Below are 144,179 nucleotides of genomic sequence, written 5' to 3'. Positions count from 1 at the left end.
ACTGAGATATTCCTTCCCCCTAGGCCTTTACAATTTATGCATGGTATGTTTATGTGTATATTTGGTTTTATAATAAGGGTTTTTAGTTGTTTTAGTATTGGATTGTTACATGCTGTTTTTATCATTGTTGTTAGCCGCCCCGAGTTTACGGAGAGGGGCGGCATACAAATCCAATTAATAATAATTATAATATATAATCATATATATAATATATAATATACTGTATAATATATAATATATAATTATAATTTTTAATTATAATTAACTCAGTTCTACCCAATAATATACAGTATTGGGTAGAACTGAGTTAATTATATTAGTCCGGTCCTCTAAAGCCATCCCAATTTCTCATGCAGTCCTATGGCAAAATTAATTGTCCACCCCTGGTGTAAACTATAGCTTGTTAATATTGAAGAAAAAATGATTTATGCAAATACTAAGAAGAAAAAGCTATGACACTAATCTTGTTGCTTGTTTAGACATGAACCGTGAATATTTGAAAATTTAAATCAAATAGCTCATACTCTAGGAAGTACTGGATTCCTTCCTTCCTTTCTGGCAATATTTACTTGATAATGACACTTTTGCAGAAGCTGTTCTGCATCTTGGCTTTCTTATTATTAGCACCTTAGTAGTATTATGCAGGAAATGGTGCTACTAACTATAAGGCTGAAGTAGCGTATAGGATTGGAAGCACAGCAGCCACATTCTTTTAAAATCTTGTCACACTGCCTGTGTTTTAAGGATTTATTTAAATGCTGCATGTGGCAGTATTTAGCCAAACCTAAGCAACTAACCTGGATTGTATTTAGATGCACAAACCATCCCAATCTAGACTAGGAAATTGAAAGGTATCCCAGAAAAAGGTAACACCGAAATGTTTGTACTACTGCCAAGAAAATTAGTCTTATCCGCATAGTTCATAAGTCAAAGGGATATTTTTATGTGTGCAATACTCTTACCCCAAGACTGCCCAATTATATACATAAATCATGTACAGGATACCTCTTAGCTATTATCAATGTCGCATTTAAATTTTGCATAAATTTACATCATTTGTCTAATTTTACATAATTATGGAAGTTATTCTAAAATATCCTGATTTTTAATTGACTGGTGTGATGAGTGGTTTGCAGGGTTTAAAAAACTACAAACCTTTATGTGGGGCAATCTTGATGGATCTTTTTTAAAAAATTGAGAAATTATTTTGTTGGGTTCTCACATATAAATGTCTTTAAATGTAGTGAATTGTATAACTTTTTAATTTCTTTTTGCTTCAAAATACTTTGCAAGAAACAATATTAGGACTTCATACATGAATCCGGATGATGGTCTTATGTAACAAATTTTGAAAAATGCATTTTGATGTCTATTATTTTATCTTTTCAATTAGATAAGAAATGTAAATTTGTGACTTTACTCTGATTCTAGAAGCAGCTAGTTTAGAAATCTCACAGAAAATTGAGAGATGCTTTAATTTTTGTTAAACTGAAATGGCCAGAGAGACTGTGATTGCTACTAGGGGCACTTGGCCATATTCTTGGGTTATAAATTGAGTAGTCAATGATGGGTTTATCCTTAGTACTGTAATTGTTCAATTAATTCCCTTTGGTAGCCTTGCCATTTTTGCCACATACACTTGAAGGAGTCGTCTTTGGCTTCTGATAAAATTATATTTAGTAAATACTTCTGAAAAGAAAGCTTGTGAAAGTATTCAATTTTTCTCAATATTTCTTCTCTTTGTTCCTGTGCTCCAGAAGGGATGTATGTTGTAGGATTCTTATGAACTTTTCATTTCAAATGTCAAAATCTTGGACCCATAGGTTGCAAGCCAAGGACATGCAAGAAAAAGACTTGCTAAAGCCTTCTGATGATACTATCACCAAATGACATGTTTCCCCCCCTAAAAAAATCCCTTTGGGGAACGTTTTCAGGTTTTCAATGGATGATTTCTAGCATAGCACTTTCTGGTATAAAATAACCCACCTATGAAAAATAATGTTACGTTAATGTTAAAAATAATGAAGTTATCAGCTTAAGATAAAATATTGGAAAAATATGCCTTCCCTTCAATGTATTGCAGCTCTTGAAAATGTGTTACTATGCAAAAATCACATATTGAATTTACCCCATTAGGACATTTTACAAGTAAAATATTTACATAAAAGTATGCTAACTTATGTAGTGAACACAACCTGTAAATGCTGTGTGTACAGTTATATTTTCATGAATGTATTTCAGCCCTGTTACACAACAGCTAAAATGAAGTAACATGCCCAGTCTTTCTTTCTAAAGCCACATTTTCAAAACCTGATTTTACATCTTTACACTGCTAAAAAAAATTTATCATCTGTGCCTTTGCTCAAATGAAAAAAATCTTCACTAAACGACCCATTTTCCTTTTCTAGTAAGACGTACACCCAAAGGGAAATTGGAAGAATTGTTGAATCTTCTTTAATTACAGCAAAAGAGATTGCAGATCTGAGCTAGTAGTATGGAAAGGAAGACCAGGAAAAGCTTTCATCATCTGACATTGCTGCTGATACAAAACTTTCTCTAGGTTAACTGGATTGGAAAACCATCCTAGTAACAAGGATATGGTTGCTGATGCAAAGAGCTGAAAACTGAACAGGCAAGTATCTTCTGGAACAAAAGGGGCATATCTATATCTGAAACCTTAAACGTAATGTATATGGAAGTAAGTCTCACTGTGGTTACGGCACTAAATGCCCCCCCCCCAAAAAAAGTGAACATAAAACATAGTGTTTAGCTCTGTGTGTATTAAGTTATATGAGCAAAACCAGAATTGGCTTCTGTTTGGTTAAATCTACAGCTATCTCAGTGGAGAAGATCCAAAGGTTCCCTTTAATAACATCCAGTTTAACTCTACATTGTTGCTATACATTTAGTGTATTCTTAAGCAAATATGGAATAACCTTTGAAGAGAGGACTTGGAAGTGAAGGAATCTGCTCGTAGATCCTTTCTAGACATCAACTAAGCCTAAAGCTTATCTCAAAAAGAGAAACAACATTCTCTTCGGTGCAAGCAATTCTTTGTGCAGTGGTTTTAGCTTGGGTTGTAGCTTTCAGATTCATACAAATCTCATTTTCAGGTTTGTTGTTATTAAAAATGTACCACATACATTTTACTTCAGTTAACTTCAATAACTGCAATGCTTCAGTTGTCCGTTCTCTGTCACTCTCTCCACCCACCCCTCTCTCTTCTGTACATTTGATCTTGAAGGACTCATTTTTTAAAGAGATCTCTTCAATCAGACTGTGTCTGCGATGTCCAGCACAAGTGGGAAACACAACTGAATCCCAACTCTCTTAACTGTTGGCCATTCCTGAGAATCATGCTCATCACTCAGGTTAAAAAAAGAAGAACAGCAACAGAACTGGGACCAGAATTTTGTTCCCAGCCTTAAGCTCAGTTTTAGCATTGCCCCTACCCCCCCTGGTCGAGTACAAATGGCTAGAGAAGGGGAATCATGTTTAACCTATTAAACCAGCCAGGTTTGAGAGGAATAGATATCAGCAACACTGGGGGGAGTGGGAAACTGAATGACCCAATATTGAAAGTGACCTTGCCTGAACGCAGCAGGGAAGAGAGCAGTTGCCCAAGGACCACACCATTAATAAATATGTGTAAAAAGATATCAGTGCACCCTTTAAGCAAAGTAAATTCAAAGGGGGGGGGGAGGAGGGAGGGATACACAGGCAGCCACCCAATCTAAGTGACAGGAACATACTGAGAAGAGAGAAGGAGGCAGGGATGGGATGCTTTTGTTTCTTCCCCCCCCGTTTGGTGGCCTTCTAAGCCTGTGGTGGTGTCGCTGCTAAAGTGGCTGGCACAAAGAGCCACCAGCGCCCTCCCTCCAGCCCCAGCCTCTGTTTGCCTGGGCTAGCGGGCCAGAGGGGTCTGTTTGAGGGAGATCAACACCGAGCGCATGCGCGAGACATCCTTGGACTGCTTGCTGCTCTTGGGATTGAAGTCGCAGAGTTGGGCCACTTTCTCCCACTCGGTGCCAGTCGTCTCCTCCTTGGACTCCTTTAGGAAAGCTTCCTCTGAGGCTCTGGAGAAGGCAAGGAAGACACTGTCAGGCCAGGGAAGAAGGGCAAGACTGGTTGCCTCCAGACAAGGTCTGGGTTGGCACAAAACGTTCACTACTGGTTAACTAACCTATGAGGTATCAAAACGAGCCACATTTTCTGCATTCACATGGTGTGCTAAATATACATTAATTAGATAGGCATGACAACTTGTATCACGCAAAGTATTAAATTTGGTTGGCTTATGATTTGGTCTGTTATGTGAATACAACTATTGAGATGGGAGGGGGGTGTTTCCCAGAACTGATTTTCCTTCTTTTAAGCAACGTTCTGACTAACAAACTTTGCAAACTGACTACCATGTAAAGGCAGAGATTCTAAGAGACACATCATCTGGTTGTATAGATATAAAATACACTACCAGCTAAATACAGTTTATTAGCAGCTATAGTTCAGATCATGAAAATATTCATGACCACAGGCTGGAAAAGCACTCTGGGTTTTCTGCAACTTCAACAAGGAGGAAAAAAACAAGGGGAAGGGGTTGGAATAAATATATGTATGAGTAACAACAGAGATGGCCCAGATATATACCTTATACTTGAAACCAGGGTTAGGAGCAAAATATGTAAATCCTGAAACGAATTGCATGGACAAACTTGAGACTAGAATTATTTAAAATAAGCACTGCAACTTATTGGAAGGACTATAGGAGCATACAATACAGGATTCAAGAACTGTTTGATATACAATGTTCCCTCGATTTTCGCGGGTTCGAACTTCGCGAAAAGTCTATACCACGGTTTTCCCGCCTGATGATGTCATATGTCATCGCCAAACTTTCATCTGCCTTTAATAAATATTTTTTTTAATAAACAAACATGGTGAGTAATAATCTAAATGGCTGCTAAGGGAATGGGAAATTGCAATTTAAAGTTTAAAGTGTTAAGGGAAGGCTTGTGATACTGTTCATAGCCAAAAATAGTGTATTTACTTCCGCATCTCTACTTCGCGGAAATTCGACTTTCGTGGGCGGTCTCGGAATGCATCCCACACAAAAATCGAGAGAACACTGTATATTATTTAAGCAGCTTCTTTTAGATTCTGCAGTATGGGGAACATTCCCAGACTGATATCTGGCACTGCACAAAAACAAATATATAATTACAATGTAGGCCTATGTAAAGGATGCTTATATGACATGCTTTGAAGTACTTATAAATTATCATAAGCCTTATAATTATTTAGTAATAACAGTAATTTATTGAAGTTAAATGCTCCCCTAACTCCTAGTGACTCTGAGTAGTATACAAATGTGAAAACATTTTTTTAAACAATACAAAGAAACCCCATAAAAACTGCAGAAGATGAAGGAACAATGATGGATGAAAATAAACTCAAGAGGGGAACAGAAAGGAAAAAGGGTATCAGTTGTCTTCTCCAAAGAATTGGGCAAAAAGCCAAGTCTTTTAAGATCCTTCAAAATACTAATAGGTATTCCTTAATAAGAAATCTGTAGCATAACTGAATATACCTTTGCCATTTTACTAGTACACTTCATAGACTCCTGTCACTCCTCTATATTTCCAATATTTCTAAATTTCCAACTGCTACATTAATTTATGCCTTACCTTTTTGCTATGCTAGCAAGAAAAGTATTAATTTAGAAATAGAAACAGAAGAGACTCTTGTCTTTTATCTGCTTAACCAAAAACTATAAATAAATTTATCCTATCCTAATGGATGATAGAAAACAGAGAGTAAACAAAATTACAGCAAGATCAGGAGTCAAGAAACTACATAATTACAATGATTATTCTCACACCACAATGAATTATGGGAAGGAATTCAGGCAATTCTGGGCCTGGTTTTGCTCCTACGAAACATCTAGGCCAAAAGCACATACTGAAGCTCCTCATGCACAGTCCCCATCCAGAAAGTTTACCCCCACCCCCTGAAAAATGAGCAAGAGAGACATACACATAGCCAATCACATCTGCATCTGGCTGCTGGTAAAAGGCTTTGTCAGCAATCCTGTGGCAAGGTCCAGTAACAGGAGAAAGGGCAGAGCAGAATGGAAGCAAAGAGTTAAAGAGAGAAACACAGATTAGTAATATCCTTAAAAGTGGAAGAGGCAGAACTAGATGCTACTTGGAAGCATTAGCAGCTCAGTGAGTTAGAGGTTCATTAATCAAATGTATAAGAAAGAAAATGAGAATATTTTATGTATAAGTAAACTGCTTGTTATAATGCCTCCACAGTGACAGACCTGGTGCAGAAACAGCTAGGTTCTAAGAACTAGAATTAACCCTCCTAAGATTACCGTATTTACATGCAGCTAAAGTAACCAATGAATGTTTAACTCAGTTACGACTGAGTTGAAATTTACATCCAGTAGGATGCGCTTTCATTTGTTGCAGATCCAGATATAAACAAGTACTGTAGTTAAGAAACTTTTTTCCTAGCTGTACCTGTTATTGGCCTGGTTCCTCTCCATTTGTTCATTCTGCCTTATGTTCCATTCCTCCAAGTCTTTCTTAGCCTTTTCACGCCATTCCTGTTCTAATACCTTCGAAGCAGCATCTAAAACCAAGGAAAACGTATCATGAAAGTTACAAAGGAAATTCCTAAGTGGCTTAGCAAGTTAACTAGTCTAAATCCAACCTGGCTAGATGTATGGAAAGACATCTACATCATCCCCAGAAAAAGTGAGGTACCCTGGATAGATATTGTCATAAAGAACTGTAAGTCATATCTCAGGTTAAGAGGAATATATTAGTATTCATTTATTGGAAGAGAGGTCGCTAGAAGCTATGAATGGCAAGGACAAAAGTATATGGCCTGACATCTACATGGAATTTGTAAAACAGAAACCACAAACACTGTAGTAGTTAGTAAAGAGAGGGGAAATGCTGATTAGCTACATCATCACAATGATGTATTTATTCAGCTGATGCTAGAAGTAAAATTTGAATTAATATATCTCATTATTTCTGTTTCCACAATATTGTTTTTATTTTTATTCCTCTTTCCTGATTATACTTATATTCATTCTCTGCTCTGCTAATCTGGGAGCCCTTTGCAATTTTGCAGTCCAATTTATATTTTCTTTTTTGTATCAAGAACCCTTTTCTAAACAAATCCCAGCAGCATTTTTTGCAGCATTTAAGAATTTTTTTCTTAATCTCTTCTATACCATCTTCTCTTCTGCTATACAAAAATTATTGTTATGCATGTAATCCTCATAGACAATACAATTTTAAATATATAGTTTACATGAGTACTGTATAATTATATTTGACCTTCAGCTCAACTCCTGAGCAAATGTTTTTATTCCTACCCAGTTCCTGCAGTCTCTTTTTCTGTTCCTCTCGCCATTTGCGAATGCTCTCGGGCTCCTGTGTCAATCGGTCAGCTCTGGCAATGGCTGCATAAGTATCTGTAGGTCCATTGGATTCCTTGGGCCAAAAGAAACTGTGGGTGAATTATTGGTCTCCCCCAACAAGGAATGGTTAAGAAAAAGAACATAGGAGTCTCCAATCCTGTCAAAAAGACTTATAGAAGATTGTAGGCAAATCCTAATCCTAGCTGACTAGGGGTTTATCTAAGCATAATTTAGTATTTCTCCCCAAAATTAATTCAAAGAATGAGATACAGAAAATTGAAATTATGAGGACAGTCTGAGGGCTCCCTCAGGCAGATATTAGCACAACTAGCTGAAGTCTTATGAAAGCAGATGCTTTTCAGAGTTACATATTCAAGGTGATGAATGAGCATCTTCATCAGCCATGTACCTGCCCTCTCTTAATCAACTTGCCTTATCATTCACGGCCAACATGATTTTCATATCTGTGCTTCAGGTGAATTCCTGAAATTTTAAGGGGGTAATAGCTGTAAGTCAGCCGTTGTGATACAATTCTTATGATGTCACAATCTTTAAAGGGCCAATGTCTTGCAGCAATCTTCTCTGACCAGAACTAGGTGTTGATTTCAGTTGAGTTTTAAAACTGCCATTTGTGTCAGCTGTTGTCATGGCAAGAACCATTTTCACAGTATCAGGCTAAAATCCCAAGGGAAATGCTAAACGTGATCATCTTCATGTAAAGACAGTAATGGAGCAATTAAATAAACTGACTGCAAAATTAGAGGAACTCCTCAGTACGGATTCTTTTTATAAATAATAATTTTTAAAATATTGGGTCCAGCATCAGGTTTCTATAATTATTTCCAGAAACCTGTGCTTTAGCTTGTTTGTATTTGCTAATTGTGCATCTACTGCTTCAGGTTAGGGTAGGTTAGGTTCATCCACAGTCTCAAGTTGGACTAGATCATTTACAATAATAAATTGTCATCTGGAGTTGCCTTCTCTGGAGGTGAGTAGAAGAAAATGAGTGGGAGGCAGATTGCTCAGTGGGAAAAAAGGAATTTCTGAGGTATGGGGAATGTGGTTGTTTTAAGAGATGGGAAGAGAAAAAGGGGCGTGCACTTAGAAAATTCTGTTTCTATATATTGCTGCTTATAATCTTGATGAACACATCCAAATTCAACTCTCAGAAAGCTAAATTCTTAATAATAATAATAATAATAATAATAATAATTATTATTATTATTATTATTATTTATTAGATTTGCATGCCGCCCCTCTCTGAAGACTATAATGTTTTCTTCTGTTGAATGATGTCCAGTTTTTGGAAACTTCCCAGACATATCCCTGTAGTTTTCTTGGCAAGGTTTATCAGAAGTGGTCTACTGTTGCCAATATAATCACATAAATCAAACTATAATTATGTGACTCTAAATCACACCAAGAAGAAGCCAAAAGTTCCAGTAATAGCCATTCCCATTCCCATTGATCTCAACAGAAAGAGGCTGTCATGCTGTGGAATGGTATCCCATGAAAAGTTATGCCCCTGATCCTCCTTAGTAGTTCCCATACACATTGTGCAGGGTAATACAGAAAAGTGTATAAAGATAAAGGACTTTGCTTTAAAAATGAAAAGTGAACTGTACAATTCTACTAACATAATGAGTTCTTCTACAATGTAAAAAAGCATATGGTTGCTATTTGATAATTATTATCTTGTTATGCAAATTATTTAGTACAGTCAGAGCACTGCTTCAAAGAAACTTGTTTTTTTTCAAATATCTACATTGTTTCAAGATAGAAGGGAAAAGTAGATTAAAAACCACACATAAAAATGCTTTCCAGATGAATGTGGGGATTAATAATATAAGGATATGCCTGCAATTTTCAGATCGACATTCTTTCATTCAAAATAAAGAAAATGTTCATTTGTTTATATTTGTGAAGGGCTTGATATAACTGAAAGACAGAATTATTGCATTGGAATTTTCAAAGTTAAATTCTGTATCTGATGGAGATTAATATAGCAGTTCAATTTACTGAGAGTTAGTCCCACAAAATTAAAATGGATTTAGCGCTAAATAAACATACACACAATTGGACTGATTCATGGATCCCTCAGTACAAACAAACAGAAAGAAAAGGGAATAATTCCTTTTTTTGGCATTCAAATCTGGTAGAATCTAGCGTCTTCCAGACCAGTTAGACTTTATCTTTGGCCGTATCTGTTAAAAATTAAGTAAGCAGAGGTCTGACTCACCTAGAAAATATTTTAAAAGCTATCCGTGTCAATGCTGTCCTTTCTATACCATGTCTATGTTTAATTGGATGTTCAACCTCACAGCAATCTGTGTATGTCATTCTCTCCTTACAGTCATAATTATCTCCCTCAATAATGTCAGTACAGTGGTACCTCTACTTAAGAACTTAATTTGTTCCGTGATCAAGTTCTTAAGTACAAAAGTTTGTAAGTAGAAGCAATTTTTCCCATAGGAATCAATGTAAAAGCAAATAATGTGTGCAAACCCATTAGGAAAGAAATAAAAGCTCGGAATTTGGGTGGGAGGAGGAGGATAGTCAGTGCCGAAGGAAGAAGGTGAAGTGAGGGGAATCAAAAAAATCCAAAACTTTAAGGCTTAAAAAAAAAAAAGAGGGACTTTGAGGCAGCGAGGAGGAGCACGTGCCTCCCATACACCCAGCACGAGGCTGCCTCCCATACACTGTGCCAGAGAGAGAAACCCAGGGGGAATGGCAGGAAACTGATCGGGCCTTCGTGCTGCTCTCAACTTTCCTGGGAATTTTTTCCAGGCTCGGGTTCTTAAGTAGAAAATGGTTCCTAAGAAGAGGCAAAAAAATCATGAACACCAAGTTCTTATCTAGAAAAGTTTTTAAGTAGAGGTGTTCTTAGGTAGAGGTACCATGGTATCTTCAAATGGCTTCGAGCTGATTTTAGAATAAATATTTATCAGTTCTTATTGTAGATGAGTGATGGGAATATGGATAAATACCATTTTGGGGGGGCTTTAATTTTTATCAGCTCACACGAGCACGACCAATGAAAAGGAACTATGGAAACGGCAGTCCACAATATCTAGGGTAAGAAGATGTTGATGGAAGAGAATATCTGTAGCTCAGAGGTGAACTGTAGAGTTCTTGGTGCTCTCTGATCTTAGTTGTTTACTTTCAGACATTTCACTACCAGACTAGGTAACATAATCAGTAGGAGTAAGTTGATATGATTTAGAGCCCAACTCAGTTCAGATTCTCACCTGAAACACATCACCGTTCACAGTAGTTCCTCCTGTGTTTTCAAAATTAACTGCAATAAAGGGGAAATATTAAAGTATTATTCAATGCTATGGTATCTCTGAGTGTAAGAGAAAACATTTAGTCATCAGTTACCTGCAAAGTTTAACCTGCAAAAGAAAGGCCAGCACCAGACATTATCTTGAAAAGCACCTTCCTGTTTAGCTAAGTGGGGGAGAAGGATATTTAACTGAATAATAGAAACAGAAAACATGTAAGAGGTGATATGGGCCTCCAATAGAGCTGAAATCAAAATTCTGGGAGACTTTTGAAAGAAGAGAAACAACTTGTTAAAGGAAAAAATATTCTGCAAGGTGAGACTTCTGTAATATTTTTGTGGGTAATATAGTTGTGTATTGCCTTGCCTTTTTCTAAGATATTTTCAGACTTTCAAGTCAAGGAAAAGAATGAATATATTTCTATGGACCACTAAGCCAAATTTATTTACCATTTTAGCTGCAATTATAGTTATCTTTACATTGGCTGGTTATTCAACACTTCTGATTTGTAGTTTTTCATACTGGAATAAAAGTATAATACCCAATTAGGATTAAGGCTATTGAGTTTAGGAGAGACTCCCCTGCCACATTTATTTATGACTTCATTTCGCTACCTGTTAGCCCTATAAGAGATTAATAAATGTATCAGAAAACATTAATACAGTTTGCGATTAAAGCACTCTAGCTATAATTTCATCTTGTATCAGAGTGTAGACATTATGATTGACAAACTAAAAATGATTCATTTGCAGTTTAGTACTCTAGGGTTATTGGCTTGTAAAATTCACCAAATATATCCCAGTATATAAGGTTGTTGTCTATTCATTTAATAGTTCATACTTTATTTTACAATTGTGTTAAATAAGCAGTAGTGATTTGGTTCAATATAATGCTGCCATAAATCATAATTTATACAGCCTAATAGTTGGATTCATGCACTGGATATTCTATTTTGTACTCATCCACACAGATATTTTTCACACAGACATTTTTCTGTTGAGATTATAAAATGGTAAATGACATATACTGTATGGTTCATTAGAATAATTTACTGACCTTTAGTTATTTTGGATAAAAATGCCCATAAAAGTAGAATAAATAAATAAATAATCCATACCTAAGAAATAGCTATGTAGTTTGAAATATTGGAACAAATATTAAAAATCTGAAAGTCATCAAGCTTTAGATATCATTAATCTAATCCTGGATTGTAATGGAAGCAAATATTTATCTCATACCCTCCTTTCTCCCCCCCCCCCTTAGTATAGAAATGCATCCTTTTATTTAGAAATTAAATTTTTATATGTGTTTTTTTTTTAAGTCATCCTGTCCTGATGCTGGCAAATTATAAAGCTTAACTATTGCCATATGCTATAAAGGTTCTTGAGTTTACCTTGAGTTTCCAACATTCAAATGATCTTTAAAAAATATGTGACATTTGGTACTTATGAAATAACTGTATTTCCAAAGTTCCATTTTACCAGACTAGGATTATATATCACACTAAACTACATTTTAAATGGCACTTTATTAGATACACAGTATAATAGTTATTGGGTTTGGATAGAATTTAACCCATAAATCATAGGTTATAAAGCATAGGGATTTAATTCAGATGCTGCAAAAAAAGCCATAATACCATACTATTGCTTAGCCTTATTCTTTATTATGTGCAACTGAAACAAAAATAACTCATATATCCTGACTTTAAAAAAAAAACTTCTTTGTTTGTTTATGTACATTTAATAGCTACTCAGCTCAAATTGATTCCAACCATCCTAGCAACACTTTTTAATTTTTTCCTCACTTTATCTTATTGATTTAAAAAATCTAGTTTGGTCTAGTAATTAAGTCATTAGGGTAGAAACCAGGAACCTGAGTTTTGACCCAGCCCTAGGCATGAAAGCTGGCTGGCTGACTTTGAGCCAGTCATTCTCTCTCAGCCCATAATATTGGGCTTGGGCTGCATGCCAGTCGGATAATTTCTGTCACAGTTAATGGATCAACACTTGACTCATCTGAAAAAAAGAGGACTGTGCACTTCCAGGAAACAGCCTAGCAAATAAAAACTGTCACCAATAGAAATATAGATTTTAAGATAGATGTACTGTATATGTGGTCGTAATATTGGACTAAATAATAACAAGCAATCCAGAGAAGATCGATTAACATCAGTTTCTGAATATGGCCTGGATATGGGCTGCAAAAAAAAATCAACTTGACAGCAAAGAGATAAAGAAATCTGACTCTCACATTCAGCAGCTGTTTGGAATTTGCAGACTAAGTCTAATATAATAACCCTATGTCTGTACTTTATGGTACTGAGAAATTTTTATCAACAGTTTAAACAGTTTCTGGCATGTCGGGCTCCTCTCCTGCATCTGATTGAAAGGACTAGAAATATGAAGTATGAAAACAGGAGCTGGGGCTAAAGAGGTTTTTTTCTATAGGATGAAATATCCTTGTGGTAAGTAGCAAATAGAACAATTTACAAGAAAAAGCTATGCACCAGGTCTCCCTACTGTAATTAAACAGGTCCAAAGTCTCTAACATGAGATCCTAACAAAACTATATTATTATTATTGTTGTTGTTATTGCTATTAAAATTTCAAATCCGCCCAATTCCTTGCAGACTCTGGGCCGTGTACAACAATTTAAAACAGAGTGATCTCCACTCTAAAAATGTAAATTAATAAGAAAAAAACAAAGGTGTACAGCATCAATAGTTTAAACCTCTTGCTGGAGAACCAGATAAATTTCATGACTGCTGCCATAGGAGAAGGAAGAACAGTCCTGTTTACTTGCTCTGTATCTGCACTTCCAGCAGCAGTAGGGCATACAGAAATTAACCAGTACAGCTTTGTTTGGGCAATACACAGAAAAGACTCCCTGTTAAACTTCCAGGGGTCCCAGGTAGGAGGAAAATACGACAGTTTAAAAACAAGAGTGCTTTAGATGAATCCAGCTACAAACGAAAAATAGCATTTGGGCCGGGGGAGGGGGCAACATCTTTCCATCACTTGAAAATTCTTTTTCTTTCCCCTGATATCACCCATATTTTGAATATTGGGCTGCACCCAGATCTGGTCTGGCAACCTTTGCTAGGCCTCCTCCCAAAGCTAAACAAGAAAATCAGTATGCCTATGATACATCAGCTTCTAGTTGTCATCTCTTCCTTCTGCAGCCTCTCTTCCCCAGCCCAGTGCTTGGGCCAAATGTTCTTGTCCTAGCCAAAAAAAAAAAAGGATTACTCACAAAAAAAACCCCCAAGGCTCCTGATAGATTTTGCAGTATCCTTGGCTGGCTCTTGCAAAGCCTACATTACAGACAAGGCTTGTTTCTCTTTCCTTCTGTGGTTATCTAAAGCTGCACTGAAGAGTCAAAGGTGTTTGCTTCTAATGAGAGACTCAACCCCTAGCAGCCTAGCTGGTCCCTGAGGCAAAGAGGGAAGGGTGAAAAATCAGCTAGTTCCACAGAGCAGATTCAGAGCCCTCTCGTGTGCGTGTGTGTTGGCTTCATGTAAAAGCAACTAGGGCTCTTTCTGTGAGCTGTTTGAACTAACTCGCTTGGTACAAAGAGCATGCCAAACACAAACACACACATATGTAGATGAATGATAAGTTTCATGACTACTACCATAAGAGAAGCAAGAACAGACCTGTTTACTTGCTCTGTATGGTATACCATACCAGACACAAAATAAATCTGGAGCATACCAGACACATAATAAATCTGTGACTGGGCTTATGCCTTGTGATAAGCCCCCTAGTTGTCTGATTTTGTATTGGCTTCATGTAAAAGCAACAAGGGCTCTTTCCGTGAAGTGTTTGAACTAATTTGTTTGGCATAAAGAGCATACTGGACATACATACATACACACATACTCTTATGCTCTTTATACCAAGAGAGTTAGTCCAAGTTGCTTTTACATGAAGCCAACACAAAATCAGGCAACTAGGTGGTTTAATACAATGCATAAGCCCAGTCACGGATTTATTATACAGCCCTAGAGGAGTCACTGTTGTGGAGTCTCAGAACTTTACATCCTGCCTTTAAATCAGGGGTAGTAGCGCACACTTACTTCTTCTCACAACAACCCTCTGAGGTTTGACTGAGCTGAGGGGGAGTGTGGTTGGCCCTAAGTCCTGCCACACAGCAGCATCCTTTTCACAACTTAAAAACAAAAATGGCCTTCTAGAAAGAACTGGCAAGTAAGGCACCAGTGGCTCCCGTTTGGAAAGATGCATTTAAGACTACAATTCCCATCACCACTGGGGCTTGGTGGCTTGGATGAGGCCTCTCTACGCTCGACTCCTCGTGTTTTGCTGGCTTTCTATGGCAGGCTGATGCCAGGCAGCCAGCGGGATGGCTGGTGGACGCAGCTTCTTCGGGAATGATCCCGTTTCCACGGTATGCTGCTGCTGCCGCCCCGCTTGATCCCGCGGCGCCGTGCCTGGGCGGGAAAACGTGCGGGACCCCTCGGTGGAGAAGCCGCCCGCCTCCGCCCGCGCACTCACCCGCGGTCTCCCCGGCGGCCTCCAGGCCTCCCCTGACGGTCCCTTCGGCGCAGCTGATGCCTTCGTCGTTCTCGATCCCGGCAATCTCGTTCTCCTGCTGAGCCAGGAAAGCAGCGGCCGGGTCCTCTTCGGCGGCCTCGGCTGCTCCGCTTTCCGAGGAGGAGAAGAAGCCGAAGTCATCCGCCATGGCGGCCGTTTCCCGCAGCTTTTCTCAAGCCCGCCTTCCTCCCTCCGGGATGGGCACCCTCGACCAGCAGCGCCCGCAAACCTGGGCGGCCGAGAGAGAAGCGCCAAGCCAAACCAGCCAAGCGGGTGACCAGGAACCGCCGGCTCAGCTGTCACTGCGGCGCTTGCGGGAGGAGACTGACGCGGCGAAAGGAGGTGACCTCACCCGCCGAGCTGCTAGCGCGTTCCGGAGCCATTAGAGGGAAGCAGCGGCCGCCCTGGGTTGGGCTCGGCGGCAGCATCAGCTCCGAAGGCGGAGGAGTTCCGCTCCCGACAGCTGTGGCGTGGGAGAAAGAAGGCCCAACCTCTTGTTGGGAGGAATAATGCCGCATCCCGAAATTCAACTGCCTTCGTGATTGCCATCAGAAGAGGTGCTCATAACAAAGCGCAGTTGCTGCTGTGGTGATGCCAAGCCAGCAGAGGAAGTAGCAATGTTTTAAATATTTTTAAAAGTCAAGCTGCTAGAAAAGTTCTACAGGTAGTCCTCGAACTTACAACAGTTCGTTTAGTGACTGTTTGAAGTTATGGCGGCACTGAAAACAAAATAGAATTCTTTATTATTATTTTCTTTTTTTAATTATATTTTCCAAAAACAAGACAACATTAACATACATAGAAGAACAAACATACAACAAAAAAGAGAAGCTCTAGTTGCTCCGCTCTTAATAGAAGTCTCTGGAAAAAAACCTTTGTTAATCAAATCATATTTAAAGGAAAAAAGATCATATGCTTATATTTTTCTATTATTTACAATTTTATAGTAGTATAATACTATATGGTCTTAAACCGATTAGGAATTTCTTCTGTTCAACCAATTATAGACCCTATCCCAGGTTTTATAATATTCAGTCTCTTCTTGGCCCTTCAACCGCCTCGTCATCATATCCAGCTGTTTATTCTTTATTGGCCAGGTGTGATTGGACACACAAGGAATTTGTCTTCGGTGCATTATGCCCTCTGTGTACATAAAAGAAAATGATAAATTTGTCAAGAATCATGTGGTACAACACTTAATGATTGTCATAGGGGGTCAAATAAGCGGCGCCGTGCCTGGGCGGGAAAACGTGCGGGACCCCTCGGTGGAGAAGCCGCCCGCCTCCGCCCGCGCACTCACCCGCGGTCTCCCCGGCGGCCTCCAGGCCTCCCCTGACGGTCCCTTCGGCGCAGCTGATGCCTTCGTCGTTCTCGATCCCGGCAATCTCGTTCTCCAATATTAATAAAAATCTTAGGATACAAGCAACAAGTTACAGTCATACAGTCCCAAGTGGGAGGAAGAGGGTGATAGGAATGATGAGAAAAAACTAGTAGAAATAGAAGTGCAGACTTAGTAAAAAGTTTGATTTAGGACCATTTTTCACACTTATGACGAATGCAGCATCCCAGTGGACATTCAGATCAGGTGGGGGTTGCTGCTCCGGTGCGCTGTGCGTGCAGCTCCATGTCTCTAATGTGCGTGTCCGAGCGGGGTTTTGCTTCTGCACGCGCATGAGATTTTGGCAAAAAGAATTGTTTCCGCACATGCGAAATCTCACACACATGTGTCTCCCCTCACAAGATTTTGCTTTCTGCGCATAGGTGCAGAACCCGGGACAGGGCTGAGCTGCTAAAGGAGGGGAAACAGGGACAACTGGTGAAGGGAGGTTGGGGTAGATAGGTTGAAATTCCCAAAATTTTCCTACCTTTTCCTATGGGGGTGGCTAGGTGGGAGGGTCATGTGACTGAGTGGGCATGGGCATGAGTGACGCTATGGCTACTCAGTCATGTGCCCCCCACCTACCCATGCCCACCAAACCAATAGCGGAAATTTTCAAACCCACCACTGGTTCATACAATATATTATCCCAGAATAGTGTGTGCAAACTATTTATTAATTAATCATAAATGCCTTGGTTTCTGCATTGCATTGAACTATGAACAAGTCTTCTTATGACTGAATAGGGTCCCAACGAATACACTATTTAATGAGTCTGTTGTCTGTCATTTATCATTAACCTCATTGGTGAAACATACCAATGATTCTACAGAGAATGATCTTGCATACCCAATATAGTGGAATTTTGTTCAGGAAAGCTTATCCCTCAATATATTTCTTAGTTGTGGAAACTGTTGTCCAAACTGGTGAACAAATCTGCGATTCAGCAAGTTGGACCTTAACCTTAACTTAGAGTCCATAATCAGGGAAATGTGGAACACAGATTAATTATCTCTAGTTAAAAACTTCTGTAATATTTACCTTGTAATTTTGTATATGCATAGTTGAACAGAAATTCCATGAAACTAGTAAGCAGGAATCAGATTGCAGCTTTAAAACACCTCAGTAGGTAATGGAGATTCTATATGTTTAATGACCACTTTTTTAAAAAGTCACATTATATTACTTTTAGCACAGTTTCAATTTGAGTGATACTTTTTTTTTTTTTGCACTCATGTGCTAGGCCGTATTACCAATAGCCTCCTTCATTCATTTGTTCCTGAAGGTGAAACATGAGATTGAACGAAAAGCCCCTTTCTCAGAGAAAGTAAAACTGTCAAACCAGCCACAAAACATTTACAAGGTCATGGAATGCTGATAAGTTTGGAAAAGATACTGAGAAGCCAGTAGTTCTGGGAAGCAAAAACAAAGTGACTCCCTAGAAAGAAACTATGCCATAAAATATTGCCTCTCTGGTGTTATTTCAAAACTTCAAAGTCTTTGTAGCCTTGCCTCATTATACTTATAGCTTCACTGACCTCACTAGTTACATTATATGCTGTATGCAAATACTTACCAAAATATTGTAATTTGAATAAATACATAAAGAGGGATCATACAGTAATCCTTTCTTTATTATTATTTTTGCCTCCAATGCTGGTTATAAACAATGCAACATTGCAGTCTCTAGTTCAAACATAAACATAGAAAAACTCTTCTATACCCTTGTAACACTTGTTTGCAGATGTTTTGCTGTGAAAACTTACTGTATAATTTGGAAGGATACTGGATAAGAGACCTCTTCCTCTCTGCACAGCTACTATTGAAAAGTGCCACCCCATGTCCCCTAATTGTCTACAATTCCCACATATCTGGTCTAGAAATCACACTGCTCCCTTGAAGGCAGGACATGGGAAGGGACATTCATGCACTGCCTTCTGAGTCATGCTTCCAAAATTCCCTTTGCCAGTTCTCCCATAACAGGATAAAGCAGCTTAGGTGAAGATGCTTAAATGACACAGTAAACATTTAGTTTATTCAGCCAGAAGTACCAGGTTTACATAAGGCACTGAATCAAATCATATTGGCTGAATTCAACCAATGCACGGTGTACAGTAGTTACTAGTCAGGCACATATTGAAGATCCATTCTCAGCAAAGATAAAACAAAAGGGGGTGTTTTTTGTAGGATATTGGACTTCTCTCTGGTTTAGACTCAGACTTCCTGTGCTGAATTCTTCATCATTGCTATTTAATAATAAAACAACCATTGGACATTCAGTTGATGGTGTTTCTAAAATGGAAGTGAGCACCCCTGAAAATATTGTATGCAAAAGAAGAACTGTCAAATTTACTTATTAAAGATAAGAGGATGGAGAGAGATACATGACAAGTAACTTTCTTTCGGAAATGAAAAGATCCTACCCGGGTGTGAATTTACCACAGCTTATAATCAAAACTTCAATGGTATGATGAATCTCATGGTGATGGATTTTTGAGATCCATCCCACCCCTTTAAGGACCAAATGGTAAAGACTAGAATGATGAAGTCATTAAAGACAACCTCTTTAACATATTCTTTGGCTCAGTATTTGTAAACAGCAATAGCTCATGCCCAATATTTCCTAGTTGTACCACAAATAACTACAACAATCTAACACAAATCAATTTTACAGTAGATAACATTGAAAAGGCGACCTAAAATCATCTCTATCTATAAGACCTGACAGACTATGTGCATATTTTTAAAAATCTCTCCACTGCCGTAGCTGAACCTCTAAGCATAATTTTTTAAAAATCCTTTGGGATTAACTCCTTACCCAACTAATGGTCACTAGCCACAGTCATCTATATCTTCAAAAAAGGAGACAAATCTCATCATGTTCCGTCACCTGAAAAGTCATGAAAGCAATCATAAACCAATCCATTACCCTCCACTTGGAAAGTAACAACCTACCCTCTAACAAACAATTTGGTTTCAGGAAAAAAATATCATGTAATCTGCAACTCCTACACCACAAAAACATATGGACTACACAACTCAAAGTAAAGCAATAGATGCAATTTACATAGACTTTTGCAAAGCCTTTGATTAAGTGGTACACTGCAAACTACTTCTGAAACTAAAATCTTATGGAATCTCTGGACCCCTACATGATTGGATAATTGCATTCCTCTCAAGCAGACAACACGTAGTTAAAACAGTGGTGTCCCTCAAGATATGTTCTAGGAAACAACACTCTTCATTCATAAGCGACCTTTGTGATCATATTATAAGCAACTGTGTTCTCTTCGCCAATGATGTTAAACTATTGAACACCACCAACAATGCTGCTCCCTTCTTACACTTTGACTATGTATCAGAATGGTCAAACAATTGGCAACTTCAAATCTCAACCAACAAATGCTGTGTCTTACACATCGGCAAAAAGAATCAGAAGACAAAATACAAGCGAAGAGGACATGACCTTGTAGACGACCCTCACTCTGTCAAAGACCTTGGAGTACTCATATCTAATGACCTAAATGCCTAAGATCCCACTGTAATAACATTGCCAAAAAGGCACTAAGAGTTGTTAATCAAATTTTGTATAACTTCTCTGGCAATATTACACTGCTAACCAAAGCATACAAAACATCCGCTAGTCCAATTCTTGAATACAGTGATTTCCTAGCACCTATAATAACAATAAACAACAAGGATTATAATAACAATCACCTGAAATTATATTGTCATCTGACAGTAGACGATTCATGTAGGGAAATCATCCCCTTTCAAGGCTGTTGGATTCCAGTTCCCATCACTCTGAGTCCTAGAGAAGAACAAGTAGCAATAGCCATCCAAAAAGAAAACATAGCTCAGGAGTGTCCAAGGAAAATATATACTGCTCAAAAAAATAAATAGAACACTCAAAGAACACATCCTAGATCTGGATGAATTAAATATTCCCATTGAATACTTTGTTCTGTACAAAGTTGAATGTGCACAACAGCATGTGAAATTGATTGTCAATCAGTGTTGCTTCCTAAGTGGACGGTTTGATTTCACAGAAGTTTGATTTACAGTACTTGGAGTTATATTCAGTGAAGGGCTATCAAATTTTTTACTACCACACTGTTGGTGTGGCTTATGCAGGACGCCCTGCATTTTCTTTCAACATCTTTCAGTGCAAATTGGGTCCTCTGGGGTGGAGTTCCATTTTTGCTACCCCACTGTGTTCCCTGTGGATGCTGTCAAAGTCCCCAGTGAAGACGATGTCCTCAAAAGGGCTAAGAACAACCCAGCCGTGTGTGGGGTCACCCACGAAAGCGAATCCTAGAAAGTAGAACCTGGACACATTCTCTCTCTGGGTGGAGTGACATGGTGTAGAGCCATGCGCTCCTTTTTATCTGGGAACATAAGGAAATGGGGTATAATTACATATACATGTCAAAATGATACATCAACCATACAGCTTCAAACATATCTTTGAGTTCTTCCTTTCCCATAGATATCAAGAAACAATCTTCTTGGAACTTCCTAAAAACAGATGTTTATTCGCACCTAATTTCTCTGAAGGTTTCTTCTTTATCTGGCTTAATCTTTCTTACTTGCCCTGCTGTTTGTGTGCTCCAGGCAATGAAATTTCCCCCCTTTGATCCTATAATGTCCTGTCCAGAGTTGTGAAAGCTTTGTTTATAGTGAGATGTTTATTCTGAGCCCTGTTTGTTTCCCAGAAATGCAGATTAGTGTCCTGTCCTGGTTTTATAGAATCAGGGTCAGAGTATATATATATATTATGCTAGAAATCCAGATTTAATACAATCCTATCCTAACATAATTTGCTATACTGCAACAGTTCCCCACCCCCACCCCTCCGTTCAGGCAGCAGCCCACCCCTGGCTATATTGTGTTGTTTAAATGTACCCTTTATTTTTTTTGAGCAATGATTATAATTGAATAGAGTATCAGAAATACATGCGGACATCTTACACTCCTTTATTTCGCATAAAACCACGTGACACTAGAGATTCTCTGAGGATGAGCTGCGGCTCATAAATAAAACCGGAAGCTATGGGGGATGTTGCAAATGTGACCCATCGGTGCGGTCATAGACTTGCAACCTCGGAATCGTTGTACTGTTTGTTTGTTTACTTAGTTGTTTAGTCAATCAGTCAGTCAAGCATGTACCAGATACTGTAGTGGGCTCCTTTGGGTACGGTCAGGTATGCAGTACCAGTACCAAAACTTTGGTCAGGTATACAGTAAGGGATAGAAAAATTTAGATTTTTTTTTCTTTTTTCTCCTTCTGGGCATGTTTTTCCTATCACAGTAAATGAGGTTGAATGTATATAATTTTAGAAGAGGCGTGCATGTGTGTACATACACTTTCTATAGTAGATAATCAGGGGTGGGCTACTGCCCGGATGGGGGGAACGCAGTGTTGTAGCTAAAATGGAGCTCCACCCCAGAACACCCAATTTGCACTAAAAAATGTTGAAACAAAATGCATAAGCCACGCCCACAGTGTGGCAGTAAACATTTTGGTAGCCCATCACTGACCAGATAGTAGGCATTGGCATAAACATAAAACATTAGCAAGGTAGATACAGGTAAATTAGGCAATAGGACGTTAGGACAGGGACGGTAAGCACAACTTACCGTCCCTGTAAACTGCGGCGCGCTTATGCACGCAGCACGCCCCTCCAGACCTCTTAGGACTGAGGTAACGTCGATTGTAGCTTGGCTTTTTGTCTCGAATCTAAGCTAGCTTTGGTTCCACTTCTAACCTGCAGGGTTAAACAATGGGTTACACTTCCGAGGCGTCATTGACAACTCCACCTGCTGAAAGCTCTCCAGCTGGTTATCTGTCGAAACTTGTCCGCGTTTTGCAGGTAACGCTGCGCGCGCATGTGTATTCAATCAAGTTGACACGAATTAAAAACCACCAAAAGATGACTTCCGACGATTTCACAGAAAATGTACCACTAACGGATCGTGATTAAAAAGAAAAGGAGGGATCTCTTTTCTCTTTGGGCCACCGTTTCGCAAATTCAAGCCATAAGGTCCATTTTTACTCATAGAATTACAGTTAACGCTGAAGCGTGGCATTGCGCAACAGCAACGGGAGGGGGGGGTTGAAATAGAGCGCCAACCTCTATGGTGACGCGCGCGGGCAGAGCATAAACGGAAGCTTCGAATTGTCACGTCACATCCGTAAGAGTGACGCAGCTGCGGGTCAGAGGCGGCGGCAAAATGGCGGCACCGGACGAGCGGGAGTTGTCGGCGGAGCAAACGGAGAAGCTCCTTCAATTCCAGGTGCTGGCCGCGGGGCACGGCTGGTGGGCGGGCGGGCCTGGGTGAACAGGAGGAGGCCGGCGACTCCTGCTAGAGCTCCGTCTAGTTCGTCCCTCGGGGGTTTCTAGCGTGCAGGGAAAGGCGGGAGCCACTTGGCCATTCGCTGCTGCTGGCCGTGGGATGGCAGCGGGGCCATGTGCGGTATGGAATGGTGGTGCTTGGAAAAAGGGCAGTCCCCCCTCCCCCCGATTCTTAGGGGAGCTCGGTAAAGCTTTTGCCTCTGTGTGTGTGTTTGTTTGTTTGTTTGTGCGGTTTCTGCCGGAGGCTCTGCGTAAAACAAATGGCTCTTTCCCCCCAAGGGGGGACATTACGGGGATAAGGGGGTGGGGGAGAAATCTGTAATGTAAAGTATGGACTTGCTTGAAATCTATGTATTTATATGTTGCCTTCGAAATTCAGTAGTAGTAGCAATAATCACGGTAAGTTGATTAAAGACAACAGGAAATGAGTCAACTTTCCAATCCATTCCAGGCAACCCTAAATGATAAGTTGACATGGAGTCCATTATTATAAATATTTACTTTAGTTTGAATAAGCTGTAATGGATTCCTCCTACGTACAAATGTGTAGTGTTACTCCTATATTTGTCCATGTCCGAAGTATGGAATAGCCATTGTATTATAGTTCCACAAGCCAAGATCAAACGTAACAATATTCTGTCATCAAATAAAACAGTTGATACCTACATACTTCTTGTCCCAGACATGACTGATATTCCTGTTGATTTTGATAAAAATCCTGTTGATTTTAACAAAGTTGCAGTAAAATGGGCAGCCAGTAAATTTGATAAAGTAAAATAAATAAAAGGAGAAGTGACATAAGATTATAGGTAAATGAGGTGAACATGAATGGGTTTATGCTTTTCAAGGACCCAAATTGTTGGGGCAATATGCTTACTCTCTGTAAACTGCTTAGAGAGTTCACAGTGTAAAGCACTGTGAAGTGGTATGTATATAGTCAAATGCTAAATTTTCTGTCTTGTTCTAAGACACTGAGCTATAATGTACACAGAAATCATTGTAGTTCTTGAAAGAGTAAGTAAAAGCATAAGATGTTCATGTTTACTACACCATGAGCGTATTAGGGAGGATATCACCCAGGACAGTTTTGACAATTTGTAGAAAAGTTGGCAACTCTTACAATAAAACTAATAAATTCCAATAAAACTAGTTAGAATTCTTAATTACATTTCACACTTTACAGGTTAGAGTTGGAAGGGACCTTGTAGGTCATCTAGTCCAACCCCCCTCCCGATTCCCTCCCCCCCAAGCCTGAGTTCCTGCACTATTTTGGACAAATGGCAGTCCAATCTCCCTTTAATTGGTTTTAATTGATGGCATATATATATTAGATACATAAGCTAAAAAACCATTATTGCATTGTTATGTGCCTTACCATTTATGACTGTGTTATATTTAGCTTTTATAATAAATTTGGGAAAGCCAATTAAGTCTTCCGCTGCTGCCTTCAGTTTCTTTTGGCTTTTCACAGCAGTTTCCTACATGACTATAGTGAGAGCAGGGTTATTATTCCCCCTGCATATGCAACTTCTGTTGTATTATTCTTGGTTTTTAAAAGAGATGCAAGTATAACATGGAATATTTACAATTCTTGAAAGAAAAATAATATGACTATAAAAATAAACCCACTATTGTGAGGGGTTTGAATTGGGCTTGTGGGACATAGTGTTTATTCCAAGCCCTGCCATGTCAAGTCCTTGGGAATACTTCCACATTGATCCATAATGGAAGAAGAGAATTTCCTATTCCCTGTTATTCCATAATGCTACTGATTATATATAGATCCTGTTTCAACCTCAGCTGTTCCTTTTCCCCCTAACATTTTTAAATGTTCAGCCTATTGGATTATATATAATTTAAAAGCCCTTCATGGCACCGGACCAGATTACCTTAGGAACCGCCTTGTGCCGCACAAATCCCAGCGGCCAGTTAGGTCAGAGTGGGTCTTATTTTATTTATTTATTTATTACTTAGATTTGTATGCCGCCCCTCTCCGAAGACTCGGGGAGGCTCACAACACGTGGAAACAAATCATAAATAATCTGACAATTTAAAATATTTAAAGATTTAAGAAAGACCCCATATACTAACAGACATACACACAAGCATACCATATATAAATTAAACATGCCCAGGGGGAGATGTCTTCTCCGGGTCCCGTCAACGAAACAATGCCACTTGGCGGGACCCAGGAGAAGAGCCTTCTCTGTGGCGGCCCCGGCCCTCTGGAACCAACTCCCCCCAGAGATTAGAACTGCCCCTACCCTCCTTGCCTTTCGTAAGCTACTCAAAACCCACCTCTGCCGCCAGGCCTGGGGGAATTAAGACTTCTTCTCCCCCTAGGCTGATACAACTGTATGTATGGTATGTTTGTACGTATGCTGGTTTTATACATTAAGGGGTTTTAAGTTAGTTTTTAGTATTGGATTTTTACTGTATATTGTTCATGTATATTGTTCATGACTGTTGTTAGCCGCCCTGAGTTTTCGGAGAGGGGCGGCATATAAATCCAATAAATTGAATTGAATTGAATTGAATTTGTAACCAACCAGTAGTTATTCATTGTAATTAGTTTAATAGATCTGTTGCCTTAAAATTGATTTTGGACAATATGATGTCTGGTCTTTCATTATCAATTTCTATTCCACTTGAATGTTGAACAGAACAGAAATTAAGTTTTGCATAATTCTGTACATCAACATTTACCAGTTTGGTGTCAGTTGAAGTTACAGTTCTGAGAACACTAGCCAGTATTGCTTTGGTCCATATTTTTGGAAATAGCAGATACAGCACATCTGGATAATGCATGATTGAAGAAAGCTATTTTCTGATTTTCTGATACCCAGTTAGAAATTAGAGCATGGTAGCATCTTTTCAGACTAATATATTTTAATAATAAACATATTTTTTCTTGCTGGAACCAATCTGGGTCGGTCACTGGGACCAGTTCATAAACTTTCATGAACCATAGCTGTAGTTGTAGCTGAGCTGTAATTCACAAAAACATGCCTTTTATTAATGCATTTAATTTGAAAAGGAACTACCAAATGTATTGTGATTTTTGGCTATTGCGGATTAGCATATTCCCTCATATTTTAGTAAACCCAAGTTGCTTTTAGTTAAGTTGAAATTTTTGCTTCTCTAAGATAGATTTTACTCATAATCATTTACCATCATATCTGTCTGTAACTTAAATTGGGCTGTCAAAATCAATTATAATTTCTGTATTATAATTCTGTATATTTTCTGAGCTTCATATTTAGTATTTTCTGTAGAAAATAATTTACACTGTGCATACTGTTTTCCAAAAGGAAATGTTCTAAAAATAAAAGAATATTGAAGAATATTGTCAGCCACAAAGAGCAACACAGTCAATTGCTCTGGGTATTACTCTTATAGCTGTTTGCCAATAGGCAAAAGTTTAGGCTTACTAAAGCACACTCTGCATAACTATACTATCGAATAAAACTGGGGAAGGATTATTGGCTATGGAGATTCTCAATCATCCAGGTTCTGGTTGTCCCAAATGTGCTTTTTAAAAGGAACCAGACTCTCTTAGATTTTTTTTCCTTGAAAGTGCTTTTTTTTTAAAATGACACCACTTATCTGCTGTCTGCAACATGGTCTTCTCAGCAGTCCCAAGAAGAGTGCACAATCCATTGGCACTCTAATTCAGGTGGCCTTGAGAGTACAGATAAACCTTCAAGTGGCCTCAAGCAGACTCTTCAGAGAGCTAACCACCAACCTTCAGGTGACTGCAAATAATATAAATCCTTCCATTCCCCATTATTCAGTCAGAGCTGAAGACCTTTCTTGAATGGGAAGCGAGTCCATTTGCCTTTTTATTAAAAGCACCTTTGGGAGTTGTGAAGCTTTAGGGAGGATCCCTTCTGGGCTTCTTTCTGCAAACCAAGGACACAAGACTGATTTTCCTCTTAGCTCCTTGTGAGCGACCCTCCCTCCCTCCCTCCCTCTAGATTCAGTACCAGATTCCACCACAAATAGAAATCAAATAAATAAGTTTCAGCATAGTGACTTATTTAATTCTGTATCATCACACAAGACATGCACTATAGTTACATAAAATACAGGTATAAAAATCTAAAGGGTGTGAAGACTAATAGCAGACATCCCCCCCCCCCAATATATATATATATATGAAGACACAGTAGTAATAGTATTCAGGAAATAAAAATATATAGGATTCTGAAGGTATTGTTTTCAAGCCCACATCAAGTACAATTGAAATTTGGCTCTTTTATATCTTTAGTGGGGATGAAAGGGAACTAATAGCTGAAATAGGTACAGCAACTTCACAGTTGCGTAATCTGCTTTGTTCCTCATTACTATAAAAAAACTGGTGATAAGATCTAAAGGTGATCTGGAACAGCTCAAAACTGGGGATTGGTAGAAAATGCAGAACTAAATTAGAGCTTATGTTTGTATTTAGACAGGTTTCTTCTTAAATATTTTGCTAAAAAGAAATTACCGCAGCTGTTAAATTGGGGTGGGGAAGAAAAAGAAAAAAATGTAACCATTTTATTATGGATAATATTTATGATTATTTCTTCCAACCTGTGAGAGATGCCATCTTTCATCATATACCAACATGTCGAAGTGTCAAGAATCAAAATTGAATTGATACACTATAAATTGTAGAGTTTCTACAGTTGTAATAAGTCTTAACAAACTGATCATTTTACAGCACATGCCTGAGGGATAGTCTGATCCAATCGAACACTTTTAAAATGTGTTTGACTCTCTCTTAAAATTATAAAAAAAGTTAACTTTGGTTTGATATAATATGCTTGGATTTTAGTAAAAAATTAGTAAAAATTTTAGTGGCTTTAATAGACATAAAAAAATTCATCCTTTCTTCTTTTGGTGCTATACTTTTTGTTATCATCTTGTAGAAAATGTTATCTCATTGCAGAAAATGTCCTTATGGCATAGTAGTAATGCACTATATTACTATTTTCTTTCCTCATCTAATAAGAAAAATGGGATATATGAAAGTTGAAGTGCATACAAATAGCCTATTGCCACTCTTTTGGCATTTCTAGGATGTTCGTTTAAAATAATCCATAATTGGTATTGTATTTATAATATGAGTGAGTTAAACTAAGATTTGTTTCTCTGTTGTCTTGAGTAAAAACATATTTTCTAGGTTAGTGTTTTTACATTACATTTAGCAAAAAAGTTCAAAATGTATCTTTATGGAATATGTTTTACAGTAATACTTCTCATTGGACAAATAAATGCTCAATAAATCTGCCCTTCACCTAAAATAGATAATTGCAGGTAGTCATTGACTTGTAACAACTTGTTTAGTGACTGTTCAAAGTTACAATGGCCCCGGAAAAAATAATTTATGACTATTTTTTACTCTTATGATTGTTCTGGCATCCCCATGGCCATGTGATTTACATTCAGATGCTTGAGAACTGACTCACATTTATGAAGTTTGCAGTGTCCTGGGGTCATGTGATCTTCTTTTGTGGCATGCAAAGGTCAGTGAGGAAACCAGATTTACGGAACCACCAATTTAACAACTGCAGTGATTCACTCAACAAATATGGCAACGAAAGTCCTAAAATGGGGCAAAACTCACTTACGGATTTTCTCACTTAACAACATAAATTATGGGCTCAATTGTGGTCATAAGTTGAGGACTACCTATATTCTAAAGTTGAAGTACAGAGTATTGGATCATTCAGTAAAACCTATTATCATAGCCTAAAAAGCAGTTCCAGAATGAGTGATAATTGATGAAAACTCTTTAATTTGAACACATTCAATTGGGAAACTCTGTCTGTCCTAGACCAAGACAAGTCCAAAAATGATAGAGAATTCCTGGAAGCCGGGCACTTTTTCAAATCATCCATCAATAGATATAAAGACACAAAATCTATATACTGTGTAAAAGAGACCACGAACAAGCTAAAAAAGGAGACAAAAATATTTCTCTGCAACAATCTACACCCAATGAGTGTAGATTGACTAACAAATCAAAAAGTAAACAATACTCCAATCAAAGGACTGCCAAACTAGCCATCAGTAACAGCCCAACCCAAAAAACTATCTCCCACCAAGGCCACTCCACCAACACTAACAAGGCAAGCCATTATAATATAAATTTAGGGCAGACTCCATTCCCTACTAGAATTGATGATGTTATCTAGTTTGGGTAATGAAATGTTTACAACCAAGCTCAGAGTTCACCACAGACCCCTCCATTTATTATTTATTATTCATTAATTCCAAGAATTTCAGATAGGAAGATAGCTTTCATTTTAGTTATTTTATTTAAATGTAGAAGAGGAAGGAAAATCAGCTGATAGTACTACTGATTATTTTGAATGTTTTTTGACAGCTTGTGAGGAAAATATTGCATTATACAAATCTTTAATTCCTGGATTATAACACCGGGGAAAGTGTACTTTAATGATTGTCCTTCTTGCAACATCAAAGAGATTATATTTCCATATTTTCACAGGGTTGTGACATTATGAATGTTCAGGTCTTTCAAAATTACAGTATAGGGCACTTAAATGCTCCAGTTCACTGTAATGATAATTTTATCAGAGAAACTTTATTCAATTGTTTGTGACTCTTGCATTATGGTACAAAGTCAAGGGAAAGAATATTGGAAATTTGGTTTTAGCTAAAAAGTGCATGCTGCTAAAATCTGCCTCTTTGTGATGTTGAAACCGACATAAAAATGCTGATGTGTGATGTTGTTAGTTCTCTCACATAAGGTTACTATCCTCTCTCATCTAGTTTAATAAAGAAAGTTCTAACAGGCAGGCTACATGCAAAAGGGCAATAGAGCCTAGAAATGTACAGAAATATTGGATGCATTTGTCCAACCAAGTATATAATTTAGGAGGATGTTTATAGATTTTGTTTTAGCTTACCGTAATTAAAAACTTATTTCAGGGAGAGGGTTGTAAGATATCTTTAGTATTGAGAGAGTGAATTGAGATTCTTTGAAAACTTCATAAGCTAATGTTATGGCAAAATGCTGATTGGGTAATCCTTTGGTTTGCAGAGCTTCTACATATTCAACAAAAGTTAAGTTTGAAAAGATATATAAAACAAGACCAGGAATACCAGCTTAACAGGGTAACTGGAATGCCTGAGGCCTCCTTGAATTTTTTCAGTATGCTTGCATGCATTTTCTCAGTGCAGTATGTCACTGAGGATAGACCAGTTTATTCCTGGGGAAAATACCTAGTGATTTTCTTCTCTTAAGTAATTTTGTGTGTGTGTGTGATGGTTGTGGTAGTCATCAGGAATTTAGTTATTGCTTGTTGTGTTACAATAACTCAACTTTTATAGTTATGATTTAAGAAGTTTAATTTTTGCCTAGCATTTATGACCACCCAATTAGTACTTACAGAAGTAATAAGATAAAGCTTTATTTGTGTTTAATTCAACTCCTGGCAAATTCCTCTACATGTTTATGTGGTTTTCTCAGCAACAATATGATAGTTATTGGGCATTGCCTTCTAAGTTGTTTTTCAAATTCCTAGTCTACCCTATACAGGTGAAACTCGAAAAATTAGAATACAGTCATACCTCGTCTTACGAACCTAATTGGTTCCAGGGGGAGGTTCGTAAGACGAAAGGTTCGTAAGACGAAATATTGTTTCCCATAGGAAACAATGTAAAGTCAATTAATCCGTGCAACCAAAACAAAAAAAACCCACAAAAAAACCCGCTGCCGCCTGGCTGTCACCTTTTAAAACAGCCTGGGGGCTTCTCAGCGACCTCCCGAACACTGAACGCCAAACCCGAACTTCCGGGTTCGGCGTTCGGGAGGCCGCCGAGAAGCCCCCAGGCTGTTTTAAAAGGTGACAGCCGGGCGGCGGGGCGTCCCAGCAGCCTCCGAACGCCGAACTTTTGCCGAACTTCCGGGTTCGGGGTTCAGGAGGTTGCTGGGAAGCCCCCCAGCCCGCTGTCACCTTTTAAAACAGCCGCGCGGCTTCCCAGCAGCCTCCGAACGCTGAACGCGGAAGTTCGGCAAAAGTTCGGGGTTCGGGAGGTTGCTAGGAAGCTCCCCAGCCCGGCTGTGACCTTTTAAAACAGCCGCGCGGCTTCCCAGCTGTCTCCCGAAGCCGAATGCCAAACCCGAACTTCCGCATTCGGCATTCGGCGGCTGCTGGGAAGCCGCGCGGCTGTTTTAAAAGGTGACAGCCGGGCTGGGGGGCTTCCCAGCAACACCCCGAACCCGGACGTTCGGCAAAAGTTCGGGGTTCGGGGGGTTGCTGGGAAGCCCCCCAGCCCGGCTGTGACCTTTAAAACAGCCGCGCGGCTTCCCAGCAGCTTCCCGAAGCTGAACGCCAAACCCGAACTTCGGCGTTCGGAGGCTGCTGGGAAGCCCCCCAGCCCGGCTGTCACTTTTTAAAACAGCCGCGCGGCTTCCCAGCAACCTCCGAACGGTTCAGAAAAAATTTGCCTCTTCTTACGAACTTTTTTCGTGTTACGAACTCCAAACCCGAACTTCCGGGTTCGGCGTTCGGAGGCTGCTGGGAAGCCCCGCCGCCCGGCTGTGACCTTTTAAAACAGCCGGGGGGCTTCCCAGCAGCCTCCAAACGCTGAACCCGGAAGTTCGGGTTTGGGGTTCGTAACACGAAAAAAGTTCGTAAGAAGAGGCAAATTTTTTCTGAACCCCGGGTTCGTATCTCGAGTTGTTCGTAAGACGAGGGGTTCGTATCTTGAGGTACCACTGTATTGTGCAAAAGTTCATTTATTTCAGTAATGCAACTTAAAAGGTAAAACGTAATATGAGAGAAACTCATTACACGCAATGCAAGATAGTTGAAGCCATGATTTGCCATAATTGTGATGATTATGGTGTACATCTCTTGAAAACCCCGATCCACTATCTCAGAAAATTAGAATATTACATGCAATCAATAAAACAAGGATTATACATAAAACAATATTGGACCTCTGAAAAGTATAAGCATGCATATGTACTCAGTACATGGTTTGGGTCCCTTTTGCAGCAATTACTGCCTCAATGCATGGAAGCTATCAGCCTGTGGCACTGCTGAGGTGTTATAGAAGATCAGGATGCTTCAATAGCAGCCTTCAGCTCTTCTGCATTGTTTGGTTTCACGTCTCATCTTTCTCTTGGCAATGCCCTATAGATTCTCTATGGGGTTCAGGTCAGGCGCGTTTGCCGGCCAATCAAGCACAGTAATCTCATGGTCATTGAATCAGGTTTTGGTGCTTTTGGCAGTGTGGGTAGATGCCAAGTCCTGCTGGAAAATGAAGTAAGCATCCCCATAAAGCTCATTGGCGGCAGGAAGCATGAAATACTGCAAAATCTGGTAGACAGCTGTGTTGTAGCTATTGGAAAATTCTGTTAGTCCATCCAAGTATTAATGAGATATGAAAATCAATCAGTGTCAGACCAAAAGTGTGTCTAACTATTAGGAACCAGGCTGCAGAGCTGGAGGTGAGTGGCGTGAGTGAGTAAAGCTCCATTTGCATTTGTAGCCACTGCCTAGTGGTGGCATCACGTAGCTCCATCTCAGAGCATCAGGTACGATTCTCATAGGAATGCAAACCCTAGTGTAAATTGCACATGCAAGGAATCTGTACACTCCCCCGGATCCATGGAAAAATTGTCTTCCACAAAACTGGTCCCTGATATCTTTACCAACAGTACATCTGAGAATGGATGAATACTGTTAAATATAGAGGAGAGAAGAGTTTTGATTGCAAATTGATATGCCAAAAGGGGAATAGCGCATGATCTATTGAAATGATCACTGGTGCAAGAAGAATTACCATGAAGCATTTCATCAATTAGGCACACTATTTTCATGATGGGAGAGCTGGACTTTTTCCAAGTAATAGAAATCTTAAAAAAAAAAAAAGGTTTTCTCCAAGTATTTTTAAAGAATCATAGGATTTCTTAAAATAAAGCTAAGCATTAAAGATAAAGTTTGTTTAGAATCTAGCATTGCTTAATTATTGGGTGTGTTAGGGCTGATGTCTGAATTATTAAGAGAAGTGACTAAAAATAAATGTTAATTAGTTCAAGAAATATATCTTTTGTGACATTGGTTTTCCCACTTCCTTTGGCCTTAGGATTTGACTGGCATAGAGTCTATGGACCAATGTCGTCATACACTGGAGCAACACAACTGGAATATAGAGGTACTGTGCCATTTGGCTCTCCGTTCTTATTGTACTGATTATAGTCTTACATCTGTGAAAGACATTGATATGAGTTATTTCTTTAATGTATCTTATAATCAGATATGCTTAGTAATAAAACAAAGCTATTTCACATATTATAAATATATTAATAAGCATAACTACTCAACTTCCTTTATTTTGCATAATTCTGCTTTGATTCACTGCAGAATTCTTATAATTGAGGAAGAAGTATGGAATTCAGCAAAATATTGCAATTCTGGTCTACATCTAATTATTACAAATGTAATGTATTCACATATGATTATCTGTACAACTTTCAAATACATGTATACCTCATTTATAAGAACTAAAAAGTGGTATATTCTTTAATTGAAAACTGAGATATATAAGAAGTTAGATTTCTGAAATGTTCAAGTTCTAGAGCCCATAAGTGGTTAATGGACATGGTATAACACCCAGATTCAAACCTCACTCATCTCTGGAGCAGATGGCTTTGAACCACTTACTGTCTTTCAGTTTAATTCATTCAAAGATTATTTTCATGGCGATGAAACTGGGAAGATTTGAATGTATATCATCTTGATTGTTTCTAACTATTCCTTAGCATTTTAAATTGAAAGAACATTTTGTAAATTTAAACATTTTGTCTATTTAAACATTTTAATAATTATTTCAAACTGCAAGTTGTCAATAGATCTATGTCCATTAGGTCATTCCTTCTGTATTCAAAATAGTATAATAATTTCTGTAATAGGACCATAATACATTTGGGTCTCCGTCTGTAGGCAGCTGTTCAGGACCGATTAAATGAACAAGAGGGAGTCCCAAGTGTCTTCAACCCACCACCTTCTCGGCCCTTGCAGGTCAACACTGCGGATCACAGAATCTACAGCTATGTTGTTTCAAGGCCACAGCCAAGGGCAGGTTATTTTATCTGAATGTGCTTAAAAAGGGGAGAGTGGGGTTCTCTGTTGCTAATGTGAAAAGGACCAACAGAAGGAAAGTTCTTTCCTTTTGTGTTTTTTGTGTTATAGATTGTTCGTGTGCTGCATGCACTTTGCTTGAATCACTAGGAATCCCTTTGTATAGAAGAGATGGCTTGCGAGCCTCCCCAATGGGCACATTTCATTTTGTAACATTACTGTAAATAGTAAACACAGCAGTTATGTTTCCAGTAGGGCACTTATTTTTGCTGAATTAGTCCATAGAACAGGTACGTTAGAAGCTTCTGGGAGGCTTAACTTATTTATTTTGTGTAGCAACATATTTTACATCTACCCATCAAAATAGTGAAGCTGTCCTAGCAGAAAACCTACCCACATTTGTTATATGCTAATATATATATGGTATATTCATGAAGTGTTTTATTTTCTGTGTAGAATGAAAATGTCACATGAAGTAGCCACTGACCATTTTAAATAGCTATTTTTAATGTTCATTAATGCCCTAAAAGCTAATAAATGTCCTTGTTTCCATTTTTTTTTAAAAAAAAATTGCATTTGAAAATTCTAAAATTTGTGTCATTGTTATACTATAATACTTTCCACACTGGAGGAGAGAAAGTATAGAGGAGCATTAGTTATGATAGTTTGATGTTGTCTTTATGGTCTTAATGGCAGCAGTTTTCCTGATTCTGTTAATTTTTCACTAAAATAATGACTTAAAAATACATTAACCTGCGTGTATAAAAGGAATATACTGATAATTGCTTTCTTTTTTTTCAGGGTTTATTAGGTTGGGGTTACTATTTGATAATGCTTCCGTTCCGATTTACATATTACACATTACTTGATATATTTAGGTAAGTCCAGCTGAGTTAATATTTGTTTATATTAACCTTATAGTTTATCCTTAATTAATTTTTTTAAATTTTTGTTAATTAATTTAATCTGTCACATACATGGGTATACACACATGCACAAGCACACAAATAAATAAGATTGAGTTACAAATGGATAAGTGCCAGATTTCTAGTAAGCCACTCAGTAACTAAGATGCATTAGAAATTGTATAAAAGTGTGAAGGCTCATAAATTGTGTTTTGATTCAATAAGGCATTTCTTACCTTTTTATGCTGAAGTATAAAAATGTAATAGAAATATAATCAGTAATCAGTATTGATTGATTCCTAATGAATATTTGTGTTTTATAAACTTAAATCAAACTTTGTAGCTGATCATGTAGGGATTAGTTTAGATCACCAAAGACCTTAGTCAGTTCACATTTTCAGATTCTTAAATAAGTAGCAATCAAAATTTTTGATCCTGTTTTCTCTCAGGTTTGCTTTGCGTTTTATCCGTCCTGATCCTCGTAGTCGGGTCACTGACCCTGTAGGGGACATTGTTTCATTTATTCATATCTTTGAAGAAAAATATGGAAGAATACATCCTGTCTTCTATCAGGGAACATACAGCCAGGTTGGTGGAAATGTTGACTCAGATAAATGGAATTCTAATCCTGTTTTGTTATATCTCTTAGAAAGCCACTCTTAAGCTTTCCTTCGAAGCATAATTGCAATTCCTTCTCTTTTCAAAAAAAAATACTGGTAAAATTTAAACCTGTAATTTGAAATTCTGATAGTGTTATTTGTGATTAGACAATAGTTGCATTTTCGTTAAGGGTTCCTTTATAAAAATTAATTATGAAAAACTTAACAAAAATTAATGAAGATAGGGAGAAAGTGGTAAAGAACAAAAAAGTCTGTAAGGTATTTGCTGTCAGCAATAAATGTAAATCTCTGATTTAAAAAGTCAAATTTAGCCATCTCTGCATGTTCTGTGGTCATCACCATCCATTCCTTTGTTGTGGTTAGCACTGTATCTTCCCATTTTTGAACATACAATATTCTTCCTGCATTTCTCAAATATAAAAATAAAGTTTCATGATTTTTTTTCTAACTGTCCACTAATCCAAAAAGAAATCTCTCTTGTTTTAATTGTATATTACAGGTGGTTTCTCAACTTACAATCATTCATTTAACAACTGTTCAAAATTGGGAAAATGCTTACAAAAAATTATAACAAGTGATAACCATTTGCAACTTTCCCAAGTATTTTCCAACAAGCAAAGTCAATGTGGGAAGCTAGATTCACTTAATAGTCACATAATTTGTATAATGACCATGGCATAAAAGATTGTAAAATAAGGTGTGATCTGCTTAATGATTGCATCATTTAGTAATGAACAGTTTGATTCCGATTGTGGTTGTAAGCAAAGGACTATTTGTAGTCTTCTCATTGAGTTCATGTTTTTGAATTCAATTTTTTTATTTTTTATTTTTTGCTTTTTACACATCCACCAAACATGATAAGATATCCCTTCAAATTGTTTACATTTCCAGCTTGAATTCAAAATATCTTTATACATTTTGGTTTCACACAAGTGTTTTATTATTTAAAACTTTGAAGAGTAGAATATTATATAAATTTCAAAACTTTCAGCCACATATTTTCTCATTATTCCATTTGTATATCATAACCAAAATTTTAGCCCACTTTCTCATATTCTTTCACTTGCGCTTCTGTCTCAAATTTCAACCAAAGTTTATAGATGTTAGCAATGACAAGTTTATCGTTTGTACACAGTTCTGTTTCAAACTCACTTTTGCATTGGTCAGAAGCATAAAATTAGGGGAACTTGGTTTTTTGTTGTATTGTGTTTGTATTACATTGTTCCAAATATTCCAAGGTATCCAACACAGTTCTAACGTCATCTTTCAATTGTCTTTTAGATGGAAATCCACATTAATCCTCATGAATAAATTATTGCAAAGTACTGTATATACAGGTTATCCTCAACTTACAACAATTCATTTAGTGACCAAAGTTACAATGGCACTTTGTATTTATGACCAGATTTACGACTTACACACTTGCCTCTCTTCCCACAGTTGCTAAATGAATCACTGCAGTGGAAAGTTAGTAGCACAGTTGTTAAGTGAATCTGGGTTCCCCATTGACTTTGCTTGTCAGAGGGTTGGAAAAGATAGTCACATGACCTCGTGATACTGCATCGTAAATATGAGCCCATTGCCAGCATACCCATAGTCATGTGATCAAAATTTGGTTGCTTGGCAATTGACTCATGTTTATGATGGTATCTGGGTCCCAGGGTCTTTGATGACCTTTTGCAATTAACCTGTCAAGTAAAGTCAATAGGGAAGCCAGGTTTACATAACAACTGTGGGCTAAATTGTCATAGTAAAGGATTATCTGTATTCAGGTTTAAGACTATTTGTTCTAAAGCAACTCTGTACCATTTCTCTACTCCTACCCAAATGGCGTATTCCCATACTTCCCCTCTCCCATACCTCCCTTGCCTACACTCAGTTGCTTATGTCCCGGGCTTTTTGCCTGTTGCCCAACCATTTTTCCTAGGAAAAACATACTCAGATAGAAACATCCAAAATGTGGCCTTGTGTTTTTAGGCATAGATCATCTGTCTCTTCTGCAAACCAAACCTTTTTATACATCTTCTATAATCCCATTTTTTAAATCCTGTTTTTCAAGGCGCTGAATGATGCCAAGAGGGAGTTACGCTTCCTCCTCGTTTACCTGCATGGTGATGATCATCAAGATACTGATGAATTCTGTCGGTAGGTGTTACTAAGTCAACAAGTTATCTGCGTGTAAGTCACTTTCAGTCACGGTAACTATCAGCTTAATTTACCTTACAACCTTGTTATGTGGAAAAAAGAAAGGAGGAAGCACTATGAACAATGTTGTTTGCTCCTAAACAAAACTGGATATAAATGTATCAAATAAATCAATAATATGTTTTGTTATGTGGCTTCAAGTACGCTGTTTATTCTCCTCTTCTTGCAGCAGTACACTCTGTGCACCAGAAGTAATTTCCCTCATAAACACCAGGATGCTCTTCTGGGCATGTTCTACCAATAAACCGGAAGGATACAGAGGTATGTCTTCTTGTAACATATCTGGCCTTATTATTCAGAAGTAACAGTGAGTGTGTGTATTGGTGCTTTTGGCCTGGAATAGTCTTAGATGCTGTATTACATATATTTCCTGGGAAATAAATCCCATTAAATGTTGGTATGTTTTACATTTTTAAATAACTTTTAATGTTATTTAGAAACTTTAAATCTTCATTAGGAGACTAGGTAATTTGGAAAAAGGTATTCTTGGACTATGAAGAATTTACAACTGATGTGAATAAAAATAATTGAATGGAGTTCCATTGGCATTTCTGACAATAAAAGTATATAAATAATTGGTAGTTATAAAACTTTATATTATTACCAGAGATTTTTAATTAATCCACATACAATTTAGAACTAGGAATAATTAGCTTTTTTTTTAAAAAGGCTAGTAAGGATCTGCAAATCATGTTTCCAGGGAAGGGCAGTAAAATTTCATGTGTGGTTTTGTGTAAGCAGTAAAAATAAGATTTTTAGATATTTTTTTTTAACATATATGGTAGTCGGGTCAAGTATGCAGTAATTAACAAAGGAAATGTATTTTGGTGAAGTGTCAAATCAGAAAAGGGAGTTCCACGTTGAAGATAATTTGGAAGGAAGCTGAAAAAAAATTCCAATAATGCAGGAACTTCATGAATGTATGGAACAATCCCATTTGGAATTCACATTGAGCATATTGTTAAATCTAATTAGTATTGATAATAAATTTGTCCTTCTAAAAATGAAGTTGCATATTAATAATTATCCTGGATTATCAGATGATGCTATTATATTTAATAAATCAGGCTTTCTAAGCAAGAGCAAGATGTTATCCAAAATATTGGTTTTACAGCAACCTTTATTTAAGTCCGCCTTTGATGGATATTGGAATCCATAATATGGCAGGAATTTGTTATTGTTTCTGATTATTTGAAAATAAGTGTTAAGAGTCAGATATTAAATATCCATCTGCCATTATTATATGTTCTATCTTGCCTTGAATCTTTTGAGGAGATTCTACTCAGGATTTCACAGTTCATTGAAGTACAGATTGTTTGCTATGAGAAATCAGATCTCGGCATCTAAATTATGAAAATCTTACTTTTTGAGACCACTTTTCTGATATTCCATTGCTTGATATAAATTGTATTATTCTATTGTGCTTTTAGATTAGAACAAAGAAACAGTTCCATCCTAGAGTAGAAATAAATGTGGCAGCTTGAACAAGTTTTTTTTTTACAGTCCATTATGGAATAAAATTATAGGTCTATGAATAAGGAATATTTGAATAAAGATCACACCCCAATCTCTGTCATCCTGAATTACAAGATATTTATAACAGAAATAGGAAATGTTTTCCTCTGGAAACTGTCAGAGTGGCTATTAATAAGAATTGAGAGACAAAATAATGTAGTTCAATTTAAATGTTAAATGTTGCAAATAGTGATTCTGCTTTATTTTCTTCAGTGTCTCAGGCTTTGCGTGAGAACACCTACCCTTTTTTGGCAGTGATCATGCTGAAAGATCGTAAAATGACTGTGGTTGGAAGGTTAGAAGGACTTATCCAACCTGATGATCTCATTAACCAATTGACATTCATTATGGATTCCAATCAGACATACCTAGTGTCTGAGCGACTGGAAAGGTATTAACCAGAAAAGTAACACCATTTTGTTCCTTTGTTTTCCAGAATATTTTAATATTGAATAAAAAATGGAGTATGATGCCATGTTTCCCTGAAAATAAGACCCTGTCTTATATTTTTTTGAACCCTTAAATATGCACTTGGCCTTATTACCAATGTACTCAAAAGCCCAATTGGGCTTATTATCAAGGGATGTCCTATTTTGGGAGAAAGAGGGGTCTTTTGTTTCTAACAAATAATATACTGTATCTCATCAAAAACTCAATGCAGTTTACACGCATATTTCTTTTCATGTTACATCTTTTTTTAATTTAGTTTATTCTCAGTCACCGAAAATTGAAATTAACTAGATTCATAAATCATATTATGGCTTATGGTTGTTTTAATTATAGATTGCTTAATAAGATGCAGTTTGTTTGATTGATACAAACAACACATGAAGTAATAAATTATAATCTGATGGATTTGATTCGCTCAGCAGTGTAAGAAAACTGACAAATTATGTGAAGTGTTGTATGAACTCAGGCATTCTGATCTCTGAGGATCTGGTTCAGTGGGAAGCAGGAATATATTTAATGCCTCATAATATCAGAAATCTACTCTATTCAACTTTTATTTGTCTGCTTCATGACCAAATTAATAACTATGCACATAACTGATAGATTATATGCTATGACCAGACACACTGTTGGGAGGGGCGTTTGTCGGGAACAAGCGTTGAATCCATGCAGCCTGATATGCAGTTGCCAACGCCTGGGTTTTGCCGTGCTTTGCCTTGTGTGCCTTGTCCAGTTTGCCTGCCTTGCTGGAATTCTTGCCTTGGTTGCTGCCTTGCTAACTTTGGTGGACTACTCGCAGCCAGAGGCTGTTGGGAGTACATCTGAGAGCTTTGCTCCAAGACCTGCAGTAAACATGAGGACGTTTGGGGGAAAGTTGGAGCAATAAAGATGAGATAGAACTGTTCTCTGACGGTGTTGCTTCTGTGCCTCACCCAAGACATCAGAAGTGTGACAATGTTGCCTTCTGCTGTTGAAAAGTTACATTCCCCTTCTCAGACTTTTAATCTCTTCCTCAGCCTCAAAGGTAGGCTCCAGGGATCAGATCCAGTAGGACCTTAGAGTCGTTGGAACTACAATTAGTTTTAGACTAATCTAATTATAGTCTCAGCAATTGGTGCATTTCCATACGGATGAAATACATCTTCCATTGAAAAGAAGGAAAAAACACTTCTCCTCTTGATAAGTTCTTTATCTTTCATATATCTAGATTACAGGTTTGAAGTGTTCACCTATTTTTGGAATGCTTTTCATTTTTGATTGGAAAGAAAGTAGCTGTCACTTGGTGGGAAGTTCAATTTGAAAATTCTGCTATCTAAATGTGCATGGAGATTCCCAATCGTCCAGGTTATGCATTCCAAATGTGCTTGTTCCAAAAGGCAACTGGACTTTCTTTGTTATTTCTGTGAAAAGGTTTTTATACAAGAACCTTCTTCAGTTCCACCTGTGAAATGATGAAGCTTCTTGGACAAGAAGCAAAATGTTTTTAAAGAACCCAGAAAGTCCTGTTGTCTTTTGGAAAAAGTATCTTTGGGACATACCGTTGTGTAGGGCAGCCATATGTGTACTCAAGTTGTGATAGAAAAGTGGTCAACAATCCTAACTCTTCAATGCATTTGCTTATTTTAAAAAGTCAGAAATTGCTATTCTATAATTTCTAATTTAAAAAAAACCTTTTAATTTGTTAATTAGAACAAATTTTCCTTTCTATATTAGAGAAGAACGAAACCAAACTCAGGTCCTGAGGCAGCAACAGGATGAGGCATACCTGGCTTCGTTACGGGCAGATCAGGAGAAAGATCGTAAGAAAAAAGAAGAACGAGAGAAGAAGAAGAGAAAGGAGGAAGAGGTGCAACAGCAGAAGCTGGCAGAGGAGAGAAGGCGGCAGGTAAGAAGAGATATTGATTGTCTTAGAATAAATTATAGATTAGAGGATATAGCGTTTCTAGTTGATTAGTCTATATCAGTGATGGCGAACCTTTTCAGCACCAAGTGCCAAAAAGGGAGCGTGCGCTCGTCGGGGCTGCGACCCAGAAGAGGAGCTGCCCAGATGGCATGCACACGCTGGAAAATGAACTTCTGGTTACTGGCACCCATGTGCATGCGACAATCAGCTGGCCAGCACGCATGCTCACACCAGAAAACGGAAGACCAGCTCTTCCAGTTTCCGGCACTTTTGCACGCACAAAGGGCAGCTGATCGCCATGCATGCGTGAGCACCAGAAACCCGGAAGAGGAATGGGCAATGCCGCGTATGCCAGGTGATATGCTTCGCGTGCCACTTCGGGCTTGCATGCCATAGGTTCACCATTGCAGGCCTATATATTAGATGTGGTCTGTGTGCCCCTAGGAGTTCTCCAACTCCCTGTTCCAGGACACTAAATCAATATTTTTTTATCCGCCTGTTGAAGATGTTTGCAACATTGTCATTTCTACCTGATTCAATAAATATCTCCAAGTGTATCAATTTTAATTTTTAATCTGGCGAATGTGAATCATAAATATAACCCATATGAACAAAAGCTGTTTTGGAGTCCCCACCATATTTTGTGGGGGAGGTGGGGTGGGGTTCCTGAGCAAAAGGTTTAAGGAATACTGTACTAGGCCAAATAACAAGTGTCCTCACCAGTAGTGGGTTCTAAATCCACTACAGTTTGCAGATGCATGCACAGAAGCATCCAGGGCAGGTGGACGGAGCCTCCCGCCGCCGCTTCCGGTTTGCAGAACTGGGAGCAACCCTCCACTGGTTCTCGCACATCAAGACTCAACCTGCAAGATGGAAATGAGTTAGGAGTTAGATGTTTTAATTTGTATTTCATTCAGTTTTGAACTTTTTTTGTAATGAGAAAGTGTATAAAAGCTTCTAATATATAATAGATTAATTTATAAAGATTATATCACTACCTGTAGTCTGATGTGCTAAGGTGTCAAGTTCTGAAATATTTATATAAGGAATGGCTCAAATTGTTCAAATTTACTTTTCCCCAAGAAGTAAAGAATGTGCATAATTACATTTTCTTCTAGAAGTTTGCTAAACTCCTCTGTTCAACAGAACCTTTCAATGGAGTTTCAATGAATATATTTAAAAAAATTTACTGCAGATTTTAATGCCTGTCAAATTTAATTATTAAGGAGTTTGGCTATTATTGTTGTTAAATCTCTTGCTTGAAATGTTGCATTTCCACATTTGAATCCTCACCTTGTATCTAGAGCTGCAGTTTCCAAGCTATTCAAGACATGGTATTTTACTAATTAATAAATAGAATCGTTAGTGAGCTATCTTTGGTGCTTCACCATCTGGATGCACAGTTTAGGGACCTCTAGAGGTGCCACAGCAATATTGCTGAGATGCTGAGGAAACCATGAACCAAGAAAGCTTAGGGGCCCCTTGTCTAAAGGGATTGAGATTTGAGAGTCTGCTTAAGCCCCATGACTGTTGCTACGTTTTCCTGATACCTGTGTTTAGCTATGTTTTTTGAATTTCTGCTTGTTACTCGTCTCTCCAATTAACCCTCTAGACTTTGCAAGAGGAGAAGGAACGGAAATCTGAATGCCTTCCCCCTGAGCCACATCCTGATGATCCTGAAAGTGTGAAGATCATCTTCAAGATGCCCAATGACTCCAGGGTGGAAAGGAGGTTTCACTTTTCGCAATCTTTAACTGTAAGAAAAGGAGGGGGACAAATGATAACTTAGGAGTGATGAATGTTTTTATATGACTGGCCTTCAAAAATGTGCACTGTTAAGCTGCCCCCCCCCCAAGCAAGCTAAAACAGCAGTGTGGGGTTTAGTCAAAGGGTGAAGCAAAGCACAATGCTGCACTTACCATTTTTTGATTCTGATTGTTCAGTTCTCACCTGACCTAGAATTGTGCCAAATAAATTAGGCTATGAAGAGGCACTTATTAAGGACTTCAGTTTCCCACATGGACATCCAGTGTTTATTTTATTGTACTATTCAGGCTCCCAAGGAAGCGAATGGATTGGATATGGAATATCTTTTCTTTCCACCTCTGTGCTGTACTACCATTTCCAAATATTTCGAGGAATTTTCAGGGGATGGTTAGAAAGGATGAGGAATTGGGGCTGGGATATCGCTTCCCCTTTTCTCCACCAGTATTCGTTAGTGGAGTTTTGTTTACTGAAGCCTGGATCCGAGCCACTATCTTTTTTGTTGAAACCAAGGAATAATTTACAGATCATAAGAACGCTTTATTTAACAAAGGGTGTGATTTCTTGGAGGTCTCTACCAGTGTTCCCTCTAATTTTTTTTTGAGGGGGGGCGGAAAAGTATAGTGTCTGAGCGGCAGTCCCTTCGGGACTGGGCGGCACAGAAATAATAAACAAACAAACAAACAAACAAACAAACAAATAAATAAAAAACCCACCCTGTTTTGCCTCAGAGAATTTCAAAATAAAATACTGTACTGTGTGTCTATAACAGTGAATTCATAATAGGGCAACTCTATCAATATCAAAATGCCACTTAAATAGTTGAGCTAGTTTCAAACTAGATTTTGATTTTCTCTCTCTCTTCCTTACTCCCATTCTTTTTCTTTCTCTTTTCCTTCCTCTCTTTTTTCTATCTGTTTCTCTCTCTTCCTCTCTTCCTCTCTCTATCCTTCCCTCTCACTCTTTCCCTCTCAGCTTCTGGGCAGGTTTGGAAAACTCTGAGTTGATGATGATTTTTAAGTGAGCGATTGCTCACTGCTCAGCTTAGAGGGAACTATGGTCTCTACCTTGCCATTTAAAGCTTTCTACTCATTGCACGGTACCAGTCTTCAGTGGTATTGTTGTAAAGTGAGCATTTGTTCATTGTGATACTTCGCCAGAACAAATCCTTTTGACTGATATTTTGTATGATTTTCCCAGGTGATCCATGATTTCCTATTCTCTTTGAAAGAGAGTCCGGAAAAGTTCCAGATTGAGGCCAATTTCCCCCGCCGTGTCCTGCCCTGCCTTCCCACAGAGGAATGGCCTAACCCACCCACGCTGCAAGAAGCCGGACTCAGCCACACGGAAGTTCTCTTTGTGCAAGACCTCACGGACGATTGACATTTACCCAAAATACAGAGATGGAAAGAGAAATTCCTATTATAATACAATATTTTTTTTAAAGACTGCTGCATACAAATGAGGGATCAGAGACTACATGGCCTGGCCAGCCATGTCATGTGACTGCAACTGGCAGGCAAAACTGCACACTCGCACACACTCGGCCCCTTTGACCTTGAGAGGGCGGATGGGAGCAGCCACAATTGGCGTCCCGAGAGGGTCAGAAATGGCAGCCTTTGGTAAACGCTGCTTTTATTGGAAATAATTTACACCATCATTTTGACATTAGAAAATTTGACGTTTTGCTGCTTTTGACAGCTAAAGAAACGTACCTGTGAGCCAGGTTGAGATCTGCCCCCCCCCATCGGGGAGAGTCAGATAGAAGGTTATTTTCTTCCAGCTTCTCACTCTGTAAAAAATACCTTAAATATATCTTTTGCTTTGTAATGACCAAAGGAGAATGGGTTAACAATGATTTTTTTCCACTTAAATATGGAGCTGTTGATAACAGCAGAGGGTTTTTTTTTCTCCAGGGTTGTTAGCTGCATAGTGTAATAAACTCTGCCTCTAGTGTGCCTGTGCTAACACCTGTCAGTGTCTTACTGCCTCTTCAATACCCAGCCCAAATGTACCAGTCTGACATAATGCCTTGTCCCAACCATGTGCAGACCAACAACGGTAGTAGAGCATCCGTCTGGAACTGACACTCTTTTTGACTTTAACACAGCCTCACTCCATTTGGGATGAGCCTTTTTCTGTGCTAGTGTAAGACGTTTGCAATTTAATCCGATGACTCTGCAGTGGTGACTGAAAAATATAGAAAAACCAGCATTGAAGCATGGACTCATAATCTTTGCTGAGCCAGGTGAGTAGTAAGGTCATTTGTCAATGTTGATAGGTGCTACAGCGACCTAAAAGGCTGCAGGGATGATGAACATTGTGGTTGGTACCTCTGAATTTTATAGTACCAGTTCATGCAGACCGATCTTTTTATTATGGTTGTAGCCTCAAAGTTGGGTTTCCCAATAGAGGAATGGAGTTGGCTGGCAAATTTCTCCAAATTCTCTTCAAGTTGCCAACTTCTAAACAACACATGTAGTAACAGTAGGATTCAGAGAAAAAGGGCAATCAAAGAAATCAACTTTTGACTCTTATACAGATGAGTTCTTCTGAATCCAAGTGTGGAGTTGAGGGATTAAGTCAATTATGAATCCTAAGAGGTGGGAGATTAAGTCAATTCTATCTCACAATTTGGGCTCCTGTGATCAGAAAACCCTTTTCTCTTGATCTTTCAGCTAACTAATTGATTTGAGAATCCTTTTGGACTGTAGTTTTTTGTTTAAAGGTACAAATCTTGCTCGTAAAACCCACTAGGTTCTTGTATCTCTTCTTGAGAAAGCCCTTCTGTCTTCTTGCTTCTATGTTAACTTGCAAATAATATTGTTTCCTGTAAGGGTTAGCATGGAATCAGGCATGAACTCATGCAGTATTTTCATTTGCCATACTTGGCTTTCCCTCTATGTTTTGTTTGATTTGGACAGAAGCAGAAGTCCACTAATCGTCTATGTTTTACCAGCAATTAAAAAGGGAAAGCTGTTGAATAACTTGGAATTAAAAGGAAACCTATGAAGTAGGAACTTGCTCTCTGAATTGTGTATGCATATATGTAGTGAGTTTGGGTGACCTTAATGATGATATATATGCACATATACACATTTTCCTCCATATGCATTAAGGGATCTGATGATAGTCACAGACTAACTGGTGATTAACCTACTGCTCAAGATTGAAAGTGTAACATTCTCAGCTGGGGATTTTATGCTTCATGGGAATGTTGAGTATTTGGGTAGAACACCAGTGCAGTACAGCGTGGGTGAGCCATTTTATTTTATTCTATTTTTTAAAGGTTCCCTTCTTACCCCTGTGGATGATATGCATCTTCCTCAATCTCAGATCCTCTACCAGAGGCCTGGGAGTTTGGGGCCTCCGTACAGTATCTTAGCTGTTCACAGCACCGCACTATTCTAGACAGAGAAAGCTCTGATGATGATGATCCTGGAATCTGTTGGGAGCCACTCTCCCAGCTTAGGAGTCACGCCCTCAAGTGTTCCTGCCACCACTGACCACTTTGGCCTTTACTTTCCACATCCTCTCCACTTCCTCCTCTAGGCCCTGATATCTCTCTAGCTTTCTCATTTGCCTTGCCTGCTGTTGCTGTCCCCTACTTTTTTTTATTAAATAATTTTTCACAAAATAAAAAAGCAATACAAACCTTGGATAGAAGAGGGAAAAAAATAAGGAAAAGAAATCAGAAAAGAAATAAAAGCCCCCAAATGAAAAGAAAAAGGAATAATTTTCTGTCTTTTAAACAGCAATCATAGGTACGTTTATTTCCTCTCAGTGAGCCCTTTTCTATAAAGTCTAGTCCAGTGAGAGCGAACCTATGACACATACAGAAACATTTTGGATGACATGCCAACACCTATCCTTGAAAGCACATCCTATTTTTATCGAGGCTGTGTGAGAATGAGTTTTGGACCACACCTGATACACCTCATAGGGTATAGCCAACAAGTATGGGATGACTGTTCAGACATGGCATGGGTACCCCCAAAGTCAGTCAAGAGAAAATAACAGAACAGTGCAACAGAATAGACCACAATTTGCTGACCAGAACGACTTTGGGTGGGATTGGACATGAGAAGAGATGTATTGGGTGAGGACGAACACCCATTCTCCATAGTGGGTGGAATCAACATCCAAGTATGAGATGTACCAAAGCTGTTTTGTCTGTAGGGAGGGTTAAATCTGGTCAGTTGGTACCACGTCAGATCTGGGTGCACCAACGATCCCTGGCTTAGCAAAGACTCATTGGGATCCGCCAAGATGGATTAACACAAAGCGACATCAGCAGAGGTGGAAGGTGGAATAGTGATGTGTGCTCGCCCGTGTCTCTGAGTGCTAGTGGAGTCCAGCGCAATTATGCTACTGCACCTGTGCAGGTAGCAAAATCATGCGCGGAGACAGGTGCACCCGTGTTTCAGTGTGGTTTTTTGCCCCCTTCCCGTGCATGTGCACACAACAACCCCCACCCCATACCTGTGCTGCCTTGATGCACATGTGCACAGGCCTTACTGAAGCCTCCAGATTTCATATAGACCCGTTGGGCCATTTTTTGACATCCCCAGGCTTCAAGAGACTGCCATCTGGAAGGCCAAAAATCAGCTGGCCAGTGTGCATGTTGGAGCTGACATAGGGTACCGCCTTGCATGCCCTGAGACATGGCTCCATGTGCCATCATAGTCTTATATTATTTTAAGGGGGAAAGTGCAGTCTTTCTAGAAAGTATAAACGTTAGTAAACTGCGTCTTGTAATTACCACGTAATGTGCTGTATCTATTACAAATTTTATCTCCCAAACAAGCAGACATTTAGGAACCAAAAACCTATGAGTTCCCATTTGTATTTAAGGATAATGCTAATTTTAGGATATCCAAAACCCTACTGCAGGAATCTAGATGACCAATAGATAGCAGCAGAGCATTTTATTGTCACTTAGTGGTCGTCTGGATTTTGCAATTAGATCCAGTACTATTTGGTGATATTAAAGGATGTGGTTGTGAAAGATTTAATTGCTTTTCAAGCTCATATGTATATATTTGTAGAGGCTTTTGTGGGAGGCATATGAAATAACTACAGCTAACATTTTCTTGGAACGAAATGACTAATTTTTCTTTCAAAGCTATCCTTAAAGGTCAGTTTGTTATCAAATGATACTTGTAAAGGAATAGAGAGCAGCAACACTAGGACTGTGAATACAATGGTACCTCTACTTAAGAACTTAATTCGTTCCATGACCAGGTTCTTAAATAGAAAAATTTGTAAGTAGAAGCAATTTTTCCCATAGGAATCAATGTAAAAGCAAATGATGTGTGCAAACCCATTAGGAAAGAAATAAAAGCTTGGAATTTGGGTGGGAGGACGAAGAGGAGAACGACAGTCGCTGCCAAAGGAAGAAGGTGAGGTGAGAGGAATAAAAAAAATCCAAAACTTTAAGGTTTTGGGTTTTTTTTTTTTTTTAAAAAGGGAATCTGAGGCGGTGAGGAAGAGCACGCGCCTCCCATACACCCGGCTCGAGGCTGCCTCATACACTGCGCCAGAGAGAGAAACCCAGGGGGAATGGCAGGAAACTGTCTGGGCCTTTGTGCCGCTCTCAAATTTCCTGGGAAATTTTTCCAGGCTCGGGTTCATAAGTAGAAAATGGTTCTTAAGAAGGGGCAAAAAAATCTTGAACACCCAGTTCCTATCTAGGAAAGTTCTTAATGAGAGGCATTCTTAAGTAGAGGTACTACTGTACTTAAAATGATTTGGAAGTAATAGTTTGGATCTCCTCTCTCTCCTGGATTCTGTGATCCTGACAAAAGAAGTGACTGCTTGGATTGACTTCTATGAATTTACTGGTTAAAGTCATTTTTTTTCATATGGAAGTCTAGAAAATACAGGGATATTTTCTCCGTGACAAAAATATGGTGGTCTGCAGAGAAATCTTTGCAGTACTCTCAATAAACCTTGCCAAAATCCCTGTGCTTAGACTCCCAGAGATAGGTTGGGGTCCTTCAGGCAGTTAGCTTGGTTGCCTGTTAGTGGAGAGAAGCACCCCGGGTCAACCTTAATTTGGCTGTCCACTGCAGATGCTAGATCGACCCCCTGCAAACTCATCTGTCACTGAAGCGGCGCAGGAAACTTCGGCTGGGCTCCTCAAGAGACGAAAATTTGCAGGGGGCCAACCTAGTATCTGCAATGGACAGCAAAGCTAGGGTTAACTCAGGCTGTTTCTCGATGCTGTAGTGCTTCCCGGACGCAGTTCATTGCTCTGAGCCCCAAATGGCATGAATTGAGGAGCAGCTCCTGGTGTAAGAAAGGGAAGAGAGGGGAGGAAAGGAAAAGGAGAGAGGGAAAGAAGGAAGGTGGAGGGAAAAGAAGAGGAGAGGAAAGGAATGGAACAAGAGAGGAGGAAAGTAGGAAAGAAAAGGGGAAGGGTCTACAGTTCCGGGATATTTAGGGGACTGACTTTCCCACCATCAGCAAGCCATCATCAGACTGCCCATCTTCATTCAGATTGATCAAACTTCTTGAAAGAAGGAACACAAAAGAGGTTTCCAGGCTGGGTGCCTGGATCAGGCACTTTCTCTTGGGCCTCCCACCTGGAGCCCTCACAGAAGCACACTGGTAGGCCTGAAAGACAACTGTGCTTCCCCCTCCCCCCCCCCCAATGGTCCACAGGATTTAAAATTATGAATTTGGTGATCCCTGAGGTCCAAAATGTTGGAGACCCCAGCTTTAAGGGACTAGGTCTGCGATGGCAAACCTATGGCATGTGTAGCAAAAGTGGCGCATGGAGTCATAACTGAGGGCACATGAGGCGTTGTCAGCTCGTGTGCCTGTGCATGCTGTCCAGCTGATTTTCGACCTGGAAGGTCGGAGGAGGCAGTTTTCACCCTCCTCAGGCTTCAGGAAAGCGGGAGTGAAAAACGGGCCCAGTGCCCTCCTAGGCTCGAGGCTTTCCTAAAGTCTGGGGAGGGTGAAAAATGGCACAACATGCCTACAGGGAGTCTGGAAGCTTTAGTGAGGCCTGTGCGTATGTGCCCAACACAGGGTGTGTGTGCACATGCACGGGAGGGCATTGCATTATGGGTATGGACACATGCATGGGCTCTCTTGGCGCCCAAGCAAAAAAAAAGGTTCACTTCCAGAAGTCTTACTGCAATTGACTTGCATTGCCTTGCATGTATCACTGTATGCCACCATTTCACTACAGAAAAAGCCTAGCAGTAGGCTTCTTTGGAGCCACTAGTATATGCTTCTAAAATCTTACCTATTTTAGGAGCTACCAAGAACAGTATTGTACCTTGAGCAAAAAATGGCTTCATTTGCTCAGTATCTCTCAAACATGAAAATAGCATTGAGGACTTAGAACATTGCTTATTTGACCCCTATGATAATTAAGTGTTGTACCTCATGATTCTTGACAAATTTATATATTTTTTATGTACACTGAGGGCATATGCACCAAGACAAATTCCTTGTGTGTCCAATCACACTTGGCCAATAAAGAATCCTATTCTAAGTATCAGAAAGGAGGCATCTGGATATAATCTGTTTTTATTGGCAGCATGTGCACAGTAGAGTTAAAACCTTACAAGTTGTCTTAAATTTTCTTGAATCTAGATCTAGTTTCCAGTCTTCTGGTAATCCTGACATAACAAAGGCAAATAAATGGCTGTGCTTTGATGTAAACATTTGTCCATAAAACTGAGGTAAACTTTTAAGAACCTCCTCAGAGGTTCATAACCTACGAAGAGTTTGAATTAATAATTAATAATAATAATAATTTATTAGATTTGTATGCCGCCTCTCTCCGAAGACTCGGGGTGGCTCACAACAAACGATAAAACAATATATATAGGCACAAATCTAATATTAAGAAAAAACTAAAAACCCTATCATAATTAAAAACCAAACAGCACATTCATACCAAACATAAATTATAATAAGCCTGGGGGAAAGGTGTCTCAAATCCTCCATGCCTGGCGGTATAAGTGGGTCTTAAGTAGTTTACGGAAGACCAGGAGGGTGGGAGCAGTTCTAATCTCCGGGGGGAGTTGATTCCAGAGGGCCGGGGCCGCCACAGAGAAGGCTCTTCCCCTGGGGCCCGCCAGACGACATTGTTTAGTCGATGGGACCCGGAGAAGGCCAACTCTGTGGGACCTTATCGGCCGCTGGGATTCGTGCGGTAGCAGGCGGTTCCGGAAGTATTCTGGTCCAATGCCATGTAGGGTTTTAAAGGTCATGACCAACACTTTGAATTGTGACCGGAAACTGATCGGCAACTAATGCAGGCCACAGAGTGTTGTAGATACGTGGGCGAATCTGGGAAGCCCCACGATGGCTCTCGCGGCTGTGTTCTGCACGATCTGAAGTTTCCGAACACTTTTCAAAGGTAGCACCATGTAGAGAGCGTTGCAGTAATCGAACCTCGAGGTGATAAGGGCATGAGTGATTGTGAGCAATGACTCCCTGTCCAAATAGGGCCGCAACTGGTGCACCAGGCGAACCTGGGCAAACGCCCTCCTGGCCACAGCCGAAAGATGATGTTCCAATGTCAGCTGTGGATCAAGGAGGATGCCCAAGTTGCGAACCCTCTCTGAGGTCAATAGTCCCCCCCCCCCAGGGTAATGGACGGACAGATGGAATTGTCCTTGGGAGGCAATACCCACAGCCACTCCGTCTTGTCTGGGTTGAGTTTGAGTTTGTTGACACCCATCCAGTCCCCAACAGCCTCCAGGCACCGGCACATCACTTCCACTGCTTCGTTGACTGGACATGGGGTGGAGATGTACAATTGGGTATCATCCGCATATTGATGATACCTCACCCCATGCCCTTGGATGAATTGTGTAAACGTAGGTACTTTCCTGGTGAGAAAACAAAAAGGCAAAACCACACTCGTGGGCTTTTTCACTAAAGGAGCCAAAATCTTTTTTCCTTACAGATTAAAAGTATAAAAGAGAATAATATTCACACACAGACACTCATCATTGTGCTAAAATAAAATCCTGGCCAATTTGTATTTATGAACAATATTGATATTAGATCAACCAAAAAAATTTCTGGCCTAACTCATATTAATCATTTGCCAGGACACTGATAAGGTTTCTATTGATTAACTTGTACCCAATTCAAATGTTTTACTCCTGATTGAATCCCGTTTTAATAGTGTTAATGACTGAAAATCATAAGATTTGAGAAATGGATGTGCCCTCTCTGAGCAGCTAAAATAGCAGCTTTTAAAAACAAGCACCGCTAAGAAGGCTGGACTAAGGACACTCACCATATCATTCCTAAAATGTTGGTCTGAAGAAGATATTTAATTCAATCAGAGAAACCAGGACTGGAAGGGCCCTTGGAGTTCTTTTAGCCGAGCTGTTATTCAGTGTAGAAATCTTCATACAATTCTCAACACAAGCTGTTCCACTATTGAACAGCTGGCTGTGTTTGTGAGGCAAAAAGGTTACTGTATTTTTCAGACCTTTTTACCCCACCCTCCACCCCAAAAAACCAGGATGAAAACCTGGGTGTAAATACTGGATGGATGCGGTGAGGCAGAGGCAGCCCCCCCGCCCCCGCCCCCCCAATTATCCTCCTCTAAAGCTAATGTGCGTTTTATGGTCCACAGCATCTTAGTGTGAAAAGTATGATATATGCTTCATAATTACTGCATCCACAATCACTATTAAAAATCTTAACTATTTGAGCTTCATGTTCAGATTATTATACAATTATTCATTCTCAGCTCTTTGGATAAACCAGATATTCCAACCAATTTAAGCTGTTTGTGTGTTTGCACAGTATGTGGGGCAAATATTCCTTTCTGTGAACATTGTCTTTGCCAAAAGAAGAGACCACTCTGCCCTCTTTGGTATACATCATACATTTATTAGTGAATATCCCTCTCAAAATCAGCCACAACATTAAAAAAAATAATGATTGCACTACTTGGTCAAGCAGAACTAGCAACTTTCATTTTAAAAAAAGTACAAATCTGTTAAAAATTTCAATCAGTATAATACACATATATAATACAACATACTAGTTATGTTAAATGCTACAAACCAATATGATTCCAATGGAATGGAAATAAAACAAAGGAAACACTTTAGAGATTTAAGATATTTTTTTTTCTTCTCTATATATTAGCCTTTTTTTTTCCAAATACATACATGGGAAAAATGAGGTAACTGTAAATGTGCAAGTAACAGAGCAAAAAAAAATTATATATATATATTTATAATATATATATAATATATATATATATAAACTTTCTAACACAGAACAAATGCCCTGGTGCCCTACAGGGAGGCCCGTCTCCTTGTAGGGTGAAGCTGAGCGATCCTTCTGGAGGGCACGGGACTGGTATAAAAGAACAGTAAACAGCCCACTATCCCACCACAGGAAATCATTGGTAAACAGTGGCATCTACAGCGCAATCAGCAATCACAAACATCCTAAATAAATTGTTTTAGTAATATTTTTTTGTTTTTGTTATTTTTTTTTTCATGATAACTTTTAGCTGCTCCTTGGAATAAATTCTGCAGCACACGAGCTGTGAGCTTTCGAGTCACCGTCAGAAGAACCGTAAGGCTTTTTCCTTCCCTCCCCAGCCCCAAATAAACCTCTCTGAAAAGACAGCGGAGGGAGGGGGGGAAGAGGAGGAGGAGAAGAGACACTGACACAGAGAGATGGGCATCGGCACTATTTCTGATTGGCTATAAATATAGAAACACCTCCCGTGTTTGTTTGTTTCAACTTTTTAATATAGATATATACAGTAAAGACCTTTGGTTATTTGTTATCACATGGAATAAGGGGTTGGTTCCCTCTCTCTCTCTCCCTTCAAAAGCTGTGAAACGAGGGGAAAGGCTGGTGGGGGGAAGAGGTGGGTCTGACACAAGGCACTGGCTTGACATGGCAGGAGAGAGGGGGCGGCGTGACACATCCATCGCGGGAGGACCGGGAAGAAGCTGCTGGTGTCTGTGCAGTTGGAGAGGATGGCAAGCGGCCCGTTTCTCGGTGATTGCCTGTGCCCGGGCCAAGACCTGGCTTAGATGTCCCACTGCAGCTGGTCTCCCCCTCGGAAGAGGAGGAGGGGAAAGAGGAAATTCATTATCGGGGCTACTACCCAAGAGTAACTTGCACCCCCCCCCCCCCAACGTTAAGTGGGGTGAGCAGAGCAGGAGCAGAGAGAGACTTCTAAAATGTAGCACTGATCATTCTTAACAAATGGAAACAATTGATTGTTAGTCAAGAAGAAAAAAATAAAAACTAAAAACCTGGGACCTGCCCAGAGCTTCTCATTCACTGATCAATCTGCAAGCCAGCTGCTACTTTCCAATCAAGGGCTGCCGGTCCATCCGTCCTGCCTTGTGGCATCTTTGCAGGAACTAAAGGTCTGAGGATCTTTTACAGCAGCCCTTGATTTATGACCATAATTGGGGCTAACTTCCAGTTGCTAAGCAATGAGGTCACTGAGTCACACCTGCTTTTGCTACCTTTTTTTTTTTTTTTTTGCCATTGTCATTAAGTGAATCTGGCTTTCTCCATTGATTTTGCTTGTCGGAAGCCCGCTGGGAAGGTTACAAGGAACATTGCAACCATCGCAAATATGTGCTGATTGCCAAGCATACGGCTTGGGTACAAGTCACTGAGCATGAGGACCTGTGTCATAAAGCCCCCATTTTTTTCCAGCTCTGTCATAATTTCAAATGGTCATTAAACATATGGTTGCAAGTCAGCTGCATTATGAAGCACTAGCATTGTCACTTACAACAAAAGAAGCCACAAAACTAAACTTTGCGCGCCTCCTTCTCATTGTCCTCCTCCTTTGCACCCTGGGGATCGCCTCTCCTCAGCTGGGTGGCGGGGGGAAAATCGCAACAACTGCTGGCGAAGAAAGTGGTTGCCTCACCAGACATGGCTATCGGGACAAGTGGCAAAAGGCTACAGCTGCGTCCCAAAGTTTTTCTCCTACTTTTAGAGGTAAATATATTGCTGAGATCTGGCATGTGCAGGAAAATAAAAAAATGACAACTACATGGCACCAAAGCCATGCCCGCTCCGGTCACTATCCATCTTCAGTGGGAAAAGTGGATACAGAAGCTGCTCTTCTCCTTAACTATCCCTTCTTTGTTCTTGGCTGACTAAGCCCTCTTCAGACTTTGTGGGATATCACACTGCCTGATCTATTTATTACTGCTCCCTTGCATTCACATGGCCCCCAAGAAGAGCCCTGCTTAGCTGCTGCATATATTCATCAGGCCCTCTTACCAATTGGATGTCAGCGCCCAAAGAAGATGGCAGAAAGGCTCAGGGCCTTGCCTCCTGGCCTTAGGCTCCCTTGCAGTCCTGTTCCGATCTGTTGCCTCCATTTTGAAGGGAAAGAGTTGAGATCTAACCATCACCCTGGGTCTAGTGTTTGGAGGAGTGGGACTGAGGGAGGGCAGAAGATGCCATCAAACTGAAAAGGTAGCACAAATAAACCACTGTGGGTGGGCAGAGGCGGATTTATGACACTGCCAAACTTACCCTGGTTGACGCAGGACAAGATAAACCAAGCAAGGAAGGAAGGAAGGAAGGAGTGGTCAGCAGGTCTCTTTTCTCCTACTTCTGCAGCACCACGAAGGAGAAAGTGACCCTGCCAGAGTCCTCCTTCCAAGGCAGCTATTAAATGCCCCTAAGCCTCGGAACTCCACCTCGAATTAAATCCACTAAAACCATCTGTGTATGTTATGTGCGTGCATCTTTAAGTCAGTGTGGATTCCTGACGAATGGCTGGACAAGGCCCTCTAGTTTTCTCGGTAAGATTTCGGAAGTTGTTTGCCATTGGACTGAGGAGTAAGACTGGCCCAAGGTCGCCAACCCGGCTTTGTACATAAAGCAGGACCAGAACTCACAGTCTCCCAGTTCCTAGCCAGATGCCTTAACCACTACACCAAACTGGCCCTGTACTAAAAACATGCTGCCTCCTAACCCAACCTGGTTTCAAACCAATCTCTCGTTTGGAGGGGGAGGGAGGGGAGAGAAATGCCCTGAAAAGCGTTAACGGTCCTTGTGAGGCGTTGCGGACATGTGCAGTACAGTGCATGGCAGTAATCAGCTGAGCACAAAGAACCCCCTCAATTCCCACCCACCCCCATCACCCCACAGCTGGCTAGAGAGATAGCCAATACCAAGTTCCAAGCTGGTCATAACATGCATGCATAATTTGTGAACATTTACATTAGATTTTTTTTAAAAATCATCTTCTCTTGATTCTTCCAGGCTTCAGACACAAACCAACTAAACGGCGAGGGCTTCTCTCTTAATTCCATGGCATAATCATGCAAAACATTTTTTTTTAAAATTTATTACTTTTTACGATAACAGGTTTCTGTAACAGGGTGGCAGGTTGGTTGCTATTCTTGCTTCAAATCAGCAGGTATTTAGGTAGGAGTGTGTGTGTGTGTGTGTGTGTGTGTTGTGTGTGTGTGCAGACGCAAGAAGGCACACATAGTTCCTGACCGAGCGCACAAGCATCAGGCCATACAGAAAAGCTCATTGCGATGAGCATCAGTAGGCCGAACGTGAAAAGAAGGGACGTTTGCTGAAGGGAAGAGACTGAAAAAGGTAGGATGGAAAGGCCTCCCCGGCTCTGCGAATGCCGACGTGCAGCACTCGGGAGTGAGGAATGACCACCAGAAAGGCTTCCTCCATGACAGCTAGTGCAAGGGTAAATAATAGTTAAAAAATAATTCCTGCCTGTTCTCTCTGCCCAGGATCCAGTCACTGAGTCCTCTGGAGCTGCCCGACAACTCTCAGGGCTTAGCCAGGAGTCAGGACAGAGAACTGAGGGAGGGGAGTGTAAATATTTTGCCTCAGTCTGCCGAGTATCCCTCCCTCCCCTACACCAGGGGAGCAAGAGCACAGGCAGGCAGTTTGCAGGGGATACTCAAAAACTTGATGGAGGGAGAGGTGTTTCCTGGAAATGGGTGCCGAGAAGGAATAGCAACCCAAATGTATTATTAGGACAATTATCAGGAGTCTTGAGTGTGAAAGGGGAAAATAAAAAGGAAGACACGTCAATTATTATATGATTCTGTATCTCAAAACACAAGCCACAAGCCTTCATTTCATTAAGTATGTAACAAACAGAGCCGGCTGTTTTATTGTAGGGATTTTCACTTGCATACTCCTCCTCTCTTTCGAGCTTTCTGAGGGGGGGGAAAATGGGTCTTTCCCCCCAAAACTGCCTTGCAGCAGAATATTGCTGGACTTAAGTTTAGGCCCATTTTTTTTTTCTTTACCTCACTGTGCAACTTGTGAGAACAACCCTGAAACTCCACCCAACATTGCAGGCATGCAAAGGGAGGGAGAGTCTGAGACGCTGGTGGGACTTATTCTGTGCATGTGCAGGGGAGGAAAACACAGGGTGGTCCTGGGCCAGTGGGCCATGATTAGCGTGGAGACAGCCACAGATGTTTCTTTGGCAAGGCCTCAAGTGGCTTACATCAGTGTTGCAACCAACAAACTCCCCCCCCCCCCTACTGTCTTGCAACACTGCATTATTCTAGGCAAGCAGGTGGTGGGGGTTGAAGCAGGCACTTCTTCCCCTCTCTCCCTTGGAGCTGTTCTGCTTTCAAGGCCCCCAAGTCTGGCTCTGCCAGAAAGGAATGAATTCGGATTAAAAATCTAGGCCGGACAGCCACAAAACCAAATTAGGAAAGGGGGAAAAACAAAAAACAAACAAACCCCAAACCGAGAAGGAATGCAAACAGCTGGAAAACAATGGTGCAAGGATGGCGAGTCTTTGGAGTGCAGAGCAGGTGGGGATGCCTCCCCCTACAAAGCATGACACCGCAGAGCTGGCTCAACCACCAGGCCCAGTCCATGCCATGGGGTGAGGGGGAGGGGGTGTCATACATTGCTTATATTCTCACCGCATCCCAGGAGAGGCCCCAGAGGCTAAGCGTACAGGCTGGCCCGTGCCTCTGGTCCAAGGTCCGTATCCTGGAGTTAAAATTTGTGCAGCAGTGCATTGACGAACCTCATTCGGCCTCCCGGTGCACTTCTGAAGCATCTGCTCGGCAGATGGGGCATGTGCGGTTTGCCTGCAACGATCAATGAGAAAGGCATGACTTCGGGGATGGGACGTCTACTCAAAGGACTTCCCTGCTTTTGAGGGCGGCCCGTTTCAGAATGACTAAACTGAAATGCAGTCACACCCCTATTCGGTAAGAGAAAGTCACAAAGCCCAAGCCATTCAATAAGCAACCCAAGAGCGTTTTTATCAAAGTATTCAATCTGCAATGAATGAATTCAATTCGTATCATCGAACTGGTGCTGATACTCAAAAAGAATTGTGTATTGTATGCATCGATAGTCACTGGCCTTTATTGGGACCGGAATTTCTGTTGCTAAGCAAAGTGGTTGTGAAACATCATACGCCACTTAGCAATGGCCGTTCCAATATTTGTAATTGCGGTCATGAAATGAGGATTGTAGTGTTATTAGGTGAGGATCTCATGCGTCTTTCTACTCTATACAAACTTCCAGTGCTGACCTACTGTAATTCCCTAGTTGTGCCTGGCAAATTCCCTTTGGAAGACGATGCTCCATTGCCATACCATAATTGCCTCCCCTTCATCTATCTCCACCCACCTATATTACAAGCGGTTACAAGCGGTGTGCCACAAGGGTCTGTTCTGGGTCCTATTCTTTTTAATATGTTTGTGAGTGACACAGGGGGAGATTTGGTAGGGAAGGTTTGTCTATTTGCCGATGACTCTAAAATGTGCAATAGGGTTGATATTCCTGGAGGCATCTGTAATGATTTAGCTTTACTAGATAAGTGGTCAAAGAAATGGAAACTGCAGTTTAATGTTTCCAAATGTAAAATAATGTACTTGGGCAAAAGGAATCCTCAATCTAAGTATTGTATTGGCAGTTCTGTGCTTGCAAAAACTTCAGAAGAGAAGGATTTGGGGTAGTGATTTCTGACAATCTCAAAATGGGTGAACAGTGCAGTCAGGCAATAGGGAAAGCAAGTAGAAGGCTTGGCTGCATAGCTAGAGATATAACAAGCAGGAAGAGGGAGATTGTGATCCCGTTGTATAGAGCGCTGGTGAGACCACATTTGGAATACTGTGTTCAGTTCTGGAGACCTCACCTACAAAAAGATATTGATAAAATTGAATGGGTCCAAAGACGGGCTACAAAAATGGTGGAAGGTCTTAAGTATAAAATGTATCAGGAAAGACTTAATGAACTCAATCTGTATAGTCTGGAGGACAGAAGGGAAAGAGGGCACATGATCGAAACATTTAAATATGTTAAAGGTTTAAATAAGGTTCAGGAGGGAAGTGTTTTTTAATAGGAAAGTGAACACAAGAACAAGGGGGCACAATCTGAGGTTAGTTGGGGGAAAGATCAGAAGCAACGTGAGAAATATTATTTTACTGAAAGAGCAGTAGATGCTTGGAACAAATTTCCAGCAGACATGGTTGGTAAATCCACAGTAACTGAATGTAAACATGCCTGGGATAAACATATATCCATCCTAAGATAAAATACAGGAAATAGTATAAGGGCAGACTAGATGGACCATGAGGTCTTTTTCTGCTGTCAATCTTCTATGTTTCTATCTTTCTATATCCAAGTCCGGAAGGAGTTGAGCGGCTTATAAATTTAATAAATTAAATTAAATTAAATATCCCTCCGGTCTTTGCCCTTCTGGTCATCCTGCAGAAGCTCAAGGCCTCATCAGGAGTCAGAAGCTGCATTGTCATTGGTTAGCTGCACCTCAGCAGCAGAGGCAGGTCACAATGGCAGCGGGCCCAGCAGACAAAGGGCAGAAACGGAGGGGAGGATAGGTAGGTGGAGCGAATGCTGGGGTTGTAAGCACAAGTAGGCAGCCAAACACCCACATTTTACTCATATGACCAGGGGGGGCCACTGCAACAGCCGTGACCAGTTAGGAACTTTCCAATTTAAGTTGTTAAATTATTGCATTTGGAGCAATCTGTGTAATTTTTTTATTCACTCTATGAAAGGGAATCACAGAGGAGAAAAATAAGAATGAGCGCAAGAAAAGTGAAAGGATTTGGAGTTTTTATTAGTGAAGGGAAAATGACAATGAAGGGTGAACTGCAGATATTTAAGAATTCAGCTGATGGTCATGTAATGAAGCTAGCAGCACAATCAGATTCCATCAGAAGAAAATAGTCTTGTCTAGTAATGTGCAATGTGACTGTGCAATGCATTGAAAAGAGGTGAGCTTTGCAATACACTGGAATGAGAATGAATGACCTGCCCTGGAATAATTAAAGGCTCCTCTAAGTGCTTTAAAAGCTATCTCCAGCTGTCTCCTCTTTGTTCAGATACCAAATTAGCCTTATTGCAGAGTTCTTCTGTTGACTGCCTTGATATGACTATGTGCTTTTATTGCCAACAATATCAAAGAGATTACTGTCTTCATTCTGGAAAATTTTTCATATTGCCCTTCTAAGCTCTAGTCTATCCAATTAAGCTTTGCTCCCACCCATCCACCTTTGGAGAGAAGTTGAGACTGCTAATCAATCAATCAATCAATCAATCAATCAATCAACCAACCAATCAATCAGGGTGGCTCACAACAAAAATAAACATGGATCAATATAAAAACATTTCAATTTAAAATAATTGCAGCCATCCATCCATTCATTATACAGTGGTACCTCATCATACGAACTTAATTGGTTCCAGGAGGAGGTTCGTAAGGTGAAAAGTTCGTAAGATGAAACAATGTTTCCCATAGGAATCAATGTAAAAGCAAATAATGTGTGCAAATCCTTCCGGAAAATCCCAAACTTTAGAAGGGAGGCGAACAGAGGGTAGGGAGGAGCAGCTAAAGGGGGCGGGTGGAAGAAGCAAGGCTAGGCTAAAGGGTGAGTGGGAAGGAAGAAAGGCAAGGGGGGCGCCCCTCCCTTTTCTTTCTTCAAAAGACACCGTTTCAGTGCCTTTGCAAGCATGCAAAATCTTTACTCCTCCAAGCTGCCCCTCCCCTTTCTTTCTTAAAAAGATACCGTTTCAGTGCCTTTGCAAGCATGCAAAATCTTTACTCCTCCAAGCTGCCCCTCCCTTTTCTTTCTTCAAAAAAGGGGGAAAAAAGAAACCCCTTCATCCCAGCAGCAGCTGCTTGGGTTCGTAAGGTGAAAATAGTTCGGAAGAGGCAAAAAAATCTTAAACACCGGGTTCGTATCTTGAAAAGTTCGTTAGAAGAGGCGTTCGTAAGATGAGGTACCACTGTATTATTATTATTATTATTATTATTATTATTATTATTATTATTAATTAGATTTGTGGGGCAACCTTATTAGTAACCTCCCCGAGGTCAATGGCCCCAGGCCTGTTGGAAAAGCCAGTCTTTACAGCAGGCCAATAAGGTGGGGGCAGAGTGGATCTTAGGAGGTAGCTGATTCCAAAAAGTTGGGGCAACCACAGAGAGGGCTTTCCCCTGCGAACCCACCAGCTGACACTGTTTAGCTGACGGGACCTGAAGACCACTAATCCTGTGGGATATACAACGTTTTATACACTGCATATAATCAGTTATTCACATTCTAGAAAGTGGAAGTAGCTGCATTAATGAAACCACTGCTGGGAAAAAATGACATGGATATACCTATGTTGTGAAACCTGGGAAGCCTTTGCCTTTACAGTCACTTTAGAAACCAACTGGGCCCACTAAAGAAGACAGGTAGGACCCAAACAATTTTTATTAAAGACTGATTAGTCAAACCAGCGAATTTTACCTTTAACCATTTGTCGATGCACTTAGCATGGAACTCATGGTTGCAGGGCAGTACTCGCAGCAGCTGCCTGATTTCAAAGTCACTGAAGCACACCACACACCTGGGAAGGGTGAAAAATCCAACCAGTAAGGGAGAAGGAGAGCAAGGCATATACAGAGACACTTCACAGCAAAGCGGCTTCTTTGAGAACTCACAAGGTTTGCTCGGACTGATGGCTCTCTGGGTTAAAGCGGTAGGATGGAAGGTGCTCAATATCTGCTTTGGTGAGTCCCCGTGGCTTGGCCTCCCCTAATCTTTCAGCTAAATTCAGTAATGCCTGAGAGAAAACAAAACGAAAGAAAGGAATACAAAGCAAGTGATTCTGTAACTGAGAATAACCGCCCCGCCGCTTTAATCCTTTATAAACTATGCTGTTGTAATCATAGGTTCTTAGGCACTGAACATTGGGATAGAATATTGCTGAAGGGTGATGTTTTAGCCTAATGGGTGCTGTATAAACCTTATTCTTCCTCTATGGAAGGGCAGCAAAGTCCAGGCTGAGTAAGCAAGCTGCAGAATCCATGACCACGTGGAAAATAATTAACTTGATATACAAGATAACGTATAGCTAACTTCCATATAAGGAAATATATGCCTTACTCTCATTCCTTTGCTAATCACCAGTAAACACACAATCCAGGAAAAGGCAATGAATGGAGCTTCCATTAATTATCTATAGGGAAGTCACGAAGAGGTTGCCTTATACAGCGCATGAGTGAATGGTAGTTGGGGGATGGCTTAATGTATGTGGCGTTCGCGAATTGGTTATTCTGTACCACATGTCAGGAAAAGTGAAATACAATAAAAGGAGCGATCTTGATTCAATCGAGGCCGTCTCACAGAGAAAAATTTCTCCGTTGCTTCATTCTGATGTGGCAATTATGGCATTCTGTGCCTTCCTAGAGGTCGGCCCACTGGGGAAGGGCAGTTTCCCTTCACTATGCGGTCTGTAACGTCAAGAAAGGCAGAAAGACGAATTTTTCGCCATCAAAACTTTGAATAAATAAGAGACTATGAATTGACTTTTACTGAAGTTTAACACTACGAAAATACTGACAATTCGTTTTTATTCTGATTATCCATCCAATCTAATTAGTTTTATCCTTTACATCTATGTCTGGCCTTCCTTGCTCTCTTTTTAAAATGCCACACCCTTGGTCCTCAATGCCATATTAACATTAAATGAGCCTTCCATCAGATTTGTATTCCTCTGCCATAAGAAATGGCCCCAGAAACAGAATCCGTTGCACAATTGCAATCTCCACCTAGTGCAACTCGTTAAGTATAATCTCAGCTGTCTTTCCTTTAATTGTGGACTCTAGGGCAGAGCAGACAGACATGAAATTTCTTGGATCTATTGGTACAACTCAAGATCTACCAGCCAGACCTTGTTCCACACCTCGCTACCAGCAGCAAGTACTAAAAGTCACAATGAAAGAAATCTGAGTACCAGAACAGATAGGAACTCATAATTCTTCCACTCCTGGTGGAAAAGCATTTCATCCTTCCCAGTCTTTCAGGAGTTAACAATATCCTTGTCAGTCTGTTGTAACCCGCCTCTCCACCTCCAAATTTTTCTGACCAAGAGCCCTTTCTCCAGTCTAACAATCAACACAAAGAAGCAAACCTACCTCATAGTTTTCCATCTCTACATCATCCACGTCCAAGTCCAAACTTATTGTGGGCCCCACAGCTGTTGGCGACACAGGAAGCATTGAGCTGCAATTTTAAAGAAGCAGATAGCAGTGAACAGACGGGGAAGTAACACATGCACCCATGGCACACCAAAATGGATGTTGTGATGGAGGATACTGCTGGGCCTATATTGGCCCCTTGCTCCCCAAGTGGCTATTAAGGAAAGCAAAGCTTTTAATTCTGCAATGCTTTATTCCAATGAAGGGAGCATTTTCGACTCGGGGTTCTCCTCCCTGTTACCAGAGATACTCACAGAAAGTATGGCAGGAAGCTTGGGTAGTATGGCGGTGGAGGAGGTGGCGGCGGAGGCAGTGGTTGCTGTAATCTGTATCGCTGGGAATTCAGCCGCCGGGGCATCATATGTGGATATGGCTGTGGGGACATCACAAGCTTTGTCAATGCTGTCTAATCTGTAACCTCCGCATACATTCCATGCCACGTGGGGAAAAAAAAGAATTAACATATTCTAGCCAAGCAAAAGTTTGCAAAGAAAATCTGGCTCCTTTAGCATGATATGATATGCAAATTAAAAAAAAGGAATATGTTCTGCTTTTTTCTTTACTATGTTGCATCATTTATTCCTGTTGTCCTAGTAACAGAGAACAGAAAGAAGTTATGCAAAGCACTAGAAACCACATTCTCTGTCACTGGGACCTTAGTTGGCTACCCCTCTCGCATCTAAAACATTACAGCAGAGGTCTTCAAACTTGGCAATTTTAAGACTTGTGGACTTCAACTCCCAGAATTCTCCAGCCAGTAAAGCTGGCTAGAGAATTCTGGGAGTTGAAGTACACAAGTCTTAAACTTGCCAAGTTTGGGGACCCCTGCATTACAGTATTACTATAAATCTATGCAATCTTGGGAAATGGCAAGCTACAAGGAGAGGGGCAAAAGATGACATGGGATCTGGCCGCCACAATATTCCCAGAGCAGAGACTTGCTATTTGTGACCTATCCTGACAGTCTCTCACAAGGACAGTCAATGGGGAATTCAATAAGGAAAACCACCAGTAGCTCTGGGAAATCCCAGCCACCTTCTTAAGCTCACACCCTGCATCCCCTTGCACTCAGACGCACCATCCATCCCCCATTCTTCTTGTGTTCATACATGGTCTCCATCCGCCTCCCTCCTCCCTCTGTAACATCCTCATTATCCTTCGTTGCAACTCCCAGATTTCTACCTGATGAATCAGGTCTTGGGGTTAGGAAGGCAAACCAAGATTGCCATTATAGTTGGGACTGATATGGCTACACGATGCAGTCACATGATGTTGCGCTGCTTGACTGCAGGGATGACACTTCTGAATGCAGCTCAAGAACTACCTGTAAGGAAGGACACTGGCCCACCCACTGGGATGCCGGTCATACCCCCTCTGGAAGGGACGGGTGTCTTTTTTCCTATCCTTTTTGTTTTTCCATTTTTGTCTTGGGAGTATAAGACAGACCGAAGACCACATAGACACTTGGTTAACATAAGAACAAACGGGCTTTTATTTGAATACAGATAGTCCTAAGATCACAACTGAGCTCAAAATTTCTGTCATTGAGACATTTAAGTTTTGTGAGTTTCTCACCAGTTGTTAAGTGAAACACTGCAGCTGGTAAAGTTAGTAACCCATGCATCTGACTTCCCTCACTGACTTTTGCTTGTCTGAATATCGCAAAAGGGGGGAATCACGTGACCTAAGGACATAGCAATGGTTATGAATATGAACCAGCTGCCAAGCGCCTGAATTTGGATTATATGGTTTTGGGGGGGGGGGGGGGGATGCTGCAAAGGTTGTAACTCTGAAAAGCAATCATAAGTCACATTTTTTCACTGTGGTAACTTTTGAACAGTCACTAAATTGTTGTAAGTCGAAGACTGCCTATACCTAAGGTTTTCAAATGCTTCATCTAGTTCTATAAACTATCATCTCTATTCCATCAGCTGCCTTTCTTAGCCTGAACATTATTCCTAACCATGTTTTTCTCACAAGGGGAAGTACCGTATTTTTCAGAGTATAAGACCCCCCTCCCAAAGAGAATGGAAATGTCAGTCTGTTTCATACTTAAATACTTTATACTTAAAATGTCCATTTTTTGCAAAAATGAGGACATTTTTGCCTTTCCTCAGCCCCCAAGAGCCCCATTTTTTGCAAAAACAGATGGAAAACTGGTCAGTTTTTGCAAAAAATGGGGCATGCAGAGTGTTTGGAAAGCCTGCAGAATGCTGTTGGGGGCTGGGGAAGGCAAAATTGCCTCCATTTTTGCAGAAAAAAGGGGGCATGCAGGGAGTTTGGGAGGTTTGCAAGTATTTCTGGGGTCCGGGGAGGACCAAAACTTTTTTCCTTACTTACCTCTTTTAAATCTTGGTGCATCTTACAGTCTGAAAAATACAGTACTCTCGAGTCAAAATCTGAGCCTTCTTTAGACCTTGCTGTCCATTTGCATCTTCTAAACCCCTCTCTTACTTTTTTGGAATATAACCTGGCAGGAGGTACCCAGTTTAGAAACATAGAAACATAGAAGTCTGACGGCAGAAAAAGACCTCATGGTCCATCTAGTCTGCCCTTATACTATTTTCTGTATTTTATCTTAGGATGGATATATGTTTATCCCAGGCATGTTTAAATTCAGTTACTGTGGATTGATCTACCACATCTGCTGGAAGTTTGTTCCAAGGATCTACTACTCTATCCTTCAACAGATCCAGCAACAAATCATCACACTGCTACCACGCTTGTGGTTGCCAAACAAAAAGATTTTGGTTTTATTTATTAAGACACCCTCTTCTACCTGGTTCAGAGGCCACAGAGAACGGCTTTTTTCTTTTAACATGGCACTTACCACTCCAAACGGCAGTTCTTGGTGAAGTGGGTCGTGTGTGTGTGGAAGATACAATGGTACAGAGGGAGACAATGCAGGAGTATGATGGGAAGGAGAATACGAGAAGCCCCCCATTGAGTGCTGTTCACCCCGAAGCTCTACCTCGTTTTCTATCCTCTGAAGTGGCTGTGGGAAAAGGAGATACACAGTCTGCATTGGAAATTGCTCCCCAATACGTCTGAAGAGTAAGAACTGGAACCAAAAGATGGCTAACTCTTGCGTACCATCAATAAGACAAGCTACCATGTACTATACCTCCACAAGATTAATCTGTGTAACTAATATATAGACTCAGGGAAGAAGTCATTTAGGCCATTGAGTCTAAATCTCTACCTAGGAAGCTTTTCCTAACACTCAACTGGAATGGACTTCTCTTGTAATGTAAGTCTATTATTCTACGTGGTGTACTCTGGAATGAGAGGAGACAGGTCTTGACCTCCACTCCCCCAGTTCCTCCTTGCTCAACTAAGTTTTATCCAGTGGTCAAAAGGAAAGAAAGAACCAAAAACAGCTGATTTTTGGGGGGGAGGGCTTCCTCTATCTGTAGAAAAAAGCTATCAACAAAATTTCCTGGGAGGACCAACCAGAATCTTCTCTGCTCTTTAGGAATTAGCCACTGTATTCCACAGGACTTGCTTCCTTCTCTGAAGGCTCACAGCTTCTTTCTGCACTAACACCTGAAAGCTCCTTCTCAGTTTCAGGCTGAAAAATATCTTCTAAATCTGCTTTTTACTCTTCGCTGACTCCTTCGATTATCATCTTCCTTAGGAAAGGTGGCTTATTCTGTAGCTAGTCGTGTTTTTTTCATCTTTCTCATTAACCAAATTACGGCCACTCATGCTCCAACTGTCTGCAATTTTCTTCAAGCCTTGCTCCAATTGCATAAACCAATGACCCTCTGGGTGAAGAAATATTTCCTCACTTTCTTACCTATGAGCTTTAGGGAGTGCCCCCTTGTCCTAGTATTGTGTGATAGAGAAAATATTTTTTCTCTATCCACCTTTTCTATCCCGTGCCTGATTTTATACACTTCGATCAAGTCACCCCTTAAACACCGTCTTTCAAGGCTGAAGAGACCAAGGCGTTGCAACCTGGTTTCATAAGGGAGATGCTCCATTCCCTCTAGATTTATATGGCCACCCAATTCACCAGACAGATTCTGGGCAATTTACAATTCAAAGGAATTAATTATTAGATAGAATATAGTATGAAATAAAATAATACACTGGAACACAAAATAACAGGAGACGGTATCATTAACAACAGTAACAACACTAACAACAGAACAAAGGAGCTAAGGAGCACATATCTTATTCAATGGTCTGACATTAGGCATAGGCTGAGCCTAGGTATGGTCCAACATTTAGGAGAAGAACCAGGCTTTCAGGGTCTTGTGAGAATACATAAATGCTGAGACCATCTAAGCCTCAGGGAAAATGATGTTCCAGAAGTGCCAAAAATAAAAACATATCCCTGGACCCCAGTAGTGACACTATTTTGTGGAAGGGAACCAAAACATTTCCACTTAGCTGGATCTCACAGGATAAACAGAGACAACTGGAGCCAGGCAGTTCCTTAAGTAACCCTGCTTTGTGCCACAAAGAGCTTTACAGACAACACCATCAAGAAGCTTTTAGGGAGTCAGTGTAACTTGCAAAGCATGGTGTGGTGTGGTCAAGGAGAGGTGTTTCCATAATTATTTGTGCTTTTACATTCTGAACCAATTTCAAGTTTGAGTTTCAAGAGTAGCTCCAGGTCAACGACTCTGCAGTCCTTTAAGATAGAAAATTACTATGGCAGTGATGGCGAACTTATGGCACGGGTGCCACAGGTGGCATGTGGACCCATATCTACCGGCACGCAAGCTGTTGCCCTAGCTCAGTTCCAACGTGTATGTGTCTGCTGGCCAGCTGATTTTTGGCTCGCACAGAGGCTCTGGGAGGGCATTTTTGGCTTCCAGAGAGCCTCTGGGGTGGGGAGGGCGTTTTTACTCTCCCCCGTCTCCAGGGAAGCCTTTGGAGTCTGGGGAGGGCAAAACATGAGCCTACTGGGTCCATCAGAAGTTGGGAAACAGGCCGTTTCTGGCCTCTAGAGAGTCTCCAGGGGGCGAGGGAACTGTTTTTGCCCTCTTTGGACATTGAATTATGGGTGAGGGCACTTGCACATGTGCAATAGCGCGCCCATGCTCTTTCAATACACAAGGCCAAAAAGGTTCGCCATCACTGGACTATGGTATTACCCTGTTTCCTCAAAAATAAGATAGCGCCTTATATTAATTTTTGCTCCCAAAGATGTGCTACGTCTTATTTTCAGGGAATGTCTTATTTTTTTCCATTGAATTGTATCCTGTATCCCAGTGTTTTTCAACCAGTGTGCCGCAGACATGGTCAGGTGTGCCGCGAAGCTCAGAGAGAGAAAGAAAGCAAGAGAGAGAGAGAGAAAGAAAGCAAGAGAGAGAAAGAGAACAAGAGAGAGAGAAAGCAAGAAAGAGAGAAAGAGAGAGAAAAAGAGAGGGAGGGAAGGAGAGAGAAAGACATAGAGGGAGGTAGGGATGGAGAGAGAAAGAGAGCAAAAAAGAGAGGAAGGACGGAAGAGAAAGAAAGAGGGATGGAGAGAGAAAGAAGGAAGGGAGAGAAAGAGGGAGGGAGAGAGAAATAGAGCGAAAGGGAGGAAGAGAGAGAATTTTTTTATCCAAACTTTTTTTAGCCCCCACCCTCCCCCCGATCAATGTGCCCCAGGGTTTCGTAAATGTAAAAAATGTGCCGTGGCTCAAAAAAGGTTGAAAATCACTGCTGTATCCTATATCCTGTGCTGCAGCAAAAATGCATCCAAATACACAGCCGCATGTTGGATGTGTTTTAAATCTGATTGATGCAGCGTTTTGGGATGCAATTTATGGACAGTAGTGTTATATATGTTTTGTTCGGGAATGCTGCGAAACGAAACGTCTCCTATGTCTTACTTTGGGGGGATGCCTTATATTAGGCAATTCTATGAAACCTCTCCTATGTCTTACTTTCAGGAGTGACTTATTTTCGGGGAAACAGGGTAGTGGCCATCTGCAAGCTGCTTCTTCTATGCTGCAAGGTATTCTCTTTGATTCCAAAGTTTTAGGAAATCGGGAGATGGTATGCTACACGTTTTTGCACGAGAGTAGATGCAGGTGTGGGGAAATAAGAGCAGTGACCACTTCTTCCTTCTGATCAAAGTTATGCCATCTCAAGAAACTTACCATACGAGGATGCTGTGGCTGGAGTGGGACAAACTGGCCGAGGGCTGTCATATGTGGAGGCTGGTGTGGTGGCACAGGCGGTGGAGGGTGCAGGATATAATGATCACTGGAAATGAGTGGTGGGAATGTTTGATAAGAGACATGGAGTTGCTGCATGGCACAGGCCTGGATCAGCTGTAAGACGAAAACAGAAAGACAGCATCCTCTAAAGAAAGCTACCTTCAGTGCGTTTAAGATCAGCATGTCTACTTGAAAAATAATTGACCTCAGCCTGCCAATAAAAAGGGGAAAATCCATTTGGCAGCAAAATGCCATCTCCAAAGACTAGCACAGGCCTAAAGGCCTTTAAATGGAAACCAAGTTATTTATTCTCTCCAATAAATATACGCAACTCAGAGTTGAACTGTGGAGTCCTTAATACTCTCTGAGTTTGGTTGGTTGGTTGCAGATGTTTCATTAGACAGCTAGATAACATCATCAATACAAGTATGTCATTTCCTCCTTGTTCATATATATAGTAGCTTGCATTGCCAGATTGATGGGGGTGCTGTTTTCTTCTTGGGAGTTTCTTGTTCCGTGCTTATTTCTCTGACGTTGTCCCTGCTTACCTGAGTGCTGGAAATGTACGTCCTGGTCTTTCAGGTTCCTTTCTTAGCCTTTTTACAGGTAGTCCCTGACTTACAATCAACCTTTTAACAACAGTGTACAATCATAATACGTTTGGTGGTTCATGACAGTTGCAAAATGTTGCACCAACCCAACTCCCCCCACAGTCAAATTATGACAATCCGGCTGCACGGCAACCTGTTTACGCTTACAGTTGCCAAGCACCCCACAACATTTTCAATCATCTCTGCTGGCTTCCCCAGAAAGTCAATGGGGAAGCCATCAGGAAAGATCGCAAGCCGCTGCTGTTGCTATTTCCTGCCACAATGGCTACCTCGTCTCAAGGGGCTGACTAAAAGAAATACTTGCAATAGGACTCACACTGTATGCTATATGTACCTCTTGGTTTTTTTATTTTATTTTGGGTTTATTTAATAGTTTGGTTACTGAAGATGTCTCAGAGGGCTTTCTTTGGCTTCTTTAGTTAGTTTAACTGGATCTCACAGGATAAGCATAGAAAATTGAGAACAAACATCCTCAAAATCCAGCTCCATTAAGGTCATGACCAACATCATAATTTGCACCCAGAAGCCAGTGCAGCTCACAAAATAATGATGAAGTAATGGTGTACCATGGTGGTACCAAGGCATGCCCGTAACTACCTGCAGTGCCAAATTCTGGACTAACTGCAACTTCTATGTGCTCATCAGCGGTCCCATGTAAAGTGTTTTGCAATTATCCAGTGGGAAGTGACTAAGACCCAACTGATTGAATAGAACTGCACATTCCAGGAACAGCCACAATTGGTGCACAAGATGAACCAAACCTCTCCTGTCAATGACTATCTGAGACCCAAATATAACCCTCCACTTGGTATGACTGGGGAGACGGACCTGCTGGGAAGGAGGAGGGCTGTAGATGTTGGGGGGAGAGATCTCTAGGGTGTTTGAGAGCCAGAGTATTACGGTCATAACTGGGAGAGGTAGATATGGCGAGCAGGGAGGTAGGCCTCTCTCTGGGAACTAGGACTCGCTGTTTCAAAGCAATTACTTGTTCTGCCCCATCTCGTATACCTGGTGACTTGGGATGTCAGGGCCCTGGCCTCAGGCTGCTGTTGCTTAATGCCAGGTCTGTTGTCAACAAAGCCCCCCTGGTTCACCACCACAGGATCTACAAGCAGTGAGGGGATGTATAGCTGCAACCCAATCTATGTTTATCATTGCACTCATTTTCCAAGCAATGATCAAGACTGTGCCTCCTGGAGCCTCAGGAACAACCTCAAACTGCCTCCGCAGCAGGAAACAGCCATTAAAAACTCCAAAGCAACCAGACTGTGATCAGACTATGGCAGGGAACTGATTTGACCATCCGGATCATATTGCCAATGTCCCAAGATGAATGAAGCATATGACGTCTCCTGTAAGTCGGGCCCATAACTATCTGGGTCAAGTCCATAACTGTCATGAACCCGCAGCACGTGTACAAACAAATATTGGTAATTCATGCCAGGTCATCCAGAATTAATTCCGCCTCTTTTTAAGCCAAAGGACTCACAGGGGGTGGGAGGCAGCAGAGTGGATAGTGCTGTCCACTGAACATCACTGAGCATGCTGGGAGCTGCTGCGCACTGCAGCCAGGTATGTGCTGGCTAGTGTGAATGGGGAAGCCTTGTGTTGTTACTGTGGTCACCGTGTAGGAGAGAGGGACAGCTCCCTGATGCACCTGGAAGGGAAGGTGAGATAAAGCATAATCAAATCACATCCAAAGTATTTTACGTTTCCCCACTAATCTCTTTAATGTATGAATGTAGATTTGACATTAAGCAATAGTAATTAAAAAAGGAAGTACTAGTCAGACACAAACCGTAAAAGGAAGCGATTTAAAATCAGCACAAACAACAAAGAACAAAGATTAGGGATAACAAATCAAAGGTATATAAACCTGGTGATATTAAGTTTGATTACCATAACATGGAATCATAAACAATTGAAATTGAGTGCTCATGATCCCAAAATTGAAGTAGTAATGGGAAAGTTTCTCCTGAAAAATACTAATTTTACAAGATTCTCAGGCTCATATTAACTACCACCCCATCTTTGTCTAATAATCAAGCAGTACAGTTTTTTCTCTACTTGTAAATTGTATATCCTGCATTTTCACTATTCCTTAAGAAGCTAAAGTTTGCTAATAACAATCCATCTCCAGGATGCTTTGTTGTCTTTCTTGAAAGCAGTACTTTTTATCTTTATTTTATATACCGGTATGTTGCTAAGATAGCAATAGCATTTAGACTTATATACCACTTCACAGTGCTTTACAGCCTTCCCTAAGCAGTTTACAGAGTGAGCATGTTGTCCCCCTGAGTCCTACCCCAGAAGGATGGAAGGCTGAGTCAACCTTGAACCTGGTGAGATTCGATCTCCCAAACTGCTGGCAACTGGTGATCAGAAGTAGCCTGTAGTACTGCACTCTAACCACTGTGCCACTATGGGTCATAGATAGTTGCTTATTCAGTTTCCTTTTATGTACAGTATTGACAATGCCCATGAAAGTTTATACAGTAATCCCTCGCTACTTCGCGGTTCATCTTTTGCGGATTTGCTACTTCAAGGGGCTTCAAAGGGGGCTTAAATCCATTGAAAATTTTAAATCCATTAAAAATTCATAAAATTCTTCTACAGTACTACTGTACTCTATTAAAGAAACTGGTAGGATATCACATGTAGTTCCAGATGAGAAACATTATAGAATGACTGTTTAATGCAAAGGGTGGGTTTTAAAAGTCCAAATACTCGTTAAATACATTAAAAAATATATCTTTCCTCTACTTCACAGAAATTTGTTTTTCACGGGTGGTCTTGGAACACATCCTCCATGAAAAACGAGGGATTACTGTATTTCACTATTGCTTTGGCATCCTTCAGTCTCGAAAGGCCATGGTATCAAAAAAATAAAGGGAATATTCAAATAACACATCCTACATCTGAATGAATGAAATATTCTCATTGAATACTTTGTTCTGTACACAGTTGAATGTGCTGACAACAAAATGAAATGGATTGTCAATCAGTGTTGCTTCCTAAGTGGGCAGTTTAATTTCACAGAAGTTTGATTAATTTGGAATTATATTCTGTTGCTTAAGTGTTCCCTTTATTTTTTTGAGCAGTATATTTCACTATATTGCATTAGTTTATATATTACACTAATCTCAAAAGCAAACAGCAGCACAAACAGGAATCATTCTATTCTCTTGTTGAAAACATTTTCCCCATGTTATTCCATCAATCTAACATGTTTTTATGATAGACTGCATAGTCTAAAAAGTGTTAAATCTTTTCCTGTACATTTTTGGAAGATGGACTCTTGTCAAGCATACTACTGGCCGAGAGATTCAGGCTGCTAGATTATTTGATGTTGTTGGGAGTTTAATGTAGCTAAACCAACACATACAACATACAAATTACATTCCGAATCCAGTGTACCAACTGTATGCTGCCAACGTGATGAAAGATGATGCCAGCCAGCAAAGAGTCTAATCAGTATGAATCAACACATTTCTGGTAGTAAGGCAAGAAATATATTTGTGTGAAATAAATTTAGTCTAGCCATGATAGTGAACCTTTTTCTTCTTGTGTGCCAAAAATGGGAGGGTATGCACACACTAGCATGTGCCAGCACACAACCCTATACTGCTCATATGCGCATCCCCGTGCATGCGCCCACAAGTTGGGCCATTTTACACCCTCAGGCTTCCTTGAAGCCTCCAGAGTGGGAAAAACAGCCCAACAGGCAAAGCAGAAGTTCAGAAAAACAAACTTCAAGTTTGCCTGTTGGACCATTTTTCACACTCTGGAGGCTTCGCGGAAGGCTCCTGAAGCCTGGGGAAGGTGAAAACTGCCTTCCCCAAGGCCGAAAATCAGTGGACACATATATGGCTCCACTTCACCATACAGGTCTATAAAGTATTGGAAGAGAGATGAGAAGCATAAGGCTCTTCAGATGCAGTTGTTGGATTACAGCCGCCATAATTATTGGCTACCATGGAAGTGTCTGATCACAGTGCAGCGATATCTGCAAACCAATGGATTCTTAAGAGACCTATCCTCTGCAAGGACTGTTTGATGCTGTCTTACCAAGCGGAGGGCAAGGAAGATTAACAGGGCAGAAGCCTAACTGGAAAGTCAAAAGTCAAATGCTTGGCCCTGCTGGAAGTTTCAGAATTTCAGCAGCAGCTGGGTACATGTTGCCATAGGAACAACATTCCCACAATTATAGCAGTCACACAACTGCACTTTCACTGCTAAAAGAATACAGATTTTAAAGGGCTTGGATGGCTTTTCTCATAATGTCTAAGGTATCGATTGCACATTACACTGGTTATGATTTCACTACCCCCACTCTGGTCACTTCAGCTTTTATCAAATATATGCCGAATTCTGATGCATATTTTTAAAAGTGTAAGCAAGGCCCTCCTGCTGAAATAGATTCCAGGCATCACACTTTAAATCCCTACAATATTAAATGAAACAATATAATAAAAACGAGAGGAACAAAACTATTTAATCGCCCTTTACATATATTGTTTTAAGATACCATCATATGATACCTGGCAAACATCCAAAGTATTATAAAATGTTTGTATATTCCTCTTTGTGCGAAGAAAAATTCAATCTCAAAAGCAGGATAAGTTTGACTTCACAATGGTCCTAATGGCCGATACAGAAACTTTCATTGCTTTTTGCATTCCATCACTAGCAGCAAAAAGGGGAAATTCTGTGAATGAAATGAGGAAAATGTACCTCAGGGTTTCAAGCAGAAGTGCTTCCCAACCAAAAGATGTGAAACTTTCAAGTGAAGATATTAAAGAATCAGCTTAGATTGGTGCCTGTACAAAAGCATGCTCTTTCCAATGAAGTTATAAATTATCTCATCACCTGCAAATAAAATAGCCAGGCAACTAAGCAGCATGTGCTGTACTTATGAGCAGTTTTATATTCCCCATTGCCATTCTTTTAGTCAACAACTGGATCCTAAAACTGCTATACCTTAAACAGTTTTAAAGGATGGTTCACACTATCAGTTATACAGTGTTACCTCGATTTTCGCGGGTTCGAACTTCGCGAATAGCCTATACCACGGTTTTTCAAAAAATATTAATTAAAAAAATACTCCGCAGGTTTTTTTCTATACCACATCATATGCCATCGCCAAACTAATAATTTTTGCAAATAAATAACAAAAAAAATAATTATTGTTAATAATTATGTTTATAAATATCAGGATCCCTAATTGTCTTATTCAATGGTGAATACCAGTAATAATGGTGAGTAAATGGTTGTTAAGGGAATGGGAATTGGTAATTTAGGGGTTTAAAGTGTTAAGGGAAGGCTTGTGATACTGTCCATAGCCAAAAATGGTGTATTTACTTCCGCATCTCTACTTCGCGGAAATTCGACTTTCGCGGGCGGTCTCGGAATGCATCCCCCGCGAAAATCGAGGGAACACTGTATAGGCTTTCATAGGCAAAAGCTTTCAAAGGATGCTAAGTCTTGGCTACAAGTACAACAACAAAATTTACCCTTTTCAGTATATGAGAAGGGAAACTTATGGTTCTACTATCCTTGGCCAATAAGACTCTTCCAAATGTAGGCGGGACAATATCCCGAACATAGGTTTCTAAATGTATTTATGACACAACATCCACCTTACCTGATCATGGAGATCCACCATGAATGGATGCTGGTGGGATGTGTGTGCCGCTGGGTGAAGCATTCGTGGTGGCGTGGTGGCCAGAACATACGCTGGGTGCTCATCTACAGAGACTTGTGGCTGTGGCTGCTGCTGCTGCTGGAAAAAAGCCGGGTGCAAGTAGTTCTCATCCTGGGCTAGGAGAGTTTGTAGAGGTCGCTCACGTCGGCCCCAGTGGTGCCGGAAAGGAGGGCTGTGGTGCCAGTTGCGGGGAGAGAAATATAGAGGGGTGACCCTAGGGGCTGGCCACTTATCTGTGCTGACCTCTTAGCTATGAATACACCAATTTTTAATGTCAAGGATAGGTCAACATACAGTGGTACCTCGTGATACGAATCCCTCGTCATATAAACTTTCCGATATGAACCTGGGGTTCGGAATTTTTTTGCCTCTTCTTACAAACTTTTTCCGCCTTACGAACCCGCCGCCCAAACGCCGAACCCGGAAGTTCGGCAAAAGTTCGGGTTTGGGTTGCTGCCGAGAAACCCCGCCACCCGGCTGTTGCCTTTTGAAACAGCCGGGGGGGCTTCTCGGCGTTCTCCCAAACCCGAACTTTTGCCGAACTTCTGGGTTCGGCGCTCGGGAGGCCGCCGAGAAGCCCCACTGCCCGGCTGTCACCTTTTGAAACAGCCGGGGGGCTTCTCGGCGTTCTCCCGAACGCCGAACCAGGAAATTCAGCAAAAGTTCGGGTTCGGTGTTCAGCTTCAGGAAAACGCTGAGAAGCTCCACCGCCTGGCTGTCAGCTTTGCAAAAGAGCGTGGAGCTGTCAGCCAGTCGGGAGGCTCAAACAGAGGTGGGGAATCCCAATAAAGAATTCCATGGGCGGAGCTTTGACGTCATGAAGACGTCCTTCCTGGAGGCCACGTTTCGGCCGGCCAGGAAGGACGTCTCCATGATGTCAAAGCTCCGCCCATGGAATTCCCTATTGGGATTCCCCACCTCTGTTTGAGCCTCCCGACCAGCCGACAGCTCCGTGCTCTTTTGCAAAGCTGACAGCCGGGCGGCAGGGCTTCTCAGCGTTCTCTTGAACCCGAACGCCGAACTTTTGCTGAACTTCCGGGTTTGGCATTCGGGAGAACGCCGAGGAGCCCCCTGGCTGATTCAAAAGGCGACAGCCAGGCGGCGGGGTTTCTCGGCGGTCTCCCGAACGCCGAACCCGGAAGTTCGGCAAAAGTTCGGGTTTGGCGTTTGGGTTCAGGAGGACGCCGAGAAGCCCCCCGGCTGTTTCAAAACACGACAGCTGGGCGGTGGTGCCCAGCGGAGCGCCATTTTTGTGTGGGGTGGGGGGTGCCTTGCACGCATTAATTGATTTTACATTGTTTCCTATGGGAAACATTGTTTCGTCTTACGAACATTTCACTTTACGAACCTCCTCCGGGAACCAATTAAGTTCATAAGACGAGGTATTAATGTAGTAATATTATGTGGGGCAGAGGAAGGTCTAGCTGCTCATTCAGCGAATTAGGCCATAAATGCAATTAGTGCATTCAATACACTGATTTTGTGGTATAGCTGCCAAGATTCGGCTATGTGTCATTCCTTCATTCTGCAGAGAAAAAATGCCAAGAGAAGAAATGCACAAAGCTCATTAGTTTTCATGAATAATCTTCTGGACTTGACGAGATTCCAAGCAACTGGGCAAAACCATCTCATTATCTAGCAGATATAGTGATAAAACACAAGCTTATGATTAATGGTTCATCCATGGAGTAAGCATTAATTTCCGTCTATCTGATATCGTGTACCACATCAAGAGTAATGTGACTGTAGCAACCTGGGCATACATTTATAAAAGATTTCTTGTTGAAGATCTATAAAGCTTTTCTTCAAGTAACTGAACAAGTGCTATATTGGCTTTGTTATACAGGGCAGTCACAGCAAGTGAGAGTGTTCCTAGTGGAACCGAGATTATTTTGAAACAACTGGAGTGAGAAAGATCTGGACCTGTCTAATACTGACATGTGGGATTGTAAAGATATTTTAGAGCCACTGACTGGACTGGATAATCCAAAAATATCTTTAAACCAAAGATGCATTCTTTAAAACTATAGCGGTGTCATCTGTAGTCATGCAGCACAACGTCTGTGCTATGTTTTAAGGAGGCACATCAAACCTCTGAATCCCTCTAAAGCCCATAGGGAGAATGCTGGTTTGCACTGAATTATCAACATTAGTTAAAAGATGAAGCTCTCTACCTTCTCCTGAGGTGTGCTGGGCTGCCACAGCTCTCTCCTGGGAATAGTTGCTGGTCAAATGGGACAGGAGGCCACCTATTCACTGCCAGTTCCCATGGTCGCATTGGAGATGTTCACAAGGCAAAAGGTGATGCTGGATCTCACACTCCAAACGCAGTTCCACACTGGTTCTTTGGGATCTGCAAACAGGGATGAAAGAGCTATTAAACACCAGCCCTGTAATAAAAAGAGTTTTGAGTTTTAAGTTTTAAAACAGAACAATCTGTAGAAGAGTTATGCTAGAGGGACTGGTAGGTTGCAACACAAGAAGAAGAAATGAAAAAATCCACATGTATTCAGTACTAGACTAAAACTTTCTTTATATTACGTGGTCTCCATTTAAATGTTCTCTCCGAATAGCTAATAATTTTGACTTGCTTGTTCATTCCTGTGGTATGCCTTTCTTTTCTGTTTCCTATCTTTCATTCCCTTCTACCACTTTTAATTAAATCTAGTTGTGAATCCAATTTTATCTCTTTCTTTCTTTTAAGAGGCTCTGAGCACTCCAGCGTAATCTACAGGAGAACTAAGACACATAACTTCACAATATAATGGGCCAAGAAAATCTGTGGTTGAAAGAGATTTAAACTTTGAATATCCAGATGCAACAAAGAATTCATAGATCACGCTTGACCATGCAAAGAAAGTAATAAAGGTCCTGCAATGATAAACAAAAACACAGCCATCATTAAATCCAACAGCATTTGGATGAGGTATATATTAATAAGCTACATCCAGAGTCTCATTTTAAAAATGTAAGCATATGCTAACATTCTAATGTCACTACCCAGCAATCAGCTTTTAGGAAAGATTGCATATGATGCAGGAGGTAATAAACAGTAATATTATAGCCTGATCTTCTTTAAAAACCATTCAAATTAGAATTCAAACCATTTCCTTTTCCTTTTTTTTGTTCACCGTTTCCTTTGTCTACTGCTTATATAGTGTTTTCTTTTTGGTTTTAATGTATATATATTAATAAAGATTTTTTTCTTTAAAAAGAAGCCTTTAGGAATTCTTCTCAATCCCCACTTTTTGGTATTATATGCAAATCTGGTGAGTTCATAATTTAATCCTCCTATTGAGATATTTTAGACAAAGGTTTTTTAAAAAAACAGGTCCAAACATGAATCCCACTTTGCACATCTTGCCAGTATAAAAATCATTTGCAATTTATTTCCTTTTTTGTAGCTAGTTGTCACTCAATGAGAACACCTATCCTCAGGGGTTTGGATGAGATAATTTTTGTTCAAAATTGGAGTTCTAAAAATCCAAGTATGCAATATCTATTATAAAGGTGGTATGCTTTCTGAAACTCAACAAAAAGGATAGAATGTTCATAAGAAAACATCTTGGTAGACACCAAGACAATTTTCTGCAAGGCTATTTATTCACCTACCGTATTTTTCTCTAGCATTTTCAACCATTTCCAACCAATGACATAATAATCTGGACAACCAATGTGGTGTGGCCTAGAAATTGGGAGATTTAGTTCTAGCCCCACTTTATGTACAAAGTCAGTTGGGTGACCATGAACACTCATAGTCTTTCAGCCCTAGAGGCCAGAACAATGCAAAACTCTGAAAAACCTTGCCAAGAAAACTACAATGACTTATTAGAGACAATCGCCAGGAGTCAACATGATTTGAAACCATAGAGATTTTTATTTAAGTTGCTCATAGTTTCCTTTATTGCTTTCCAACTCTTCTTTTTAAAACAAGAATTATATATATATATATATATATATATATATATATATATATATATATATATATATATATATGTTAAATGTTTGTGTTTAAAAAAAAAAAATTTAACACATACAGAATATAGTTGTCGGCTATAAATATATTAACTGCCTTGAAGTGGTCCTGGGTTGGGCCTAGAGGCAAAAAAGGAGCTGTGACGTTCCTTAAATATACCAGGGTGATCCGACATAAGAAAAACACACACACACACACACACACATATGTGTGTGTGTGTGTGTGTCAAATGTTTTTTTTAGCTGACATAGTTAATACTGTATCATATGTTCTTATGTCTTTTGGAACGTGGACTATGGACTCTACTTAGCAGCGCACAGCAGAAGTGTGCTGCTTGGCTTACCTGTATGGTTTTCTCTGTGCGGGGAGAGTCCAAGCATGGGAACAAAGTATGGTCAGTTGTTAGGGACTGAGTTTAATTTTAGTTTGAAGTATGCCCTCTATCTGTTCTTTCAGTCAGTTTTCAAACAAAAGCGCAAACAAATATCAGGTGTAGAACATGTCCAAGTAGTAGGATTGCAACCCTGGACCACACAAAGCCAGGTCGGGTTTGTACTCTCCCTGCAGTGCACAGGGAAAACCGTTAAGGTTGCCAATGGCACTTCTCTTGTGCACTGCTATGTAGAGTCCAAGCATGGAATATATCCAAGCCTAAGTCTTGTGGGCAGAAGGCTGGTTCAGGGGAGCAGAGGTGGAGCAGACCTTCTGGAGTACCTGCCCGCCAGAGGCAGCCTCAACAGATACAGATGAGTCAAGTTTGTAATGTCTGACAAATGGGAAAGGCAAAGACCATGTAGCAGCGCTGCATATTTCTTCGATGGAAGCCTGCATGGCCCAGGCCGCTGAAGTGGCCACGCTACAGGTGGAATGTGCCATGATCTTGCCAGGGACAGGCCAGGACTGAGCCTCATAAGCCCTGACAATGCCAGCCTTAAGCCAGCAGTCTGAGCTGTGACCTTGTGACCCATGGAAGCTGGGAGAAACATGACAAAGAGCACTTCAGTCTTTCAGAATGAAGTTGTCCGACACACATAAATCCGGAGAGCCCTCCTGACATCCAACTTATGCCAACGGTGTTCCAATTGTTGACCTGAACTACAAAAGGATGGTCTGGAGATCAATCTCTCTCAGTTGCAGTTCCTGTAAGCACAGATGGGTTTGCAATCTGGACTGGAGATGGGGAAGGTAGCAAGGGCTGTGCAGACAGGGGTGCTTGCAGCTGCAGCTGAGGTATCTGAGATAAAACGGCCTAATTTTGGGCTTTCTCAAATTGTTTTTCCAAGGCCCAAAGCCTTCTCTCAGCATCTTTAAGGGCTGCTGTAAGATGATGACAACCCAGAAGCCTTGGCTTTCTCCTTAGAGGCGACATGGCTTTTAGATGTGGCCTTTTGGGAGCAGCAGAAGGGGATGGCTTCTCCCCCATGGATTTATCTGATTTGCCAGCCGTATTAGATGGTGAAGTAGGCAAATGACTGGCACTCCAACTCTGACAGAACTGGCTCGACGAAGGGGAACACCCCATGAGCCCAGTAAGGAGAGTAGCTCTTGGGCAGTGACTCCAAACTTAATGAATTTGGGCCAGGAGCCCCATGGATTTATGAACACAGGACTCAACCACACCTCTCACTATGCAGAGCAGCCAGTGAAGGTTTGAATTGCTGTCAAGGGAAAGAACATGACCTTCCTGTGAGAACACTCACAAAATGGCGATTGAAGCCTTGCCATCGATAACGGCTTTTAAAATGGCCGTTGGCACACTCAGTGCACAGAAACTGCTACTTAAAATGGCCACTGCTATTCTGCCTGGCAACTTGCAATTAGGCAGTGGTTACGGCCACCACAAAATCTGCCTGACAACAGAATGGCCACCTACTCGACTGAGTTTTGAAAACTGACTGGAAAGCAGATGGGAAGGCCTACTTCTAAAATTAAAATTAAATTCCGTCCCTAAGAACTGACCAGAGTTTATTCCCATGCTTGGACTCCCTTTAGCAGCACACAGGAGAATAACTGGCTCAAATTCCTGTCAGATAACTAGGTTCCACAGTGTTTCCTGGGCACCATCACTGGACCAGGCCAGCTGGCATCCAATTCTAAGTGAAGTCGGATTATTTTATTCAAGAACATTCCTCACATTGGACCTCCAGGAGCTCCCCTACTCTTCTCCTGTGCAGAAAAGGGATCTCCTCATTCTAAACAGAACCACTGGCTAGCCATCAGTAAATACAATAGTGTACAGGTAGTCCTTAACTTATAGCAGTAATTGAATTCAGGATTACATTTGTAAATTGTGGTGGTCGTTAATGTGGTCGCTTTCTGCCTAGATCATCCCCTAAGCCCATTTACAGGTTGTCCTTGAATTGTGACCACTCCATTCAATGATCATTCAAAATTACAGTAGCACTGAACACCAGTTCACAAATTGTACAGCCCCATGGTCATTTGATTGCAATCTGAGGACCCAGATTGCAATTATGACATTACAGCAAGCCACAATCAAGTGATCATCATTTGCAACCTTCTCTGCCAGCTTCCTACAGAGTCAATGGGAAATCTGGAAACTTGTAAGACATTCCTGCCACTTTCGCCCATGACGAATCCCACTATAGAATAGGACCTCATCACCTGCCCAGTCTCCATAGCATACATCTTAGCCGTAATCATGGCACCCAAATAAATGCATGGTGATCATAGCCTGGGACTTCCATCTCTTACCGCTTAACTATCCACATGGTACTGAGGTTACAAGGGCAACCAAAACTATTGGGATTGCTAACTGATGCAGCCTCACACTTTACAACTCTGTTGCTCAGCCAAGAAAATACCAGATCCAATTGCCATCATAGTCTGAGGACTACCAGTATCATTATTAGTTCAAATATATTTCCAAGATTGGACAAATATTATTTCTCAAATCTTCTCACTGTGGTTATGCATCGTCACTTTTGTAATTTGCCTACAGTTTCATTTTAAAAGCAGTTATTTGGTTTTTTACATGTTGGAGCATCATGATTTTCTACTAATCCATTCATCTTGTCAGCCTCCACACTGGCTGCTTGCTTCGGCTGCCATAGAAACGGGGGTGGAGGGACGGTTAGGTATTTGGAGGGGGTGGGGATAGATGTGCTGGAGATGTCTCTGCCTGTGTTTGATTAGGGGCATAGGGAGGAAAATTCTCATCACGTACTACCAGGCTACATGGACATGTTTATAGCCTGCTCAAGGTCAACAGCTTTGAGGGCCCAAACGGCCAATGTACCCACCTGACATCTTGGGACATTCAAATTGGATGATTTGCCTAGGGGGGTTATAAGGGAGGGATTTCAGATTCTTTATATATGCATTTATGAGCCTTTTGCCTCAGATCTTGCTTTCCTTTTGTCGCTATCAGTTCTTGTCTAGTAAAAGTACTCATCTCTAGCAACATGGAGTTGGGGTCTTTCTTTCCTGGATTTTGCATGGAAGCAACCCTGATACATGTCATATCTGAATTTATATAAGTTCCATATGTTTTCTGAATAAATTTCCTTCCTAGGGACACTTTAACTTTTTCAAGACAACTTACAATTGTAGTTTAGAATTAAACATATATTTTAACACAAAAATGGTAGCCAAAAAGTCTCTCCATACACAAAAATATCCAATCTTGTTGACAAAGTCCCACAGAGTTGGCCTTCTCCGGGTCCCGTCAACTAAACAATGTCGTTTGGTGGGACCCAGGGGAAGAGCCTTCTCTGTGGCGGCCCCGACCCTTTGGAACCAACTCCCCCCAGATATCAGAGTTGCCCCCACCCTCCTAGCCTTTCGTAAGCTCCTTAAAACCCACCTCTGTCGTCAGGCATGGGGGAATTGACATGTTCCCTCCCCCTAGGCTTATAAAATTTATGCATGGTACGCTAGTATGTATGATTGGTTTTAATTTGTGGTGTTTTTTAAATTAACTTAAATATTAGATTTGTTTTACATTGTATTGTTATTGCTGTGAGCCGGCCCGAGTCTGCGGAGAGGGGCGGCATACAAATCTGATTAAACTTGAAACTTGAAACTTTATACTTCAATGAACAATTGATTCCCATTGCTTTTTATGAATTAAACTTTTTTTTCCATGATGTGTGGTCTTAGCAGCTCTCTATGTTTATTGCTGAAAGATGGACAAATGAACAACCAATAACAAGTTTGGAATGACCTTGTTTAATTGTATAAAAAGTAGAACAATTACCCAAACATTGCAACAGTGCCATATTAATGTTGAAAACAGGCAACACAAAGCAAATTAATAAACTATCTTTTCCAATAGTAATTTGGAACATGCAACATTATTCCAATGGAGGATTGTGATGTCCTAAATGAACATCCTCTAACCGTATATTAAATTCAAAAAAGGTCAAGGCAATTGATTTAGAAAAAAATAGAATCATCTTCCTCCATTTTTTAAAAAAAACTTTAACTTCTAGCTAAGCAAGAGCAGACCATCAAGGCATTTGGTACATGAAGGTAATGGCCTGTGATACTGATCAGCATTGCTCTCCTGTTCTTTTGCAACATTCACTTCTCCAAAGTCATCCATTTGCCTGGCTTGTTAAAGAAAAAAATATTTTAGAGAAGACAATCCTATATAGCAGCCTCCTTTAGGGCAAGGAGAAAAGTCAATAACTATATTTGTCAAAAAGCTAGAATTACTTATAAATGCTCTTGCACAAACACAAGGCAATTGGCTGCTGTACTTCCCCATCTGGCAGGTGAAGCCAATGCTGAGTGAGCTGGGATTTCCAATTGCAATATACAAGAATACAAGGAATTGTATGCCTCAAAAAGACACCTACAAACAAATTCTACTGCATTTTGTACTGGTATAATCAGGGTTATCAAACCCAATCACATCATGGGCTGTATGGTGATATTTTTTGCCCTTGTGAAGACGGAGTGGGCGTGGCCTCCACAGGCTGTATGTGGCTCACAGGCCTGCCAGTTTGACATGCCTGGGTATAATGGTATTTGCCTCCACATAATTGCCAGAACAACTATATAGAATAGAATAGAATTTTTATTGGCCAAGTGTGATTGGACACACAAGGAATTTGTCTTGGTGCATATGCTCTCAGCGTACATAAAATAAAATATACATTTGTCAAGAATCATGTGGTACAACACTTAATGATTGTCATAGGGGTCAAATAAGCAATGAAGAAGCAATATTAATAAAAATCTTAGGATATAAGCAACAAATTACAGTCATACAGTCAACATGGGAGGAAATGGGTGATAGGAATGATGAGAAAAACTAGTAGAATAGAAGTGCAGATTTAGTAGAAAGTCTGACAGTGTTGAGGGAATTATTTGTTTAGTAGAGTGATGGCGTTCGGAAAAAAACTGTTATTGTGTCTATATAGATGCAGCCATGAATTTATCAGGATACAAGCTAACTTGAAGATTTTACTTTTCATTTTGAAGGCATCACTATTATGTGGTGTTTCTAAAAAGAAATAACTTTTCTCTATTATAGGCTCTGAGCTAAGGAAGATCTCCCCCTTTCCCACTACCATAAAGTATTTCAATTGTTGCTCAGGTTTTAAATTCACTTAATCAAGACTCATTTTAAGACAGTTTAAACATTAAAAATAAATTCAAACAACTAAAATATTTGCTTTGTCCATTCTCCGGCTTAAGTTACCGCTTCTTGTTCTGTCTTAAATTATAGGGTGAGATATTCCACAAGCAGTTTTACAAGAAACCAGAGGAATGTTTTCATATTGTTTAAAGATACCCTTCAAAAGTAACAAGTAAAACTCAAATGAAGCTCATCTTCGCAGACTCTCCAACCATGACAATTTTAAGACTTGTGGACTTCAACTCCCAGGGCAAAGCTGGCTGAGGAATTCTGGGAGTTGAAGTCCACAAAGTCTTAAAGTTGCCAAGATTGGAAACCCCTGTACTAGTGGCTTATGGAGACATTCATGCAGGTTTTTTGGCAACTGTTCAGAAGTGGTTTGCAACTGCTCACTCCACAAATATTTTTTTTGTTTCTTAATCAGCCCTGAGATTTCATGAAGGTCTAGTATCTCACAACTAATTAAGTTTAATTCGAATTAGCTTTTCTGAAATCCAAGACTGACTAGGTTCTGTAGTGACTGTGGCGTCCCAAGTCTAGCAAAGTGTGTCACCATTTTAACTTTCACAAAGTGCAATAAAATCTCTTTGCAACTTCCCCAAGTTAAAGGGCTGTTTTAAACATATAAATGCAAAAGAAAAGATCTGAACAGGCCCAAGGTACTTTTCCACTTAGAGTGGTATGGAAATCACACTGCTCCTGATTCAAATAATGTTATTATTGGACACTCCACAGGAAGCCTAAATGTTATTAGGAGAAGGCACTCTTTTCATCTTAACTATCGACTGTATTACATCTACTAGTGGCCAATAAAAACTGTCCGGCAACTAACAATGTGTCAATTCAGGTAATCATTCCTTGGCTAGCCATTGCTATAAAAGCTTTCCACTTCAAGTGGAGTTAACTGACACAATAAAGCAATTATTTTCACTGATCAGCACTATGTCAACTGGGAAAAATCTTCAGAATAACATTCAAGTATCTCCTCAGACATCATTCAAGCCTTCTAGCTGTTCCATTATGTTAAATCTCACGAGTTCCGCGACCTGTAATTGTTCAGGCTGGCAATCAGCTAACATATATAATGCATATTTGCATGCCTCACCAGACATGCCACAGGAAATAATATTGTGCTTCCTGTAACATGCAAGTTTTAAAAAGGAAAAAAGTACCACATCATCATAGTAGTACAGTATAGATATTTGGGGAAATCTCAGAATGTGCCTGCCCCATCTCTCCACATTTCTTGTAAGCATGTCACTACCACAAATTTTCCATAAACATTCCAAGTTAAATAGAGAAACAAAGACAGAGAGGAATGAAGAAAAAGGGGACCCAAGGTACAGTACTGTATATCAATATAGCCAAACTCCAAGACAGATGAATTCATCTAGGATGGGCTCCCAGACACCGGTCCACAGCATGCCAGAAATGGGGCTGAGCAAACAAGTAAAGCCCCATCCAAGGGATGCAGGAAGTTTGCGGAAACCATGCTCCCTCTGGTCTGTGGAAAAACTGCTCTCCAGAGAAAAGATCCCTGATGCCCAAAAGGATTTGGGGGGGTGGGGGCTGATCTAGGAGCTATCTTTTGTGACTGGTAGATCAGTCAGAAATCATTGGTAGTCCAGTTACCTCACAAAATCAAAATGGCAATTTTGATTTCTACTCATATTCTCCTTTCATTATTTCAGAGTAACAAAAGCCCTAGCACCAACAAACTATTCAAAGCAATATTAAGATTTTTCTCCTTTGGTAGAAATTTCACATTTTATTTGCTCTCATTTCTAAAACCAAACCTAGTAACAAATAACTTTCCTCACACTTCCTGTGCCTCTCCTCCATTTCAATGCAAACCATTCAGTTCTGTATCCATTTGGAGAAACCAAGGAAGGAAAATTTTCCCTCTGGTGGAACAACCTGCACTATGTTTCCACTGCTCCTGGGGAATGAGAGAGGTTCACACAAACTGGGAAAATCAAAAAGGAGACTGGCTTTGTTCAAGGTGGTGGTTCTCACAGAATTTGGCATCTTGACATAAAACACCCATAAGGTTGCAGCTCTCACATGCATGCTCCATCATTTGGAACACACCTCCCAGAGTAGTAGTAGTAGTAGTAGTAGTAGTAGTAGTAGTAGTAGTAGTAGTAATAATAATAATAATAATAATAATAACAACAACAACAAAAATAATAATAATAATAATAATAATAATGATAATTATTATTATTAATTAGATTTGTATGCCATCCCTCTCTGTAGACTCCCTCCCGGTGTCAATCCGGACTTCATGAAGTTCAACATCTGGAGAGCAGCAGCAAAGGAAAAGCAGCAGCAGCTTTAGAGAAACTCATGACAGGAAACCACCAGGGCCATAAACGCTCAAAAAGGACCATCCGCTTTGTACGAGAGAGAAAAGGAGGCAAGCTACTTCCAACCATGACCCTCCCCCCTCCCCACTTTGTTTCCTGTTGCCTTCACACTCTTTTGCATTCACAAGTCACCTTCAAAATTTGTTTCGCAACACCAACCAGCGACTCAGATCCCACCAACCGTTTTTCATTGTCGAAATCTGCCATTGCCCGTCAATCCCAATCGGAATACTGTAAATCCCGCATTTTGATTGCCACATAGCTGCTCTGCATTTGCTGCAAATCGCTGGACCTGATTTTGATCAGGCAGAGACCATGGGGGTCGGCCGCAATTTCTTTTCCCCATCCCACTCCGGCTCTAGGAGAAGGAGGCGCTTTTCTGGAATTTCTTTATTTCTTTCCTTCCGTTTTCTTTTTTTCCTCCCCTTTCTTCCTCCCAAAGGCCAGGAGTCTGGATCCAAGGAGTCCAAATGGGTTGCTTGAAGCCAGGGTTGCGGGGATCTGCAACTTTAAGAACCGCGAGATCACAGGCCACGTGCTCCGCGCGAAACAAAAGCAATAACAAAGAGAGAGAGAGCGGGGACCGCCTAGTCCTCCGGCCTGCCCAGCCAAAACGGAAACGCGAGCCCGGAGAAAAAGCAGAAGAGGGCGGCTCACGCCCAACCCTCCTTAGGCGAGCCCGACGGGCCTCGAGCCACCGCAGGAAGGGACGAGCCGCCTTCGCGCTCCAAGACAAAGGCGTCAACAACAGCAGAGAAGCCGCACGTGTCAGTCAAAGCAGGAAGCGGCCCCCTTTCTCCGACCGCGCGCCGAGCAAACCCACCAGCCGGAGCCTCCTTTCAATCACCCCCACCTCAGCCGTTTTCTCCCTTTTTGGTCCCCTTTGCAGCCGCCTCACCCTTCGCTTGAAAGGAACAGGAAGGAGACGCGGTTTCCCCATCAGGGAAGAAAAGCTCAAAAGCGGCGTTTCGCGTTTTGCAAAAGAAAGGCAAAGACACCACGATCGACTGTCCCCGTTAAGCTCTCGATGAGCTGCAGGTGCAAACGACAATCGAGGAAGAGGAAAGGCCCCCGCCGACTGCGTTTTTGTTTGTTAGGAAGCCGCAGTTTGCAGTGCCGGCCCATTTGACCCTCCCCCCTCCAGCAGCATCACCCATAAGAACCATCTTGGGCAGAAACCCACCACCACCCCAATTGCATTGTTAAAAGCCGGGTTTCATGTATGGCTTCGAAGGGCCTTAAATCATCTGGAGGGAGGACCGTTAAGCCGCCCAGTCCAAGCGACGCGCCCCTCCCTCCCCGTGCATCTCCAGCTCGCAGCTGTGCGTGCATGCAATGAGCGCCCCCAACGCCCCCCGATCTGCCCTGCCTACCTGCCCGCTGGCTCCGCTCTCCTGGGTGCAGCTGCACCCCACATAAGCCCTCCTTTGGGCCGTGGCTCCTGGGCGCCGGCTCCGTGCCCCGTGCCCGCGCCCCCCACGGCGGTTTCCGGCGGCTTCTTTGTTTTCCTCCGCGCTTGCAGAGCGCCGCAGCCTCCTCCGAGTTGCCCCCACAGCTGGGGAGGTCCAAGAAGGCGGCGGCGACCTGCGGTCTCTGGTCCTTTAAGAGCTGCCTGCGCCGCCGAGGTGGAACAAACGGCGCATTTTATTCACAACATTCGGACCTGAGCGCGCGCGCCCGAGCCTGGCTTGGGCCAACTGGGGAGGAGGGGGGGGAGGAGAGGCGCGGCCCCGAGCGCTACGACACGTGACCGGGCCCGCCGCTGCAATTAGCCGAAGCCCACGGCCCTCTCGCGCAGTCGTGCTTGGGCGCGTCCGAGCGAGCTGCACGCGGCAGCGGCGAAGCCAAAGCCTACCGAGGGGGTGTTAGCGGGGCGACGTCATGGCAACCGTAGCCGAGGTGCGGTCAGTCGGATCTAGGTGACACGGCGGGGACTCTGAGGCACCCGCGCAAAACGACCCGCGCAAGTAAATCTTCTGGTCCCTTCAGCGGGAGGCGGGAAAGATTCGTGGATCTCAGGCATGAACCTCTTTGTTTGCCTCCCCGGGCGAAAGAATTGTTGCTCCCTCTCCCCCCTATTTTAGTATCTTGCAATGTGTAATGGTACTGAATGATGAGTAGCTGTACTTAAATGCAATTGGTTGGTGCTGTGCAGCTCACTGAGGTGAATGACAACGTTAATACATTCTCTAGTCTTGGGCGTAATCAAAACAAGGTTTTAATTTCATCTTTGCTTTAGAGAATATGCATATTATAAATGCGTAATCCGATTGACACATTGTAAATGGATAGTAGAAAAAGTAGAGGGACACTTTTAAATAAATAAAAACCTTTCTTCTATTCCTATATCTCTTCTTCTATTCTTTCATTGATATGTTCTATTACTATACCTTCTTTTCTATTATTTCTTAGATATATTTTACTATGAGTATCTCCTCTATAACCTTCATCATGTATTTTACTATGTGTATATAGATATATACCCACTAAAACCCTCATTGTGTATTGGACAAAATAAATAATTAAATAAATAAATAAACCAAATAAATAAATAAATTGTGATACAAGGTTATTCAATGAAAAGTACAATTTTGTGGAGGTATGAATGGAGATTCCTCCATTTATAGGTCTTCCTATTTCCTATTTATTTGTCAAGTATGCATATATGCATATACATATGTATATAAGGTTGTTTATATACAGTACATAAGATGGATACTGATAAGAGGGAACATTAGAACAGGGACCTGGGCACACACTGGTGCGCTTATCTTTTTTCTTCATTATCTTCTTTCAAAGATAATGCCTTTCTGAAACTTCTCTAACTAGAGTAAGGACTTTAACTCATATTATTTCAATCAATACAGTAATAGACATCCATCAGGACAAACCACATATGCCAATAGAGGGCACATCTGGTGGTTATTTTTCAAATAACATGAGGAAAGGGAGAGTATCTGATCAAGGACGATTATGGGGTTCATAAGTCCGCTTTACTCTTCCTGCATTGTTGGCTCAAAAGCTTAAAGCTTTAAGCTTTTTAAATCCATCTCTAACCGAAAAAAAAACCTCTTGAAAAACTAAAATGCATTTTTAGTTGTTCAAGAATTTTTTTGGTTAAAGAGATGGTTAATCACTAGAGATGGTTAATCACAAAAGCCAACTGCTTGACAGTTTGTTCTAGTGATTAAAGTATAGATCCTGAGTTCAAGTCTCACCTTGGAACATGAAAGCTAACTCTGGGTGACTTTGGGTAAATCAATCTCTCAGCCCAACCCATTTCACAGGATGGTTGTGGGGAACATAAGAGGGGGAAGATGAGTTGGATATGTCTGCAACCTTGGGATGTTTGTAAAAATAATAAAGGCAGAATACAAATAGAGGTGGGGGGAAAGCCAATTGTGACTTCGCTTTGCTTGTCCAAAGTCATCTTGTCTGAAGAGTATTTGGACATTCCTAAAGCTAATTTTTTTAAAAATCCAGGCATTCATACTGTATGTCTTTGCATTTTAAGAAAATATCATCCCAAAAATTATAATGTGCATTATAATTTCCTTTTGTTTGCTTATATTAAATAAGCTGAGGACACTGGGTTCTCCAGAACCTTTAAATTAACATAAACCTTACAAACAAAGCTAGGCCTATTCATTTATATATTTAGAAGTTCTTGCGTTCATTATAATGTATTTCCTTCCCAAGTTCGTAGAAAGAGGAAAGAAAAAGTTTGACAAGAGTTACCCTTACTATTATGAGGGGTAAACCAGCCTATAGTTTTGAGAACTTCCTCCTTACCAAACAGATTGGGGGGGGGGGGGAGGCAACAAGGCACTATTACTTTGTTACATTATTATCAGCAAAAAAAATACCATTTCGATTTTCTGCCTTGCGTCTCAAAAGGATTTGGGTTGCCTGCAGTTATGTCAGTTATCAAGTCATGTTATAGTACTTCCACTCTAGCAACTACACACACACACATACACAAATACCAAGAGGAGAAAAATAACAATTTAGACTTGTCTATACTGATCCTGCCTTTGGCGTAAGAGGCAGGATCTACATCAATGTTTCTTGTAAGTTCAGAATAAGTCTCAGCTTGCTCTGTCAGCACCAAAGCATGCCGGCAGTCTTGAATTGCTCCTCTAAAAGAAGAGGTGGAGCCAATAAGTCTGTTACAGGAATCAATTATCTCTTATTAAAGTATCTCATTAAAATATTTGGTTTTTTGTAAGTACAACTAAAGACAAAAATGAATTTTATAAAGTGAAAATTGAGCCGAAGTGGCGCAGTGGATAGAGTGCAGTACTGCAGGCCACTAAAGCTGACTGCTAGATCTGCAGGTCAGCGGTTCAAATCTCATCACCGGCTCAAGGTTGACTCAGCCTTCCATCCTTCCGAAGTGGGTAAAATGAGGACGCGGATTGTGGGGGCAATATGCTGGCTCTGTTAAAAAGTGCTACTGCTAACATGTTGTAAGCCGCCCTGAGTCTAAGGAGAAGGGCGGCACAAAAAAAAAAAAAATTGAATTATTCTTCACAGTAAAGGAAGCAAAAAAAAAAAAGCAAAATTCAGTTGAAATGATTTATGGTATAAAACCACATTAAGAACTGCAATAGCAGTAATATTAAAAATAGAATACTGTTAAGGATCTGTCCCAATTTATAATGGAATTACTGAAATAATTGGTCATATAAATTATATATGAATTACATGGAAAACCCCATGTTCTCAATCCAAAGCCCAGAAAGGGTACGTAATGGGTTATTGGAAGAAAAGGTGAAAGTTTGAAAGATGAAACCTGGAATTTCCAGAATATTTGGATCGGGTAATGGTTGATTCATTTTGCAGGAAAAATTATTTATTTTGAGCACTTTTTCAAATTCCACAAGCAGACATAATTTGACAGATTAGATTTGTCAAATTACATTAGAATTAGAAAAAGAAAAAACAAAGTTCAGCAAAAATTTTAAAAATTAAAGAATGACAGTGGCTTTTAGGATAAACCATCTTAATAGAAAGGAAAATCAGTAGGGTAAAAACTCCTATGCAAGGAAATGTGACAACCAAATCAAGCAGGAAAGGACAAAAAATCCTTTAAGAATGTTATACCACATTGAAAACAAGGCAAGATGCTTTTAAAAGGCCAGGTAAGTCACAGGAAAATTTACAGTTATAATAGGAATACAGAAGTGCCAGGTATTGAAGAGAACTACAAAAGGCAAATGAGGATAAAGGTGGTTGGCAGGTAGCACTAACTGATTTACAAATGTCATTCTAGAAATACAGAAACATTTGTAGCAAGAATGTGTTCAGAAGACTGACTCCTCTAGAAAGTAAGGTACAGTTTGAGAGGCACTGGATCGGCTGTTGAATAGAAAAAGTTGAGTGCAGATGAAATAGTGACTTAGAATGCAAGAGGTGCTAATCTGTGCAATATACAAACACATATGGAAGAAAACTGTTCATATAGACTGGAACAAATTGGTGAGTAAGCTTAGTGGAAGTATTCAGATAAAATATTAATCTCCTCAGTCAGGAACAGAACTTTCAATGGTTGCAGTGTTCTCAACCTTTTTAGTATAGGTGTTATTCACTCTTTTAAATTAAGATTCTATTTGGCATATTGCAACAGATATGAATGTTAATCTGTAAATTCATCCAGTGACAATTTCAATAATAAGCCGCCCTGAGACTAAGGAGAAGGGCGACATAAAAATTGAATAAATAAATAAATAATAATACATTCTGATGCATATTGATTTAGAAGTAAGACTCATGAAATGCAAGAGAGCTTTCTCCCATAAATGCCTTCAGATTGAACAGACATTACCTCACTATCCAAAAGAAGGCGCCTGACCAACTGGATGAACCTGTTAGAAATATAATTAAAGTAACAACTGCACTGACACTACACTGAAAATAGGGTGCATAGAATACTATACAACATTATGGTTTGGCTTAGTATATCAACCTAACCCAGATTTGACTTCTGGGTTAGGGTGCACAGAAGCAAAAAAATTGCTGAAAGTCGTCGAAATCTCACTCACACGAGCGTCTTAACACAAGATTTCACTTGCTGCCCATGCTCAGAAGCCAAATATGCGGGCATGCGCCAGAGACGCGCAGTTGCATGCACCTCCTTAAAATCGCTACCGGAACGTAGCACCTTAGTGTTCCAGTAGCAGGCCGTCAGTGATCTGCAGACCAGTGGTCCCGAATCAGTTCTGTGGAGAGAGGTTTTTCCACAGATCAGACAGGGTCTGGTTTCATGTTGCTGCCTGCATCCCATGGATGGGGCTTCACTTCAGTTCTTTGAGCGGCCCAGTTTCTGGCATGCTGCAGACCAGTGCCAGTCTCCAACTCCTGTCCTAGCTATTTTAACCCTCCTATAAACATACTTTTTATGGTGTTTTTCTAACTTTGATAAATTGAGCTAATTAAACCTTTTTTAAATTCCCTTTCACTTTGACCAAGAAATCCATAGATCTTACTCCAGCAACCTTTTATATTTGTTAACCAATCAATTCCCTCCTCTGACCTAGGAACAGAGAATATAAAGCACTACTCCCTTTACAAGCTGCAAATCCTTTGCTCTTACTTGTTATCTGTAAATAAGAACCACAAAAAAGTTATTCAGCAGTAACAGCTGCTGAAGGAAACATTACTTCTACCGCCATTTTATAAGCCACATTCAGTTTAGAGAGAAAGAGCTTGTGCTTTATCAGACTCTTGCACTGAAGGAGAAAATAGGAAGCAGCTTCTTACCGTAACTCTATTTAGAACTCCCCTTGCTTGCAACAGGCAATGAAGCTTTTCAGCATTTCAGATTTGAAACCAAAATGGCACTTCAGGATGTGCTTGAGGAACTGCAAACAAATGGTCCATACAAATGTCCAAAGGCACTTGTAAGACTTGACCATTGTTTTTCACACCTCCAGCCCTGCTGAAGTCAGAAAATTACTCACAAATATATCAAATGCTTGAACAGTATAAGTGAGATAAGATGAAAGAGGGTGGGGAAGGGGTTTCTGGATGCGGCCTTGAACAAATGTCATAGGACTAATATAATGAAAATAATATAACGTAAGTGTTCATACTAAAAGTGGATAAAAACAGTCAATAGTTAATAGAAAAATAAGTAAATTAAGAGAAAGGAGTGGTTCATAAAGGCTGGAATAATTGTGTAATTTATAATATTTACAATATTTAATACTGTATTTTTTGGAGTATAAAACACACATTTTTACTCCCAAAAAGAGGGTGAAAACTTGGGTGTGTCTTATACCCCAAATGTAGCCCCACCCAGCCACCCCCACCCTTTGGCCTCTGCCTCCCAGCAACTTATCTCCTTGCAGCAAGCAGAACAGAGCCTGTTAAGCCAAGCAACTGATTATCAGCTTCCTGACCCTCATCTGATTTGAGGTGGCAATCAAGCCACATGCTGAAACTGAAAGTGAAAGTAAAGCTGCAAGGAGACAAATTGTTGAGAGGTGGAGGCAGATTTATATTTTCTTGTGCTAATCAGACTGCTGAAATTGGATGCAAGGAGGTAAGTCAATAACTATAAATGTCGGTAGAACGTTCAAATTATTAGATCTATTTTTTAAAGATTGTTTTATTATTGTTCTAGACCAGGGTTCCCAACTTTTTGATTCTCAGGGACCACTAAATTCATAATTTTAAATCCTGCAGACCACTAATATGATGTGCCAATGACTGGCCATGTGAGTGTGGCTAGGTGGTCACGTGACTGGGTAGGCATGGCCAACTTGATGTCACTCATGTCGAGGGGTGCCTTGCCGGCCTCTACTGGCCCTTCCCCTCCCATCTACTCCTGCCCTCCCCACTCAGGCTCCTTAGAGCCCCAACAGGAAGCGATTGTTAGAGCTAAGCAGCCACCACAAGAAAGAGTTGGCAAAACAGCTGGCTCAGTTCAAATTGTATCTGACTGAGAAGGAGGTTCAGTAGAAGCACTCACAAACATAGGCTTTCCAACCAGAGGGAAGACCTGTGGGAGTGCAAGGCCAGGTTCCAGCACCTGGAAGCTCAGCAGGCTGAGATGATCAGCCAGTTCCAGGCCATGATGCAGTTCCACTGCAGTTCCACAAAGCCCTCTGGCTCTTTGCCACCAGTAGTGCTTCCCTCCAGCCTTTGCCCAAAGCCCCACACCAGGAGGGCAAAGCAGACCCTAGGCCGGAATTTCTATCCCCCTGCAACCTACACCGCCCTGAGTCCCATTTGGATTGGGAGGCATAGAATAGGCATTGATTGCTTACCTGAACGCCTCTTCTCGTACGGTGAGTGGGTACAGCAGTCACGTGGGTTGCTCCTGTCCAATCCAATGGGACTGAGCCTAGTATTAAAAAAGCCTGCTGGATCCGCCCGTTCCCCAGAATTCGTGAATCCGTAGACTAGGCTCAGATGTGAAAGCTCAATAATGTTCAACTCTCATGTGTTAGAAGAAAGGTAGGAATAGAAGACATAGAAGACCACATAAAAGGGAGGGAAGTGACTGCTGTACCAACTCACCGTACGAGAAGAGGCGTTCAGGTAAGCAATCAACGCCTATTCTCCGTACTGAAGGAGTGGGTCCAGCAGTCACGTGGGACATACCCAATAGATAGGTCCCTAGGGTGGGATTAGATTGCTATCGTGAGAGATAACGGATTGGAGTACCCTTCTGCCGAAGGCAGCGTCCGCTGAGGCGTAAGAATCGATTTTGTAGTGCCTTATGAAGGAATTTGGCGAGACCCAAGTGGCTGCTTTGCAGACTTCTTCCAACGGGTCTTGAGTCGCCCAAGCGGCAGATGTGGCAGCACTTCTGGTGGAGTGCGCTGTAATATTCTTTGGAATGGAGAGGGAGGCTGTCTCATAGGCCTTAGAGATGGTCCCTCTGATCCAACGGGCTATTACTGATGAGGACACTTTGGATCCCATGGATCTGGGATGATAGGCCACGAAGAGTGCCTCAGACCTCCGAATGGGTCCTGTGCGTTGAATATACATTTTTAGCGCTCTAGTGAGATCCAGAGTGTGCCATCTAATTGCCAGGGGATGCTCCCGTTGGAGACAAAAAGAAGGTAAGACAATATCCTGGGATCTGTGGAACATGGAACTGACCTTGGGTAGAAAGGTGGGGTCCAGTCGCAGAACCACCTTGTCCTGATGGAACTGTCAGAGGTCCTGTCTGATAGAGAGAGCTGCCAACTCAGATATGCGTCGGGCGGATGTAATCGCCACCAGGAATGCTACCTCAAAGGATAGGTACCTGAGGGACGCAGATTTCAGGGGTTCATAGGGTGCCTGAGTAAGGGAATGGAGAACCCGTGGCAAGTCCCAGGAAGGATATCTGTGGACCTTAGAAGGCCTGAGGTTGGCCACTCCTCTGAGAAATTCTTGGATTTCAGGAAGGGAGCGGAGAGGCTGCCTGCGAGGCCCCGCCAAGACAGAAGAGATAGCTGCCAGGTGGCGACGGATGGTGCTGGTAGAGAGGCCTTGGTGGAAACCTTTCATGAGGAACGAGATTATCCTGTGAATGGGAAGACACAGGGGAGATAAGCCCTCTTGCGAGCACCACTGATGGAATTTGGACCAGGTATGGTCGTATATCCGGTTGGTAGACCCTCTTCTAGACTTCAGGATGATTTCCACTGTGTCCGGGTCGTACCCTCGCAGGTCTAGGTCTCTCCGGATAATAGCCAGGCGGTGAGGTGGAACCACTCCGGGTCTGGATGAAAGGAGGCCCCCTGCCGCAACATATCCTCCGAAACGGGGAGTCGCCAGGGGTCCTGGACGGGCAGCTGTTGGAGGTCCGCGAACCAGGGCTGGCGAGGCCAGTGGGGGGCGATCAGGATTACTCGAGCCCTCTCTAGGATGATCTTGTGGACCACGCCTGGGAGAATTGGAATTGGAGGGAAGGCATACAGAAGACCTGGAGGCCAAGGGATCCTGAGAGCATTGATTGCCTCTGCTCCCGGGGATGGAAACCTGGAGATGAAGCGAGGGAGCTGGGCATTGGCTTCGGTCGCAAACAGATCCAGCACTGGATGGCCGAACCTGAGGCAGATTTGGTGGAACAGTGCCTGATGGAGATTCCACTCTCCTGGATCTATGGTCGCTCGCGAGAGCCAGTCCGCTTGGACGTTGAGGCTCCCCGAGATGTGATCGGCTAGAAGCGACTGGAGATGTTTCTCCGCCCAAAGGCCTAACTTTAGGGCCTCCCTCATGAGGGCTTTGGATCTTGTGCCTCCCTGTCTGCAAATGTGGCTTTTTGTGGCTATGTTGTCGGTAAGAATCAGAACATGCTGGTTGGAGATGTGAGGTTTGAACTGTTTTAGAGCTAGGGACACAGCTCTTAATTCTAGCCAACTGATGGGCCTGGAGGCTTCCTCCGGTGACCACGTGCCCTGGGCTATTAGACCCTGGGCATGGGCTCCCCAGCCCGATAGGCTGGCATCTGTGATGACAACAAACTGGTCTGGGCACCTGAAGGGAGATCCCTTGTCTAGGGCTGGAGAAGTCCACCACTTGAGGGATCTGCGAACTGCCGGTGGAATGGCGATGCGACGAGTCGAGTTGCTGTGCCCCGATCTCTGGAATGGTAACAGAAGCCACTGTAGTTCCCTGGCGTGAAGACGAGCCCAGGGGACAATGCCAATACACGACACCATCTTTCCCAGTAGGGAAGATAGGGTGACAATGGAGGCAGATTGTTGGGATAGAATACGAGAAATGAGATCCAACATGCTGTGTTTTTTCTCAGAAGAGAGGAAAACCTGGGATATCTCAGAATTAATGATAGTTCCCAGATGTAGAATGGAAGTAGATGGCTTAAGGTGGCTCTTTTTGAAATTTATGGAGAAACCATGGTTCTGTAGGACCGACATGGTGGAAGAGAGATCTGCAGCCACTCCATTTTTAGAATTTCCATGAATTAAAATGTCATCTAAATAACATAAAATATGAATGGGCGTGGCCCAGATATGTGCCGCCAGGGATCCCAAGAGCTTGGTAAAGACTCTGGGAGCCGAGGAGAGCCCAAATGGCATAGCCCTATACTGAAAATGCCTGCCCTGGAAGGCAAAACGTAGAAATTTTCTATGGCCTTTGGCAATGGGGATGTGGAGGTAAGCTTCCGTAAGGTCCAGGGAGACCATAAAATCCCCAGGATGCAGGGCGGCTAAGATGGAAGATAAGGAATGCATTTTAAATTTCCTATATTTAATGAATTGGTTCAAATTATTTAGGTCTAAGATGGCTCTCCAGCCTCCAGAGGTCTTAGGGACCATGAAGAGGATGGAGTAGAAGCCCAAGCCTCTCTGGAGAGAGGGGACCGGTTGGATAGCTTTAATAGCCAATAAGTGGGAAATAGCTTCCTCCAGTCGGATACGAGATGGAGAGGAGCTGGGAGAGGGACAAGAAATAAAACGCTTAGGGGGAGGAGAAATAAACTCTAAACGGAGACCCCTCTCCACAGTATCAATGACCCAGGGGTCCTTATAAGAACGGTGCCAGGAGGTGGAAAACCAGGCCAGGCGACCGCCTATGGGAAAAGAGGAAGACTCACCATCTGGGTTTTTTGGAAGCACTGGTAGAGGAGGATCCTCTCTGGTAGCGGGAACCTCTGCCCCTGGTGTTTCTAGATTGGGATCGAAACCGAGGGGAATACTGACCTGGATTCCTTTGAAAGGCGAAACCCTGATCCTGTTGACGACCTGTGTGCCGAAAGGACTGCGGTTTAGGGGCCTTCTTGGTGGTAGGTCCTAAGACCTTTTTCTTGTCCGTGGTCTCTGTGAGGAGAGGGTCCAGAAGGTCTCCGAAGAGGAGATTGCGTTTCAGAGGACCCATGGCTAACTGCCACTTCTGCCTTACTCCCGCCTGCCAAGGGCGGAGCTATAGAAGTCTTCTGGCCGTTGTGGAGGCCGCTACTGACCTGGCTGCAAATCTGGAAGATTGGAGAGTAGCATCCGCTATGTATTGGGCAGCTGCGAAGATTTTGTTGAAATCTTGTTGGCCTCGTAGATCATCTGGAGGTAGATGTTGTTGGAGCTGACGAAGCCACAAGAGCATAGCTCTGGAGAAGAAAGATGCTGCTGCAGCACTTTTAATGGCCCATGAGTCTGCGAAGAAACCTCTCTTGAGCATTTGCTCAAGACGCTTGTCTTCTGGACGGAGGACCTCCTCTGCTTCGCCAGGCATGGCAGCAGCCGAGTGGAGAGTCTTCACCGGTTCATCTGGCCTGGGACAGGCTAGGAGCTCCTCATAAGAGGGAGAGAGCTTGTAGAGCTTCCTGTCCTTGGAAGTGGGAGTGAAGCCAGAGGTTGGATGGTCCCACTGTTTGAGCAAGGCATCCTTAAACAATTTGGGCATAGGAATTACCTCATTGTCTTCCTGTTCTCCCATGAAATAAGGAATATTTTCCTCCGGAGGATCTGTGGAAGGAGTAGCCTGCTTTTCTTGCCCGGCTAGCCCCATGGATACTCTTGCTTTGAGAAGGAGAGATTTGAAGAGTTGAGATGGAAAGATGGCAGCTGGAGCTGGAATCTTAATTTGAGATTCCTCATCTTCCGACAGACGCTGAAAGGGGTCATCATCCTCTTCTGCTTCCATGTCCTCATTCTCTTCCTGAGAAGAATCTGAGTCCTCCATGACTGGGGCTCTGTAGGAAGGAGAAGAACTCACGGGACGGGAGGAGCGTGGAGGGGGATGAGACAGAGAAGGAACATTGATGGCCGAGAGTTTAGCATCAATGGTTTTAGTCAAAACAGACAAGATAGACTGAAACTCCGGAGGCAAGGAAGAAATATCAGCCGGAAAGTTAGAAGGATCCCTGAAGGCCTGAGAAGGTTCTGGCTGGGAGGAATCTTCAGTAATATCTGGCTCCTCTGGACCTAAGCCCCATAGATTAGGTTGGGGTGGATTTAGGTTTGGCTCATCCAGGGATAGCACAGGAACCCCAGAGAGAGGCAGGTTAGAGGCCTCCGGGGGCGTTGGATTCATATGCACTTGGGCCTGCACCTTTAAACGTTTGGCTGATTTATCATGTATTTTTTGCAGGGCTAGGTCCCTTCTCTTCTCAGCCCTGGTGGACTTGGCCAAGGAATGGGCTCCTGAAGAAGAGGAGGAAGAGGCCTGGGGGATATTAGTAGATTCATCACCAGTAGGCCTAACCTCTCTGGGACCTTTGGTAGTGCCTCTCTTGGGAAAAGAAGCCATAGTCTGAACAAATTACAGAAGACAAGGCTTGAGCCAAAGAAAATAGGGGGGAGAAGAATTTAATAGCTTTCCCAAGAGGAGAGGTGACCCTGCTCCTAGGCCCAGGAGCGGCTGCGACTTAGGGGCAATCCGGACGGAACCAAGAGTTCGTGTCCCTAAATGCAGCGTGGCAGGCCTCACTAAACTTAACTTAAGTAAACCAAGGCACACTGGTTGGAGGCCACTTCCGTGGAGAATGGACCTGAGGAAACTCACAGCTACTCCAGGGTCAAGCGGCGGACTGGAAGCACTGATGGATGACCAAGCAGGGCAAACCGAAAGTGTGAAGTTACTGGGCGCGAGAGCCTTTGCGCCAAAAAAACCGCTCAGTTTTTTTGCAATCGGAGGGAACTAAGTCCGGGAGACAAACGAGTCCCACACCGCAGGAGGTAAATAGCCCTTTAATCCTTATATAAACAATGGCTTGCCCGGCAGGACCTCCAGACCGAGAGGAATAAGATAAAATTCCAGGCCAGCCGCAGCGACAACACGGAGGGAAAAAAAGCCGCGAATGGCTGCGCCGCCCACTTCTCCCCCAAACTCGAAGCCCGATACGGCTGAGTAGATTTCACTGCCGGCAAGCTTTAGTAATAAAATAATCTTACTGTTTTAGAGAGAAAGGATCGAAGGGAAGGTGTTTTGAGAGGAACGAGCGTTCACGCGACCCGCTGGATGCGGGGACTGAGCGAATTCTGGGGAAGGGGCGGATCCAGCAGGCTTTTTTAATACTAGGCTCAGTCCCATCGGATTGGACAGGAGCAACCCACGTGACTGCTGGACCCACTCCTTCAGTACGGAGAAGTCAAACAAACAAACAAACAAACAAACAAATTACACAAAAAGAGTCCGAAGGGGGGACTCTTTGCAGCAACACAAACATTCATTGCATGTATCTGCCCCAGGGCCTGGAGTTTGAGTTTATATTGCACTGAACCAGGGTTCTAGCATGTCCAGAGTCCGGGCAGGGGCTAGAATGCCTCCCAATATTAATGGAAGTTAAGGCACTGATTGTGCGGCTTAGCCGCGTGGCAGGGGTCCTAATTCACCCCACTGAAATATGGCTCTGGCAGCTCCAAAATGGCACTTCTGCCTTTCTCCTTTGTGCCGTTTCAAAATGGTGTGTTCTTCATACCCCAAGCTACCACTGTGGAGCCAAGCTCATGCATGCTGACTTGATCCTGCTGCCATGCAGCAGCTCCGGTGTGATCAGGCCAAATCGGCTATGTGCAATGAGCCCTTGAATCAGCATTTCAGACCCAGGCTCATGAGTACTACCGTTAGATCTGCCCTCTGGCAGTCTAGCCGCCTCCCATGTGATTTTCGGTGGAACTGGGCAGAAGCTCTTCACACTGGAATAAGGAGCTGCTCAACCAATCGAAGCTGGGAGCTGCAGCAACAATGTTTTGAAACAATTTAGAACTTTTGGATAACCATACAGGAATGGATTAATCAGAGATATGTCTTATCCAGGTTATGACCAAGTCTAGGTGCTGGGGATGCAAGCGGATCCAAACACTACTCAGTTGGGCAGACAATTTCTAGATGTCTTCTACATGTATTGAACTACAAATTAATGGCAAATTGCCAAGAGAGCATTGCCTGGGGATGACAAGAGCTGCTATCTAAAACAATAGAAGAGACTGGATTGAGACACAGTAATTTTCACTAATGTCCTTCAGTCCATCTTGCACCAAGGATCTGCTCTCATATTTATTAGCTGTCCTAGGGAGGTCATTTGTTATACCACTAGATGTTCATAGAGACAATATAGAAGATGAAGGGGAAAATACCACTGCTGTTGTCCAGAGGCCACCTCAAAGCCAGCATCTGGATATGCCTAGGAAAATACAGTGTGCATTTACACACCTTGCTTTTAAAATACTACCTCTCCTAGTGGAACTGGAAAAGAGAAGTAGACTAGGGCTCTTCCTCTGAAACATCTGGACTACAATCGTACAAAGTAGCTAGGCCTTATTTTACAAAAGAGCTAGAAACTCTTGTACATAATCTACTTCCTTAAAGTGGACTGAAAGTAACAGTTGCACAATATATCAAGGCATTAGTTTGAATTCAGTTCTGAAAAGCTACTTTAAAGTGTGTAAAGGTGTTAACAGAACACCTCCATGTACTCTGAAGCAGCTTTTTGGAATTTAACCTAAATCACTAACAAGCCCTATTTCACAACTAACGTAACAAAGGTTGTCTTACCATTATGAATTAAAATTGGAATATCGCTGTCTACTCCACATCCTTTAATGATAAGATTTAGATTTATAGATGGGTAGATAATCACCTTATGCTTTCCTTAATGCAGTATTTTCTGTAATTTTTGAAAAGCAGCGATATTCAAATGTACTTACACAGACAAAATTAAGTCACATAGTACTTAAAAGACAGTTTTATTGCAGGATGAACACTTAATAAATTATGAATGAAAGCAATGCTCAAAGCTACATGAAGAAAAAAGGCCATATTTACATTGTCACAATTTACTGAATAAATCATATTAGTCATGTTCACACATAAATTAAGCCATAAACCAAGCAAATCCTATTGTGACATTGTGGTATTCGCACTGATCCATATAAAATAGTTTGTTTCTGAAATGAAAAGCCCAAATACCTAACTTCAGTATTGAAGATTCAAAAATTTTCATTTCAGAAATCATCTTGAAATCAATAGTCCACAATGTTACAGAAAAGCTCAAAATAGCTTTTAAAATTATTTGTATTTTAGCTGTTGTAAGAAAATAAAATTTATTATTTTCTAATTACAGGGATGATACTAGAAATACCTCGGAAAATACCGTAACTGTTTAAAAACGTACTATAAAACACACCCAATAATCTTGGAGCCCTAAGAGTTCTTGCTTCTTCCCATCATCTCTCTATTGCTACCTTCATAGCAAGTATTCATTTGATTGCTTTGCTCACAATCCATTTCAATGGATCAAAAACATGCTCATCTCGAACTCGTAACTGGCATAGATTTTCCGCTGCATCCAGACTGGACATTATGCACTTGAGAAACTTAAACAGGCAAAGAAGCCAGCAATGCTGAGAAAAACACATGTCACTTGACACTTAAACTGAGGGGAGAGAAGAAAACAGGCTTCTAAAATGGCTCTCAATTAAATACGCTTATGTCAGGTCGACATCTCCATTCCAATCAAGATTCTAGTAGTGTCCTCCACCTGATTTTTAACAGCAGTGCTCCTAGCAGTCCTTTTTCAGATGTTTCACACGAAAGGATGACCTACAGGTGGAAAAATGGATGTGAAGTGGGGGAACTGGCAATATAGATCTGCAGAAGAAGCAAGAACTGTTAGGGCTCCAAGATAATTGTGGAAATCAGCTTCTTATTCCCTCCAATACAGGCAGCAGACTCCCAGGGCCTGCCTATTTTTACTGCTAATAAAAATGCAAACCTAATCTTGATTTGGGGGGGAAAGTTTGGGATGTTTCCCCCCAAAGCCCCCAAAACGTTGACCTTAAACTATCTACCGTTGACCTCACCCCATTCCTAAGAGTTCTGTAAAGAGAATACATAAATGCACCAAAATGCCTATGGAGAGGGGCGGCATAGAAATCAGTCAAACAAACAAACAAACAAATAAATATCTGTCCTAATATCCCCTTTTATTCATATCCATTTCAGGTATTAATAACCATATTTATACCTATATCTGTTATCTAATACATGCATGACAATTTAATAAAAATAAGGTAAAATATGTGCCGTCTCCATTGCCGCTGTTTTGGCTTGCTACCAAATGGTGGTGTCCTGAGTTTATATGTGAAGGACAGTGTCAAGCAAAGCTGTTGATTTTGCTGTCCTCCCTCATTAGGAATGTCACCAGCCAGTCTGAAACCATCTGCTACCAATTACAACAGTGATGTAGGTGCAGGAAGGAGGGTTGGGGAGGTGGTCGGTTCTGACAGGTGGGTCATCTGGCCCACTTTATGGAGCACATTAAACAGAAACAAGAAGCTGAGTGATAAGGCAGGCGAGCCCACTGTCTCAAAACCTTGGCAGCCCCCCCCCTTCCCTCCGCCTGCCAAACAGCTGTTGGATCTCTCCAATCTGGCAACTTGCCTGATTTAATGTGAAGCTTCCCATGCTGTTTGGCGAAGATAGTTCCAGCTATGCAGCTGATTGCTGAAGGAGGCTGTCAGTGATAGGGAAGTGGACTATTATCCTGTTACCAAGCAATCCAAGGTTGCTTCCCTTTTCCATCCTTACACCAGGTCTGCTTCACTCCCACATTTCTTCCTGCCTGGACTAGATTGTAGTCTTTGCTTAGCAGATTGAAACTGAATCCAGACAAGTTTTAAAAAAGAGGCTTATTATTACATTAGAGCAAAAATGTGATGCAACTGAACAACCAGAACGTGGTCATAGCAACACTAAAATAGGATGAGATGATGGAATAGCTGAATATATGGGAGATTGTTTAAATTTTATTTTGCTTTCTACAGCTATGCTGTAACTTTGTAAACCAAAAATGTAAATTAAATATATATTCCTTTTTATCTTTCATTGTAATATTTTATTCATATGTGTATAAAATTTTATCTTTTAAAAATTTTCATTGCCTGTTTATGTCAAGCTGGAACCAATTACCATATTTTCCATAGAAACAGCACTTGGTTATAGTACAGATTTGAATAATGCTACTCTTTTATGGGATTTGTTATCTCTACTAATCAAGACCTACCCTGTATTCAAATGTCATGCCTTTATGCCTTCAAAGACTAGAAATGTGAAAGCAAAGCTATTTACCTATGATATTACCTGGAAGCTAATTTTGAAGAAGCAGGACTGGAAAAGTATTGACACACGTACTTTAGTATTAGAGAAAATCCCCAAGAATGCCATGGATAGTAAAAAAAAAAAAGGATTATTGAATAAATCAATCCAGAATTTTCACTAAAAGGAGAAATAACCTGGTTCAAATTATTCTACCTTCAAACCCATTAAATGAAGATTTAGGCTTCAGGAGAAGGCTCTAATGCTGGGAAAGGTAGAAGAAAAAAGACAACAACCAGAATAAGGTGGATGGACGCAGTTACGGTGTTGATGGGTGCAACATGAAAAGACCTGAGAGACACAATTTAGAATAGATTGTCATGGAGAAAATCTATGTGATTGGGAATCAAAAATGCCTTGGTGGCACCTAATCAATACTTAATCTGTTCTGTAATTCAATCCTTGCTCCTTCTCTTTATATGACTAAATAACCTCAACCTACTTTTTTCATACTGGTCCCTCACTTTGGTACTCCACTCATATTGACTTGGCATCCATTCATTCTTGAGCCTATTTCTTACCATATGCATATCTTCCCATTATATTTCTCCAACTTTTATATCAAAGGGGTTGTAGGATACTTTTACAGGGTATAGGAATTTTCACTTTTTTCTGTAAATATTCTATCGATCCATCTGGCATTTGCATATCCAAAAAAAATTCACATTTCCAAATTTTTAATAAGCAGTGTAAACGTGGGATGCTGCAATGGGCAGAAATCCAGGCTGGTTGCCAAACACCTAGATCGCAATCATGTGGCTGAAGGAGCACTGGCCATAACTACCACACATATAGCACTGTCATAAGTTTGAACAATCATGGAATGAGTATTAAATGAGGACCATAAACTTATTTTTTCATCATTTATAACTTACAATCATTCGCTCCATCTTCCCTATCAGACATAGATTTCTTGATCTTTGAAATATTGTATTAAGTTTCGAATCCATACTTCTCACTGTATAATAGAGTTTTCCAACACTTTCTGCAAACCATTTGTATTCTCAGTGATTGTAAACTGCCATTTATATTTGAAAAGACCATGCATATTGCTAACAACCGTATCTTTAACATCACGCCATATTTTCTTTATGCATTATTAAATACATTTAATAATCATAGGCGGATAACATATTCTTTTTAAATGTATTCTTTGTGTTAAATCATTTGTAAAATATTTCATTTGTTCTCGTGCATGTTTGACTTTCATTATAGGCTGTTCATCAAATTCAAAACCAACTTTATATTCATTCAAAAGTTCCTTAATGCAATCCTATTCACTTTCTCATTCTGCTTAAATAAATATGAGGTGGTACATCTACTTAAGAACTTAATTCATTCCGTGACCAGGTTCTTAAGTAGAAAAGTTTATAAGTAGAAGCAATTTTTCCCATAGGAATCAATGTAAAAGCAAATAATGCGTGAAAACCCATTAGGAAAGAAATAAAAGCTCGGAATTTCGGTGGGAGGAGGAAGAAGATGAGGAGGACAATCGCTGCCGAAGGAAGAGGGAGAGGTGAGGGGAATCAAAAAAATCATAAACTTTAAGGCTTAAAAAAAAAGAGGGACACTGAGGTGGCGAGGAGGAGCACGTGCCTCCCTCCGTTCGCTCTGAGCTGCCAAAGCCTCCTTAAGCACCACCGAAAGGCTCTCCGGGAGCCTAGAAAAGCCCAAGATGGTCGGGATTAAAGGGGGGATGGCAGGAAACTGGCCGGGCCTTCGTGCTGCTTTCAAATTTCCTGAGAAATTTTTCCAGGCTCGGGTTCTTAAGTAGAAAATGGTTCTTGATAAAAGGCAAAAAAATCTTGAACACCCGGTTCTTATCTAGAAAAGTTCTTAAGTAGACGTTCTTAGGTAGAGGTACAATTGTATATAAAAAACACCCTTTTTTCCTAACATTTTTTATGACAGTTGAAGAGTAAAAATTTGGACTGCACACCACCTGCCTGATATACTTCTTGTACCCTCTCCGTCACTTTATGAAGAAGTTAAAATTTCCCATGTAGTTTTTGTATTTGCTCTTATTCTTATTTTCTTCTAGTCAAGAGAATACTAATGACATTTTTCCAAACATCAGGCAAAAATGCAATCTTTGCACATATGTGGGATATGATGCACCTTCTATTAACAAAACACAACCATATTTTAATATCCAATTGCAGTACACGTGCAGCCAACATTTATATAGTATTAAACTATGTTTTCATCATTTCATATTCAGGTACTAATTTTCATTGTATTTGGTTCTGTTCCATTCCTTGACAGATCCCTTTAATTCATGCACAAGTGTTTAAAACTCTCCTTCCAGGATTTCCTAATTTCCGTCGCATCCCAGATCACGTCATTTTATCTTTCATTGCATTCATCTTGCTAGAGGCTCAGCAGAACAAACCCAAGTCACTTAATTGGCCTCAGAGAAATAATAGAAAATAAAACATGGCCTTTTGCAGCCAGGTTGCTCTATAGAGGTGTACTGTACCTTATTAATTATATAACCTTGTGGCTGCTGGTTTTGCCTTTGGATCTCTCGGCTCCTCTGGAATTCTGGAGCTCTTTCACTCTTGTAAATGCTTTGATCTCCTTTCTCATCCTTAAGAATAGTTAAAATGTGAAGAACATATTAACATAACCTATGAAGAACTGGTTATGTCTAGTTTAATGAAAAGAAGGACTAGGGCAGACATGATAGCAGTGTTCCAATATCTCAAGGGTTGCCGCAAAGAAGTCAGGAGTCAGGCTATTCTCCACCTGAGGGCAGGACAAGAAGCAATGGGTGGAAACTAATCAAGGAGAGAAGCAACTTAGAACTAAGGAGAACATTCCTGACAGTTAAAACAACGGCTTGCTACCAGAAGCTGTGAATGATCCAACACTGAAAGTTTTTAAGAAGATGTTGGATAACCATTTGTCTGTAGTAGTGTACGGACTCCTGTCCAAGCAGGGGGTGGGACTAGAAGACCTCCAAAGTCCCTTCCAACTCTATTGTTATTAAAAGGTGTCTTGAAAGCTATCCTCCCCTTTTAATGTGGAAAATAAAGCCTGCCTTTCCAGTGGAAAGAACACTGATTTAACACCCTTGTCAGAGCAAACACAGGTGTTTCTTTTTTCTTTGCAGATTTTTAAAGAGCAGTCTTCCCAACTGTGCTACCACCTAGCTGTGCATGAAGTGTGTCAAAATAAATAAATGGTCAATCTTTCAAAGCTGAGTGATAACAAGTGAAGGCTATTTCCTATTTCTAGCCAGCCACCCACCCCATCAAAGATGAAGATGAAACGTTCATCAAGAGGAAGAACAGTGTATAACTTTCTCGCCGCAGATTCTTTCCACAGTGATAGAATAAGATACAAAAACATCACAAAACTGCTAAGAAGGAAATAATGAAGATGTTACATTTACATTTCAGGTTGTCAATTGCGTCACGTAAACGTAGCCACTATGACAAAAGTCTTCTGGACGATGTTAGCCTCTGCCAACACATTGTGGTCATTTTGTGGTCGGGAAAAAGAAGGGCAAAGCCTACAATAGCTGGAAGATGGGAAGCCTTCCCCACTTGGATAAAGAAATGGAAGAAAAGAGCCCTTTGGTAATTAAAACCGAAACCAAATCAAAATTTAAAAAACCCTTGTCTTATTAATCACGCTCAAGTGTCAAGCTGCCTTTGCTCACTCCTCATCTTCAAGTAACTAGGAGGGCGGTCTAGTAGTCATGTCACTCAATCAGGCTTCTTTAATGGAGCTTCCACCTACATAACCAGACAAAGGATTGCAGCTAAGGCTCATTTTTACTTTTGCCATCATAAATGTAGCAGTTTGTTTTGATTTCACTATGATTTACTTCTTCATTTTCTAATAGTTCCAACTTCTACAGAAAGGCCATCTTATATTCTGTTTTAGAAACATAGAAGATTGACGGCAGAAAAAGACCTCATGGTCCATCTAGTCTGGCCTTATACTATTTCCTGTATTTAATCTTAGGATGGATCTATGTTTATCCCAGGCATGTTTAAATTCAGTTACTGTGGTCATTTTCTGTATTGTTCTTCATTTCATTTTTGGGTCTTTGCAAAAGGAAGCCCCAACCTCTAAGGAATCTTATTTGTTTCAATGTGTGGCTAATAATATGCTAGAATATTAGCGATTAGAAGCTAGGTACATACATTCACCAAACCTCTCGTTTGTTCAGCCCTCCCTCAATTTATGCCTGAATGAAAACTGCACAATCTGCATTTGTTCCTGAAAATAGGTCACTGGGGAAGCTACGCTACCCCGCCCCCTTCCCTCCGCACAACAGGACAAGACCCCGCCTGACAAATCGTCTTGCTCGTCAGTTACTTCAGTGTGTAGTCAAAAGCATAATAAGCCAGCAAATTGAGGAAATCTGCCTTGCCGCTTTGCTGGTGTTTCTGGCCTGGGCAGTGTCCAGAGTTCAAGGCCGACGGCTAAGCAGAACCATCAGGCCGAAACGCAGGAGTCTGGCCTAAGGTGGTCATTTTCCCACAGTCACCTTGACATCCTTTGCCCCGTGCTGTGACTGTGCTTGGGTGCATGCTGTGGATTCTCTGACCAGGAAAACAGGAGTCATTGAAAGTCCCTTTCAATGTAGGAAAGGACAACGGAGATATGGGGCGGGGGGCGGGGGGTGGGAGAGAAAACCAGAATGGTTTATAGGCCATCTTTAAGTTCTACAGACATACTGCAGAATGTATACGAAGGCTTAAGGGCAGAGTGAAGGAAGAGTAGACCGCAAGTGACAAAGGCAGCAAGTGTGAAAGTGCTTCCCTGACAGGGAAGGCTACCATTTGGGATGAGTTGGTGGAGGGAGACCATAATAGAAGTCAGAGAAAGGGGGCAGCTACCAAAGGGGGCAGGAGGAAAGCTACAGACCCACAGTAGAGTGCAGTACTGCGGGGCAGGCTACTTCTACTGACTGCTGGGTGCCAGCAGTCAGCAGTTCTAATCTCATCAGGGTCAAGGTTGACTCTGCCTTCCATTCTTCTGGTTGGTAAAATGAGAGCCCAGATGGTTGTGGGCAATATGTTTACTCCATAAACTGCTTACAGAAGACTGTAAAGCAATACATAATTCTAAGTGCTGTTGCTATAGAGCGAAGGACAAAAGGATGGGAAGGCTTGAAAATAATGTTGGTTTTGCCCATCATTAGTAACCTGCACTGTGTAAGAAGCTGCATTTCGGCTGGAAAGGCAACCCTGTGAAATACACTGTACTTTAGGTATTTATGGGTGAAATAACCACGCAATCCAGTGATTCATCTTCTGCTTGAGAGCTCGTGTGCAATGAAAAGAAAGGGAGGGGAAGTGGGACAGGCAGAAAAAAGACTTGGTGACCCAGAGAAATTCGAGTCTGCGGAAGGCAGCCTTTTGTCAGGCGCAAACTCCTGAAAGCTGCATCCCGTGGCAGAGGTGAAGATAGCAAGCGCTATGGGGGAGGTCAGAACCAAGGCAGAGTGAAGCCACATATTCTCTATATTTTGGAGCATCGGGTATTTTTTCTGATACCCTCTTCTCTTTCTCTCCACACCCCACACCCCACACCAGGTAATGGAGAGACTGCAATCCTTGGGGATTTATACTGATTCCTTGCAATGGCCCTTGGAATGAGACTAACTGTGATCTTGTCTTCCAAAGTATTTTTATTTATTTATTTATTAGATTTGTATGCCGCCCTTCTCCGCAAACTCGGGCGGCACACAATAATAACAATATACAATGTAACAAATCTAATATTAAAAGAAAGTATCTAAAAAAACCGTCATTTAAAAAAGCATACAACACAAGCATACCATACATTTTCCTGGAGGCTTCTCACTTAGGCTGGTGAAAAGTGCATGCACCCTCTCCTCCTCCTTTCCTTGACAGTGGGACACCCTTTTGGATAGGTCTCCCACTACCAGTGATACATCGTGGCAGATCTGCTATTTCCTCCCTCACAAAGAATCTAAGGACCCGATTGTGGGGGCAATATGCTGGCTCTGTTAAAAAAATGCTATTGCTAACATGATGTAAGCCGCCCTGAGTCTAAGGAGAAGGGCGGCATAAAAAATTGAATAAATCTCCTAACCCTCTAAGTTAAATGTTGATTTCAACAACTTTATTAGACATGCCCTCCTAATAATTTGGAATTAAGATAAAGTAAATTTCTCTGCAAAGATGCCTCTTTGGGTGTCACACCAGAAAGCTATTTTAAGAAAAGAAATGGTGGTGAGGCCAGACTAGTGGACTTATAGTCAATTAATATTTTTCAGTTATGGGGATACTATCATCAAATCTAAAGAGCTGTTAGAATTAGAAGGACATTTTTGCACATTTACAATTCAAAGAAAGGTTTAAATTACATTTTTTAAATGTTATAGATTTGATTCTGCAAAAAAATGAATTGTAAACTATTATGCGGTAATGAGGAACATATTGCTAAGGTTTATAAGTTGTTATTAAAATTGAACTTGGAGTATGAGTATGTGAAGCATTGTATAATTCAGTGGGCAAAGAATTTTGTACACGAGTCAATAAAACTGTCATAAACACATACCAATTGCCAAGTGCACAAATTTTATCACATGACCATGGTGACATGGCTACAACTGTCATAAATGTGGAAAAAAGTCATGAGTCACTTTTTTCAGTTCTAACTTCAAATGGCCACTAAACAAATAGTTGTAACTACATGTATACCCTTTCTGATGGCACTTCCATATATCCCATCCTACAACCACTGAGAGGCAGAACCTGGATAACTCTTAAGGAATGCATTGTATATCTAAAGTGGCAGAAAGGAGAATGTAGGGCATACACTGTGTAAAAATAGAGAAACTGCGACCACAAGAATAGGGGTGGAAGTCATGTAAAGCATCAGGAGTTTCAAGCTCCCCTTGATTAAGGAAAATTTAATGCATAACAATACTGTACTTCCTTTCCCAATCATAAAAGGCAATTTGATGCATAAATAAGACTTCGGCACTGACAACAATCTGAAAAAGAAGCTTTTTCAAGGAAGGAGATTTGAACTTTTCTATCTACTCATTTCAGTTAATGATTGATGAGCTAATTTATAAAAGGAACTAAAGTCTGCATAAGGAACTCAGACCACCATCACCTGCAAAAGAACCATCAAAGTCCTATGAGCCTGCATGATTCAAGGTAAGACTTGAGAGCTGTTGGTCAGCTCTCAGAGCTGGGCCTAGAGAAATTGGAGTGAGAATGACAGTAGGCAGCCCTACCACAACATGAAGGGGGGCAGGGCTCCTCATCCCTCTAAGGAAAGTGCTCTGCATAAAGAGCAAGTGCTAAACTTGCAAAATCCTTCAGGGTCAATGGGATGGGATGTTCTGTATGAAGGTTCTACAGTAGCAGACCTGCCTGACTTACTGTACATCTTGTGTGGATTTTTGCTTGCAAAAGAGCTGAGGTGCTTAAGGAGCACTCATAACATAATCATATTGACAGCATATACTAGTCATACAATCAATGGTGTTGCTTCATCGGGAAGATTAGAAACATGTATTTCAATCAATAAATATGAGCATATATAGTATTCTCTTTTCATTCCTGACAATGATTTAATCCAAAATATTTTTTCAAAGTAAGCCCTCTGCATCATTTTAAAACCACATATATTCTTAGTCACAGATATCCAAATCAGCGTTCCCTAATTCTATGTCTCTCTTGCAACAGGATAGAAACATAGAAACATAGAAGATTGACGGCAGAAAAAGACTTCATGGTCCATAGCCCTTATACTATTTTCTGTATTTTATCTTCGGATGGATATATGTTTATCCCAGGCATGTTTAAATTCATTTACTGTGGATTTATCTACCACATCTGTTGGAAGTTTGTTGCAAGGATCCACTACTCTTTCAGTAAAATAATATTTTTCTTATATTGCTTTTGATCTTTCCCCCAACTAACTTCAGATTGTGCCCCCTTGTTCTTGTGTTCACTTTCCTACTAAAAATACTTCCCTCCTGGACCTTATTTAACCCTTTAACATATTTAAATGTTTCAATCATGTCCCCCTTTTTCCTTCTATCCTCCAGACTATACAGATTGAGTTCATTAAGTCTTTCCTGATACGTTTTATGCTTCTTAAGACCTTCCACCATTCTTGTAGCCCGTCTTTGGACCCGTTCAATTTTGTCAATATCTTTTTGTAGGTGAGGTCTCCAGAACTGAACACAGTATTCCAAATGTGGTCTCACCAGCACTACACCTAAATCCTTTTCTTCTGAAGTTTTTGCTAACACAGAACTGCCAATACAATACTCAGATTGAGGATTCTTTTTCCCCAAGTGCATTATTTTACATTTGGAAACATTAAACTGCAGTTTCCATTGCTTTGACCATTTATCTAGTAAAGCTTATCTAGGATATCTAATATTTCTATGGCTTAGATTTTATTATCCAGTGCACATGTTGAAGGTGCCTGGTTGTATCGCTCTTCTCCACCCCCCATCCCACTTTACAGTTGTTCTTTCTGTATTTTAATAATTATGTACTTAGGCAAATTCAGGACATTATTTTCTACCATCATTACCATCAATTATTTGTTATATAATAAAAAATATGATAACTATTACCTTAATTGATTGTTTTAAAATACTGAAGCTTGTTTATAGAACATAAGTCTATGATTAAATGAAGTCACGTTGATCTGAAGTAGTATATCCGATAAATGTTGAAGGAAAACAACAAGTGACATTTATATGATCTCCCATTTATTCTTAGGGGAATTGATACAAGCTGAAAATAGTTCTAGACTAGAAAAGACCCTTAACCTTTTCCAATGTCATTCTTAAATTTCCTTTGTGTGTGTTCTATTTTTACATTGTGTTTTTCCCTTTACCATCCCATTTCTTCTTGGTTTATGTGGATAAATTTATAAATTAGTCCTCTCTTTGGCTAGCATAGTATGCTCCTTATGTCATATATTTTTTCTGGTTACATTAGGCAGTTTGATAAGAGGGCATATTGAAATTCTGTGATAAGCCTAGACTCTCTTACTTGTAAGATAGGATAGGACGTTTTTGTTGCTAATGCAATTTAGCATTTATCTAGCCACTACACCCAGAGAACATGTGTTGTTATATAATACTTGAAAGGCTTAATAAAGCCATACAACATGACATATGAGTAAATCTACATTGCACACAATTCTCTTTGCCTTTTCATTGTGATAAATTTTTAAAAGGAACACGATTCCTGCTTTATGGGACAGCGATTCTCAGCAACGAATATGATCTTACACCGGGACCTGGGCAGGATGAGCAGTTTTGTCTTCAAGATATTTAATCCTTCCTTTCTGTTGTATCTCCTTGCCTTGGCAGGACACTCTGGCTTTTATGGGTAGTTTTCTCTCTATTTCTGATATTAGGTAAGATTTTCTGTAGAAAAATTCCTCCCTCACTTCTACGCCAATTCAGGTCTGCCGAGATATTACTGAGGCTTGGCATTGTATGGAAGAACATCCTCAAGTGAGAATTACAATAAGCACTACAATTGCTCATGGAGATATGTAGGATTTACATTGAAGTAAATGTACAATAAATCAGGAAAGCACCTTGGTATTCAACCCCTTTTGAAGAAAGTGAAAGGGGGTTGGTGGAACTGAACATTTTCCATGGTATTCTAAGACTAGACCATGATTGTTCTGGATATCTGTTAAGGGTACTATTAAGTCCACTAGACTTAGTCTATTGAGTGTTTGGAAAAATGAAGAATTTATGGCAGGAGATAATATGAGGAAATTCAGATGAAGGAAGAATTAGGAGATTGGATGGTCTATGTGGGTGGGGATACTCTTTTGCTCATGGGGAAATAATCATAATTTCAGCTTTCATGCAGCATTCGTGAAGACAACCCAACAGTTCAACATATATCAGCTTCATCTTGCTATCCTTTTAGCTGTCCCTTCAGAGCAAAGAAGGCACTTCGGATGATATCTGCCATGGCTGCAGAGAATGGGTGGAATCAGCTTCATAAAGCTAATGTTCAGCGTGTTAAGACTGGTACAGTGGTACCTCTACTTACAAACTTAATTCGTTCCGTGACCAGGTTCTTAAGTAGAAAAGTTTATAAAAAGAAGCAATTTTTCCCATAGGAATCAATGTAAAGCAAATAAGGTGTGCGACTGGGGAAACCACAGGGAGAGTGGAGGCCCTGTTTCCTCCCAGGAGATTCCTAGAGAGGCCCCATGGAGGTTTCTCCTTGCCTTTTCTGGCCCTGTTTCCTCCCAGGAGATTCCTAGAGAGGCCCCATGGAGACTTCTCCCCACCTTTTCGGCCCTGTTTCCTCCCAGGAGATTCCTAGAGGGGCACCACGGAGGCTTCTCCCTGCCTTTTCCAGTTACAATTTCGGAGGCTCGGATTTGTAAGTGGAAAATGGTTCTTGAGAAGAGGCAAAAAAATCTTGAACACCCAGTTCTTATCTAGAAAAGTCCATAGGTAGAGGCATTCTTAGGTAGAGGTACCACTGTATTTCCTATGCCAAGAAGTGGCTGTATGCAAGTCTCTTTTTTTGTATGCTCAGACCTGTTAAAACAATACATTATTTATGTTTTATTATTGGAGTAATGTCACTTGGAATGGAAAGTCAGGCATTTTACAAGAAACTAATCATGATTCAGTTCAAGTTGAATTTCGTGTGATAGAAATATCAAGGGATATCATTCCCTTTTCCTTTTCTCAACTGGCACTGGGCTCACATGTACCGTATACTAAAATGGCTGAAAACTAAAACTAGAGCCAAGATGCTATTGAAATCATGTTCATGATTATAAATGGTTATATCTGAAAATAGCATTTTTTCTCATTCTTTCATATTTGCAAGAAGTAGCTTCTTCATACATTTATCGCACAAACAACTTGTTCCTCAGCTGCTTCTAATTAAAATGCCTTAATTATTTATGTGGAAATGGAATATTGTCCAACCCAACAACAGTTTTAAGATGCAGTTAAATAACCATGTTGCCTTTCTTTTGTTTTTTTGAAGATGCTTATAAAAAAAATCTATTAAAAAATTTGGATTGGTAGTTCACACTCTTTCCAATTAAGGAATTGATTTTATCATAGATAACATTGCAGTGCCATACACTAATGCATAATGGTGTAACAAGAAGAATTGAGAAGTCACATCTGCTTTATGTAAAGATAATAATAATAATAATAATAATAATAATAATAATTTATTAGATTTGTATGCCGCCCCTCTCTGAAGACTCGATGAGACTCTGAAGACAAGATGAGCGAAGTCCCTAGTGACTATCTAGATATATACCTGAAGAGGTTTTTTAAAAAACATAAAGTGTTATTTCCTTTATTCTGGATCTTGGACCTTTTCAAAAATACCTTATTCCATTCTATAGATGGGCTTCCATCCAAGTATTAATTTGGTTCAATTCCACTTGGGGGATTTTTTTTCCCAAGCTCCATCAAGATTGTCTGGACCCTACCAAAGATTGTGATCTTTGCAGGAATGCTAGTAAAAAATGTTCATCACTCTGATACACATTTAAATGCTGTAAGGATACATGATTCCCATCATCAAAGGAGAGAAATGATGTACGGCCACGAAAGTCATATTCATAAACTCCTTCTCCATTCAAGTGAAAGCTATAGGTGGAAGAAAAATGTAAAGAACTTTTAGAGAGGTTCTTGTGAATACAGGTTTTAATGCCGTTTTAAACTGGAGAAATAGCACATGGGAACTAAGTTGTTTTTAAACAGTGAAATAAATTTGGAGAAAAAGCATATTGAAAGAAAATAATGGCCTTTGGAGAATGTTCTGTTACAATTGTTTTACAGAACTTTACAGTCTATGTACAAATCAAATGTATTTAATATGAAAGAATTCTAAGACCAAGAATGTCTCAGAAAGGAGGCTGAACTCTTTGCCTCACTGCCTTTTTAAAGTGACCAATGGTCAAACTAATGATGGGATTCAATTTTTTTTTACTACTGGTTCTGTGATGTGGCTTGGTGGGCATAGTTTGGTGAGAGTCATGTGACTGAGTGGGCGTGACCAACTCGACATCCCTTACGGCAAGGTGGGATGGCATATTGCTGTGAGTCACATCGAGTTGGCCACACCCACTCAGTCACATGACTGATGCTGCAGAGACAGGATGATTTCCTATGTACCTCCCACCTCTGCCCTTGCTCTGACAAAATAAAAGCCCATCTAAATATCAACGACCTGCCGAACCTGCCTGCCGAATGTTGGCAAAAGGAGGCTAGAGGGAGGGAAAAGAGGAGGTCCGATGGAAATGACCCGTTTTCCGCCTCCATTGGGCTGTGCATGCTGGATCGGGATGGGGAGGGAGGGAAAACAAAAGACCTACAAAAAAACCCAGGCTTGCAGCAATAGTCTGGAGCTTGTTAAGGAGGACTACTCCCCCACAGCAAACACGCACACATTTCACAGCACTGGGACCTTCTGTGAGGAGACAACTCGTGGGTGAGTCTCTCTGGCGCCATCAGATGAGGGCTTGTTTTGCTCCGTATGTTTGACACTAAAAAGGAGGAGGCAACTTGGGTGAACTTTTCTGTTTCCCTTTGCAACGAATCTGCTCAGAAGGCAGCCGCCGCAGCCTCTCCCTTTAAGGTTCCCCCCTCCGCCACCCGGCTTCAGATTACGGAGTGACCAGGACTTGGAAGAGTCAAGTCCTTTTCCTTTGGTAGCAGCAGCTCCGTTTGGCTGCCTTTGTACAGGGCTGGACAGTGGGCAGCATCGAGGTACCTTAAAGGGACAGGCTGCCTCAGGAAAAGTTCGGCCAAGTCGTCTCCTCCTTCTCGGGCTCAAACATACATACAGAGCAAACCCACACACATCTCATGCCGTCAGAGGGAGTCGCCCACGTGCCATCGCCTCACAGAAGGTTCTGGTGCCATGAGGTGTGTACCTGTTTGTTCTGTGTATATGTTTCAATAAATTGCTTCAGCCAGGGGGGCCGCCTTTGAGGCCAGAGGGAGGGGCGGCAAGCGAGTGGAGGCCTGGAGCAAGGCTGGAATGGGGGAATGGTATGTTCCCTGACCCATCAAGGCAAGCAACAAGTAGACAGAGGCTCTATGGCAAGGCTGGAGCTGGGGAATGATGCGTTTCCTGACTGGCCGAGGTGAATGGCGGAGCAAGAAAGATAAGCTCCAGAGATGGGGAGGGGGGACAGCTAGCTAGGCCGCAGCGCCACATGGGATGGAGCCAAGGCAGCAAGCAAGCCAGGCAAACTGGAAGCTGGGGATAGTGACAGTGGGGCCGCTAGCTAGGGCGCGGCTTGCAGTTTTTCTTACCCAGACAGACAGATCAGGGCTGCTTCGTTGGACCACAGGCACCACATGGGAGGGCAGGCAAGCCGCAGAGACTGTGGTCAATGCAAGCGAGGAGGCACACAGTGTGCTATGCCGGGGAGGCAAGAGGAGTGACTGGGTGGGGTGGGGCAAGTGGGTGGGCGTCGAGAGGGTGGGCGGGGCAAGCACTGAGTTGGGATGAGGGCGAGCAGCAAGGTCGGGGACGGCCAGAGTTGGTATTTTCCAGTTCTCCAAACTACTCAAAATTTCCGCTACTGGTTTGCCCAAGCCAGTCCATGAATATCACCCCTGGGTCAAACCCAGCTCCTCTCTTTACCCAATCTCTTCACACTCAAACTGATCTTCCCTAGCCCCAGACAAAGCTCCCTGCAGTTTCATCTAAACCAGAAGTGGGAACTACCTCTTTTATGACTTGTTGACTTCACCTCCCAGAATTCCTGGCTGGCTCAGGAATTCTGGGAATTGAAGTCCACAAGTCATAAAAGATTGAAAGATTGAAACCATGGGTGTGCATCCTTTTGGCTTGCCCAGGCCACATTGAATGAAGATAATTTTCTTCCGCTATGTATAATACATAAATAACAAACTCCCTTTTTAATTTTTTAATATAATCTCATGGGGTTCTTTTACTAGCTAATCAGTGCCGGACCGTGGACATACCTGACCTAAATCAAAGATTAGAAGCCTCCTAAATCAAAGATAGAAAGTCTTCAGAGAGGGGCGGCATACAAATCTAATAATAAACTAAACTAAACTCCATTCTCCCCTCACAGTATGGCCCATGGACAATCCTAAGAAGGAAATTTATTTATTTATTTGTTTGTTTGTTTGCTTATTTATTTATTTATGTATTATGTATTTATGTATTTATTTATTTATTAGATTTCTATGCCGCCCCTCTCTGAAGACCCAGAGCAGCTCATAACATGCAATACAAAACTATGTATACAAATCTAATAGTTAAAACAGTAAGCTAAAAATCCCATTATGTTAATAAACAGTCTACTCAGTCACATCCATACATAACAGAGAAGAAGGGGGCGTGGTCTGGCTGCCCCATTCCTGGCGACATAGATGGGTCTTAAGGGTCTTGCGAAAAGTGAGGAGGGTGGGGGCAGTGCGAATCTCCAGAGGGAGCTGATTCCAGAGGGCCGGGGCCGCCACAGAGAAGGCTCTTCCCCTAGGCCCCACCAGACGATATTGTCTGGTCAACGGGAGCTGGAGAAGGCCAACTCTGTGGGACCTAACCAGTCGTTGGGATTCATGTGACAGAAGGCGGTCCCGTAAGTAATCTGGTCCAATGCCATGTAGGGCTTTATAGGTCATCACCAACACTTCAAATTGTGTCCGGAAACTAATCGACAGCCAATGCAGGCCGCGGAGTGTTGGAGAGACATGAGTGTATCTGGAAAGACCCATGACGGCTTGCGTGCCTGCATTCTGCACGATTTGAAGTTTCTGAACACTCTTCAAAGGTAGCTCCTTTCCATCTCAGTCAAGGACTCTTCCTTCATTAGCTCAACATTGCATCTCTTTAACAATGGACTCCCCCATCTCTGCTCCTGAAATGCTTGTTTTGCTTTACAATTAACAATAATCCACACATACAACACATTAGGCACATAAATAGAATTATTGACAGTCTAAATGTTAGGGCACCTAAGTATTTATAAATAATGTATCAACAATTGGTAAATGTTAAAAAAAGGAGAAGTCGGAAATCAAAATCATGTCTTTTTGTTCTCTCTATTTTTTAGGTATTTTGTTGTTTTTGAATTTCCTTCTTTTATCACTGATTTCCTTTTATGTATCTCTCTTCTTCCATCACTCACATGCCCACTAAGTAATAGAACAGTGGAGATTTTAATCGAGTAGCCTGGTGATACAAGTTAGAGATAACAACAACATAGAATATAAACAATTCAAGGTGAGTGTTCATGATCCAAAAATTGAAATTGTACTGGGAAAATCTCTTTTGAAATACTCTCTTCCTAGATTGTCATGCATATATTTCTGAGTCTAAACCACCACACCAACTTTGCCTAGTAATCAAGTAGTCCAGTTATTTTTCTATTTATAAATTGTATATCCTGCATTTTCACTATTCCTTAGCAAGCTAATGTGTCCTAATAACAATCAATCTCAAAGATGCTTTCCTGAAAGCAGTACTTTTTATCTTTATTTCATATACACTAGTTAGATAGTCTTTTCCTCAGTTTCCTTTTATGTATAGACAATGCCTGTGAAAGCTTTATATTTCAGATGTACTAGGCTCAAAAGCAAACAGTGGCACAACTTGGAATTATTCTTCTCTTTTTCTTGAAAAATTTTCCCCCCACGTTATTCCATTAGTCTAAAAAGTTTATGTCAGAGGTTTAACCGCTTAGTATAAAAAGTGTTAAATATTTTCCTGTGTGTAGTTGGAAGATGAACTCTTGTCAAGAATACTACTGCCCTAGAGATTCAGGCTGTTACAGAAATAATCTCTATTTTTTTAAAATAAAAACCTGTTTGATATTGTAGGGACACATTCATAATCCAGTATTACAACTGTATACTGCCAATTTGCTGAAAGATGATGCCAGCCAACAAAGAGACTAATCAGTATCAATCAACACATTTCTAGTACCAGGGCCAGAAACATATTTTTGTTTTCCCCCCCGAAATTTAGTCTATAGGATATTGGATCAGAGATGAGAGGGAAGTACAAGCTCCTTCAGACGCATGCACAGGAGACAGTGAGTGTGTGAGGGGGGTCGACGGTTTCCAGCAGCTGCAGCAGCAGACCGCCAGCCAGCGCACCTGGGGCTCCTAAATCTGCACAGCACAGCTGGGGCAGGTTACCCTCCAAGCAGTAGGAGGAGACAGTGATGCAGTGGGGAGGCACATTATCTGGCCCACCAGATAGCCATACCTGCCTGCTTGCTCCATACCATTGTCTGTCTTGCTTGCCTGCGGCCACTACAGCTCAAATGGAGCCACCAGCCACACAGCTGCCCGGCACATCTGGCAGACCGGATCACATGCCACCTGTAGTGCGTCTTTGCCTCTGACTACTGTTTGGAGGGTCAACCCAGTGGTCTAGAAGCTCAGACTCACTTGTGCTGTGTGGGCTTCAGACTACCTTTTTGGGGACAGGCATACCTATACTTCCTGCTCGCCAAGGCCGTCACTGGTGGGGCGGCGGGTGGAAGGCTCATCCCATATATTGTGGAGCTGGAAGATGAAGTTGGCTGGTGAGGCCTGAGCATGTAAAAGCTGTGGCATGACAGTGATGGCAAGCAGCTGGGTTGCCCCATCATGATCCCACCTCTGTTTTTACTCCTATGGAGGATCAGGCCCCAGCACCAGCCCTGATCCTGCCCCTCACTCCACTGGAGACATCTGGATCTTCACCAGCCTCCAATGTCGAGTTGGCCACATGCACCCTGGCCCCACCCACCCAGTCTACTGTCAAATCCCTGCCATAACCAAGGGTAATCACAATACTGATGCAGCCCTCAATGAAATTGAGTTTGACAACCCTAATCTAGTAATAGATATGATCATCAACCAGAAACTTACTATGATTCTTATACCATGGAATAAAAATGTATTTCCAACCATTTTAATATTTGTGACTGTAGCAAGTGCTATGTTGGCTTTGTTATAGAAGGCAGTAACAGCAAGTGAGAGTTCCTAGTTGAATGGAGATTATTTTGAAACAATTGGAAAGAGGAAGATGTGGACCTGCTTAATACTCACATGTGGAATTATAAAGAAATCTTAGAGCCACTGATTGGATAGGATAATCCAAACATATCTCAGAAGTAGTCTTGAAAAAACCCACTTCCATGAAGTTGCTGAGAAGCTAGTATGGAAACTAAGTGATTAAGAATTGAGGCAAAATTTGCATTTATTTTAATATGAAATTGAGTGCTGCTATTTTAAACCACAGATGCATTCTTTAAAACTATAGCGGTGTCATCTGTAGTCATGCAGCACAATGTCTGTGCTATGTTTTAAGGAGGCACGTCAAACTTCTGAATCCCCCTGAAGCCCATAGGGAGAATGCTGGTTTGCACTGAATTATCAACATTAGTTAAAAGATGAAGCTCTCTACCTTCTCCTGAGGTGTGCTGGGCTGCCACAGCTCTCTCCTGGGAATAGTTGCTGGTCAAATGGGACAGGCGGCCACCTATTCACTGCCAGTTCCCATGGTCGCATTGGGGATGTTCACAAGGCAAAAGGTGATGCTGGATCTCACACTCCAAATGCAGTTCCACAGTCGTTATTTGGGATCTGCAAACAGGGATGAAACAGCTATTGAACACCAGCCCTGTGATAAAAAGAGTTTTGAGTTTTACGTTCTAAAACAGAACAATCTGTAGAAGAGTTATGCTAGAGGGACTGGTAGGTTGCAACACAACAGCAAGAAGTGAAAAAATCCCCACCTATTCAGTGCTAGACTAAGTCTTTCATCATATTATGTGGTACTACTTTTAACTGAATTCTATTATATCTCTTCCTTTCTTTTAAGAGGTTCAGAGCACTCCAGCTTAATCTACCGGACAACCAAGACAAGTAACTTAAAAATATAATGGGCCAAGAAAACTTGTGGCTGAAATAGATTTCAACTTTGAATACCCAGATCCAACAAAGAATTCATAGATCAGACTTGGCCATGTAATGAAATTAGCAAAGAAAGTCATAAACGTTCTTCAATGATAAACATAAGCACAACCATCATTAATTCCAACACCATTTGGATGAGATATATATTAATAAGCTACACCCAAAATCTCATTTTAAAAATGTAAGAATATACTAACATTATAATGTTACCACCCAGCAATCTCCTTTTAGGAAAAGGAGCTGCAGGAACTAATAAACAGTAATATTATAGCCTGATCTTCTTTAAAACCATTCATATTAGAATTCAAACCATTACAACTGCTAGCAGTGAATTCTATAGTGCACTGTGTAAAAGGAAACCCATTTAATTCTATGACTCCTGAATTATCCTGCATTTATTCACTGGATGATCTCAAATTTTAGCACTGGGATCAAAAGACTGAGACTGAATTGCTACAGAAGAGACAGTCTTCATCTTAATAGGAAATAATCCTTAATAAATTATTTGCCTTTTTGCATCTTTTCATGATGTGTGATGATCAGAACCATACAGACTATTCCAACTGCAGACTCATTTAAGGTTTGTGCAAGAACATTATTATATTGGCAGTTTTATTTTCAAATTAATGATTCCAGCCATAATATTTGACCTTTTTTTTTAAAGCACCTGCATAGAGGAATGATAGTTACCTCAATCTGTTCTTCATGACTGAAATCTCTTTCTGGCCAGTTACTACCTGTTCAGACCATGTTAAGGTATAGGCAAAACTTGAGTCTTTTATGTCAGCAAGCAACAGTTCGCATTTGTTGATCCTGAAGCATATTTGATATTTTGAAGCCAATTCATACAAATAGAAGCTGCCTTTAGGAACTCTTCTCAATCCCCCCTTTTTTGGTATCCTAGGCAAAGATGTAAACTTCATAATCTAATCCTCCTCTTGAGATATTTTAGACACAAGTTTAAAAAACCACAGGTCCAGACAAGAATCCCACTGTTCACATCTTGCCAGTATGAAAATTATTCACAATTTTGTTTCCTTTTATTTTTGTAGCTATTTGCCACTCTATGAGAACACCTATCCTCAGGGGTTTGGGTGAGATAATTTTTGTTCAACATTGGATTTCTAAAAATCTAAGTATGCAATATCTATTATGAAGGTGGTATTTGTATTTATTAGATTTGTATGCCGCCCCTCTCCAAAGACTCGGGGCGGCTAACAACAATAAAAAAAGACAATGTGAACAAATCTAATATTAAAAATAATCTAAAAAACCCCAATTTAAAGAACCAATCATACATACAAGCATACCATGTATAAATTCTATAAGCCTAGGGGGAAGGGAAAATTTCAATTCCCCCATGCCTGACGACAGAAGTGGGTTTTAAGGAGCTTGCGAAAGGCAAGGAGGGTGAGGGCAACTCTGATATCTGGGGAGAGTTGGTTCCAGAGGGTTGGGGCCGCCACAGAGAAGGCTCTTCTCCTGGGTCCCGCCAAACGACATTGTTTAGTCAATGAGACCCGGAGAAGGCCAACTCTGTGGGACCTAACTGGTCGCTGGGATTCGTGCGGCAGAAGGCGGACCCGGTATGCTTTTTGAAACTCACCAAAAAGGATATAATGATCATAAGAAAACATCCTGGTAGAAGCAAAGACAATTTTCTGCAAGGCTATATATTCACCTATTTTTCTTTAGCATTTTCAACCATTTCCAACAAATGTGATAATAATTTGAAAAGTCAATCTGATGTAGTGTTTAAGGCAACAGCCTAGAAATTGGGAGGCTGGGTTCTAGTCCCACTTTACATACAAAGTTAGCTGGGTGACCATGAGCACTCATAGCCTTTCAGCCCTAGAGCCCAGACCATATAAAACTCTCAAAAATATTGCCAAGAAAATATATTGATTTGTTCAGACAATCACCAGGTGTCAACAGACTTGAAGGCATACACATGGATATTATAATCTAACTAGTTTATAATTTCCTTTATAGCTCCTAAATTTTTTAAAAACATGGACACTTTTCTAGACCTGAAGAATAGATAATAAAGCTAAAACAATTTGGTTCCAAGAACAGTTGGTTATGTTAAAGAAAAATTGAGGTTTTTTGAATGAAAAATCCAGCGGTGTCAATTTAAATTCCATAAATGTATATATGTGATGAAGTGATGAAGCTTCAGTGATGTGCTCGCTCGCCGCCGTAGTTCGTAAGTTCTTGCAGGACCAGTGCGATTTCGTTGCTGCACCTGTGGAGGTAGCAAAATCGCACATGGAGCCGCAGGTAAAACCTCGCCGAAACACTGGCGCAATTTTGCTACCTCCCCAGGTGCAGCAGCAAAATCTTGCTGGTCCCGCAAGAACTTACGATCCGCGGCGGCGATTGCAATTTAGCGTTCCGGCTCGTAGCCCACTGCTGGTGAGAACAATTGACCAATGGAACAGCTTCCCTTCAGAGGTTGTGAGAGCTTCATCACTGAAACTTCATCACTTCATCACATATATAATCTCCATGTGTATGCCTTCAAGTCTGTTGACACCCAGTGATTCTAGGTTGAATCTCTGCTTTATCATTTTCCATCCATTACAGTATTCTTTGTCTGACCTTTGGAAAAATAGGTTGACTCCCTCTTTTCTGTGACAGCCCTTCAATTATCGGAACACTGCTATGTCTCCCCTGTACCTTCTCTTCACTGGACTAGCCATGCCCAGTTCCTGTAATCGTTCTTCATATATTTTAGCCTATAGTCCCCCCAAACATCTTTCTTGCTTTTCTCTGCACTTTTTCTAGAGTCTCAATATCTTTTTAATAGTGTGGTGAACAAAACTGGATACAGTATTCTAGGTGTAGTCTTACTAAGGCTTTATAGAGTGGTATTAATTAGTACCTCATGTGATCTTTATTGAATATCTCTGTTAATGCAATTTAGGATTGCACTGGCTTTTTTGGCTGCTGCTACACACTGCTGGCTCATATTTAATTGGTTGTCCACTAAGACTCCAAAATACCTCACACAGTTACTGCTACTGTTAAATAAGGTCCAGGAGGGAAGTGTTTTTAATAGGAAAGTGAACACAAGAACAAGGGGACACAATCTGAAGTTAGTTGGGGGAAAGATCAAAAGCAACATGAGAAAATATTATTTTACTGAAAGAGTAGTAGATCCTTGGAACAAACTTCCAGCAGACGTGGTAGATAAATCCACAGTAACTGAATTTAAACATGCCTGGGATAAACATAGATCCATCCTAAGATAAAATACAGAAAATAGTATAAAAGCAGACTAGATGGACCATGAGGTCTTTTTCTGCCATCAATCTTCTATGTTTCTATTAAATGTGGTTTTTCCAAATCTATATGTGTATGTTTGGTTTTTCTTGCCTAAGTGGAAGACTTTTTTCTACATTAAATTTCACATATAAATGCAGAAGAAAAGATCTGAGCAGGCCCAAGGTACTTTTCCATTTAGAGTGGAATGGAAATCATACTGCCCCAGCTCAAACAATGTTATGGACATTCAACAGGAGACAAAATGTTAGGAGAAGTCATGCTTTTCATCTTAACCATCAAATCTGCTGCATCTACTAATGGCAAATAAAAATTGTCTGGCAACTAACAATGTGTCAATTCAGCTAATCATTCCTTGGCTAGCCATTGCTATAAAAGCTTTCCATTTCAAGTAGAGTTAACTGACACAATAAAGCAATTATTTTCGATGATCAGCACTGCTCTGTCAGCTGGGAAAAATCTTCAGAATAACATAATAGGGCATTATAGTGGAACAGCTTTCTTCAACCTGGTGACTTCCCAAGTACACTGCGATGCTGATTCTCAAAAGAGTCTTTGGAGAGGGGCGGCATATAAATCCAATAAATAATAATAATAATAATAATAATAATAATAATAATAATAATAATAATAATAATAATATCCAAATACAGATTGGGTAAAGCTTCCTGCACCTAAGCCAAGTATCTCCTCAGACATCATCCAAGCCTTATCGCTGTTCCATTATGTTAAATCTCATGAGTTATGTTACCTTAACTGTACAGTGGCAATCAGCTAACATATACAGTGCATATTTATCTTCAGGCCTCACCAGGCATGCTACAGAAAATAATATTTTGTTTCCTGTAGCATGCTAGTTTTAAAGAGAAAAATGTACCAAATCATCATGGCAGTACAGATATTTGGGGAAATCTCAGAATGTGCCAGGCTGCCAGCCCCATTTCTTCACATTAAATTTACTTGTCATTGCACCTCATACAACAAAATTAAATGCCATCTTCAGTATACATCATGAGAAAACTATAAACACATATACACGCACAAACACATACACCCTTCACAATAAAATTTAAAACCAGATATTGCACTAATATTGCAGTATTTCACGTTTTTAATTGCAGTATTATTACATTAATATTTCCCATTTCTTGGGAAGCATGTCACTACCACATGCATCAAATTTTGCATAACATTACAAGTTAAACAGAAACAAGATAGGAAGGGAGAAAAAGGGGTTACAAGATACGCAAAATCCAAGACATATATTTGTCTAGAAGCTATCTTTTCTGACTGATATATCAGTCAGAAATTATTAGTAGTCCAGTTACCACGTCACAAAATTAAACAGCAATTTTGACTTCTACTCATATTCTCCTTTAATTATTTTAAAGTAACAACAGCCTCAGTGCCAACAAACTCTTCAAAGCAATATTTGTTTTTCTCCTTTGGTAGAAATTTGCCATTTTATCTGCTCTCATTTCTAAAACCAAACCTAATAACAAATAACTTTCCTTACACTTCCTGTGCCTCTCCTCCATTTCAATTCAAACCATTCAGTTCTGTATCCATTTTGGAGAAACCAAGGAAAGGAAATGTTCCTCTCACGGAACTACTGCAATATGTTTCCACTGCTCCTGGGGAAGGAGAGAGGTTCACACAAACTGGGAAAATCAAAAAGGAGACTGGCTCTGTTCAAGGTGGTGGTTTCTCACAGAATTTGGCATCTTGACATAAAATACCCATACGGTTGCAGCTCTCGCATGCATGCTCCATCATTTGGAACACGCCTCCCACAATTCCCCCCTCCCCGTATCATACTATCCGGACTTCATGAAGTTCAACATCTGGAGAGCAGCAGCAAAGGAAAAGCAGCAGCAGCTTTACAGAAACTCAAGACAGGAAACCACCAGGGCCATAAACGCTCAAAAAGGACCATCCGCTTTGTACAAGAGAGAAAAGGAGGCAAGCTACTTCCAACCATGACCCTCCCCTCCCCAAGAGCTTTGTTTCCTGTTGCCTTCACACGTCCTTTGCATTCACAAGTCACCTTCAAAAAAAATAATAATTTCACAACACAAACCGACGACTCCAACCATTTTTTTCAGTCCCGAAATCTGCCATTGCCCATCAATCGGGGTCGGAAGGAAGAAATCCCTCCACTTTGATTGCCGCACAGCTGCTCTGCCTTTGCTGCAAAACGCCGGCCCCGATTTCTATCAGGCAGCGGCCGTTCATCTTCACCCGGGAGGGTCGCCCGCAATTTCTTTTCCCCATCCCACTCCGGCTCCAAGGCGGTTTTGATGGGAATTTCTCTCGTTTTTTGTGCTCTCAAAGGTCAGGAGAGGCGATGCAGGTGCAGCCGATAGTGAGAAAGAGGAAAGGCCCCCGCCGGCTGCGTTTTTGTTTGTTAGGAAGCCGCAGTTTGCAGTGCCGGCCCATTTGACCCTCCCCCCTCCAGCAGCATCACCCATAAGAACCATCTTGAGCAGAAACCCACCACCACCCCAATTGCATTGTTAAAAGCCGGGTTTCATTTATAGCTTCGAAGGGCCTTAAATCATCTGGAGGGAGGACCGTTAAGCCGCCCAGTCCAAGCGACGCGCCCCTCCCTCCCCGTGCATTTCCAGCTCGCAGCTGTGCGTGCATGCAATGAGCGCCCCCAACGCCCCCCGATCTGCCCTGCCTACCTGTCCGCTGGCTCCGCTGTCCTGGGTGCAGCTGCACCCCACATAAGCCCTCCTTTGGGCCGTGGCTCCTGGGCGCCGGCTCCGAACCCCGTGCCCGCGCCCCCCACGGCGGTTTCCGGCGGCTTCTTTGTTTTCCTCCGCGCTTGCAGAGCGCCGCAGCCTCCTCCGAGTTGCCCCCACAGCCGGGGAGATCCAAGGAGGCGGCGGCGACCCGCGGTCTCTGGTCCTTTAAGAGCTGCCTGCGCCGCCGGGGTGGAACAAACGGCGCATTTTATTCACAACATTCGGACCTTAGCGCGCGCGCCCGAGCCTGGCTTGGGCCAACTGGGGAGGAGGGAGGGGAGAGGCGCGGCCCCGAGCGCTACGACACGTGACCGAGCCCGCCGCTGCAATTAGCCGAAGCCCACGGCCCTCTCGCGCAGTCGTGCTTGGGCGCGTCCGAGCGAGCTGCACGCGGCAGCGGCGGAGCCAAAGCCTATCGAGGGGGTGTTAGCGGGGCGACGTCATGGCAACCGTAGCCGAGGTGCGGTCAGTCGGATCTGGGTGATACGGCGGGGATTCTGAGGCACCCGCGCAAGTAAATCTTCTGATCCCTTCAGCGGGAGGCGGGAAAGATTGTAAGGGGCGTGCATAAGCGCACTATTGTGCCTACCGTCCCTGTCCTTCCGTCCTATTATCCCTTTTCTCACTTCTTTATACTTTGTCACGTTAATACGTCCCTTGATTTTCGCGATCTCGATTTTCGCAAAACGCTATATCGCGATTTTTCAAAAAATAAATTAAAAATATGTGCGCTGTTTTTTTCTACACCACGGTTTTTCCCGCCCGATGACGTCACACGTCATCACCAAACTGACGTCTGCCATTGCTGGTTGGCCGAAATCTCGGCTAATCCGTGTTGTTTGCTCAGTGTGCTTTGAAACTTTTGGAACTGTTGGAACTTGTTAAGACTTGTTGGAAGATGGCTCCTAAACGTTGCACGCGGACTGGAGGCGGCGACGCTAAAAAGAGCAGGAAGATGCTGACAATTAAGGAGAAAATTGAACTTTTGGACATGCTGAAAGCGGGACGTTCTAATGTAGATGTTGGTCGGCATTATGGGATCAACGAATCGACTGTGCGATACATTCGGAAAGACGAAAAGAAGATAAGGCAAACTTCTCAGATAATGTTCAACAAGGCTGCAAAAAGAATGGTGACGCCTAGAAACAAACGCCTTATGAAGATGGAAGCTGCTTTGTCCGTGTGGGTACAAGACTGCCGCAAAAAGAGCATTGCTTTGGATACGAACACTATACGAACCAAGGCGCAGCAACTGTACAACCGTCTTGGAAACACAGAAGGAGGCGATGCAGATGAGGGAAACCCAGGTGAGGGCTGGGGTTTTTTATTCTGTCATTATTTAAGTGCTTTTTAAGGAAGGAGGGAAGGAGGGAGGGAAGGAGGGAGGGAAGGAAGGAGGGAAGGAGAGAAGGGAGGGAGGGAAGGAAGGAAGGACTGTATGCTTTCATTCAAGTCACTTCTCTCTCCCTTTCCTGTCATTCTCTGTAGATGAAGGTGCTGGTGACTCTGAAGACCCCCAGCCATCAACATCTTCTACTTCTTCAGCCCCAGCCACATTCACAGCAAGCAAAGGGTGGTTTGAGAAATTTCAACGGCGCTATGGCCTGAAGAGTGTGTCATTGCATGGAGAAGCTGCCTCAGCAGATACAGGTGCAGCCGAAAACTTCGTCCAGCGCAGAGAAGGCTTCATTGACATGACACCAGAGGAAGTCAATGGTTTGCTTGATGAGCATGGCCTACCACTGACAGACAAAGATCTGGAGGAGCTGACCAGGTCAGCGAGTGAAGAAGAGGAGGAAGCGGAAGCTGAACAAGCTAAGGAAGAAGAAGATGTTGGCCTAACGCTTGAGCGGCTTGCAGAACTGAACAGAGCTGCTGCAAATGTACAACGCATGGTGGAACTTTGGGATCCCAACGTGACTCGCTCTATACAATTTAAGGCCTCCCTTGACAACACCTTTGCACCATACAGAGCCATGTTAGCCAAGAAAAAGAAAATGCGCCAACAACTGCCCATAACTATGTTTGTCACAAAAACCAAGAGGTCGGTCACACCATCACCTGCAGCGTCCATTGTAGACATGGTGATAGAAGAAGATCCCGATTTATCCTAGTTATGCTAACCCCCCCCAAAAAATGTAAATAAATATTGTTATTATTTCTATCAGGATGACTAAGTGTGTTATTCAATGTGTACAGTACAGGTACAGGTAGAGGTACAGTACAGTAATTAAGGGGATGGGAAATGGTAATTTGTGGGTTGAAAGTGTTGGGACTGAGTGGCATACAGAAGAATGAATGAATGACTGAGTGAATGAAATTCAAACACAGGTGAGGGCTGGGGTTTTTTATTCTGTCATTGTTTAAGTGCTTTTTACGAAAGGAAGGAAGGAGGGAGGGAAGGAGAGAAGGGAAGGAGGGAGGGAGGGAATGAGAGGAGGGAAGGAAGGAGGGAAGGAAGGAGAGAAAGGAAGGAAGGAGGGAAGGAGGGAGGGAGGGAATGAGAGAAGGGAGGGAGGGAAGGAGAGAAGGGAAGGAAGGAGGGAGGGAAGGAGGGAGGGATGGAAGGAAGGAGGCGGGCATTCTAAAAGCCGAGAAGCCGTTGCCACAAGCGCTGCTGAAGGAGGACTCGTGCCCCAAGAAAGCCGGTGAGAGGGGTGAATCGGGCGGGCGGGGGGTAGCGGCGAGGAGCCCGGAGGCGCTGGGGGGGGTGGCCGGCATGAAAAACAACCATTGCCAGCCTCCGAACTTTCGTCGCTCCACCATCTGCGCATGCGCGGCCATGGAAAACAGGACGCGCATGCGCAGATGGTGTTTTTACTTCCGCACCGCTATATCGCGAAAAATCGATTATCGCGAGGGGTCTTGGAACGGAACCCTCGCGATAATCGAGGGATCACTGTATACTTGTTTGACAAATATAATAAATAAATAAAGATTCGTGCACCTCGGGCATAAACTCTTTGTTTGCCTCCCCGGGCGAAAGAATTGTTGTTCCCCCTTCTGGTATTTTAGTATGTTGCAATGTGAAATGGTACTAAATGGCGAGTAGCTGTATTTAAATACAGATTGGGTGGTGCGGTGCAGCTCACTGAGGTGAATTACATCCTTGATACATTTATCTCTCTCTCTCTCTCTGTCCCCTTGGATATAATCAAAACAAGGTTGTAATTGCATCTTTGTTTTAGAGAATATACCTATTATAAATGCATAATCCGAATGACACATTGGTGAGTAACCAACCTCTGCAATAAAACCTCACTATGTGTTAAAATCTACAATTTTGGGAGGACCGAGTATATTTGAGAGCCCAGTACTGTATCTGAGAATGATGTTGGCAAGACACTGAGGTTCTTAGTCAAATCATCTTTCCCTGTATACTTGGAATATTTTAAGTTTTTTTGGGGGGAGAGTGTTGAACTTTCAAAGTTATACATGGAAGTTGATGCAGCCAAACTGAAGCCACAAGGAAATGTAGTCACTGTTCATATTGAAAGGGCGTGTCCTCATTTTATGAGGACTAGTGCTACTTGGAGATGAAATATGAGATGTGTTTATCTCTATTCCACAGGCCTTCCACAATCTCTTATGATTCTGAAACAAGGAAAATCTAAAACTATCAAAAGAAAATAATTCTAAATTTGCTGTTTAGGAACAAGAGAACTTGGGTGGTATGAACAGGTTGAGTGACCTGAAAAATAATTCGTTATTGGATAAGTGGTTCATGGCATGAAGCCATGTTAAGAATTTGAATAGCAGCGATCCTTTTAAGGCTATGCCCCACTCTATAATGGAATAGCTGAAATAATATATCATAGAAACATAGAAACATAGAAGTCTGATGGCAGAAAAAGACCTCATGGTCCATCTAGTCTGCCCTTATACTATTTTCTGTATTTTATCTTAGGATGGATATATGTTTATCCCAGGCATGTTTAAATTCAGTTACTGTGGATTTATCTACCACGTCTGCTGGAAGTTTGTTCCAAGGATCTACTACTCTTTCAGTAAAATAATATTTTCTCATGTTGCTTTTGGTCTTTCCCCCAACTAACTTCAGATTGTGTCCCCTTGTTCTTGTGTTCACTTTCCTATTAAAAACACTTCCCTCCTGGACCTTATTTAATCCTTTAATATATTTAAATGTTTCGATCATGTCCCCCCTTTTCCTTCTGTCCTCCAGACTATACAGATTGAGTTCATTAAGTCTTTCCTGATACGTTTTATGCTTAAGACCTTCCACCATTCTTGTAGCCTGTCTTTGGACTCGTTCAATTTTGTCAATATCTTTTTGTAGGTGAGGTCTCCAGAACTGAACACAGTATTCCAAATATCAATTTTTAATTCACCAGCAAACCTTGAAGTTTCTCAATTCAAAATCCATAAAGGGTAAGTAATGGATTATTAGAAAGAAAAATGAAATCTGGAATTACCAGAAGATTTAGACAGGGTTGGTTGGTAGAGTTTTCGGGACGGGGAAATTTGTAGCAATTTTTCACAAATTTCACAGGAAAGCTCAGATCAGATCAGATTCAAATCTACTACAGGATGGGAATTAGAAAAAGAAAAAATGAAGTTCAATCAGTTATGGCACTTCCAAATGGAGATTATGGGGAAAAATTAGATGTTTTAGTGTCAAATATATGGTTAATCTTATAAACTTAAATGGTATTTTAAAGATTTGACACTACCGTTTTGTCATACAGACAGAATTTAAGATCAATGTAAAGACCAATTTCAGTAGATTTAATTTAGGTGAAAAAGAACCTGAGAAGAATCTTATCCCAAACTAAAGCAAACAATAAATTAAAAAATGACAGTGGCTTTTAGAATAAGCCATCCTGAAAACCAGTAGGGTAAAAACTACTATGCGAGGAAATATGACAGCCAAACTATCAAGCAAGAAAAGACCAAAAAAATCATTTAAGATTGTTACAATACAGTGAAAAACAAGGAAAGATGCTTTTTAAAAGACCAGTAAGTCTCAAGAAAATTTACAGTTATAATAGGAATACGGAAGTGAAGGTATTGAAGAGATCTACAAAAGGCAAATGAGAATAAAGGTGGTTGGCAGGCCCTACTAACTGATTCCTTTACAAATGTCTAGAAGGACAAACATTTGTAGCAAGAACGTGTCCAGGAGGCTGACTCCAATAGAAAATGAGATAGAGTATGAGAGGCACTGGATCCGCTGTTGAATAGAAAAAAGTTGAGTGCTGATGAAATTGTGACTTATACAGGAAGAGGTGCTAATCTGTGCAATACACAAACACATATGGAAGAAGGCTGTTTATTCATAATGATTGGAAAAGATTGGTGAGTATGCTTAGTGGATATATACCAAATTAATTACACAGTATTAATTTCATTAGGAACGGTTCAATTTTTGCAGAGTTCTCAAAGTTTTAAGTAGAAAGGTTTTTAATTCTTAAGATTCTATTTGGCATAATGCAATAGATATGAATATAAATTGATTCAGTGTAAATTCATGCAGTGACAATTTCAATAATAATACATTCGGATGCATATTGACTTAGAGGTAAGACTCACAAAATGCAAGAGAGCGTCCTCCCATAAATGGCTTTAGATTGAACTCACTATGCAAAATGAAGCACCTCATCATCTATCCGCAAAAAGTACACTGACCAACTGGATATAATTAAAGTAACAGTTGCACTGATACTACACTGGGAATAAGTTATACAATATTATGGTTCGGCTTAGTATATCACCTAAACCCAGATTTGACTTCAGATTACATATATTAACAAAGGTTTGTTGTAGTTGTTTTAACTCCCAGCCTTGTATGGCATCCATTTCCAAATAGGATGTTAATTCCTCTTCTTCACTTCTCAGTTGGAGACTGAAAATATTTTGGCATCTCCTACTTTGCATATATTAGGCTGCCATTTGTTATTTGGGTTATTTATTATTTTAAAAGAAATAGTGACTTGGCAGACCCAAAAAGATACCATATTAACCAAAAAGAAGGTAATGATAGATGTTCATGAGGTAAATATCTATATTGTCTGAATACTGTCAACATATGTGACATAATCTTAAGAACTGGAAGAGGGCTGTCAAATTTCCAGCCTGCGGGCTGGATGTGTCATGCATTGGCCACGCGCATACCTGTTTTAGTGAAGAGGGGGAAAGTCCCAATACATCACATGACAACGTCGTGACAATGTCAATTGACACCCTTAATGTAGAACAGACCTGGGCAAAGTGCGGCCTGGGGACCAGATGCGGCCCAGCCAGGGAGGGAGGGAGGGAGGAAGGAAGGAAAGCGAAATGGAGCGAACAAGGAAGGAAGAGGTGGGCAATTAATTTATAATTATAATTATATAACATATAATTATAATATATAATTATAATATAATTAACTCAGTTCTACCCAATAATATCCAGTATTGGGTAGAACTGAGTTGATTATATTAATCCGGCCCTCTAAAACCATCCCAATTTCTCATGCGGCCCCCATGGCAAAATTAATTGCCCACCCCTGGTATAGAACAAGATTTAGTTTGAACCTGTTGCCCAGCATGAAAAATTCACCACCATTTGTGATGCTGAATATGCATTATTAGAGTTCCACAAAGGACCACGAGTGATACACCCCTTCTGTAGTGGGATAAAACTGTAATTCCATTGCAGCAAAAATAAGATGTTTGTGTCACTTTAAAAATAAACATTATACTAAACTATAATTCTCATATTTCTTAAGCAAATTAGAATGATCTGTTTAACAAATCATGGTAAACTAGAAACTGATTCATAAACTATGATGACTGAGATCACAGAGCACAATAAAATACAGTATCTGTTAATGGTGGTAAAATATCGCAATAATCTCTACTATGTTTAGATCCTGCAACAAAAACTTGCAGTTTGAAATAGTTCATATTCTATTCAATAGCTTTGTTCTGCTTTGTGAATAATGCAATTTGGGCTATATAAGAGTCATGCTTGATGGATAAGATAACCTCTAATACATAAGGCATGCAAATCTAATAAATTATTATTATTATTATTATTATTATTATTATTATTATTCTATGTATTGTTATTTGCACTATGAACTTCAGTTGTGCTGAAATTCCTTGTGCATTTGAACCTTACCCCTACAGTTCAAAATGAAATCATAATAGTGTGTGTAATATTTTAGGCATCTAGTTAAATGGCTGGATATAAAGTTCATTTTAGAAGAGCTTCACCCTAAGTCAGATTTCTCCAAAATGCACAGAATCACAGTTTGCTGTTGTGGGGAAGAAGAAATAATATACTGTATATTGTATATGGATGTGTTAATAAGGAATGTAATAGAAGGGTTTATGATGTGTAAATGACAAATGTGAACAATATTTGTTTTAGTCTTTTGTATTTGTGTAAAAACCAATAAACAAACTTTTAAAAAGAAGCAGTTTTGAAACCCATTTTGTCATTTTTCTGTTTGTGTAATATTTGGATAAACTGCAGAAATAGTATTAGGTATTGCCACTTTGAGTTACTTATCAAAAAAACAATAAAGATAGGATAAAAATAAAATTACCTCTTATACCATTTCCGCAATCAAAAGAAGCAGTTTTGAAACCCATCTTGTCATTTTTCTGCTTGTTTAACACTTGGATAAACTGCAGAATTTAGACTTGCTTTGTCCAGAACATAGGTTTCACTGTCGAAGAACTCACAAACTTTTTAAAATTGCATTTAGACAAGGAAGTGTGAACCACTGAGCCAGATCACTGATAGTTCAGAAAACTATTTTATCCTTTGCTCTTACTTGTTATTGCCCTTATCTGTAAATAACAACCACAAAAAAGTTACTCAGCAGTAACAGCTGCTGAAGGAAACATTACTTCTACCACCATTTTATAAGCCACATTCAGTTTAGAGAGAGACCAGGGGTATTTATGCTTTATCAGACTCTCGCACTGAAGGAGAAAATAGGAAGCAGCTTCCTACCGTAACTCTGTTTAGAACTCCCCTTGGCTACAACAGGCAATAGAGCTATGCAGCATTTCAGATTTGAAACCCAAATGGTACTTCAAGATGTGCTTGGTTAACGGAACTGCAGGGCAAGTGGTCCATGTATAGGAAATAATATGCTGTTATAATTTGAATGTTGATGTCATCGGAGATTTACAAGATTTGTGTCATAATTTTAAATTACCTATATTGCAAACAAAATTTGCATCATTGAAATGATTTATTTGACCCATAGATGTGCTCTCATTCCAATTAATTTATTAGAACTACCGTGTTTTCCCGAAAATAAGACGTACCCCGAAAGTAAGGCATGTCAGAGATTTTGCAGAATTTGTTAATATAAGGCACCCCCCGAAAATAAGTTGTAGTGATGGAAAAACATACGGTACCAGTAATATGTTTCCTTTCTTCCTCCCCCCCTCCCTCCTCCATGCCTGGTTTTACTTAACCCCAAAACTGAGCTGCTTGGTGGCTCACAGGACCTATGCCGCCGCAGATCTTACCACCATGTCTTCTGTTGGCCGCCGCGGGGGCAGGAGGTGCAATCTCGGCAGCGGCGGCCAAGGCTCAGCCCCCTTGCCGGACCCATCTTTTTTTGGCGCCGGCACCGCTTTGGGAGGAGCCCTTGGTGGCCATGGGCGTGCCTCCGGATCCAGAGGCAGAAGACAGCCCGAGGGATGGGCGGCTACCCACCTGCAGCAGCAAAGGGGGCCGACGGTTTGGGCTGGTCAGTGTCGGGAGCTGCTCTTCCGATGCCACCGCCGATTTCACTGCCGCCGGGCCTCTCAGCTGTCTGGCAGCCCATGTGTCTTCTGTCGGCCGCTGCTGCCGCGACCTTAGCTGAGCCTTGGCCGCTGCTGCCCAGATTACACCTCCTGCCCCCGCGGCGGCCAACAGAAGATACGTGGGCCGCCAAACAGCTGAGGGTTCCTGCAACAAAATCGGCGGCAGCAAAATTGGCAGCAACGGGGGTAGTAAGGCTCTTCAAGTGGAGCGTACCAACGCTCCAAGAATTAAAGGGGAAGGATCGGAATATAAGGCACCCCCCGAAAATAAGACGTAGCACAACTTTTGGAGCAAAAATTAATATAAGACAGTGTCTTATTTTCGGGGAAACACGGTAGAAGGAATATATCATGTCTTGGTTTTGATAATCTTGCCAAATAACTTCTTTAAAATTCTGATAGTAGTCTAGCCCTAGCACCCTAAGTTGGTTATCTAAATTCTCAAAATTCTAAATAGCATAACCAGTGGACATTCAATAAGATTCCTTTTCCCAGGAATTTGTGAGTAGTATCAGAATGAAATGTTTGCAGGTAGTTTCATAAACAAAATCTCGTTTCCTGTTCTTTATCACACTCTTGAATGTGTTTTTGTCAAACAATTCAATCAGTGTGTAGGAGAGGCTATACTATTTTAACCCATTTATTAAACAACTGGTAGTTGAACTCTTTCCTAAGCTACTGTCTATAAATCTACTTTTAAAATCTAATCTACCTTCTGCCTTGCTTGGTCCTAGTTCAATCTGCGTGCTTTATACACAATGGGGGGGTAACTATAGTTCATTGCATGTCTATATTTCATATTAGCATATATAATCCAACCTAAAGTTCTTTGTTAAAAGAGAGGCTATCAAGTTAAACCCAATGAAATGTTATCCAGAGACTAATCGGTGTTACAGATATCAACATCTAGATGTATTCTACATATATTTGACTACAAATTAATGAAAAGTTGGTAAGACCGCAATGCCAGGAGATGATAAGAGCTGTCATCTAAAACAGACTGGACTGAGAAACAACTTTTCACTAATGCCCTTCAGTCCATCTTGTACCATCTTGTCCGCTATCATATTCATTAGCTGTCCTAAGAAGGTCATTTGTTATACCACTAGATGTTTATAAAGGCGATATAGAAGACGAAGGCACAAAGACCACTATAGTTGCCCAGAGGCCACCTCAAAGCCAGCATCTAGATATACCTAGGAAAATACAGTGTGCGTTTACACACATTGCTTTTAAAATGGAGAATACAGAATACCACATGTATTGTGCTTGATCCGAGTGGTGTTTTTTGTTTTACCCCAGCCAATAGATATTAAACTCATCCCCATTGTGTGTCTTGAGAAAAAGAAAAAGTGAAGTAGATTAGGGCTCTGCCTCTGCAACATCTGGAGAATAATCATACAAAGTTGCTAGACCTTATTTTTCAAAAGAGCTAGAAAGAGTTGTACAGTGGGCCCTTGACTTTCGTGGGTCCAACTCGCGGAAAGGCTATACCACAGGTTTTCAAAAAATATTAATTAAAAAATACTCCTTTTTTTAAACATTTGAATGTTTTTCCGTGGCCGCCCAAGGTACAATACTGTGTGTTTTAACTCTCCTCCCTTCCCCACCCCAGCCGTCCTGCATCTTTAAATAAAAGCTCTGCTTCCGCCCCAGCCTCCCAATCCCTCTCCTTTAATTCTCAGAGCGTTGGTACGCTCCACTTGAAGCTGAGCCTTACTGCTACCCACCACTGCCGTCTCTTCTTCCCCCACCCACCTAAGCCATCTCCCTTAGTGATAGCGTCCAACCTCCCAGCTGACTGGCCTGGAATCCCGGCTTCGAGTCCTGGCCTGGATCCCTCTTGCCTTGAGCTTCCCCTGCCCTGACCCTGAGCACCGGCGCTGCCGCTGCCGCCATAGGAGACACCCGCAGCAAGCGCAGCAAAGCCCCCAGCTTGCCGCCCCATTGCCCTGTTCTAGGGATAAGTAAAACCAGGAATGGAGGATGTAGGAGAAGGAAAGAAGGGAGCGTCCCTACTTCGTGGAAATTTGACTTTCGCGGGGGGTTTTGGAATGTATCCCCCGCAAAAGTCAAAGGACCACTGTATATAATCTATTTTATTAAACTGGACTGAAACGAATAGTTGCACAATAGAGCAAGGCATTAGTCTGAATTTAATTTTGAAAAAGTGCTTTAAAGCATGTAAAGGTGTGAACAGAAGACCTTTATATACTTTGAAGCAGCTTTTTGGAATTTAACCTAAATCACTAACAAGCCCTATTCCACAACTAAAGTAACAAAGATTGTCTTAGATTTATGAATTAGAATTGGAATATTGCTGTCTACTCCAAATCCATTAATGATAAGATTTAGATTTATAGATGGGTAGATAATCACTGTATGCTTTCCATCATGCAGTATTTTTCTGTAATTTTTGAAAAGCAGTGATATTCAAATGTACTTACACAGACAAAATTAAGTCACATAGCACTTAAAAGACAGTTTTATTGCAGGATGAACACTTAATAAATTATGAATTAAAGCAATGCTCAAAGCTACATGGAGAAAAAAGGCCATATTTACATTGTCACAGTTTACTGAATAAATCATATTAGTCAAGTTCACACATAAATTAAGCCATAAACCAAGCAAATCCTATTGTGACATTGTGGTATACACACTAATCCAGATAAAATTGTTTCTGAAATGAAAAGCTCAAATACCTAACTTCAGTATTGAAGATTCAAAAATTTTCATTTCAGAAATCATCTTGAAATAAATAGTCCACAATGTTACTGAAAAGCTCAAAATAGCTTTTAAAATTATTATTATTTTAGTTGTTGTTAGAAAATAAAATTTTATTATTTAGAAAATAATAAAATTTTATTTTCTAACAACAACTAAAATAATAATAATTTTAAAAGCTATTTTGAGCTTTTCAGTAACATTAGAAATTACAGGGATGATAATAGAAAGACATCGGAAAGTACCATAACTGTTTAAAAGTGTACTATAAAACACATGCAAACAAAGACCAACAGTTCCATCATCTCTCCATTGCTTTCTCCATTTGATTGCTTTGCTCACAATTTGTTTGTTTATTCAATTTCTCCTTAGACTCAGGGCGGCTTACAACATGTTAGCAATAGCACTTTTTAACAGAGCCAGCATATTGCCCCCACAATCCGGGTCCTCATTTTACCCAGCTCAGAAGGATGGAAGGCTGAGTCAACGTTGAGCAGGTGATGAGATTTGAACCGCTGACCTGCAAATCTACAGACGGCTTTAGTGGCCTGCAGTACTGCACTCTACCCACTGCGCCATCTCGGCTCATTTTAATGGATCAAAAACATTATTGTTGTTGTTGTTGTTGTTGTTATTTATTAGATTTGTATGCCGCCCCTCTCCAAAGACATGTTCCTCTTGAACTTGTAACTGGCATAGATTTTCCGCTGGATCCAGACTGGACATCATGCGCTTGAGAAACTTAAACAGGTAAAGAAGGCAGCAATGCTGAGAAAAAGACATGTCACTTGGCACTTAAACTGAGGGGAGAGAAGAAGACAGGCTTCTAAAATGGCTGTCAATTAAATAACGCTTATGTCAGGTCGACATCTCCATTCCAATCAAGATTCTAGTAGTGTCCTCCACCTGATATTGCAGATGTTTTTTCAGATGTTTCATGAAAGGATGACCTACAGGTGGAAAAATGAGTGTGAGGTGGGGGAACTGGCAATATAGTTCTCCAAAAGAAAGAAGCAAGAACTCTTAGGGCTCCAAGATAATTGTGGAAATCAGCTTCTTATTCCCTCCAGTACAGGCAGCAGACTCTAAAGGCCTGCCTATTTTTGTTGCTGAGTAAAAATGCAAATCTCCCAAACTTTAACCTTAGACTATCTACTGTTGACCTCACCCCATTCCTAAGAGGTCTGTAAAGAGAGTGCATAATGCACCAACATGCCTATCATCTCTGTCCTAATGTCCCCTTTTATTCGTATCCATTTCATGTATTAATAAACTTGTTTATACCTATATCTGTTATCTAATACATGCTTGACAATTTAATAAAAATAAGGTAAAATATGTGCCGTCTCCATTGCCGCTGTTTTGGCTTGCTACCAAATGGTGGTGTCCTGAGTTTATATGTGAAGGACAGTGTCAAGCAAAGCTGTTGATTTTGCTGTCCTCCCTCATTAGGAATGTCACCAGCCAGTCTGAAACCATCTGCTACCAATTACAACAGTGATGTAGGTGCAGGAAGGAGGGTTAGGGAGGTGGTCGGTTCTGACAGGTGGGTTATCTGGCCCGCTTTATAGAGCACATTAAACAGAAACAAGCTGAGTGATAAGGCAGGCGAGCCCACTGTCTCAAAACCTTGGCAGCCCCCCCCTTCCCTCCGCCTGCCAAACAGCTGTTGGATCTCTCCAATCTGGCAACTTGCCTGATTTAATGTGAAGCTTCCCATGCTGTTTGGCGAACATAGTTTCAGCTATGCAGCTGATTGCTTAAGGAGGCTGTCAGTGATAGGGAAGTGCCTGTTACCAAGCAATCCAAGGTTGCTTCCCTTTTCCATCCTTACACCAGGTCTACTTCACTCCCACATTTCTTCCTGCCTGGACTAGATTGTAGTCTTCTCTGAATTAGTCTTGTTAACAGATTGAAACTGAATCCAGACAAGTCTGTAGTTGTAGTTGGGGAGTCAGTCTGAGTGATTCTCATGTTATTTTTTATTCCTGGTAGACAAGATAACTTGGAGTCTTAAATGCAATATCAAATTCGTTCTCTAATGCAATTTCTTAGAATATACTCTAATTACACGCATGTGTGTTTTTAGATAAGCAAGTGATAGAGAGGGAAGAAAGAAATAGTTAAAAATATTTAACATTATGAACTGTTTGTAACTAACTAGCTTTGCTTTCAAAAGGTACATTAATTTAGGCATTAATTTTGCCTTCTCACCAGTCTCTTATGTCACCATGACTCTCAGTCCTCTA

The 144,179-nt window shown here is 41.1% G+C and overlaps 4 protein-coding genes across 12 annotated transcripts; 2 read left to right on the top strand and 2 right to left on the bottom strand.

Moving 5' to 3' along the window:
• Window positions 1–2,202: 2,202 nt before the first annotated feature.
• CLTB (clathrin light chain B) lies at window positions 2,203–15,742 on the bottom strand. Its single transcript, XM_070738971.1, has 5 exons — window positions 15,240–15,742; window positions 10,687–10,736; window positions 7,394–7,511; window positions 6,525–6,636; window positions 2,203–4,076 (listed from the first exon to the last, which is right to left on the bottom strand). The coding sequence occupies exons 1-5, from the start codon at window positions 15,424–15,426 to the stop codon at window positions 3,905–3,907; spliced, it is 639 nt and encodes a 212-aa protein (XP_070595072.1). The 5' UTR covers window positions 15,427–15,742; the 3' UTR covers window positions 2,203–3,904.
• A 7,052-nt stretch (window positions 15,743–22,794) lies between these two features.
• On the top strand, window positions 22,795–45,444 carry FAF2 (Fas associated factor family member 2). Its single transcript, XM_070738963.1, has 11 exons — window positions 22,795–22,953; window positions 33,120–33,188; window positions 33,977–34,111; window positions 34,916–34,992; window positions 35,469–35,607; window positions 37,699–37,784; window positions 38,014–38,105; window positions 39,573–39,750; window positions 41,523–41,694; window positions 43,325–43,468; window positions 44,677–45,444. Exons 1-11 carry the CDS (start codon window positions 22,891–22,893, stop codon window positions 44,857–44,859), a joined length of 1,338 nt encoding a protein of 445 aa, XP_070595064.1. The 5' UTR covers window positions 22,795–22,890; the 3' UTR covers window positions 44,860–45,444.
• A 12,138-nt stretch (window positions 45,445–57,582) lies between these two features.
• Window positions 57,583–130,657, bottom strand: RNF44 (ring finger protein 44). Of its 9 annotated transcripts, none has more exons than XM_070738959.1 (12): window positions 130,367–130,657; window positions 123,883–124,061; window positions 78,627–78,805; window positions 76,393–76,527; window positions 72,238–72,405; window positions 70,078–70,251; window positions 66,807–66,971; window positions 64,231–64,349; window positions 63,914–64,001; window positions 62,438–62,559; window positions 62,244–62,343; window positions 57,583–58,562 (listed from the first exon to the last, which is right to left on the bottom strand). In XM_070738959.1, the coding sequence occupies exons 4-12, from the start codon at window positions 76,453–76,455 to the stop codon at window positions 58,500–58,502; spliced, it is 1,062 nt and encodes a 353-aa protein (XP_070595060.1). In that variant the 5' UTR covers window positions 76,456–76,527; window positions 78,627–78,805; window positions 123,883–124,061; window positions 130,367–130,657; the 3' UTR covers window positions 57,583–58,499. The 9 variants fall into 9 exon arrangements, with proteins under 9 accessions (XP_070595060.1, XP_070595061.1, XP_070595059.1 ...); XM_070738960.1 differs by having other exon boundaries at window positions 76,393–76,530; window positions 130,367–130,612; XM_070738958.1 differs by lacking the exon at window positions 123,883–124,061 and adding an exon at window positions 89,779–89,989 and having other exon boundaries at window positions 130,572–130,612.
• Window positions 130,658–130,806: 149 nt separating this feature from the next.
• Window positions 130,807–132,591, top strand: LOC139158512 (jerky protein homolog-like). The gene is made up of 2 exons (XM_070735832.1): window positions 130,807–131,736; window positions 131,918–132,591. The coding sequence occupies exons 1-2, from the start codon at window positions 131,328–131,330 to the stop codon at window positions 132,541–132,543; spliced, it is 1,035 nt and encodes a 344-aa protein (XP_070591933.1). The 5' UTR covers window positions 130,807–131,327; the 3' UTR covers window positions 132,544–132,591.
• The last annotated feature ends 11,588 nt before the right edge of the window (window positions 132,592–144,179 follow it).

Source organism: Erythrolamprus reginae, chromosome 2 (assembly GCF_031021105.1).
Source record: "Erythrolamprus reginae isolate rEryReg1 chromosome 2, rEryReg1.hap1, whole genome shotgun sequence".
Lineage (NCBI taxonomy): Eukaryota > Metazoa > Chordata > Lepidosauria > Squamata > Dipsadidae > Erythrolamprus > Erythrolamprus reginae.
The sequence above is the reverse complement of the archived record's forward strand: the minus strand, read 5'-3'. Positions and strand labels throughout refer to the sequence as shown.

Excerpts from the sequence above, each read along its gene's own strand:
- CLTB (XM_070738971.1), bottom strand. The coding sequence starts at position 15,426 with ATGGCGGATGACTTCGGCTTCTTCTCCTCCTCGGAAAGCGGAGCAGCC. Across the intron at positions 10,737-15,239 it reads GGCCGCCGGGGAGACCGCGG|TTAATTTTGAAAACACAGGA; the intron begins GTGAGTGCGCGG and ends CCTTTATTGCAG. Across the intron at positions 6,637-7,393 it reads AAAGAGACTGCAGGAACTGG|ATGCTGCTTCGAAGGTATTA; the intron begins GTAGGAATAAAA and ends CCTTGGTTTTAG.
- FAF2 (XM_070738963.1), top strand. The coding sequence starts at position 22,891 with ATGGCGGCACCGGACGAGCGGGAGTTGTCGGCGGAGCAAACGGAGAAG. Across the intron at positions 34,993-35,468 it reads ACATTACTTGATATATTTAG|GTTTGCTTTGCGTTTTATCC; the intron begins GTAAGTCCAGCT and ends GTTTTCTCTCAG. Across the intron at positions 38,106-39,572 it reads TAAACCGGAAGGATACAGAG|TGTCTCAGGCTTTGCGTGAG; the intron begins GTATGTCTTCTT and ends TATTTTCTTCAG.
- RNF44 (XM_070738954.1), bottom strand. The coding sequence starts at position 78,730 with ATGCGACCATGGGAACTGGCAGTGAATAGGTGGCCTCCTGTCCCATTT. Across the intron at positions 70,252-72,237 it reads TCTGCTGCCTCCCACCCCCT|CTGATCCAGGCCTGTGCCAT; the intron begins GTGAGTCCTTTG and ends TTCGTCTTACAG. Across the intron at positions 66,972-70,077 it reads AGCCACAGCATCCTCGTATG|CCACTTCAGAGGATAGAAAA; the intron begins GTAAGTTTCTTG and ends CTTTTCCCACAG.
- LOC139158512 (XM_070735832.1), top strand. The coding sequence starts at position 131,328 with ATGGCTCCTAAACGTTGCACGCGGACTGGAGGCGGCGACGCTAAAAAG. Across the intron at positions 131,737-131,917 it reads TGCAGATGAGGGAAACCCAG|ATGAAGGTGCTGGTGACTCT; the intron begins GTGAGGGCTGGG and ends CATTCTCTGTAG.